This window comes from Callionymus lyra, chromosome 3 (genome assembly GCF_982586985.1).
Source record: "Callionymus lyra chromosome 3, fCalLyr1.hap1.1, whole genome shotgun sequence".
Lineage (NCBI taxonomy): Eukaryota > Metazoa > Chordata > Actinopteri > Syngnathiformes > Callionymidae > Callionymus > Callionymus lyra.
Window position 1 is genome coordinate 28,564,237 of NC_141820.1, and position 135,656 is coordinate 28,699,892.

Sequence of the window (135,656 nt, forward strand, 5' to 3'; positions counted from 1 at the left end):
ATGTAGATGGATGAATGGAAAATGTACGTGGTTATGATGAAAAATGAAATAAGGATGAGAAGTTCTGCTACAAATACTATCAGTTTTGGAGGAATATTTATTTTATTTTTAAAACATCTTTCACTGGTGTTGCGGATCAATTATTTGAGAACAGAGCTTCATAGAAAATCACTATCCTGATATTTTTCATGGTTTATAATCTGTTCTTGAAGATAAAAAAAATAATAAAAAAGACAAATTAAGGGGAACGTTTGAAACAGTAAAGTACCCTAATGTGATCAGTTAACTGAAGGCCGGATGAATAGATGGACAGATGAATCGAATGATGGATTGAAATGAATATGGATGGATGGATTGATGGATGGACTAACGGATGGATGCATGGATGGATGGATTGATCAATGGGCAGAAAGGCAAACTAACAAACGGATAGATAGACAGAGACAGAAGGATGATCTAAAAGATATTCGATTGATGAAAATGTAGATAGACCTGATGAATATACAGACGGATTGACTGAAGGATGAACTGAGACACAGGTTGATAGAAAGACCAATGGTTGGAAAGATAGATGGACAGATGATGGATGGATAGAGACGGTGGATAAAAGGATGGATAGACAAACAGGTGGATGCGTGGTAAGACACTGGAAGGATGAACCGAAGGTTGGTCAGATGCATGGATGGATGGAGACGGTGGATAAAAGGATGGATAGACAAACAGATGGATGCGTGGTAAGACACTACCATCCTGATGGAAGGATGAACCGAAGGTTGGTCAGATGCATGGATGGACGGCCAGAAAGATAGATGGATGTTCGGAATGATGGATGTCATAAAATGAGAGCCAGATGGACTAATAGGTATAGAAATTAAATTAAGGATAGAGGAGTGGTTGCATGTGCGAGCCAACAGTCCAGAGTGAAGGAATTAATCAAATCTAAGCGTTGATAAATTAAAACAAAGACAATTAAATGATGCTTAATGAATCTTTTCATTCATGAAACTTTGGGGCCTATTTGGATCCATTACTGCGGAATTAACTGATGTATCCGCTGGTGTAACAACTGGTGAGCGCTTCAGCTACGAAGACTAGCAGTGATAAATTCCAAGAGGTCCTGCTGATTTACTGCAGGATTTCACAGCCTCATTAGCTCGTCAACCCCTTCGGTCAGGATCACAGCGAGCAAATACATGTTAAACACACTTCACTTATCCCTCATACGTCATGTGACTCGCTGTGAGGTTGCATTTATCCCCCCCCAGCCGTTCCGGATAATGTGATCGCAGGTCGGACAGTGTTCGACTTCAAACTGCTGCTGGAGAACAGAGCCATCCCGCAGCACAAACTGCCCAATTTGAGATTATATCGGAGAAAGCATTGAATAAATTTCGTACCCTTTCCTTTAAATTTTTCTGTAGAAACACCGCTTGCATTCCGATTTCTGCCACCATGTACAAACGGCTATTGAAAAAACTAAAGCCCACCCCTTAAAACTTAAAGCACATTAACCAAAAGCAAAATCCAAATTAGAATAAATTCAACCTGCCAAAAGTCTTCATGTAATCCATCCAGTCAACAACAATTTCCGTAGGTACAGCATGGTAAACACACGCCCAATTTCCTGTTTAAAGTGATGTTATTTTTATTCCCTTTTTTAATTTTTTTTATATAGCTTTAGTTTCAGTCACGTGCGGTGAGGTTCATGGTTGGTGAGGCACTGACTCCTTTAGTGTCAGTTTTAAGTATATAAACCCAAAAGGGAAACTTATTCAATTGGCTACTTGTTATTTCATATCTCAACAGCCTTCTTCACACACACATGCACACACACACACAATTAATGCTCTTAATTTGAAAACCAACGTTTATTTCCTCCTACTGAGGGGAAGTTACTGTTACTGTATTTTCGTTCTTGTCTTTTTTCCATTTTAAAGGTGTATTATTTAATTATATTTATATGATTGAATCATCACATGCATTCCCAAAATATACTATTTTATTTTTATTGATTTATTCTCCCTCATGTTTATCAATTTCTATTCAAAAATATTCCTTTAAATATGTAATACAGTATATGAGAATAATTATTTTGAAAAAATTGGGTACCATTGACTACAATTACTTTCATTCTATGATACACTGACTGTTCTGCAGTGGCTATTCTTGCACTATTTTTGCACCTTAACATATTTTTTTTATTATTGTTTGGAATATTATTTCTTTATTTATTGTCAACGTTATCTTCTTTTTGCAAAAACACTTAAATTCCCTATGAATAACCATCAGATAAAGAAACATTTGGCGTATATTCTGAATAAATAATTGGCAAATAAAGCTTTTTATGATTGTAATGTACAGATAATAACTTTAAACCAAATTTGATTTTTCCTTCTGGTTATTCTGGTTCCTTTACATCAGGGGTCTCCAAATGTTTCAGACCGGTTCAACTTTAGCAGCATACTCTCGGAACCACCTTCAGATAAAAAGGACGACTTGCAAAAAAAATAAAATAATAAACCTCAAATGGATGAAAAATACATCTCACCGCCTCACTGTTTCACTAATTTTCACTAGTTTAAAGGTAACATGTGACTATGTCAGTCAAGAATCATATGCTAATAGTATTTCAGAAAGAACCACCTTTTAGCGATCAATAGTCATTCAAAAATCATTCATTGTCAACCTCTTCATCCCTTACCGGGGTCGCCGGGAGACTGTGAGACCCATCCCAGTATCATAGGGCGAGAGGCAGGGGACACCTTGGACAGGACACACAAAGACAGACAACCATTCACACACACACTCATCCCTATGGACATTTTTTCCCAAAGTTCTCAATCAACCTCTGTATGTTTTTGGACTGTGGGAGGAAACCGGAGTGCCCGGAGTAAACCCACACAACACGGGGAGATACATACCAACTCCATACAACAGAAATTATATATCAATTGGGGATCTCTGCTCTAAAATTACATTAAGATTAAAATAAAATCCAACTGATTTTGACTATTTTTGTCCCTGGTAGCTGCGGTGACCCCGCGGCCACTTTTTGCAGGGAGCCTCTCTCGCTCCAGACTCCGGTCCAGGCTGATCCAGTCCTTCTTACCCCAGACTCCTTCTGCGAGCGCGGGGCTGTGATTGGTCGCTGGCTGCTCGGCAGGAAGAAAGAGCTGCTGTGTTGAGGCCGAAACTCAGACATAACCGGAACGTGGACGTCAGTGGAATCTGGTCCTGCTCGGGATTACGGTTCTGCTCCGGACTCTTCCGACGGGCGCGTTCGCGGCACCAGAAGCGGGAACCCCCCCCCCCCTCCTCGGAGTCCCGGTTTTGTGGAGGCCGCCTCGGGTTCCGTCCGTCCCCCCGCGGATCGTGCGTCGCTGCTGGACTCACTAATCCTCCCCCGAAATAAACGCACCTTCCGCGGGTAACACTCCTCGTGTTGCGCCGCAAATCTTCCCCCAAGATCCAAGTCCGCGGCTGGGATCCGTTCCGGACCCGCAGACGTCACTGAGCAGCCGCTGTTGCTGTTGACAGCTCGGATCGAATTTCCAACAAAACTCTTCCTCTACTCTTTCCTTTTCCAGAGAAACTGCCATGACTGACCCTTAAAAACACCTCCTTTTTTTCTTCTTCTTCCTCCTCCGACCATCTGATGGATTAACTTGATCCTCGTGTTTCCTCCCGCATCAGGTGAGTTCCATCCGCAGTTCCATCCTCGGTGACCTTACCTCACCAGCGGTATTTTTGGCTCCACTTATCTGCTTTTTTCACTTGTTATTCCGACCACACGCCGAGTCATTGCAGTGGGGTTTTTGAAGCAGAACCCCCCTTTCGTTCGCGTCCAAAACTTGCCCCACGAGATCTGTCAATCTAAGTCGAACGAAGACCCTCTTAAACCCCCTGAAAAAAAAGAACCTAAGACTAAAATAAAGCAGGGAAGAGGATTAAAATCAGTCCCTGAGCACCAGCTGTCACACTAGGATTCTAGAAGAACAAGACTATTCTGGAAAAGTTCATATCTGGTCCTTAAAATACCGTTACTTCAGTCTACAGAGGCAAGATGTAAAGCAACAGTTGATAAACATCAGAAACATCATGTACCATTGAACTGTCGTGATGTTTTTTTCCATTTGTCATGCCCCAATATATGCTTATGAGTTTTTATTTAAAGATGGAACAATTACTTAAGGTAGGCATATTTAAACTAAAAACATCAATTAAACAACTGTTTACAAATGATCTAGAGTAACATGACTACCCTGATACGTTTAATTTCTGATAAAAAGTATTCAGTTAAACAACAAGAAAACAAATGTTTGGTTATAATAAATCTTCTTTATCAATGACCCCAAGTCATAAGTACAGGTCTGATAAATATTTGACAACGTATCGGAAAAACTATGTAGATCCATTGAATTGTCATGGTTTCTTTTGCGGTGGATTCTGTAGAAACTGTAAATATAAATGTAAGATCATAGTAGCCAGTATTTGACGAATCACGTCGATGACCGGAGACTATTCATAGTTCATTGTTTGAGTCGATCGAAAACTTTTTATCAATGCAGGAAAATAGACAGACTTACGAAAGTAAACCCTGTATATGGTTAATAAAGCAAATGATGTAGATGAATGTAACATATCATCCTGGGGAAGTTTTTATACTAAAACAATAAAAATTGATAACCATTATGTGGTACTGGTTAACAGGTGTCATTACCATAGGGAAGATACATAGCGGCAGATATTGACATTGATACTTAACTTATATTTAAATTTTTTACTTTAATTAATTTGCCATTTAAACCACAAAAAACACGGTATTACAACAAATACCCTTTAAACAAAATAACCCTTAAATAAACCTAAGCAGGTCAAAATAATATATATACATTTTTTTTGAATGCACACAATATAGTTTATTATTTGATTCGATAAAAGGCTTGTTTTGAAGCAAGAAAACAGTCTGAAAGAGTTGCAAAAGTAAACCCTTAATATAATGAATAGTGTAATTATAACTTGACTAATGATACTAAAAATCATTGCCAAGCATTTCCAAGTGGCAAGAAACTGTTATCATCAGATAAGATAGAAATCATATTCCTCAATTGTATCCGGAAAATCTTGGCTAAGTCCTAAGCTATGTGTAAGAAAACTTGTTAATATCATATGATACAGAGTTATAATCTTTATGTGTTGTTCTGCTCCATATGTAGCTCCTTCCAAAGACAGTTCTTTAAAATTGGCATTTAAACCTAGTTGTGACTCATAAGTTACTTAATGCTCTGAGAATTGTAAGAACTTGAATACGGAAATACAAACTTGTTGGCTGCTTATGACAAAGTTTGGAAGAAAACGGCACAATCTTGAATTTAAATACAATTTTTCAAGCTCCAAATACCATTTTAATTAATATATTATTGATGTAACTGGTCATCCAAAACGACATTGAGGAAACTAGTACAGGACTTCAGTATAATACCATAATATAAGATGTTTTACTTTCACTGTCTAATAGATTTGAATTTAATCGTTCACAAAAATGAAAAAGTTAAAACCCTAAATGAATCTATGCAAGTCAAATAAAGACATAACTGTGGCATTATCATGATAATATTTCAACTTAAATTATTCTTTTTTTCTTGGAAAGTACTTTGCAAAAAAGTACTCTTACGATGACCATGGGTTGCAATATTCTTGCTTAAAGTATCATTTGTAGCTAAATGAAGGAAAGAAACAGTTTTCTCTTCATTTTGTATGCAGTGCAGTACATATGTATGTATGCTTACTGTAGCCCTCTGTGTATTTTCAATAACTGCATTCATCATTTTTGCCTGATTTGAAAACGACCGCATCCTACAACAGCCTGCAGTCCATCCAAATGACATTTTAACAGTAAATCAGTATTGTGTTAAATTACATAAATATCAATACTAGATAAGAGACGCTCAATAGCTTACAGTCTAGTAATCTTTCCCAGCTTGGAAGTAATATCACATATTGATATTAAGCAAATGAGAACACACGGGTCTAATGTGTATGGATATCTGAACCAGTTCATTAATTTTGTATGGATTTTTCATTTAAAGGTTGACCTAAACCATCAATGTCTTCAGTTGCATGTGGATGATGTTTTTTGAATGTCTCACTGCAACATGAAACGTCTCAAGTTGTTTTTCTTTGAGAAAAATGCAGAGAAAAGGTTCAGCATTTCTAAAATAGAAAACGTTAGCGGCAGACTTGTATACCGAAATAAAAAAGTGTGGATAAAAGGCTGGAGAGCCATTTGTTTGTCCTGTATAGCTGCTGAAATTGAAGTGGCATTCATATTGCATGGTCATCAGTTTCTGTTGTTGGGAAACTTTCCAAGTTGGATGGAAGCGACTGCGTGCTTGGCATTAAAATGTAAGTGCGCAGGTAAATGGATGCGAGTGAAATAAGTCTCCGTATGAATCAATAACAATTGAACCCGTTTAATGTGTTGATGTTGGGAAATGCTTGATCAAAATGACATGTTTTTGTACACGATACAACACATTAGACTCGCGTGTCATTCATATTTCAACTCTAGTGTGAATGCATCGTCTTTATTATGACACTTTATTGATTCCATGGTCGGAGATGCTGCATATGGAAACCAAAACCAAGCCTGTTGACACCTTTCGGGGTCAATCCCCCTTAAGATAATGACGTCTCCCCTCATCCGTCCTGGTGGGTGGACGCTCTGTGGAGCCGGCTCCGGTCAGCATTATGTCTGTTCGTCTTCATTAATGAGCGGGCATGCCTGCTCTCAGGGGGATGTATGGAGGAACAGCAAACAAGCCTGTCCTGTCGGCTGCTTCATTGATTTTTTTTTTCTCGTTGGAGCCCGGCAGCATTTAAAATCGCCTCATTTCAGGTGTTGCACTCATCACCGTGTAATCACTGTGGATATCCAAGAGTGTTGATGCGTCGCCCGCCGGAGACCGACCCTGAATCTGCTGCCTTTAGACCTCACCTAAGACTCACCTAGACTCGGCCCCACCTAAAATGTACAAACTTGTTTTTTCTAACAGACAAGAAGTCAGAAAAGGGGATCAACAAAACATTAATAAAAATACTCGCCTATATGTAATGCATTGATTTTCACTGTATATTTTAGCACTTTGTTCTCAACTGCAAGGTGCGAGCACTGGGACTTGTTCACATAACACACCACATACAGTACCTTCTACCTCAACAGGAAGTAACTGATCCTTTAAAATATTCATGGATCCCGATGGTGAAAGGGAAACCCATCAATTGTAGAGATGCACCGATCCAATAGTGGTATCGGTCTGATCCTGGCTTCCAAAGTTGGATCGGGTATACGTGGGGAAAAAAAAGGTTTTATCTGCGGATCCGATCTAGGTAATGAAGATCTATGTTTGCACTGACCTGTCAAGCAGCGGCTGCTAACAGTAGCCACTAACAGAAGAGGCTCTGAGGTGTGAATAGAGGTAGAGAAGTCATGCCACACCATTCAACACCACTAGCTTAATTAAAGAGCGACTAATGTGAAAAACCAGCTTTCCTGACTCACTTACATGACTTAAAATGTTGAAGTCTTCGTCTCCAAGATGCAGTTAGTCGCTGTTTTGACGTTATTACTTTATAAAGTTACCCTAGTTCAATAAATTTGTAACTGACTGCATGAAAAAGTGAACAATAACACAAAAAGTGCTGTGTATATAAAAATATTTGTTCAATAAAGGTGAATATTTATTCAACAAAAGTGTATGTATTTGTGTTTTATTTTGTTCTGGCATATTTGTGTTCACTTAAAGAGTGAACTCTTTTTCACTTTGTATTTATAGTATATCATGTAAATATGGTTTACAATTTAACTTTCAATTTTACAATTGACTTAATTTATGTAATCGATAGGCTGGTAAACATGAAAACTTTATTTGAATAAAAGCCACCATATTTAGTCATGTAAGCTCACAGTAGGGCAAGAAAGTTCATATTTTACCACTGGTGCTGGATCTATATCGGTACCTAAATCCTAGGTATCCGTGTCGAAAACGTAAAAGTCATCGGTGCAAATTAAATGGTTGCTCTTTGTACCACAATCAAAATCTCCTGCTTTTTGAGTGACTCATCCATTCCCATTTTCTTTGTGACATTTGCCAATTTATTTATTTTGGCCACAACAACATTGTATAACGTACAATATATTGGTGCTGTAACCAAGTGAAAGTGTTGAACATGTGAAAATATGTTGTTGTGTAGAGAAAATTATCTCACAGGTAAATAAGATGAATGAATAAAGAAGGGATAGAGGTACTAAAAGGTAAAGAAGACAAGAATAGATAATCATTTATAGTGAGGAAAGTGTTTGTGGTTGTCACTTGTGAGTGTCACTTGTGAAATATCTGGTCTCTTGACTCTGCTAGTGCTGTGTTTACCATGAAGGGCACATCTTTGGAAGCGTCAGCCGGCTCTGATCTAGAGATCGCACAAGCCAAACCAGAGTTAATCGTTTCTTCCTGTCACGAGTCTCCCCTGGGGTTCACTCCCGACCGAGAAAAGCTTGAGGGAACCGACGAAAGCGTGTATTCCAGGGGGCACTTTCAACCGGCTCTTTTTTTACTCTAAGAAGTTTACTTCTGTCAACTCCAGACTCTGAGTAAGCAAACTAAAACATTAGCAAGTTGACCATGTGTTAATCCGTTGTGTATTTATTCAAACTTAATTAGAACTCTCACTTCCTGTTGCGGTTGAGGAGTCCGAAACCGAAGCCCCCCCCCCAAGGCTGTGAGCGGCCGAGTGGTTCTTTCAACATCCAATTCATGAAAAATGTGTTCGGAATTCTTCTTTTGTTCTTCAAATTTCTCCTTCTTCTAGAAAAGTTTGCTCAGCCCAACTTACTTAGGGGCGCGTTGATGACATTTGAGGGTGCTCTGAATAATGTGACCTTTTTTTGTCCCTGATCTTTGGAATAACATGCTGTGAAAAATGCAAGGACCTAATCAGTAATACTCCTCCTAGTCTGCGGCTGTTGCCCTTCATCTTGGATGCATGTCCACTGCTCAATGGAGATCAAGATGATAAACAAGTCATTTACCAGAGTTAATTGGAACTGTTTGATAGCGTGTCCCTCGCTGGATTTATGGCTGCTACCAGATTCCTATCATGGCACAGCAGAATTTAATTTAAACATGCGGGTCCAGCCGGGAGGCACGCGAAAATAAATAAGAGGCATATCATCTTTAACGTCGGCGCGCTTTTGATCATGGAGCCATTTTTCTATTCACACATCATCGACTTGTTGTTCTTCTACATAAATACACTATTTATTAACACATTTGCTCGGCAGATATCTCTTTTGTTTGCACTCGTGGAGCAGACGTGCACTAGGATTAGATACCATATCTTGTTAGCCCCCCCCTGGAACCTGTGATATACTTAAAGGTGTCTGCCATATGGCTCCATTTACATTCCGCTTCATCTCCTTTAGTGTTACGGAGGGGTTTGCTGTTGGTTTAAACAAGAGCTATTATGTCATTAATGCTCTTGTTCCAGGATTTTCTGCTCTCGGTGGACAATTGGCGTCCAACTGAGATCCAGAATGACCGTGGATCAGTGCCGCTTAAGCTGGACGTGGTTTTCTGTTTAAGTTAATACTAGATCTTGACATTTATTCAACATGCTGCATGTAAGCTTGTGGTTCAAAGCGGTCCTGTGTTGTAAATGAGGAAACGGAAGGGAATAAACCAACCAAGAAATGTTTTCACATTTTATTTATATTTGTACACATTTCAAGTGTCATGTCATAACAAATGTATTTAAAGTTTAAATTTAACAATAGGACATGGATCATTTTATTTTGTTATAATGCCCAGCATTGGTACAGAAAGGCATACATCGAGATTGATCACTTTAACTAATGTGTTTTTTACTCAAATTGAGATAATCCTGCTGTTGGTAGACAAGTGGTGATCCATCTGGAAGTTATGAAGACATGGAATCAACTTTGAATTTTTTGTTGTCATTTTCCTGATATTAATTTCTTGGGAGATTTCCATCGGGAATTTAGGGTTTTGGGTTTTCTTGATAATAATATTCTATTTCAAAGCACCTTTGGAAGCTCTCGTGGTCACTTAACAACACCAAAAAAAACATGTTAATTCGGGATATTTACAATACAAAGGTTGCATGAGCATCTTTTTCTTCTAACAGTTCACTTTTGATATAAACAATTGGCTGAATCTTGCTAATGAAAAACTTATAATACAAATGATCATAGGTAGAGTTGTTTCTACGTATCATTGCAATAAACCATAAAAATTCTTAAATGCTGTTTCTTTTTTCTTTTTTTACCCATATCTTTTCTAATTATATTAAAAATACGTAATTTGTGAAATGCTAAACAATTCCAATCTGTCTTTTTCGCTTGACTTACTGCTCTATTGCATAAATAATTCAACTAATTTCATGGGAATTTATGAACGCTGGACCAAGAGTGACCTTATTAACTTTTAGGGCATACTTGGACATTCTAATTAATTGCCCAAGTAATATTGCACACTCTTTTTTTTTTTCCCCACAAAAGTAAAAACAAACTGCTGGCCCTTCTGGTGATTGATACGGTTACAGATATTACTGCATAATAAATATATTGCGCCCTAAAGGCTTATTTCTCCTTTTTATTTGTGATTTATTATGACTTGGTGCAATTACTAATTCACCAGCGCTTGGTGATGCATTTATGCAAAACATTTTAACAATTGGGATACCAGAATGGTGCTAATATTTGGATTATATTGCAACACGTTTTATAGTTCCTTGAAAAATTCATGCATTTTAAACATGGCAATATTAACATATAGCTCAACACCGGTTACAAATATGTGCTTTATGTATAGGCCGTATGGAGGTTATCGTAGATGCATACATTCGTAATGTCACTGGGGGCGTCGTAGCTTCTGCAAAATGGTGATTGAGAGAGACACTCTTATTGCTTTCACACTCTCACGCCACAGTGTACAGAGAGAGTGTGTGTGTGCGGAGGAAACATACGTGTCGAGAAGATTGGTTTACATTAACCATTTTATCTTGGCAATGCACCCAGTATGATTACGCCCAAGAACTAACCTGGTAAATAAAGGTATCTAGTAATATGTGAGCCCACTTTCACGCAATCTTTGCACCCGCTGATGTATCTGTACGCACCTCTGCTCTCTTTTCCGTGGACCCATTTCCTCGGATCACACTCTACCCAGCTGGGGTCAGCATGAACAGAATTGTTGTTTGTGATTATTTCTTTACTAAAAAACAAGTACGATGGTGTCCACAACAGCATCTTGACGAAAATAAGAATTTTTCCCAACAGCTGTTGGTTTAAAGAGGGACAAATTTAACAAGAAGATGGGAGAGATTGTGTGTTTGTGTTTTTTTTCTTTTAATACCCAAGATTGGAAGCCGAAAAACGAACAGTATTCAAAGCTAATTGTATCAGACAAATCAAAGTTTCAACATGAAATATGCACATCAAAACCTCATCATTACAGTTGTCAACAGTGTTTTCTTTCTTTGAAAACATGGATACCTTATTTCCACACTGATCATTTAGTCTACTGGTTATGTACTGTAATTTCCTGCATCTTGCACCATGTGACTATTGGGAAAATTTCCCACTACTGCTGAAATTTTTGTCAGAATTTACATCTCGCACAAAGAAATCGTTTTTTCCCCCCTCATTTTTGTGTCGCTTTATGTATTAATTTTCTTTAATGTTTGTTCAATTCTGGGTTTGAGTACGACAGCATTTAAGGCAGCAGAGGATGTTGACAAATATGTTGAAAGAAAATTTGTATAAAAATATCCACATACGAATAGGGCTTGGTATTGAACTTAGGTTCTTTTATGGCAACGACCGAAAGTTTCATTACCCGGGCGTGATGAAAACTTTATAATGTGTGAATATTTAAGTCACTATGTTAAACTCAAGAATTGTTAAACTTGAAATGTAATAAACTTGAATTGGTCTTAAAATAAATTGGTTTTAAAAAAAGTATCATTCAGGAACCTGTATCGGTGTCGGTAGCAGAATCGTCTAAGGTTCAATCTATACGTTTCCAACATTAGACCCAAGACATGGTAAGTCTACATTTTAACTGCGACATATGAGCTCAATTGGCTGTATTTTCTTATGGCTTCTTAAAGTCGACTGTATTTAAAATTTGCTGAAGAAGCTGTCGTTCCCGGCTGACCACGATATGTCCGTCTCACTAAGCTTTATTAGTCGCTGTGATGAGCTAGCAAGCCATCCTGTTCATCCTGATTTGCTTGTCGCCGTGAGAGTGGACAGTTCCCGCTCAACTTGTAAGTAGCCTGCATCATAACTGCCCTCTGACATTATCGCTTCATGAACATTGTTGTATAACAAATGTTTATATGCTCTGATCTTCCTACTGTTTGATGCTTGATGACTTTATCAATAGAAGCGTTGTGAACCAAATTAAAAAGTAAAAAAAAGATGAATGAAAAAGTAAGAATGAAAAATTTAAATGGTAGATTTCTGTTGTACTACCTGCACAAAATACAAGAATAACCAGGGGGAATACTGTATCAAGTATAAATATATATTTTTTTGAATTGGAAATGGTTGTATGAAAAGCTGGTTTAGTTGCATAAGATGCACACAAGCCCAAGTAGAAGTATCTCAATGCTTCAATGAGTGAACCTCTGAATATATTTAATGTAAATGAGGGCCTTGTGTAAAACCAACAACACCATCATTGCAGCCTCAAATGACCATTAGCATAAATTTCCACATCTAAACTTGTGTGCGTGTGTTCTTAAATCAAGGATTCACGACAGGAGTTTTGTGCTGCGGATGCTGCCGTGTTTGCCGAAGGGGTTGTGGACATTCCCACCTACTGTCATTTGATTCTGTTTTGTTTTTTTCAACCAGAATATTAAATTCCAAGCAAACTACTATCAGTCAATCTAATTGTGTTTAGCTGTGGAATGGGACATGGAATTGTTTAAGAGTAAAAAAAAAAAAAAGGGCACTATTTCAAAACATCACCTTTTTTTTCGAATGCGTCATTGATTCATTCATTATCCGCTGCTTATAAGGGATGCGCGGGGGCTGGATAAATTGAATTGTAATTGTATTGTTCAAATTGTAATTGAAAGAGTAAAGGTTAGATTTTCAATTGCATGGTCCTTGAATCCTAAATCATGCGTTCAAACACCTCCCGCCAGCCTTGACTTGAGGCGTTCCTAAAATGACGTTGTTAGCCTTGGTAGTTGGAGCAGAAGAGGCCACGGAAAAGATAACACTTGCTTGTATATCATTAAGTTTTGCATTTCTTGTTGAGCTTAATAAAAAAGGGAACGCGAATGATGTTGGCGACACACCCTCCTTCTCACCTAACAACAGATGGGGTCGAGTCCCTGAGATGCTAATAAGGATAGACAATGTACTTTAAGAAGGTCTGGTATTTAACTATTTGAAATGCAATATCACAACAGTTTAAAGTACTAAAATATGAACTTTCGGTGAATCTAATGTCTTCTTTCTTCCCATCTCTACCAGCACTACTGACTCATGAAAGTCTAGCAAAACTGCAGCTGAACTCTTGAACCACAGAGACTCTGAATCAAACAATAGAGTTCTGGAAAATCCCCAGTCGGTAGTTGATTAGAAATTTAGATTAATTAGTCTTTGGAAGCTAACACTTTTAGGCATTTTTAGAGGAGGAAAAGTACAAGAGTAAACTTTGTCTTTAACAGTAGCCCCATTACATGAATTGTCCTAGTTTTCCATGTCAGTGAGTGAGCAGGCACATTACCATAGCTTTGTGGTCGGCTCCTCGGGATTGAATGCAGCCATCAATGATGTTATTAATTTCTCACTGCTTATCCTGCTGTGACGCAAAATCGTGCCGGCCATGAGAAAAGAAGACCGTAAATGGTCACTTAATCATGCCATGGAGGGCTCTTGCTCATTTATTTGCAGGAAGCCAAAGAGTACACCTGGGGCATCAGGATACTTCTGCCTTTTCAATGGTCATTTTAAGATCTTAGCTCATCTCTGATAGCCACGAAAGAGAAGTCATGCTATGTATAAAAAGTGTAGATACAATTTCATCTCTTAAATAAAAGTTCACATTTTAGCCAAGTTGAAAGTAAACTACGACTTCTGCAACTACAGTACAGTGGATTTCAAAGTTAAAGTAATAAAACCTTAATTTTCTCCCTGAAATATTGAGTAGTATTATATATTATATAGAAAGTTTTCGGATATTGTGATGTATCCTAAGGTTCTGACCAATATTCTGTATATCTAATACAGTAAACCAGCCAGAAAAACAAGGGGCCAACATTGTAGACACAGTGTGAGTCACAGGCTGACAGATTGTGTATTTATGATTGTTCTATAACTAACAGCAAGTCAAATCAGAGTGTTAAGTCCAAGTGTCATATAAGATTTACACATACACTAAGTGAGTGTATCTATTTTAAGAGTCCCCGTTGCTCAAATGGCTAGTTTGTATGCCAGTGTTTTAGCATGAACCGTACAGAGTCAGCCACCATTAGAGGGAAGCCAGCGGGATGTAATCGTGGGAGGTTTTTCGTTTTTTTTTGTTGCAGCATTTGTGAGTTGCAGGGAGGCAGCTGGGTGACTGCACGCTGCCCTGACAGGAGGCGAAAAATAACCTCTGACATTCAGACTCAATGGAAGGGCTACTCTCTATCCATTCTTCTCCTGCAGGAGGCGGACATGTGGGAGTAATTCAGCAACTGGTTTCTAGCTGTATTACATGACTGGTTACCACCAACACTCCCCTGTCTCGTGTTCTCATTGTCACGGAGAAGAGGTTGGAGGAGATGCTATCCACGCCAGGAAATATATATATATATATATATATCTATATATATATATATAGATATATATACTGTATATATCTATATATATATACATACATTCTCAGTGGCATAAATAGGACTGTCATTTGTAATAATGCATTTGTATTGCTAAATGAAACTGTAATTACACTTATAATAAGTATTATTAATTAATTATTAAGGCCAGCTTGATAATTGCTGGCCTTAATAAATACATTTTACAAATAAAATTATGGTAAAGTTTGGTCTCTCATGCTAAAAAATAACTATGTTGTATGTCCCATATATATTTATGAATTTTGTTTCTTGATGGAAAACGTCAAAATATCAAATTCATTATAATTACCTAGCATTGGTATGCTTGGCGTCATGCTCAGTGAGTTGTTTTTAAATGGCTAATGATATAATACATTTGTCACTTAAAGACAAAATGTAAATGTCTGTAGCATCAGTGAATCGTTTGTGACTCTAACATGGTAAAAATCTGTTCAGAATAACGTTGCTGTCTCCAGCCCGGTCAGAACATGAGCAAGAATAGAAATCGACTCTGTTAGCAGTGGTTTTTTTTGTTCATATTCACAGTCTGAAATATCATTGTGCTATTAGGCTCCATTGCACATCAAACACAGTAATGAGCTGTGCTGTTGCACAGTGCGACACACTCCTTTATCATGGGCAATTTTTTTTTTCTTTGTTCTGATTAGAAAGAGACCCTCCAGTCTGATTCAGACAATACTATCAAATGAATGTTTAAAAGTGAAGGATTAATTATCAAAGTAGTGGGAATGTTTTAGATCCTTGCTAAGTGTTATGTGCCCAAAAAAGCCAGTAGTCAAAGTACTGTTTATTTAGATTTCACTACTGAAATTAATACAAAAATAGATGTCAATAAAGTTCAGTGTCCCCTAAAATTTTCTGAAACTGATGCAAATGTATCGGAAATGTTGTTTCAAACTTGTTTTATGAGTTGATTATATCATATCTAAACATATGATGTATGATTTGTGTTTCGCTATAGCCTTAATCCACAATGTTTTATTTGTGGTGGATATGCTTTTCAACTATTTAATAACCAAGACAACAACTTTTTGCAACCTGCTCCAGGAGTAGTGAAGAACTTTGTCAACACTGGTTTTGTGTCTGGACAACAAAACCTTAAAAGTTTTAACCGTTATATTTGCCTTTTCTCTGTAGACTTTTAACTTAAAAGTCATCAATTCACAACAATAGCGGACTACAAAGTTGTGCTCATTCTTCAACAGGTGATCAACATATTGGATTTTTGAAGACAACCCTTCATTATAATGAGCAGCAAACGACCATTAAACCAAACTTATCTTCATGCTCTTGAAGGTAATAAAAAGAAAATAGTTGAGAATCTCAACAGAGAATCACAATTACAAGTTTAATATTTCCTCAAATCAAAGAAGTATGATATTTAGATTCTACTGAATACTACTAATGTGTAACTTGCCAGCATCGATGAGGTCTGCAGCAGGACTTAGCAAGGCAAGCATTGTGGTCCGTGGCCACTTTCTAATGTCTTCGGCCACTAATCTGCCAAGTGTGATGTAATGACAGCTGAACAAGGTCTTGACGTCTTTAAGGCATTGAGTAAGCTCTTTTTATAAACCATTGCTATGTCATCATCGCTACAGGAAAGAATGGAATGTGTATTTACGTGGATAAGATCCAGATCTCTGTCTGCTATAGCTGTGCATTACAGGCAAGAGAATGTCGATGGAAAATAAGTTTAAGAAATAAGATGTGACAGTTAAGGTAACTTGAGTATGTGGTGGCCTCAATGCAGGAAGGAAGAGATGGAAAGTGTGCATGTATTACACTCTGGTGATTGAACTTGAGATTGAGATACAAAATGAGCAAAGCAATGAAAAAATAACTATTGTTGTCCGTGTGATCAATAAACCGAAATTGTCCTTATACAACAATTGCAATTAAAAATATATTTTCAGAAGCTCAAACTTTAGTATTTGAAAGATGTTCTTCAAATGGATCATCCTTCAATGAATACAATTTTGTCCTAGTTTATTTTGAAACACAAAACAAGAAACAAAAAAACAAGCTTGATAATAATGTTTTTTACTAACCTTATCCAACCTATAATTTATTATTTGCTCTCTCAATAAAATTCCTTAAAGAAGACGGTTTTTAATTATTTTGATAAATAAATGTTTTCATCCCAAATCCCTTGAAATCAAATTGTATCATCCCATGAGTTTGGCCTCACAATGGTAGAACCGTGGTTATGAGAGTAGTTTTCTAAATAGCAGTGGCAATTATATCAACAGATTAGTGTCTCACGTCTGATCTTTGGACTTTCCAGTCCGGTTCAATAACAATATAGTTTTTGCTTGAATGATCCGTTAGCTTCAATTTGTTTTTCTGCAGTAAAAGGCCACTGACCCAACATGTTGACTCGGTTCAGAGCCATAAATAAAATCTTGTTAAATGAAGGTATTTAATGCTCAAAGAAACAGAAAGAAGCTGAAGGGCACACATCCTCTCTTTTTTCTCTCTCTCTGTCAGGATCGGGTGCAGCGTCCATGGACTCTAAATGATTGAAAACACATTGACAAATTGAGATGAGTCACAGATGGGATCAAGGAAGCAAGGCCTGTTATCTACCTTAGTGGAGCTGACAAGAGAAAATGCTGTGATGTTTCTTTAACTTCCAAAATAACTCGCTGAAAACTACCTTCAGGTTGAAGTTTGAGTTTAATACCATTTCTTGAGATTCAAGATACTTCCAGGAAAACTCGGTACTACATCATGATGTAATTCGTAAAATAATATACATTATACCAATTTCCCAGAGGAGATCTCCAGAGGGATTAATAAAGTGTATCTATCTATATATATGCACTTTTGAACTCTTTCTATGATCACTGCCTTGTTGGTAAAAGTTAACTGATGCTGAAACAACCTTTCTTTGGCTCTCATTTGGATACTACCCACTGATCCTCCACAATAGTAAGTAAGTAAGTAAGTCATATTTATTTATATAGCGCTTTTCGAGACCAGGGTCACAAAGCGCTTAAACAATCAAAACAATACTCAAAAAAGTACATACTTTAAAGATCAAGATAATACTGAGAACAACACAGGAGTTCGAGAAATTCAAGGAAAAGCCTGAACAAATAGAAACGTCTTAAGATGTTTCTTAAAGGAGTCAGTAGACTCCATCAAGCGCAAAGAGAGAGGAAGATCGTTCCAAAGTTTAGGAGCAACAGCCTGAAAAGATTTCTCTCCTCTGGTCCTGAGCCGTGTGCGTGGAACCATGAGTAGATTCTGATCCACAGACCTCAGAGCCCGAGCTGGGGTGTAAGGCTGGATCAGATCAGTGATGTAAGGAGGAGCCTGACCATGAATAGCTCTGAAAGTAAGAACCAGAATTTTAAAGTTGATCCTGAAAGAAACTGGAAGCCAGTGAAGAGTTTACTCTTACCAATACAATTTACAATAGCCAGGATAACACTTCCTCCTCTGTCTGCAACTTGTTAAATAAACAGTTATTTGTAAAATGAAAAACGCTATTTTTATTTGGCTATTCATTAGTTCACACTGAATAGCGCGGATTCTGTTTTAAAACTGTTTTTTCGGTTTGCATACAACGATGATGTAGTTTGTACATTAGTATGCTTGAGAAAGCTTTTTTATTTTCTATTTTTCCATTTGTCAGTTGTTGATATGATTTATTCACTGGCAAACTATCACCCAATGTGAGTTTTATCACTCACTATTATTTGATAAAAATGGTTGAGAGTGTAATAGAAGATCCATGACGCTCAGGTGACATTCCGCTGTCGGCGTCAGCATTTTGTGTCGCTCTGTGATTCTCCGGCATGCTAATCCTGCTGGTGTTTGACGTGCCATTAGAAGAAGTATGAGATTAGAGAGTAGAACATCTGTCAAGTTTCTGCTAAAATGTGTTGTGTAACTTCCTGCTGTAAACCTAAAAGCTTTCTAACCTTTGGTGCTGTCGATTTATGTTCAACGCACCTGCCTGTCCTTTGAAGATTCTGTTGTACATTTGATTTAGGAACTCATTGAAACGGGCCAATGCTAAGGTCCTCAATCCACATGACTTTGTGATGGCAGAGAAAAAAAAGTTTATTTTGGTGATGTTAGCTATCCAGCATCCCAGAATAGAAAGTAGTGCTGGCCTGGGTATCTATTGAAAAATGTATGATACCGATATCTTTGCACATGACATAGTTTTAAAGACATTACAGTGAACCACCGTCATCATTATTACATTTTAAGCATGTGATAACCACAACTTGGCCCCAAGACAAAGCATGTTTTGATACACATTATTACCAAAGAATTTGGGTCTGTGCCTCTAAAGAACCAAAGTTCGGTACACAGCTCTAGTAAAAAGCCATACAAGTAAATGATGACACTTTTAATATTTTCCTGGATCAGGGGGAAAAACGGAACACCACCATAAACTTGGATTTTTTAAAAAATCTTTTCCAAAAATACAATCTAACTCAGCTGCAAATATTACTTCTGCCTCTATAAGGAGTTATAAGTAAGGCTTACCAATGTAATAATAACAAGAAATTTAAGCTAGAATACAAAGAAATGTAGCGGTATTCTACTTTGGTGACATAGTCAATGATCACGATGGACCTGGGGACATATTGCACAAAGTCAGGATAGCATCGCCAGGATTTGTCTCAATCTCTACCGATTTTCTGATTTGGCAGGAAACCCAACTGATCTGTCCTTTGCCCTATCTCTTGGGCCACAAAATCCCTTGGCAGATCGCCACAGTCACAAGAATCCAGCCTTGAATAAAATGCTTTAATCAGTGTTTGAACCCGTCTAGAATACAGCAAGACACCGGTGAACTGAGAAGCTGTCCTAAAACTCAACTCTTTTTCTAATCACTCGTTTCAAAGGGGAGAATATTTGAGTTGTGAAGACGTGAAGAGCCAGTTTTGAGCTACTCTTACTCTACAGACTCGTCACTCAAGCAGAATAATAAAAATAAGAGTGTTAAGAATAAGTGTTCCACGCGTTTAAAAGTGAACTAATTACAGTAGTTTACAATCAAATTAATCATGATAAAGAATATGAGAATGTCAGGAAAAAAACTAGAAGGAAATAAAACGTCATTAAAAAAGATATTAATCGGTCATATAAACACCAAAATTAGCGAAATGCACAATTGAGTAGCGCTGTGATCTGAAAACGTCTCGTTATTCAGATGTGGATTTTGTTAAGTCGTTCCTCTCTGAAACAGCAATTAGACAACTAATTTCCTCAAAGCTCTTTGTTTCCGACCGTTGCATCATTTCTTGGGGCAATTTCCCTCTGGAAAAAAAGCCTCACCCCTGCTGCGCATCTGTCGTAAAAGTCTTGCACAAAGCGCTCCTCTGAAAACTCCCTTTAAAGGTCCAATTCAATGCTGTACACATCCTTCGAGTTTTGAGCAAAATGGGCTCTGACCCGAGCCTTAATCCTTAGTGTGAGACCCCCCATTGGTGATGTCCAGTCCAATACCTGCATTTTCTCTAGATCCCGGAAACTTGTTCACCCTTAAATTGGTAACAACTTCAAGTTCACCGCATTGAAGGAGTAAAAAAAGAGGCTCTTACAAATTGTTGAAAAAAAAAATCTTGTTGATTCATTGTCATGTTGTGCAGTTGAAAGAAATGGTTGAGATGTAAACACTGATGAAGTCTGACCTGTACGAGTGCAACAAAAAAAGATCGGCAGGATGTGTTTTATTTTTCAACAATCGCAACAGACTTATTTTCAAGAAGAAATCAAGATAAAAGAAAATCAGGCTCTCTCTCACCCAACTCTGAATACAACAAAGTATTTTAGCACTTGATACATACCACGGAAATCATGTACGAGAGCCACCATCTTTAGTTTTAAATCCAAACACAGGCTCTGATGTTTAATAGAGTCACGCACTAATAAATTCAGTTCCATTTAAGGCCCCTTGCTGAGGCTCACCAAAGAGCATCATTTCAAGGCAAGAAATATTTTTGTTCTGATTGATAACATTTTGCACCAAAAAATGCATTTTTGTGGTTTTCTGATTTTTTTTTTTCGAGGAAATCTCAAGCGGAATGAAATAGAAGAAGATCAAGTATTCATAAAGCTCTTCTATTACATCTCTTTGTAGCGTACTAAATTCTCATCAATGTCACACTGCGCCAGCGTGTAGGCATATTTATATCATTTTAACCATCGTGCCGGGGAATTGGAGGCTGTCCATGTTTTTATTTTTGAACCAAAACACGAGTGTGCGGCGCATCTCCAGAGACGGCTGAGAGTGATGCTATAGATTTGTCTTGATAAAACGGTACACAGAGGAAAAGCTCATCTGTGTTTGCGGGAAGCTCTGTACTGCCATGTTGTTATCCTTCGAGATCAAAATGTTTTTTGTTTGATTAAAGAATCATTTCCCTGGAAAGGATTTAAGTGTGATATTAGTCAAAGGAATATAAGTGTTAAAATAAAATTAGAAGATGCCAACAATCGCCTCCACATCAATCGTACTAACAAAGTGTTCCCATCAATTTATTATTTAGTTTCCTCCAAGATAATCAGGAATCTTTTCACCATAAACTGATTGGTTTGATGAACTCCATATCGCTTAGGTGCCCCCCTTGTAAAGTTGTTTTTCTCTTGGTGGAAACCCCCCCCCAAAAAGGAAGGAAAAGGAATGCTCAAACACTGTAATGCTTGTGATGTCTAAGAAGCCTTGATGTATCTCCTAAACTCTCAGAGGTCATTCTTCATTGTTTGTTTATCGTGAAAAGTGACCGTGAAAGAGATTAAACCTGTTAAAGGTCTGCAATTCTGCTTCACTTTATGAACAAAGAAAGGACTTTTCTTCTGCCCTCAACAAGAAAGAAAGCACAGAACATGTTCCTCGGGTTTCTTGTTCATTTTTCTGAATTATGAATAAATGAGTCACGACAGCACGAAGGGGAAAACAAGGACATGTTCTGAGCTGAAGTGAATTCAAAGGAGGGAAGTATGGTTTACCTGTGCCTGACAATAATTTGGATGGAAGCAAAAGAGTGAAGCCAATAGAATCAGGTCATCTCTGCATCACTGTGTGTCCTATGGTTGAAACGGTAAAAGGCAAATGTCAACCCTTGTTTTCAGAGATTGGACCTTTCCAAACATGTGTTCATTTATCCATGTCAACAAATGTTTGATATGATGGAGCATTTTACATGTCTTTGCTTTTACATCTGTCATTGCTTCTCGTTCTCAAAGATGGCAACTAGGTCTGCACGATATATCAGAAAAATATCGATATCGCGATATTGGCACGTGTGATATGCATATCCAAAACATGTGTGATAATTTAAAATTATTATTATTATGTTTTTTTTTTAAATATTTCATTGATCAATCAATCAGTCAAATCAAGCATTTCTTAAATCTGCACTATGACCAATCATTGTCACGGTCTGTAAAGTTGTCAATTTGTACTTCTATGTCTGGTTGTTGTTTATGTCTCCGTCTGTCTGTGAGCTGTGCAGTGCATCCTGCTAGGTTAGGTTTCCACGGCGACGCATCTTGATGGCGGGCTGACTTGGCGCGGCTCAGTATATACTCGGAAGTAAGACCAACTTATGAGCTACTTAAACACGAGTGATCCAGCCACTCATCTCTTCTAACCCCCTTTGCTAAAGCAACATATTATAAATACTTTTCATCTCGTCTCAGTTTTTTTCTTATAAGATCGCAAACAAGTGTAAACTTGTCCGTCTTTGCCGTATCCTAATGAGCTAAGTCTTTAGCGTCAGGTCATTTATAAACTGTTATGTTTGTGTGTATAAGGAGATGGGATTTATTATTGATTTGGTGTTATCGAAACGCGCCGGCGGCTCCTCTCTGATGTCGCCCATTTTCGCATGTAAAACCAATGAAAGTCTGGGGAAACAGAGCGTTACAAGTGATATTTTTCTCCGACTGTTGGCAACGAAGCGCGGAAATAAACAAAAGGGAAATCGCATAATTGTGCTTATCTAAACCCCCGGATCTCCCCTACAGCAGTGTTTTTCAACCACTGTGCCTTGGCACACTAGTGTGCCTTAAAGGATCGTCAGGTGTGCCGTCGTAAAATATAAAATTTGACCTAATTAGTCAAAAAACTATATATATTTGCAAAAAAAAGAGATGAGGTTGGCTGCTCTGTATGTCAATCAAATAGTTATTGGACTGATTGGTTGATGTGCAGTCGTAAAAAACATATAAATATGACCATTTTTTAACATTTTAGGTGGTGGTGCGCCTCATGATTTTTTTTTCAATGGAAAAAGTGTACCTTGGCTTGAAAAAGGTTTAAAAACACTGCCCTACAGTACTCCTAAATTTTTATCTGAAGGAAAAAATATCGCAATTCAAGACACCAATATCAAATATCGCACATATTTCCAATATCGTGCAGCCCTAAAGGCAACTCTAACTTCAAGACATAAGAAAGAAAGTAACAATCTAAGAGCATTTATCTAGCCAGTAAGGGATTCAGTTTGCTGCAGATGTTTGTGCGAAATCCCCAAGATGCGTGAGGAAGAGTGTTCAAGTTTTCATGCTGCATCGCCTACAGGCTGCCCTGAGGATTGAGGCCAAGTGCTGGTTTGGTATCTTCAGTCCCTCAGGATGTGGTTGAGATTCTCCACCCCCAACATTTGATAGTAATATGTCTTTTGGAATTCTAGTCGTTGTCTGTGATCGCATGTTTGCATCCAGAGGTGTTGCAATAACCAGTGTGGATGAAATGTATATTTTATATTCTCCTATAGGCGCTCGTCATGGGCATTAAGAAGAACCAAATTCTTAATACAGTAGTGGAAAAAAGCAAAGCCGCCTTTATGATTTAGTTTTTTCACACTTGGAGATGAATTAAATAATACGTAAGTGAACACAATTTTTATTTTAAAACATCTAGTAAAACAAACAGTGGTTCAATTTCCCCAGCCACACCCAGACCATATTACTGCCCTTCATGATATCATTTAAATAGGACCTGCCTGAGAACGTTAAATAGATTTCCAAATGCTAGACATCACGCTGAGATCTAAAGAATTTCAGGACTAAATGAAGCTTTTGAAAGCTATTAGTCTGAGACATTTCTAAAGCTTTGGGCTCCAGTGAACCTCTTTAAGAGCCATTATCCACAATTGGACAAACCATGGAAAAGTGGTGAACCTTCTCCAGAGTGACAAGCCAACCAAAATGACCCCAGGGCGAAGTGAAGACTCATCCAAGAGGTCACAAAAAACCCCAAAACAACATCCAACCTCACCTGCCTCAGTGAGTCCACAACACTAAAAACCACTGCTGATAAGGGAAATAATAAGGGTGTGTTTTGCATTACATCTGCATAAAATTATTTTGGAAAAAGAGGAAAATTCAAACTGTTAAATATAGTGGTTTTTGTTTGATAGTCTGGGATGTTTTGCTGATGCAGGACGTGGGAGACTCGCTGTGATAAATGGAACCGTCTACCAAAAAAAGTCCTGAAGGACAAGGTCTCTGCCAGTGTGCGAGACCTCAAGCTGAAGCCAACTTGGGTTCTGCAGCAGGGACATGATCCGAAAAAAACACCAGCAAGTTCACTTCTGAACTGCTGAAGAACTAAATGAACGACCTTGTCAAAGTCCTGAATTCAAACTCTTTTAAGGTGATGTATTATAACCTTATTAAGGCAGTTTGAAAACCCTATAATGGGACTGAATTGCAATGATTCGGCAAATATTAGTGGGATAAAATTCCTCCACAGTAACTGTAATAAACTCTTGGCAATTTAGGATGCATTTAAAAGCTGCATTTTGGGTTCACATGGTGTGTGTATATACAGTATTGATATACAATTGTTATTGAACGTTTCAAAGCTGCTTTTGTAACGTGTGTGTAACCATGAAAGATTTTTTGTTAAAGACAATTACTGTAAAAAAATCTGTAGTGGTTCTTGTCTGTTTAAAATTATATTTTTCTCTGTTTTTAAGACAATGTTTCAATTACTGATCTTCTGTCGCTGTTATACAAGCAGTGCATGCTGTAGAGCAGGGGTCCCAAACTCTTTTTGTAGTGCGGACCCCGTAAAATGTGAAGATTCTATTCACAGACCAAGGTTCCGATAGAAAAAAAGTAAAAATAAAATGGCATGACCTGCAAAAAAAAATACAATTAAGTGCAAGAAAAAAAATCTTGCCACAAAGCTGAATCAGGGACAGCTCAGTTTGTGTATTTGCATCTATGTATATTTGATTGTATGCCGACGATGATGTTCTGTATGTGTGTGTCTTAAACGTCTAGATTTTAGAGACTTTGTGCCAGTGTGTGAGCATGATTGTGTTCAAGCATTATTTATATGGAATAATGACCCTGAAACAGAAGTTGTGTTTCTAAATAGAGTTTGTTTTACTCATTTTGAAAATCAAACACCTTTCAGACAGTAACACGTTCCTCTAGGACCGGTACCGGTTCCCTTGACTGGGGGTTGGGTACCACTTGGATTGACCAATAGCAAAGAATTCTCATAAACTGGACACACTGTCATTGGTTGAAATATACTTGGACAGAATGTTTCAATATTAAAAAAATAATGATTTAAAAGTAAGGTAGCACAAACACCCCGGATTCCGACAAAGTTGCTCTTGATGAGGAACTTTATAAATACGTTTTATTTTATTGTCTCTAAACCGAACAGTAGAGACACTCTTACTATATCTTTGCCGGTGTACAGTCCACTGGAACAGAATTATATGCTGTCTTATGTTCTTAGTCGTGTCCTCAGACTGACCTTCGTTGTCTTCCTTCAGACTGTCGTGAAACCTTTTAATAGTGCAGTATATATTAAATGCTAAGCTGTCCGTGATCCTTTTGACTGAGTGTACTATCTGACAGATTGTCCTTTATAAAGTTTGCCGGAATGTCCTTTAGAGTATAATGTTGTTTATTAGTCACATCGGCTGCTGGGTGCTTAATAGAGTTCTTTATTTGAGACACTAACTTGCAGAATGTGTTGTTCGGGTGTCTGGCTTGAAGTTTTTATGACTGCAAATCAACCTTCTATCACCTTGCTTTCCTTTTTTGTTTGGATTACGGTAGCAGTAGGAGTTGACAAGCCTGCATTGGCTGTAAATTGAGCCGATCGTGGATGGATTGTGTCGTATTAGTGGTTCATTTACGATCAATCTTGCCTCTGCTGAATGTGTGGAAAAGCGTTGAAATACCGGTGCTTGCAAGCAATCATTTAAATGGCCCTTTTTTTTTTTTTTTCAAATGTCCGGCATAGTGCTGTGACATATAAAACAGAGCTTTTTCTTCTGCTCTAGTTCTCCCACATCGCAGACTGTCTGTGTCAGAAACGGTTCAAACATTGTTTGGTTTAGGAAGCGTGGACAATTTCCTAGCACCTCTTCACAGAGAGTAAAATGGAGCACAAGACACGAGAACAGATGGTGCCCTCGGTGTGTGTCTTATACATATTTAATGCAAGTTGCTCTTCTGTTGCAACCAAGGCGTTGAAGCACTGCCTGGTGTGAAATAAAGTCATGCGATGGTGGTTTAGGAATGAACGATGGAGTTGAGCTTTTGATAATTGAAATGAAGACACTAGTGAGAAGCAGAGATTACTATTATAAAAAAGTATTTTGGAAATTGTTGCTGAAAAATGCAACGGATAAAGTGGAACCTGCGCATCAATTGTTACAACCAACATTATTACCAATGTTACCAACATTTCAGTAGTCCACACCAATACAAAACATTTTGATGCTTTGATAGCTTTCGGTATCATGCTTTAAAAAATGGCCTTTATTTAAGTACACAACTTTATTTATTAACAAAAATAACAATCAATCATTTTACAGTCGAAGAGTGGTGATGAGTCTTTTTATTTATAAATGTGAAACTGAACCATCTGTCTTAAAAATGTACAAATAAACAACAAAACCAGCTTATATTGTTACATTACAAAGCTCTTGCATTACATTAAGTTAAACTTAAATATATATTGTAATGTTCTCGACCGAGCAGGTATTGTAAACATACACAGAAAGTGTGTTTGTGTGTTAGTGCTACTTCAGTTTTCAAAACTCCAGAGACACGGTTTGCAGGTCGGTTTATGAGGGTCAAAAGTATTTCCAAATGTGACTTTAACTGGCAGGTTTAACTGTAAGACGAGTTATTTTTTGCCTCGAAATGGCAAAGGCTGTTGTTTTGACCATCTTCAAGAGGTTCTTCTTTGGCGCACACAGCATTTACACGAATATATACTTCCCCCGTTGGCCAAGAACTTGTGTATTCTGTAATAACAGCACCAAAACAAGCTGGTATTGTTGTATGCATGCTCAACCACTCTACTTTGATAAAGTTCATGCCTCATCTCTGATTGAACAATAGAGAATTATGAATAATTTTATTTTAGTTCCACTTTAAATTAACAAAACACAACTCACGGCAGAAAATAAATATAGAAACAAACTATTATGTCTCTTGTCGTAATGTCCGAATCAGAAACAGAAACTTTATTGCCAGTGTTGTACGCACAACGTTGATCTTAGACAATTAAATAAGAAAATAACACACTGCACATAAGCCATAGAAAGACGGAACCAAGCACCAAGGCAACCATTCTGCGGAGCCTAAAGTATCACTACTGACTATTACCATCTCTACTTTGTGTGTGCTCTTCTGTGGTTGAGTAGATTTAGTCCATCTTGCAACTGAAATCTGAGGGAAAGTGGAAGCTCGAATTTCACTTCCAGGAATTTCTATCTCATTAGCCGCTCTTTCTTGCTCTTATTTGGTAGAAAATCCTGAGAATGTGTTCTTGCTTCTGTGTTTTTTACTGTGAAATTTTGATGTTTCTTTCAAGCTGCCCGAATAACTCTTCCCTTTAATATATTTTTTACTACATATTCATTCATCTGAATACTATGTCCCTTTGTCACCCATCTTGTCTTTGAATATGTTTTCGATAGACTGATATTTTCGTATCTCATTTCTTCTCATACAAAATGCATCAATATGTTCTTTGCATCTTTTCTTATCCGTCTTTTGTATCAACCAATGGGACATCAATTGCTCGTGTGTGTGTTCTTCACAAGCGGATGTTCTCTTAAAGATCCACTTACCGAATATCGTTTCTATTTAAAGACTTAACCCATAGCCCCATATTTTAATTCATGAATAAACCTACAGAGATTGTGATGCTCTGATATAAGATGTTTGTCACAGCCGTTAAAGCATGTAGAATTTAATTGCAATATACTTCTCAGCTTTAAGACACATAAATTGTTGCTCATAATCTGCAGACCTTTTCTTTGTGTAGCCAACTGCCCTAGAAACTCAGTACTTTAATGCACATACTGACTTGTCAATCTTAAATGCAGCAGGAAGTTTTTACGGAAGAATCTGCAGCAGAAGTTCTATAGTCCTGACAACAACAAAGAACCTGCGAGCAAAGAACGACGTGTGGGGAGGAAAAAAAAAACCTCAAGATGGATGTTATACTTGTATGTGTTTCCCCTTCTGCATAGCTCCCAGCTCCACAGAGACTGTGATTAATTGCTTCATCTGAGACACTAAGGTCTGTGTCCTTCCCAACTACACACACACACACATCTTGAAGCTTTTTGTGTGAATGTATTCCAGCATGTGTGTAGCACAAGTATGATGGGGAAAGTATTTTCTTCTGCAGGAAGATGTTGAATACCAAATGTATCTATTTCTATGAATTTATTTGAACTGGTATCTATTTTACAAGGTTGTGTGGTATATTAAAACATACATGACTACTGCTCTTGAGAATATGTATAACAGTTCTGTTTATCTATCAGGGTGGTAGATGCAACTTTCTTTTTTAATATTGATTAATCAGGAAACTCGGTCACGCATAGTAAATGTTGAGAAAATCCATGCTGAACCACATTTCTATTCACTGAATGGTCTGTAACTGGATGTATAACTGTTAGACAAGAAGTCTAGATGGGAAATAATATAATTAGATCTCAATTTAATAAAATAATGTTATATGTATAATAAAAAAAAAGGCCTGGAAACAAGAGACATTCTTTTTGATTTGCTTTCTCAGTTACAATTAAAAAAAATGTTTTTAAAGCTCCTAGATTATTGCAATATCTAGGCTCGCTAGACGAAGAAGATATCTACCGTTTGCTGCAGTTTTAACTTTTTTTAATGGATTTAACCTTTATAATTTGTATATATCTTGAAAGGATTTGTTTGGCAATTTCTTCAATTTGTGTGCTGTATCCCGATCAGTAGTTTCGACCAAATTCTACGATGTTGGAAGGTTTTTCAACAATGGGAATTTATTTCACCAGAACATTCAATTTAATCATTTGTAAAATACTTGAACGAAAAACGAAATAACATACTATATTAGAAACCTTGACGGGATGTTCAAATCCCATGTCTTTGAGAATGGAGTTAACGTCGGACACAGGTATTAGTTACTTATCTGCTTAATTCTCCCCTATACATAATTTCATTGTCTGAACCTATTGAAAGGAAATCTTTGCTCTTACTGTGGTAAAAATTGGTTCGGTCAGTGAGTAGACAGGAGCGAATAGCAAGGCTTGCACTGAAGACACAGATTAAAATACGGAGCAGCCCTGTAAGTCTCTTATACTGTACATAAACCTGTACTAGTGTGTCAGCCGACATGTTGCCAAAGCAGACCATCTGGGAGTACACAGTTCACAGTTGTGTGGATGTGGACTACAGTTTATGGAGCGTAAGGAAGCATGAAATAGTTTAGCATATGTAGTGTTTCAACTGTGACAAGTGTATGTAAAAGATCCCCATAGTTCAGTACTGGAAGAAATATTGCAGCAACAAGTCTTTCCCTTTCATGAAAAGAAAAACAAGATATTTCTGAATTGGAAACCTAACTTGAGTTGTAGCTTTTTGAAAAAAGATTCAATATGAGGCCTTAAAAAAAAGCGAACTTGGATTAAGATGCCCATGTTTTCTTAAATAATTGAAAGGTTCAATAACTGAGCCATCAAGTGTAACAATAGGGGGCAGAGTTGTGCACCATAATTTAACCATCGGACAGGCGGCAAATGAGATTTACATACTTTCGGAATTGTTAAATTAAAAATTAAACAAGCCAAATTTAAGTACAATAGAATGACTGTAATGCATTATAAATATTTATCAGGTTGTAGCTTAATTATGTGATCACTCCATATCGGTTGCATTAACAATTAATTTAACACATTTCTTTGTAAGGCATCTGCATGTCTACTTAATAGAATTTTAACAGATTTCTATTCCACAGACATTACCATTGGTGGAGATTGACAGTTAAACACTCTTCGCTTTAAACCGCGAGTTCACTGCAGGAGGTAGAATCACAATGCAATACGTTTCTTTTAACTCTCTGAAGCTGTTTGAGTTTAAAAAATCCCAACGGGGTTGCCCTCTACTAACAGACGAACCTCAGCGCAATTAGATGTTTTTGTTCTTAGTGATTGCTGACAGGACGCTTTGCTGACACCTTCAAATGTCTTGTGTGTTTAATAGCTGCTCGTCCCAGATGCTGGTGGGCGTTTTTTGTTCTTCATGTATCTCTGTTTGTTGGTCTACTTGCCCACACATCCGCTTTTGTTGCTAATGGTGCTCATGGAAGGACGGTACGGATACATGATGGATTGATTGATTGTAAAATGAAAGGTAAATTCCCTTTGAAATTGTTAAGCACTGAATTTAGGGATCTAGTCTGTGATCGTCCCCATGATTTTTGTAGTAAGATGTGACTTTACATTTGAAATTATTACTATACTTGTAAAGAGGTCTGTAGGGGACCAAATACTTGCTTAATGATCTAATATTATTTTTCGCTCTCTTTTGTTGCCACTGTTTAAGTGCAGCATTCTGATGTACACACATGGGTACTTGATTTCTCCACCACAGCAGCTTAGTAATGTCCAGTTCTTACAATCACAGTGTTTCTTTTTTATTACAAACTTGTGCACAATACTACTGTAAATCAGCATGTATTTTATACATCACCATGACTATCAAATAGAAGAAGAGGAAAATGTATATCCCTGGAAAGATGTGATAATCCCACAAAATCATTTTGCTTTCGTCATACTTCCAACATTCGAATTCGACCTCACTAATCCGGTATCCAGAAGCTTTTTACCCGCTCCTACCAGGTTGACCTACTTTTTTAGATGCTTCTTGAGACCATGTACCTCGTGATGTTGCATAAATCATGTGTGGTGTGTGCCTCCAGTATATTTTGTTAGCAAATCAATTTCTTTTCTCCAATTATAGCCTTGATTGACTTTTCCTTGGTGTTCCTCGCCTGCCCTGTTGATGGAACCATAGCCAAGATGTTCACATCTCTCACAGGTTGATGACTACGGAGGCGTTCCGGTCATCGTTTGGCTCAGCTCAGCATCAATCTGACACTCGCAATCACAACACATAATTAAGTCGATAGATTAGTCGCAGCGCTTCAGGCAACATGATACTCTTAATCAATCTCCATCTCAATTGGCTCTTAAGCAACAATTAAGATGGGGCGATAAAGGCGGTAAATTCCGCTCACTTCAGGTTGACACCTCGGGAGTTTTCTGGAAAAAGTGCCGAGATTTCTCCCTCGTGAGAACATTTTTATTAATGAAACCACTAATCATCGTGACTCAAGGTGTCTTTATCTGTTGGCTTTTCGGGTGACGTGGAATCTAATTACTGCATCGGGAAAGCTCCGGGATCGTCCTCCTTCGCCGCCCTAATCTGATTTGCATGGAGAGCGGATCGTCTGCACCTTGCTGCGGAAGATTTGTGTGAATTTTCACCTCCAAATGCCTTTTATGTGCCTCTAAGCTGCACTGGCATGCGTACTGTAGAGAGTTGCCCGTGCACGAGAGAGCGCACGTCCGTGGCGGCGCTGACGGAATACTAATGGCTGCACAGCGGCTCAGGTAACTTAATGAAATGAGGACAACTCGCCCCGCATAATCAATATATTTCTCCTCCTTTGTCAGTGTGGCAGCGGCCATTTAGTCCGCGGAACGCTCTGTACTCCTGTCAGGAGAGTGCGGAATTGTTCTGACCTCGTGGCCTCCGTTGATTATCATGTTGAGAGAGACACTCTCCTCTCGACTGGACTGAGCAGAACAGAGGCTGCTCTTCATCTTCGTCGGCCCGCCTGCCAGTCTGCATGGCGCTTCTAGAATATCCTCCCATGCCTTCCTGCTCGGTAGGACCATGAGAGATGATGGGGGCCGTCCACCCCATGCATCACGGCGCTTGTTGTTTTGAACCCCCCCTGTTCATTTGTATTAGTCAATAATGATTCTTCTAATAAATTTAATTATGTCTCGTGGCATGAGTGATGAGGTTTAATATCCAAAGTGCAGATGTATAGTTGACTTACAATAATGGATGTAAATTACCGTCAAAAGTTCGTAATCTTTCAAGAAATGTGTTAAAATAAAACCATTTTTGTCTTCATTTTCTTTTCAGAAAAGTGACATTTATCAGGCTTGATATATTTTACATTAGCAGTGAATAAATAGTTAGGTTGTAGAGCTAAATCATGGTTAAAAACAACAATGTATATTTTTAATATATTTTGAACATAAAATGAAAAGATAAGATAAGATTTAATAATAAAACTTTTACGATGTTGAGCTTCATTTTGGGTCGCCTTGTGTCTATATCTGTGAGGGTCACTACAGGGCTCCTCGTGGGCTCAAAATGACAGCATTAAACTGCTCTCTGTCTGGATTAAGCCTGATCTTTCGTTTTTTAGATTATTTGTCCGCAGAGACCAAATAAAACCCAAAACGGACATGCGCTAATTACTTATTTTTAGTGCTACGATAGCATGAATAGGATGATTTTCTTGGTCTTATTCCGAGGAAACTAAATAAGAAACGAAATTGGCTCAAATATTAAGCAAGTTACAGCATTTTATAAGTAGCAAGTCCTCTTGGTCTGGAAAAGCGCTCTACCAATATAAATTACTTACTTACTTAGTAGCCCTTATAAGCGTACGCATCATTTTACCGAAAGTAAAAAAAAGACGCAAGTACTTTTTTAAGTCCATACAAGCATGTTAAAGGGACAATATATTATTTTTAACTTAATGACATGCTCTTTCAATTTTTGTTCTTATTATTTATCTTATTATCTTATTAAAATGCCTGGGCAATGTGGCTAGTTGTTGAACATAAGGCGGGGTAGTAAAATGAAAAAAAATCTTTTTAGGTCTGATAGTTTGATTTTCTTTTTTCTGGCCCTGATTCAAGTGCATGATAAATGTCACTTTTATCTTACAAAAAACAAACATATTGACATTGTAATATGCCTCGAAATGTCTCTCCTACTTTCACTATCATCTAATGGCTCATTCAAAAGTTGTCGGTTTGAGTCCCACAACACCTGCTTGTGGTGCACGTTTGACACGTCTTCTTCTCCGCCTGACAATCCTGTCACATCCGTTAGTCTCTGCCGGTATATTGACTGCAGGACTCCACAGAAAAAAAGGATTCAATCAGAGCCTGTCAAAAGGCCTCCCTGTGGCTTTATTTCCCACCAATAAACCACTGCTTCCATAATCATTCCTCATCACTTTTTGTGTCAACACACAACAGTTTGCTATTGAGCTGTGGGTAAAAGACCCCGTCTTGTATTAACTCAGCGTTGAGCCATGGGAGAAGGATGGCCACCGACATGCTGAGCAAGGACTATAAATGAGCATGGCTATCACATCACTCTTGGTACAAGGCAAGAATTGAAAGACGGAATGAGATTCATCTCTCTTTTGTGTGAGCTTGAGGAGCTTTTAAGGCGAGAGAGGAATGTGACCTGCTCGGGGAGTGAATGAGCTTTTTGTGGATTCTTTGTTCAAGTCTTTTTCTTCTGAATACCAATTTCTTGACAGACTTTTTGCAGTACAGTACAAAGTATTTTTACTTTTAAGTTAGTTCTTATTAGAGATAGACCGATGTGTTTTTTCAAGGCCAATACCGATAACGATTATTAAAAGTCAAGGAGGCCGATAATCGATACTTGGAGCCGATATTCATCAATTCATACAAACGCCAACATCATTGTCTTATCTTAAGTATGTTAGTTTAACTTAGCTTTGTCCACGGCCACGCCACGACACAGTTGATGCCTGTTTTTCAACAGTTGATGCCTGTTGTTCAACTGTTGTTTTAACAGATGCAGAAATGCAACTTTGTGAAGCATTGGGCTTAAGTAGATGGATTTCAAAATGCTGTTCATTGTCTTGGTAACCCCAACAACCTAACTAACCCTAACACAAACCACAATGGTTTGAAAATGATGTATTTTAAAACTGAAAGTTCTCAACAAACAATAACGGACATAAAATAAGTTGGACAAATATGCTGTAAGTGTCAAAGTGGAGTCAGGATATTAACGTAGAATAGCCAACTATATCTCCCGATATCCCCGCTCATCCTACATGTAAACTGAAGCGGTCCCAATGTTACTTTTGCACCAACCAATCACAAACCTCCTTCGCTGTTGATTGACAGCTGAAGTCGGTCAATGGAAAACACGGAGAGGATCGGGCGCGAGAGAGACAAACTTGCACGAAAATCAAAGCCTAACCGAATGATCGTGGAGGATACAGCCTTCGTCTTCCACCGATTTAGAGGCAAAGATGGATAATATGGAGATATGTTTCAGTTTTGAGGAACCAGAGCAAAGGGTTTTGAAGGCTGTGGTGTCCATTCACTACACACAGTGTATTTATATGAGCGAGAGGACACCAAGTTCTCAGTCATTCCAGGTGAATCCCAAGAAAAGTTAAAAGAGTAAAAAGTGAAGTTGTTATTTCAAAAGCATTCAAATATTTCCCTGTTTCTCTTCCCACTAGTTATAGTGTTATATACAATCTTTTAATAGAAAATCTGACTAAAACTATTGATGCCAACTTCATTTCATTGTAAGATTCTGTTGTTTATTACTGACAGTGACTTATAATAAATAAATCAGGACTTTCTACATCCTCATGTCAAATAAGTTTTATTTTTCACCAAAGTCATATCGTATTGTACCATATCAATATCAAGATATCTTGTAGAAATATTGAGATGTTATTTTTTGTCCATATCCTTCAGCCCTAGTCTCGCCTGCGTTGATGTCAAACATGTCACCATGTTTGTGTTGCTGTCCTGGATTTATGTTCTTTTGACAAATGCAACTCAATTAAACAACAAATTATTAACTCATAAAAGCCTTGCATGTGTATTAAAATGTTTCAGTGATGCTTTTGTCCAAATGAAAAGGCAAAACATATTTGTTTGTTTATTAATTCAGTATGGCTCTTTTAAAGTGTTTTGGTCTTTTCATTTATATGCTGTTTTTCTTCAGATCCAATCATGTATAATTTTTTTCCCCCTTTCATCTGACATATGACTTTAGAACGATCAGATTTTGGCACATAATTCAGGAGCAGCTTTGTGACGTGCCAGCGTTATTTGTGGTTGTGTTTGTTGGTGCAAAACAAAGTTGTCTTCACTGCGTGAGACTGAAGGTACCAGAGGTTCCAAAGCAAGGCACTTAATTTCAATTTTTAATACCTACTTGGAAGCAGATGCTTGTTGTACTAGTCGTGGTGCAGACTGTATATTCTGCTTCTCAGCCACTAGCTCCTCCATTTCCCTGTTAGGGAACTAAGTGAAAGAAAATAAAGTAGATTTACTTTGTAAAATGTATTTGATGATTGTTGTTGCCGTTGTTATTTGCTAACAGTGATCTATTATTAGACACCTCATCAGACACTGATATAAAAGGATAAAGATTTGTTCTTCCTCTGCTGTGAATTGTATTGAAAATATATTATTTTTCTTTTTTAATCGATGCTTCTATCTTTGATTTTGATCAATCCAGCCTCTGTGTGAGTTTCACAGTCGTATGTTAATCTCGTCCAGGGCGTAGCATTTGCATTGTAAATCACTGGCTCCAGCGGCGAGCTAATATCACAGAGAGGTCAAAGGCTAAAGAGCGAGTGACACTGTTCACAGTCGGACTATCAAAGCAAGCCTTGTCGTAATTGAGAGACGTGTTTAATCTCCTCCGGCTTCTTTTAACCTCCGCTCACTTCCTGCTCTTTCATTGTCGTCGGTCAAAAGTAGAAACTGGAATTGGGATTCGGTGTGTGCCAGGCACTGACTTTTTTCTTTTTTTTTTCCTTTCAAAAAATCCCCCGTTCCACTAAGCAGCGGTTGACACTATGATAACTGGCATGCCGGCTTGTGCTTTTGCCAGCTCGCGCGGTGCCAGGCAGAGGTATTATGCCTCATCCCTCGACTGACTCTGGATTGGAGATTAAAAATTGAGTGAGGTCACTCGGGTAATTGGACAAAAGTGTTTGCGGCAGAAAGCGGATTTCAACTAATATCATTTAATGAGACTTCTGTACTTAACTTGCCATCGACTGGGTGGAACTAGGGTTTGGTCTTCAACGTCACTTGCTGCTCTCACAGGTTTTGAACTGTAGCGCAGTCCATGGTTTCTCATTTCATCATGTCTATTTCATAATTTCAACAATCAGACTGACATCATTCGCAAGTGCCTCAATTCACCTTTATGGAAGGTGTCAAAGATTTTAGTGACTCTCACGGGTCCTAAATGTTAAACCAGTTCTGCGGCCCAACAAAATATCTATTAAAGGGCACCTAATGTGCCGATTTTAGTGTCTCTTAAATAGTTCTAGGACCTCTATTATACTCAGTTTGTTTCTTTTGGCACAAAACTCTCATTTAATAAAGATATTTACATTAGAAAATACGCTTAAGCCCCGCCCACTTAAAATGTTTTGGCTGAGAAGAAGTCTTATCCAAGCAACCACGCCCACTCTGCTCTGATTGGTCACAAAATACGAGTTGCTTTCAGTGACTCTCGTAAATTTCAGACTCGCCCCTAAAATCCCCGTTTTGTACATTAAAAACGAATAATAAAAATAAGGTTTGCTGCTTAATGTACACATTACAAAAACACCTAAAGGCAGAAGTAACTCACCATGTTTACATAAATATTTATTTTGTTTCATGACGTGTAGGTAATAAAATGATTTAGGGCTTCATCAGAGTAATGTTGAATTTAAACCGTAGTCTCATTTGGCGAGATTTCAGACGGGAGATAACTTTATTAAGAAATAATTTCAAAACGGAGCAACGTCATGATGAATGATGACCTAATGCATTTTAAAGAGGACGACTTCAACATTTACAACATGTGAATAAGTCAGGAGAGTTGGGTTTTCACATTAGGTGCCCTTTAAATGTATTGTAGTCTATAACAGAAAGTCTAAACAGGATATAATATTAGCTTGTCTTTAAGTCCTTCAATGCTAATTTTAGCATTAAGCATGTGCGTGGTCGGTGTCACAATAAATAAACTGTCCTCCTCAAATGCTGTCTCCACAGAAACAGCCTCTGGAACGGCAGAGCTCCAACACTGTAGTCTCTGTGAGTCACGATATCAACATCGACAGGGCTTTGCTGCTGACAAATGGATGAAAAAAAAAAGGTCAAATCTAATAAGGAAGATTAGTTTGATCATAATTTGAAATGTTCAATTATTGAAAATCCAACAGGCATCTTGCGAGTCTTTATTGCTGTCACACAAGATTAGTTGAGACTCTCGGTCATCTATTCCACATTTAAAAAATAAAACATGAATGTAGAGCATTAAGTATAAAGTTAAACAATTAATACTTTAAATGTGCCATTTAAGTCAGACTGGCCTCGTTCCAACAGCTTTCTAGAGCATGACGGGTGGAAGCAGATCTGAGCGATGATAAGCGGTCTTTAATGATACCGTTTGCACTGCTTATGTATCGAGATCAAATGATGAACCGCAGTCCTCTCGCAGGCTTGAGGACCCTCGTTAATGTACATGTATTTGTGAATGAATAACATACTTGTATTAAAGAACCATTCTTTTTTGGTAACGGTTGATTTAATTTTGAACAGTCATTTAAGCCGTTTCAACTCTAGTTATGGAGTGCTTTACACAAAAGCAAACAACTTCAGTTAAAAATGACACACGGCATTAAAACAGCACTGTAATAAAAAAGGATAAAACAACACACGGAAAATAGTTTTAAATAAAATGATAAAACACTTCAAGTAAGGAGAGTTAAAGCCCATTGATGAATCCAGTTAAGGGTTTTAAAAGTGTTTTTAAAAGAGATGAGTGTTTTCATATTAAGTACTGAGAGACATTTTCAAGTTACCAGGGAGATAAAAGGACACAACAAGTGCCTTTATCTTGTTTTGTTAACAATTTGACATGTGGTATGTGGCAACAGAGGTTCCAAGACAAGTGCAGTAAAACTGTTGATTTGATATATTTTTTTCACAATACTATATTGGTGCCTTTTATTTTTATCGTAGTATTTGTATTATATTACACAACTACAAAAAATAATCCAACTAAAATGCACATATTTACAGCGTTAAACTATTAAATGTTAGATGTGAGCAGACATTTCTTTATCTTTCAGTGCTGTTAATTCAACCAAAATCACAAGTTTTAACTCAAATCCCATTTCCCCTAAAATTGTTCAGAAAACTATGCAAGTATTTTGAAATATATCGTATGGAATCCTATCTGGATCTTAATATATGGTATTGATTATTATCGTGGGAGTAGTGTGTCGCTATATGCAATCTTAGTTGAAGCTGTTGGTTGATAAAGTAAGTAAGTAATATTTATTTGTATAAAGCAGCACTTTAGAAGACTGAACATACTCGTGTCCGGCTCCCTTCACTCGTAACTGTTGTAAAAAAAGAAACATTAATTATCCTGCTACACTGAGCATGTGCACAAAGTAAAAGAACGTTATTGGGTCTGTTTCCTCTTGGACGCATCAATAAGTACTCATAAGTAATTCATGATGGAAATGAATGAAACTGCCATCTGTAGCTAACTGCGGTAAAGCAATTTTGACGTAAAGCTGTGTACTTAAGAGCACCATTAAAAGAAAAAAACAATTATGTGAATATGTACTGTGATCATGCTCTTCATACTTGAAAGATAAGTGTTTTCCCCAGTAGCAACATCAAGCTTTTAGCATTTTTGATGTTATTATAATCGAATATTGGTGATATATGTTGCCACTTTAGAATAGGGTACATATTCAAAATCACAAATATTTATTTTCGGTTCATTAGGATGCTATTAATACTTTAACACTTGTGCTTTTTTTTCCACTTTACAATAGATCTTGATCTTTAAAGTATATATTTTATCGAGTATTATTTCGATTGCTTAAGCGCTTTGTGACCCTGGTCTGGAAAAGCTCTATATAAATACAAATGACTTACTTACTTACTCACTTTTTTAAGTATTATTAAAAAAGTGAATTAGTTATCACCAATGCTAATCTCTAATGACGTCTTTATTTCCATTTGATAATCGGTAATTGAGTGAACTCTTAATGATCATGCTATTAACGGTAGAATATAGTAAAAATAAACAAGATGTTAGTTAGTCGTTTATTTTCTGGTAATACACATATAAATAAAAAGCTTATAATTCGTAGTTAATGTGTGTTCCTCATTCTAAAGTGTTACCAACAAATCAAAAATATCAAATTACACTTATTTTAGTCACTCGTTGGTGTTTTCGTCGACTTGTAAAATTAAATTTCCAATAGTTATTTCCGAACAGCGAGACAAGCGTGTCACAGACCATAATTACCTCATTAGGACTGAAGCACGTCAGCAAGTGCCATTATGAAATGTCTTCTTGTAAACATGTCAAAAAGTACTCTCTGCCGGAAAATACGTGAAGCTTGCAGTGTAGGGAGAAGGCGAGGGGTGATTTCTGTTGTGAAATAAACGTTAAAGCAGGGTGTGTGTGTGTGTGTGTGTGTGTGTGTGTGTGTGTGTGTGTGAGCTTTCAGGGGCTGTGAAGGTGAAGAGAGGTTGTAGACGGCGCACTGAATATGTACTGCAGTCAGTAAGGTGGATCTAAACTGCTGTCGGGCTGTGAAAAGGGAGCTGCCGGCGGATCTAACGGACTCAGGATGTTGATGCAGACTTCATGAATATGTTGACATTCGCACAAATATGGATGGGTCAATAAAACATTTTATCGGTTATCTGGAAGAAAAGCAAATCTGAATTTTATTCTTTTGTTTCTTTAATAATCAAAACAATACAGATGAAAAAATCCTTTGTGCTCATATTTAGCTTTGTCTATTAATAATAATCTTTAATTAACAGTCAAGATAGAATCTTTTCTCACTGTAAATACTAATTTATCTCAAAGCAAGTCGTTCTTGTTGCTCTTTAAAAAAATTGAATTAACTTAAATGCAATGTCACCATCTGTTTTCTCATTTAAGAGAGTTGTAAAAAACCTGCTTTAGATTTTATTTCTCACCTCCCCGGTGCCACAGCAGAATGTCAGCCGTGATTGTATCTGCTTGTGAAATGTCTAACCTACTTTTGTCCCCTCTCTGTCAGTGCCATGAATCAGCCCGGACAACAGCTGCTACCCACATAGAGGTTACCTTACCTCTGTTTCCCCCGTTTGCTTCGGTCCAGAGGATGCTGGGAATGTGTCGCGGGCGCAGGAAGTTCTTGGCGGCCACGCTCGCCTTACTCTTCATCCCGGCACTGACCTGGCTGTACCTGTTTGTCGGCAGCTTTCAAGGTAACACTCAAAAACCAACAAGCAAATAGCATTTAATAAAGCAAAATGGCCCCTCAATAAAAACAACAGAAGTTAGAACTCTACTATAGTTAGACTGTATTTATTTTACTATTACTTTCACCCGTGGCCCTCATGTCGTAGTACTGCCTAAACACAGAGCAGAATCACCTGCACACAGTCCAATGTTTTTGCAGGTTTCTCCGTACAATAAGTCTTTGTAATGAAGCGTGAGTAAATCCCTGCACAGATTTTGGGTGTTTTGGGTGAATTGGAGTTTGAAAAATATGTTTTTCGCTTTGGTTAAATATGGAGTTTTGACAGTTGTTACATAACATATCAAACTATGAATATATAGACGATCATATCAGACGAACCACTGTTGCTAAAGAGGACTCAGGAGGTTTGACTGGCCGTGATCGCTTCAAGCATGTAGTGGAATAAGACTTTATCTGGTCCTGGAGTGAATATTCAATATCAAACTTCACCACGGTCCAACAATCTTTCTTCTGTGGAACATACAAAATACCTAATTTGAGGAAATCTCTCTTTATTTATTATTTTATTTTTCAAATAACTAATATTTTTCTTTATTTGAAAGGGGAAGGTGCAAATTCATAAAACACATGATTACACATTGTTAAAAAAGCCAGAATTAGCCAAAAGCCTAGTTTTCATCTGTAGTCCCCCGGCCATGATGTAAAAAGGCAATAAATTACATTGAAAGTACACAATACAAATACAATACAATACAAAATCCATACACAAACCACTTACTATACAATTAAGAAAGAAAATAAAGAATAAGATTTCATCACAACATCAGGCTTATCTTCTAGTGTTGGCAGTTGCATTGTAACCTATTATGAGCCTACTTTTTTATAATACATTCTAATTTTTTCTAAACATAATTTAGAAAGAATGTGTGATCTATTTAGTTAAGTAGATTAATCACATCTATGAACATAATCTATATTTTCAACCAGCTAATTAACAACTAATTAAACTAAATGTTTTATTTTTCTTGTTCAAATCATGTTTTTCAAACTCATCTGAATATTGTTCACATAACAAAGGGAAACATTAAATAAAATGTTCATTTCTACATGCTTAAGAGCAAGTGTAGATTTTCTATCTCCGGAAAAAGTATTTTTTATTTATTTATTTATCATTTTATGAGCAGCAAATTCGATTTCCAATGCATGAGAGGGGGTGAGATGTCGAGAAAGTTGGAAAGAAAAGTGACTGCTCCAATTGTAGGGTGTGAGAGTTAATAAATGATTAATTTTATTTTAGCTACAAGAGTTTGGGTCTCACTGAAAAACCATGCACGAAGGAATAATAATACAATTAAATAATTGAAGTGAACTGTCCTACCACGCCAGCTAAAAATAACTTTGAAACAGATTAAGTGAATAATTCAAATGAAAGTTTGGTATTGAAAGTATTTAAATCGAAAATTAAACGGTTATTACAGAGTCAAAAACCACACGTGTCAATTTTGCTGCAATATGGCAACAACAAAAAAATCGAAACAAACAACATTATTATAACCGTAAAAGTTAAAAATAAAGGTCATCCATTGATTATCGGTGCGTAACACACCTCACTGTCAAACTTTTCCAATTTCTACTCCCCGTTAACACTCTGTTCCACATGAAATAACAAATGTAGCAGAAAAAGGCAATGCTTTGACCTTTCCAACGTCTGTCTTTCCCTCACCGAGCCTCTAACGAGTCATCTCTGTTTTAATGGAACATCAGTCTATTGTTATTGTGGTAATGCATGGAGCTGTCCTTACTCTCCGCCACCACATGCTGATCCGGCCGATGGGACGGACGTAAGTAATGTTGAACCGTTGTGGTAATTGTTTGACCTTTAAGTGTGTGGAAGTTTTCTCCACTTCCCGTGTTTAATGACGGTCGTTGTTCACAAAAAGAGTGTTTATTATTGTTATTTTTTTCAATCTTAAGCCCACCGAGGTTCTATTTACACCCATGGAAATGCGCATTTTTATTTCCTCTGATGGAGTCAAAGTAACCATTATAAAATAACTCGTCTGTATATTTCACAGGATAATGACTTACTAAACATCAGGAGCTATAAATGTGAAGATGCTTATAGAGTTTAAAACATTACTGATGCTTAATGATGCACTTTTAACATACCATTTTCTTTCTTTCAATCTTTCTGTCTGTCTTCTGACCTTATTATACAAGTACTTAATTTAAGCTGCAGTGAAATTAAATCTCCAGGGTGGAGGATTAATGGAGTTTATCTGGATCTTATCTGGAAATTAGATTTTCACATTAAATTCCCTAAATTGGTTCTATATCTGGTGCTGCATGTTTTCGTAGCTTAACAATCATATAGTTGAAGGGTTAGCAGTGTGTTCTTTGGACTTTTAAAAATAAAAGTTTTGGACTTAAAAGTTGCACTAAAAGGGTAACACAGATAAAAAATATTTAGCAGTCAAGGTCGCAGGCCGAACAAAGTGTTTGTTCTTGAACAGAAAGTGAGTATGATTGTGATATTGTTCTTTCTATTCTTGAGGCCTGATCTATATTTGCCTCTGGAATTGTGTCGAAAAAAACAAAATCCTGTCTTGTTCTTAAAATTATTGGCAATAAAGCATGTTTGTGATTCTGATTAACTCCATGTTTGGACAAAGACCGCCATCAAATTCTTTGATTCTAAAATCATTGTTTCTCATATTAGAAGTCTTGTATAATAGTTGAGGTTTATACTATCTTTATATTATCCTATATTGAACACTGGTATCTTTATAGGTCACCATATAAACTATTTTACTTGTGGACCACAAACAATAACTTGGCTCTAACGTTTTACTCTTTTAACAGGATTTAATATGTATATTTTTATAATCCTTTATTCAAAATATATCAACAATTAAGGTCCAACCTTTTGTTATCCGTCTTGAAAGTCTTCGAAGTGAGTTTCCCGGGACAAAGTCACCCATTCCTCTCTCCACTTTTCTTGTTGAGGTGGCGTATTAATGAATTACTGAGGCCTGTCCAAAGTTGATTACTTCCTCCAGACAATGCAGTCCAGGAGTTCTCCGGGCCATTTAAATGACTTTGACTCACATGATTGAAATAGTGCAGAGCCAGTGCCATTATTAATTATGATTAAATTGACAATTTTAACTTCAGGTCACAGTCACTGGAGACCATGTGTGTGAATACGTGGCGGTAATGCAATTGTCGTCGAGCTCTGCAAAGTAATTATTCGATTTGGCAGGAAGTTCCTGTGCTGGTGGTGCTGGTGGTGGTCGTGTGGGGGGGTGATAAGTTTTGAAAGGACCTGGCTGCAGGGAGTGTCGGTTCTAGGTGAAGCCTGAATATGTGAGACGGCAACAATGTGCTTCCTCTGGCATGTACCCACCTCTTGATACTCACCTCCCTCCGTATCTCTCCCTCTCTTCTATCTTCCGCTCGCTTTCTGTCGACTCTGTTTATCTGTCTGAGTTTGCCAGATAGCGGGTCCCGGGGGTGCCGAGCACTCTGTCTAGATGGAGTGTCACATACAACATGTCTGATAAGCAGATGCTGCTAAAAGCTACAATTGTCTCCCTCCATAGACTCTGGAGCTCATCACGCTCCCCTTGGAATATCTGTACATTCGCAGATAGGCTGTAATATTACGACCCCCTGCTAGTTTTCATACACCATTTTGCTTCCAACGCTGATGCACCTTTTTGTCTTCCATGTCTTCACATCTCGATTAATTTGAAATAGATCGGTTTTCACGAGGCGGGTGATCCTACTTCATGCCACCTCAATTCTGAGACGTTTTTTGGGGGAAAGATTGATTCTTAATGTTGAAGTAGCATGAATTGTAGGGTGTTTATTGGGTTTTTTGGAACTGTTTGAAGTCCTACCACAGTTATTTAAAGTCCAGGAGTGAGAAGTTTTTATTGTCAATATGTCGAATTTTTGTTATATATTTTATATACTTTTTAAAAGCAAACACACAGAAATTGTGTTGGCAATTATTGCTGTAATGAAAAAAGGTAATGCATTGTAAAAGGGTTATTGATTGGTTATTGATGATGTTATGGTTTGATTCACCTGATCAATTCCAGCTGATGGTGTGGAAGTATTTTCCAGTAGCCACTATCAATAGTATTAACAAAACGTTGTCTTTTCCCTTTAGTTATTATAATAATATAGTAATAATAGATTTTATTTATAAGGTGCCTTTCGGAGAACTCAAGGACAGTGTAAAGACAACAATGAAAAATACTAAAGTAAGAGAATAATTTAAAAAGGTAAGGGAGGTAAAAAAAAAGGAAAAAGAAAAAGTTAATTTAAGGGAAAAAAAACTAGTTGACCCTTATGCTTACGTTCTACTATCCTTTTTATGTACTCATTCACCAACGCCTTGAACATCAGTGCTCGTCTTCCTCCTCTTTTTATTAAGAGGTGGTTCCCCATTTCTAGGATTTTTACCTCGTCAACTTTTTGTATAAAATGTCTTCACTTACACTTACACTCAGGGCTGAAGGATTAATTACATTTGCAATTGAATCACGATTTTTTTTTTTTTTAAAGTGAGATTCAATACGACTTTCAACCTGTTGTGTAATGGCGTTGTGCTCCCCAGAAGCTGACGCTGCTGGAGGTTTAGTGCTAAAGAGGAGCAATAAGACGGTCGTGCAGAATTACTCTATTGTTGTAATCTGCACTAATGTTTGTGTGTTTTACTCCTGACCTATAAATACGTTTACACCACACTTTTTAGCGCGCTTTCGCAGTACAAATGAGTTTGCAGTAAAAAGGCTTGAAGTAACTAAAAATGTTATCGTATGCTTAATAAAAACATGTTTAATAATAAATTGTATCGTAACATAAATGATTTCGTGTCTTAGAGAAGAAATGCAATAACTGCACATTGTCCTTCTAAAATAAACTGAACTAAACTGAACTAAAAGATTACATTGAATTCATTCACAATCATTCAGCCCTACTTGAGCTTCTTCTTTTCTTTGTGTCGGAACTTCTATCTCTGAACCATACGACTGTACAGGTCCCACTATTGTTCTATAAAACTTCCTTTTTTACTCTTGCTGATACTCTGAATAATTGATCATTAATACCTAATTGGTTATTCAACTCATATACATATATGTATTCGGTCTTACTACTGACCTCCTCTTGTGTCCAGCCCATATCTCCTCCTCTCCAGCTTCTCCAACCCACTACTCTTAACTCCCCTTATAATGTTTTTTGACTTTAAATGAAGTAATTTGAAGTGGAATACTTGTTCACAAGATTCAATCCTCTCATTATTCAGCATAAAAAGGCTTTATACACAATCATCTTTATACACTCAAACCCCAAAACACCCAACATCGTCTACTTGTTCACTTGAGTTCCACCAGCCCTTCTAGGCGATCTGACGTCTCCGCCTAATGTGTCATGTGTTAAGCATTAGCTCAGGCCAGAGAGGATGTTAAAATCACACCGCAGTGAATAACAAATATCCAAAGAGGTGAGACAAACAACTTAAGTATGTGAACCACCGTCTGAAAATTCATTGTTGATGTTCCTCGGGGTCTGCTCGTGGAATTAGAGATGAGTCAGCGAGGGCTGAGGCAGAGGAATGGTGCCGTCACGTTCATAGATCTTGTTGAATATATGAGGATGTATGAATATTTATTCTTGGAAAAGACAATAATCCGTTGATGTCTGGAATATTCAGCAGAAATGCTCAGGGTAATCTAATAGCAGGCCACAAACAAATGTGCACGGGGAGATAAAATGAACTTGACAAACGGTTGTGCCGCTAAAACCTTAAAACCGCCGCTCCCCGGTGATAAATTAAAGCCTGGTGTAACTGAAATTATAATTGAATCATTGGAATATGCCAAATGTGCAAAAACAAATCAGTCAGACTATATTTGTCCTGCCAGCTGAACGTGTGAGGCTTTAACACTAATGCTAACAGCTAAATCTGATCGTGAGGATGAAGCTGGATCTCGCGTATGAAATTGGATTTGGAGATAATATCTGACAGAAATGCTTCTGGCGGCCCAAATGCTCTTTCAAAAAAAGGTATGTGTCGACTTGGAGAGGTTGAGAAGTGTAAACAAACTCAACCGTCTTGTCTTAAGTACTGGGAGAATTATTTAAAAGAGAAAAAATGGGTAAAACTCATTGAACTTGACTTCAAATCATGACACAATCATTAAAAAATAGATGAATTATGATTTATTTTTGGATAGTTTTATTTTATTCTGTGCTTTTATTTCCATTGAGAATATGTCAAATTATTAATGCATTCATTATGTAATTCATCTGAGATATATGTACCATTTTTTCCCAGGTATAATTTAAAAAAAGTTCCTTCAATCTGAATAAAACTCATTACGGTTTTATATGTTAAGGCTGCCGGGGACTTTGCAGCAGGTGATAAATGAGTGGTTTGTCCTGACAAGACAGAATCATGTCAAACATTATTTAAAACTCCTCCATTACTTTCAGGTCATGTACTTTTCCACAGAACACATCAAAATGCAATTTATTCAGTTTTGATCTGATCAAGTTTCCTCAAATCCAGTTGTGTTGAGCTTATTCTGCAGTCTATTTGATGCTCCAATCAGACGGATCTGCTTGAATCCACAGAAGTTTGTTTTTAATGTCAAGCTCACAGCGCAATGGAAACCAAATTAATTCAGCCGTGGGGTTGGAATCAAAGAGATGCTAAAACGTCTTTCTTAGGTTTGAGAAGGTGTTTGAAACTAAGAAGTACATTTATTTTCTTGTTTCCTGTTTACTTTGGTGGTCATTGTTCTTGTTGTTTTTTGTAATCAGGATTGAAAGTTGTATTCTGTGTCCTGGTTACTATCATTAGCCCTAAAGTTAAAGTAATAATTCACCAAAAATAAAATAAAAAATCACTCACTTTCTACTCACCCACATCGTGGATTAAGGGTTTGGATTATTTCCAGAATAATTTGTTTCTTTTTAAAGTTATAAGCAAAAATGTACGTTTTTTTTAATTTAGCGACTAAACAAAGATGAAGACAACTGAACACAAAAACATTCTTGACAATAAAGTCTGTATTTTAAGATTGTTTTTAGCGGACGCTGCTAGGCCTACTTCCTACACAGACGGGAAGTACTCCGGGTAGGTATGGCAAGTACGTCAGTAGACTAAAGGATCTCTGTGTGTGGATGTTTTTAAGTGTGTTATTTTGTACGAAGATGAAGATGAAAACAACTGAGCTGCAGTCGCTACAACAAAATGAACATTCATTTTTGTCTATAACTAAGAAAAGATTACAATAAATAATCCTAAACCTTGGTCGACATGAAGGTGAGTAGAAAATGAGTGAAGTTTAAATTTTGCGTGAACTATCACTTTAAGGTTATCATAAAGAGAAGCTTAAAGGTAACTACCCTGGATGTGTTCTTAAAAAGTTAATTTCCTAAAAATTCCGACAAGAAAGTAATGTCAAGTTTGTTCATAACACCCATAATCCCTTCATCTGCTTCAGAGTTCTGTTCAAAGAAAGCAGATTTTCTGGATCTCGTTCAGTTCCAAGTGAACTTGATGTGCTATTATTAAGCCCACTTCTTCGCAGATATTTAGAGAAAAAGACTTTGTAGTTTTTTGTGAACTATAACGGGCAATTAAAACCCAATCCCTCCTACACGTAATGAGAAAAAACAAGTATGAGTACTACTCTCGTGTGAGGATCCAAAAAATCAGATTAGCAACTCGGCAGCAAAAGATGAACTGGCAATAAAATAATTTCATTTTAAAATTCTCCTTTAAAAACAGCCGAGTCTCCTCTTTTCCCTGTCCCATATGCAAATGTTGTCTCTCCTCCATTAATCACAATGCTTGTTACTTCATTACTCTAACCTTCCTTGCTGAATTAATTTGCAACCAAGTTTCCCTTCAAGGCACAGTTGAACCTTGCGAGTCCGACGTTCGTTAATGGATAACAGTCTTTCATATTCATAAGGAAAGATATGTCCACTCAAGGGATCCCGTTTTAAGAGAACGTTCCCTTTGGTAGCTCAGAAGTGGAAATTAATGTTCCGTTGTCCTCGGAATGACTCGGGCCTTTGTACTCTCTGTGCTGAGCTGTCTGGACAAAGAGAAGTACATGCTGCAACAATCAAAGGCGAGGATTGTGTTTGTCTTCGTATCCCATTACTCAACCGCAGAACAGGCTTTAGACAAAAATAAACAGCAGCCCTTCAGCAGGTGAGGTCCACGCCCCGCTCAGATCTGCTAGTCTAATGTGATGTGATTTTCTCCATATTTAGCTTAACAGTGTTTGAGAGGCTTAGTGTGTGCGTGTGGATGGGTTTTTGCAAAGATTTGGTCTCCGAGGAAATATTCCAAAAAAGTTTGCTGCCGTCAAAAGAAACGGCAAAGATTTTAAGAGGCTTTTATTTGAGTATGAGAGTTGAAGCTTCTTTTGTGTTTGTGGAATAACCTCAATAAATTCAACTCAATTCTTCTTCAAGACATTGCACGTGGATGTTTCTAGTTTCTTAGTAAGTCAATGTTCTTCCACCCTTGTTCTATGTTGTGGGAATATTACCTTCCAAATGAATACAAAGCAGCTGCTTCTCTCACAGAAAATGGTTTTAAGATTTTAAGAATAGGTAAAACATGGAGCAAACACAAGTGAATTGTTAGTAATGACACACTTATTGAAATGAGTTAGTAGAGATATTTGGTCATGTACAGAAAAATGGACTGTTCACTAATGAATAATGAAAAAAAACTAAATCGAGCACAAAGTAATGGAAAAGTAGGCATATATTAAAAAAAGGAACTGTTCTTCTCTCTGCTGCTTTTTAGTCTGAAACAAAACATCCTATTAAATCTTCATGAATTAATAGATTATAGCTGGAAAAAGTATTTGATTGCAGTTTTTAATTTGATTAAAGTTAAAATGTTTATTGGTAGTCAAAGATTCTATGAATGTACGTATATAACGTATACAAAACAAAAACTATGTATGATTAGAAGTGTACAGTTGTATAAAATGTGCTGTAAACTGATGACAATTTAAAGTCTTTGTTAAAGGGTATTTCTCTATTTTGAAAACATGTTGAGTTTTCGTTGGAATTCAAAAGCAAAAAAGGTTGCAGTGTATTCTAAATGATGACAAAAATCAATTCTTGCCTTTAGATATGTTTTGAAAAGATGTGAGTTTGCAGCTTCCACCATCACACTTTTGACTATTTTAGATTTCACACAGGGAGAACGAACTAAAATGTTAATTTTTTTTATCTGCAGTAGTTTTTTGAGGAAAAACAATGAGACTACAACAATTCAATACATGTTAATATCTGCTTATTAAAGATATGTTGAAAATAGTGAAGAAAAACTAACTAATTCAATGAAGAAAACAAAAAGAAAACAGCATGCAATCAAATCAATAGAACAGCTTCCATGATTTAACAATTGTGTTGGTTCACAGTAAAAAAGAAAATAAAAGTAGAACTGCTCCTCTCTCCACAAGACCACCAGTGACATTTGCTTTGGTGTACATATAGCACACTCAAAAACAATGTTAAACAATATAATACATTTTGTTTGGAACTGCCATAAATCAGGTTAAAACTCCACCACAAAGAACCACAATAAAAAAAATGCTTTTTAAATTCTGACAGCTCTATTCAGACGATTACATTACATCCTTGGAGGTAAATATGAATATACACAAGACAACGTTAACTTGTTCTTTAGCTTTTTATATTGTATCAACTAGCTTCATTATGTCTATTACTGACTGGAAACATACTGACTTGACAGCTTTTCCATGTAGTCATTTACAAGGCACTTAAAATTGAGGACTACATAACGCATAACGTTTTTAGTTTCTATGAACCCAAACTGTATACTTCTTGGCAGATGGTCAAGGGGTAACATAGGGTGAAGCGTGTCAGATTAATGAATGAAAAGTGGAAAGCTCCATCGATCATCGACCCCATCAGGAGTCCTAATGGATTGACAAAAGTCAAAGTCTGGCTCAAGGCGAAATCCTTATACTGGAGCACATGCCTGCCGAAACCACCTCTTTTTTGAATTATGTGCGTAGTTTTGACTGATATATCTCAAAAATACTACTTGCGTTGTCTCTGGGTCAAATTGACTTCCACCACTGCATATGTATTTAAGGAAGGGAGCTCGTTCACTTTGAGGAATCCCTTTTGTTATCTCTGGGTCAAACACATTTATTTTCAGCCTTTTTCTATATGAAATATTTACTTTATATGACTTATTTGTGACGCAAAACTTGCCCAGTATCCTTGACTTTATGGATATTTGTTTGGGTCGTATTGCATCAAGAAGACTTTGTACACTTTGATGTTTTTAGTCATTACTGGTTGTTTTGGAGTGTAATAGAAACCTGTGTTGTGCTGTGTTAAAGTAATAATTCATTTTATTTGATTGCGCCTTTCAAGACACCCAAGGACACCTGCATTAGTGCAACTAATGTGTTGATTTAAGTTGATTAAAGTGTTTCTTAAATTGATCTTGGACCTCCATTGTACTCATTAGTATGTATCATCAGTGGAAAATGTGCTTAAGTCCCGCCCACTGAAATCACTTCGTTTTCTGGAGTTTTAATCTTGTTTACAATAACCAATCCGACTCTGCTGTGATTGGGGTAGATCAAGGTTTGTCACCGCACGTCATCAATCCCAGAAGTCTCCACCTCCGAGGGACTCCCAGTATAGACAAAGCTGGGTATGATTTCAGCTGACTGGAGCAGGAGTGAAGACTATTATTACATCACATTGGGCTCTGCTCTCGTAACCTCTGGTTCGCATAGATTACTAATGGGGGAGAACTTTATAAAGTAATAACTTCAAAACATCATCATGATGTCGTGAGTAAGTCAGGAAAGTTCCCTTTTAATACATATACCTTAACTTGGAAAAACATCTTTAACAATGCTTAACAGCTTTTGACATGTTTTGACATTGGCATTTAACACAAAAGTGAAATGGAAGCAACTTTTAGGTATAGAATACGAAAGTCCCATCTGAACCAAAGCAAAGATCATACTTCAGAAACATATTCCTGCTTTATTCAACAGTTGAAAACAATGATTATAGCATTCGTCTATCTACAGTGGTTAGTGCCTAAACTGATAAAGTACTCTTACGTTTAATTGTAAAGCAAACCCACAGAGTGTCCTATTAGAGCATCCATGTGCTCTATCTGTAGATGAATACATCCCCAATATTTATTTGCTTTGTTTTGCGTGGAGCTAAAAGCTTCTCTCAGGAGAGTTCCTAATTTGTGTGGTCAGTTGTGTCGAGTCTTTACATATGCAAGTTTTCCCGGGGGCCCTCTTCGGAAGTACAGTTCCCCTCTCACCTTCCATCAGGAGAGACTTGTTTTGTTTCTCCCTCTATACCACAATAAAAATAATAATGATAGCGTGGAGTGTCTAGAATTCCCTTATGTGTGTACCATCTGCCCTCCAGCTTTTGCACTTTTCTAAATGTGTTTATAATATAAACTGTGTAATAGTCTGGAGCAGAAATATATTCTTTCTCATTTAGGAAGTAGAGTGTTGGCTTTGTTTTAAATATTGCTGTTGGATTACAATCGTAAACAGTTGTTTGCTTACCAGCCTGTGTGGGAGCAGTTTTTAGAAGGTTTGCGGGGAAAAAAACATCTACTACTTGATCAGGTCAATTGACATGTTTATGTCAATGGGGCCTAAATAAGGTGGAGTACCAGCCATGTTGGATAAAGAATTCAGTTAACCAATTACAAACTTCAACCATAACATGAACATTTTAGAAAACAAAAAAGAAAAAAAAAACAACAAAGGGTTTTGCTAGCTTATTTAAGATCTGTGACCAATTCCTTGGTGCCATTTTCTATATTTTATGTATCCAAGCAGTCACAAAATGGCATCTGGTTGGCAGACGGGAGGTGTTTCCAGCCGTCTGCCAGGTGAACAATTGCCACACGATGATGGATTCGTCGCCACGGCACAGCGATTACGGTTGGTTAGCAGAGGGGAGGTTGTCTAAATGAAGGCTGATACTATTATATCTGACATACATGAAGTGAATCACACTTTTCACTGGCAAAATATTTGGTAGTAATCATGAGAAGATAAATGCTTAAAATGTGTTGAGTATATATCTATTTAACCTTTTTATTCACACATTTTACATTTTCTACCTCAATTTAAACAATATATACACGTTCAATATTCTTAAAATTCATGTTTTTAGTCATATAGGTTATGGTGTAGGTTTTCCTGTTAGCAATGTACATTAATTTGGCAAATGGAAATGTAATGGCGAAAGTAAGAGTTGATTTAATAAAGTTGATGTTCTTTGTTAACTACTCCATCATGAAGACGCTGAAAACACTGTAGGACCAATTTCGACTGGGTTGTGTGTAATGGTGTGTATCACAAAACTAATGGTGTAACGATACAATGTATTGTTATACTTTAGGAACAAAGATATGTTTAGAGTAAAGTCGAGTACTTGTGTTGCGGAATTTACTGGGCACAAAACTGGGCGCCAAGTAGCAACTGCTGTCACCTGTTTTAAAACCAAAATGTGTCCAAACATCAGCTTTAAATGTTGCTTTACTCAAATGTATCCTCTTGACCTCAGTCATCCTGTAGGATTTCTTAGTTCGTTTAGCTACAGAGGACTTGGAGACTGCTGTCATAAAGCGGGAAAGTTTATTTGAAACACAAAAACGAACAATTGCTGTGAATATTTGCTTTTAAAGAAGAAAATTAAAAAATAGTTTTTGACGTTTTCACAATGTATTCAAATAGAAACCATAAAATAACTACGATGAAAATAAAACATGCTTTGAAAGCAAAACAAATAAACAAATAATTAAATTTACAATGGTTTTCGGGGACAAAAAGGAAATTAAATCAGTGCTGTTGAATATTGATACAGTATTGTGAAAATAAATATTGTGATATATCAGTGTATCGATATTTTCTCACACCCCTGGTTGTGTTGGCGAGACCTGGATGGCTAGTTCCAGTGTATAGATTACATAAATGTAGGTCAATAATATTGGATGAAAAATCTGTTATCTCCGAGTGCTTTTCTGGTCTTGCTTTAATATCCAGCAGATATAGGCTAAATATATAGTGTTAACCCATCAGGCTGGTTTTACTGGCCAGCGTTTTAATCTAAACGCTGTGCCCAGACACTCCATGCAAATTACAGGAATTCTGCTGATGTGGCCGCGTGGACGTTTTCCAGTTAAAGCGCATCATTATTTGAATTATTAACGACACTTAAGAGGAAAATCCGAACGCTCACTACGGTGATGCGAGTCCCTGGTCTGGAGCACGACCGTGTGTCGTGCATGAAGCTGAAGTGCATCTCGTGTCACGTGTGTTACATAATGAATTTCTCTCCTCCAAATTTACACGATGCTGACATGCGGTCGCACAGACGGTCTCTCACATGTTGCACCAGAGCGAGAGCACACCAGAGGATTTTGAGTTGGATCATCATATTAGCGGCGTTGTCACAAAAGCTGCAGTGCGGGTGTTGTCAGGACTCCTGAAATAATGACATGCAGGTAACAATTCAATATGTTTTGCATACATCAGGGCAGGGGGAATTGCAAACCATCCTTTCTGTGTCAGTTATTATTGCCAGAATAAGACAATATTTATGACTTTAATAACAAGCAAATATCTCTGAAACTTTTAGCTGATGAAACTTTTTTTTTTAGATTGAAAATGAGCAGAGAAGCAAAAAGTTCCTATTATTTCTTCCCCATATCAATACTTTCTTTTTTACTTTAAGGAACTTTACACTCAAATGTATGTATTCATGTTATACTTACCTATAGTTAATATTTACTTTTTTATTATTATTTACAATATGTATATTTTACTACTCTAAAAATCTAATTAAATGTATTCAATTTATATATAGTAATCATGTTTATTGTCCATTTCCAGAATATTTAGTTGTTGCTAAGCAGATAGTTGGCATAGAAAAATGTGTTTTTTTTTTTACAGATTTTTGTAAACCTAACATATTTTAAATAGTCATTAATATTCACATTATCAACCTTCATTCCATCAATTATCTTATTATTATGTCATCTTAAAAATATTTATATATGTTAAAAGCAAGTTTATAAAGTTTACATTTAAAAAATATAAATATACAGTATATATTTAAATTGTACAAATTTGATTTATGGTATTATTATGTTTTTAATACATTATATTTTAATTTTTATTATTACAATTTTAAAGATACATTTTCATACTTTTCTTTCCTCACTTTTTGGATAGAATTTAGATTTAATAGATATATTTTCCTCCTCCTAATATAATTCTAAATCTTATTATTTAGTAATCACGTTTATAGTTATTTTCCAGAATCAGTTGTTGTTGCAGCGAGAAGGCACAGAGAAAATACCATTGTGTGCCTAAGAAACAAAGCGAGCTAAACTATACAAGTAAAAGGTTTTACCCGCTGAATTGTTTTGTAGAAAACATGGTGAAGCTTGTGGTCTGTGACGAATACAAATGATTTCCATCCTAAACTGGAGTCCAGCAATGAAAATGTGACTCGTGTGTGCCGCCCGGGTTTTAGTTTGTCTGCCAATAATGAGCAAGATGACAAATACATGGAAAAACCAAATAAATTGACTTGGCTGTAGGAGAGACCAGGTGCATCTGCTGCCCCAAAAATGCCATATGCAATCTCTTCCCTGCACAAACAAACGACCGGTTCACTGGGATTAGGCCGGCAAATCCACTCTGCAAATGAATTACAGCTCAGGTGAAATAGAGTCCAGACGCTCTTTTTGCTTCTCCAAACGAGTGCTAATCCACCGCTGGTCTGTATCCCGCCTGCTTGACAGGCTTGATACCGCAGGAAAAACTCTATAATAAACATTACACATGACTTTATTAAGCGGCTCCGCTGGTGAGCAAGTCGGAGAAGGCAAGAACATGAATATGATCACTAAATAAAAAGAATATGTGCAGCACATGAAGAATTGTATATGAAACATTTAGATCGATTTAATATTAAAATCATTGTAGACTGAGTTGTCGAACCTGTGACCTCTGGCTGTGCGGCTGCAGCACTATTGTGACTGGTGAATGTCCGACACAAGGAAGCGGTGATATTTTGTAAAGTACAAAATCTATGTTGAAATTGAACAGGCCTCTTATTGTCAGCCACTGTGGTATTAGGGATTGATCGAAGGCGTTGATGCAGAGTGCACACATATCTCTTCGTCAATATCCTCCCTGCGATTAACAGGCTGGCCCACACTGTGTGTATCTAATCCAAGTCAACAGCAATTTCCTCTCCTCTCCTCCGATGGCTTCAAACGCGAACAAGCAGCTCTGAAAAAGTGCAGCGAGACGGAGGGGAGGAATCATTTGAGAGCAGATGAAGCTCCTTCGCTCTTCAGTTTATCTTAGAGCGCTCGGCTCCCCGAGGACAGCGAGAGGCCTCGGTTGAAGATCATTAAAGATTACAATGGGTTTTTCCATTCCCGATCCCGCTGAGGAAAACCAACGGCCCCAGAGAACCGGGCGTATTGCAGAGTGGCAGAGATCCAGAAGCAGAGGAGCTTGAATTGATATTTGTTGGAAAATATGCTTTTCCAGTAAGATGCCATCTGTCACGACTTTCAGCGAGCAGATGCTTCCGAGCAACTAATGCTCTTTTCACACCAGGGGCAAGTCACATGGACCACGCTCCGGCAGCTCCATGATGATATGATTGTCCTACCAAGTTTGCAACTTTAATTGAAAGTGCCAAGAGAACGAAGATGAATAAAACAACAGGGCAATGAAAAGGAGGACGTTAAGTTCAATCAGCATGAGATGACGCAGACCTTCTCTGACCTTCCTGTCGTGTTCAGTTAAATCTGACCAGTTTACAACTTGACTATACCCCGAGGCCTCGTGATGTTCCCCGGGCTGAGCACTTTAACGTATGAAAGTGATGATCAACTCCGTGAATTTTCAGTGTTTAGTCGACCTTCTCACATCTGTGTTGCTCCACAACAGCAGCCAGAGGAAATCAATGTATTCAGATTATATTCATCCATCAGATAACTATACCTGTTAACACCGACCCCCAAGAAACATACCCTCACACCACCCCAACACATACACATGTCACCCCGACAAAGAGTTCGAAACCACCCCAACATATACTCGCCCGCCTCCACAACACAGGGTTGAAAAATAACTCAACACATACACACATGTCACCCCGATACAAAAACATACACTCCACCCCAACACAGAGTTGAAAACCCCCTCAACACACACACACGCCACCCAAACACAAAGTTGGAAACCGCATCAACACACAGACAAGCCACCCCAACCTAGAAACATTTACTGCACCTTAACACGGAAACATACACACCACCCCAACACAGAGTTGGAAACCTCCTCAACACACAAACACATGAACAACACACCAACACGAAACATACACTCTTCACAAATTCACAGAAACATACACTACACACCTTCACAGAGACATACACTTCACAACAACACAGAAACGTACACTAAATACCAACATCTGAACCTACACTTCACACCTACACAAAAACATACACTTCACACCTAGACAAAAACATACACTTCACACCAACACAGAAACGTACACTAAATACCAACATCGGAACCTACACTTCATACCAACACAGAAACATACAGTTCACACCAACACAGAAACATACACTTCACACCAACACAGAAACATACACTTTACACCAACACAGAAACATACACTTAACACCAACACAGAAACATACACTTAACACCAACACAGAAACATACACTTCACACCAACACAGAAACATATGCTTCACACCAACACAGAAACATACACTTCACACCAACACAGAAACATACACTTCACACCAACACAGAAACATACACTTCACACCGACACAGAAACATACACTTCACACCAACACAGAAACATCCACTTCACACCAACACAGAAACATACACTTCACACCAACACAAAAACATACACTTCACACCAACACAGAAACATCCACTTCACACCAACACAGAAACATACACTTCACACCAACACAAAAACATACACTTCACACCAACACAGAAACATACACTTCACACCAACACAGAAACATACACTTAACACCAACACAGAAACATACACTTCACACCAACACAGAAACATACACTTCACACCAACACAGAAACATACGCTTCACACCAACACAGAAACATACACTTCACACCAACACAGAAACATCCACTTCACACCAACACAGAAACATACACTTCACACCAACACAAAAACATACACTTCACACCAACACAGAAACATACACTTCACACCAACACAGAAACATACACTTCACACCAACACAGAAACATACGCTTCACACCAACACAGAAACATACACTTCACACCAACACAGAAACATACGCTTCACACCAACACAGAAACATACGCTTCACACCAACACAGAAACATACACTTCACACCAACACAGAAACATCCACTTCACACCAACACAGAAACATACAGTTCACACCAACACAGAAACATACACTTCACACCAACACAGAAACATACACTTCACACCAACACAGAAACATACACTTCACACCAACACAGAAACATACGCTTCACACCAACACAGAAACATACGCTTCACACCAACACAGAAACATACGCTTCACACCAACACAGAAACATACACTTCACACCAACACAGAAACATACACTTCACACCAACACAGAAACATACACTTCACACCAACACAGAAACATACAGTTCACACCAACACAGAAACATACACTTCACACCAACACAGAAACATACAGTTCACACCAACACAGAAACATACAGTTCACACCAACACAGAAACATACAGTTCACACCAACACAGAAACATACAGTTCACACCAACACAGAAACATACACTTCACACCAACACAGAAACATACACTTCACACCAACACAGAAACATACACTTCACACCAACACAGAAACATACACTTCACACCAACACAGAAACATACGCTTCACACCAACACAGAAACATACACTTCACACCAACACAGAAACATACGCTTCACACCAACACAGAAACATACGCTTCACACCAACACAGAAACATACACTTCACACCAACACAGAAACATACGCTTCACACCAACACAGAAACATACGCTTCACACCAACACAGAAACATACGCTTCACACCAACACAGAAACATACACTTCACACCAACACAGAAACATACAGTTCACACCAACACAGAAACATACAGTTCACACCAACACAGAAACATACAGTTCACACCAACACAGAAACATACACTTCACACCAACACAGAAACATACAGTTCACACCAACACAGAAACATACACTTCACACCAACACAGAAACATACACTTCACACCAACACAGAAACATACACTTCACACCAACACAGAAACATACGCTTCACACCAACACAGAAACATACACTTCACACCAACACAGAAACATACGCTTCACACCAACACAGAAACATACGCTTCACACCAACACAGAAACATACACTTCACACCAACACAGAAACATACACTTCACACCAACACAGAAACATACGCTTCACACCAACACAGAAACATACACTTCACACCAACACAGAAACATACAGTTCACACCAACACAGAAACATACAGTTCACACCAACACAGAAACATACACTTCACACCAACACAGAAACATACACTTCACACCAACACAGAAACATACAGTTCACACCAACACAGAAACATACGCTTCACACCAACACAGAAACATACACTTCACACCAACACAGAAACATACAGTTCACACCAACACAGAAACATACACTTCACACCAACACAGAAACATACACTTCACACCAACACAGAAACATACACTTCACACCAACACAGAAACATACAGTTCACACCAACACAGAAACATACACTTCACACCAACACAGAAACATACAGTTCACACCAACACAGAAACATACACTTCACACCAACACAGAAACATACACTTCACACCAACACAGAAACATACACTTCACACCAACACAGAAACATACAGTTCACACCAACACAGAAACATACACTTCACACCAACACAGAAACATACACTTCACACCAACACAGAAACATACACTTCACACCAACACAGAAACATACACTTCACACCAACACAGAAACATACACTTCACACCAACACAGAAACATACAGTTCACACCAACACAGAAACATACACTTCACACCAACACAGAAACATACACTTCACACCAACACAGAAACATACACTTCACACCAACACAGAAACATACAGTTCACACCAACACAGAAACATACACTTCACACCAACACAGAAACATACAGTTCACACCAACACAGAAACATACACTTCACACCAACACAGAAACATACACTTCACACCAACACAGAAACATACACTTCACACCAACACAGAAACATACACTTCACACCAACACAGAAACATACACTTCACACCAACACAGAAACATACACTTCACACCAACACAGAAACATACACTTCACACCAACACAGAAACATACACTTCACACCAACACAGAAACATACACTTCACACCAACACAGAAACATACACTTCACACCAACACAGAAACATACACTTCACACCAACACAGAAACATACACTTCACACCAACACAGAAACATCCACTTCACACCAACACAGAAACATACACTTCACACCAACACAGAAACATACGCTTCACACAAACACAGAAACATACACTTCACACCAACACAGAAACATACGCTTCACACCAACACAGAAACATACACTTCACACCAACACAGAAACATACACTTCACACCAACACAGAAACATACACTTCACACCAACACAGAAACATACACTTCACACCAACACAGAAACATACACTTCACACCAACACAGAAACATACAGTTCACACCAACACAGAAACATACAGTTCACACCAACACAGAAACATACAGTTCACCCCAACACAGAAACATACGCTTCACACCAACACAGAAACATACGCTTCACACCAACACAGAAACATACGCTTCACACCAACACAGAAACATACGCTTCACACCAACACAGAAACATACAGTTCACACCAACACAGAAACATACACTTCACACCAACACAGAAACATACAGTTCACCCCAACACAGAAACATACGCTTCACACCAACACAGAAACATACGCTTCACACCAACACAGAAACATACGCTTCACACCAACACAGAAACATACGCTTCACACCAACACAGAAACATACAGTTCACACCAACACAGAAACATACGCTTCACACCAACACAGAAACATACGCTTCACACCAACACAGAAACATACGCTTCACACCAACACAGAAACATACAGTTCACACCAACACAGAAACATACGCTTCACACCAACACAGAAACATACGCTTCACACCAACACAGAAACATACGCTTCACACCAACACAGAAACATACGCTTCACACCAACACAGAAACATACACTTCACACCAACACAGAAACATCCACTTCATAACAACACAGAAACATGCATACATGCCTCCCCAACACAGAAATGGAAACTACTTCAACACATATAATAGACACAGACCAGAAACAAAATCACACACACCACCTCAACACAGACACAGTATAACACAGAAATCAAACATGCATGCCACCCCAACACAAGAACAAAACAAAACAAAAAACACTGCACACCCATAGACGCATCTTGTTTTCTGGTACATGTCTTGTTTCAATTTTAATTTTGTGTCTATTTGTAATCCCACTACAGTTATTCGTGTTGGTCTCTACTCTGACACATTGTTCACAGTTACAATGTATTTTTAACAAAACTCATTTATGGTGTTTGTGTTAGTTTAAGAGCAGTTGCAGACCAGTCAGACTCCACCAGGAAGACTAAATTAGGGTAAAAGATTGAAAACAACTAGAGGGTTAAACAAAAACAAAAATTACATATGGTGTGAACTTACTTTGAAAACCTTCCACAAACAATCTTTGATCTGGTGTACACATCCGTAAGATTCCTCTAACAACATGGCTGCTTTCCAGCATACTCACTGAAGCTGTTTTCACTCAACAGAAATTTCCCCAGTGACACTTTCCCCTCGAGCAAGCATTAAGATAAACAAGTAGCAGCAGATTTTCTGGCTCCTGCAATAACGTAATTATTAGCTAAATTCTCTTCAGCTACTCAGGTGACAAATTGCCGCGAGAACCTTGTGACTATCAACCTAATTGACAAACATGTTTTAAAAAAACAAAAAACAGAGTGGTTCGTCTGTGTCAGACTGCTAAATGTGTTGAACTCCGTCCAGGTCCTCTGATAACACAAAGTCAATCATTTGGTAAATTAACTTCTTGATTGTGAAGCAGAAAATTGTCGAGAGTGGAAAGTAATCACAGATGAGTATGTCAATTACATGTGCCATCTTGGAATTCAAGCACGGTAGAGGCAGACTTATGTTTGAATTGAATTTTGGAGTGTGTCGTCCGTAGGACGGCAGCAGAGCCGCATCTGTCAAGTTGGGTTGAGAAGGTTTTAGTCGGTTTTAATGTTAGAAATGTTGTAGCTTTTTAAAAGGTATTTTCTTGTATTACTTTTGATTGATTTGATGTTAGGGTTTTCAATTAAGACTTCAAGTTACACAAGTGGTTATGGATTTGTGATTTCACTCTCAGTACAATAAGATAGCATTGTTTTAGAATTTTTAATTGTGTTGATACTTTTCTATTTTGGAACAACCAAAATCCATTAAGTCAAAATAAAAATCCAGACTAATGTTACTACACATTTTGGTCATGTTTATGTTAACATATTCACCAGGTAAATGGTTGTTATGGCAGCATTACTAATGCAAACACATGTGTAATTCCATTAAATACTATTAAAAGTGCTTTACAGTTAGATTCTATTTAATTGTTTGTGTTCTCTTGGAATCAAAAAGGTTTGTAATTTAGAATTTTAGAATTAGTTTTTGGAATTGACCCACACAGTTTTCTGCTCTCATGGTCTGTTTGAAATCAAATTAATATATACCTGTTTAATGGACAGTACTCTACGATGTTCCATGTTCTGTTTGATAAAAAAAAAAAAAAAAATCTGCATCACAACAATGTTCTGTTACCTGTTGACCAGGAGAATTTAACCTTTTTGATTTCCATACTTATATTGTATCATATATTGATAGATATTTATTAAAACTTATCGCCTATAGCAGTACCCCAGTGATGCAGCCCATGCATTTGAGGGAGGACGGATAAGTTTAGAAAAATAAAATTATAACTTGAACAAATGATACCAATTTCATTTATATTACCGTATTTTCCGGACTACAAGTCGCTCCGGAGTACAAGTCGCACCAGCCATAAAATGGGGGTGTTTAAAATGTATAATAAAGAAGGAAAAGACATATATAAGTCGCACTGGAGTATAAGTCGCATTTGTGGGGGAAATTTATTTGATAAATCCAACACCAAGAACAGATATATCATCTTGAAAGGCAATTTAAAATAAAAAATAGAATAGAGGCAACAACAGGCTGAATAAGCTGAATGAGAACGTGCCTGGTATGTTAACATAACTTATTAAGAGTTATTCAGATAACTATAGCATAAATAACATGCTAAGAAGTTTACCAAACCATCCGTGTAACTCCAAATAACTGAAATCCAATGAAATATTCATCATCGGTGTCACTTTTAAACAACTCCGCTAATTCGGGAGGTAGAAGATACGGCGCTTCCTCTTCTACGTCGAAATTATCAACACAAGCCTAGAGCGGTTTATGTGAAAATAACATGTGAAATGATATACCGGTAATAATATGTTAATAATTTCACACATAAGTCGCTCCAGAGTATAAGTCGCACCCCCGGCCAAACTATGAAAAAAAACTGCGACTTATAGTCCGGAAAATACGCTTTTTGACAATTTTTATTTAGTTTTTTTAAAATCTGAAATCAAGATCATTTATTAAAGATACAACACCATTTTTTGTCAAATATTTAGAGTTTTCATTTGGTGCGTAATGGCTCATACCACTTCAAAGATGGCCGACCCCTGGCCCAGGTCGTAACAGAAGCCTTCAACCCTGGTGTCTCCAGCTTGACAAGTAATCCTAATGTCTTTTTCTTGCCCCCGCAGTGAAGCCACTTCCTCTGTCTCCGCTGGAGACCCAGTCATCCACGCCAGGAGGTGGAGCCGGCGAGCGCCAGGCTCTGGAGCTGCGCGTGCGGGCGGTGGAGGAGGAGAACCGGGCGCTGCGCCGGGAGCTCAGCCGACCCCCCAAGAGCCCCTCGGCGCGACTCCCGAGCGGCGGTCACCGTGGCAACCAGAGCCGGACCCACTCGGAGGAGGGCACCGGCGACAACGAGGGCCAGAAAGCCGCCGCCGTCGGGAACAGCTCCGACTGCGTCCAGCAGCCGGTGGTGGACAAGTGCGAAGTAAGTTCTCAAGCCTGACCTTAAGAAGGAATCGCAGAGACATTAGCTCTTTAGGAGCCCGTGCTGGAGTCTGGCTCTGGGCTTCTATTAGTCTAATCCTCCAGCAGCGAGTGTTGTTGGGAAACGGCTCACTGTCAGGAGGTGAGACACAACCACGCTGTGATTTCCACGCTTGCAGAATCCTCTCGGCTCCGCAGCACCTTTTAGCTCAGTGGGAGTTTTGCTCGGATGACTGGAATAAAGCTTTTACTCACAGGTAGCCTCGCTCGGCGCTCCGAACATTGGCTCGGAAATTGTCAAACAGGATTATGAAATCCCACAGTGGAAAACATGGATGTTCAAAGGTCGTCTGCTTCCATTTCTCTTTGAATCACTGCTTGTTTGAATCCTAAGCAGCAGATGAAACTACCGTCTCAGGTTTAATGATGGTGTTGCATTTAAAGATGTTCAGCCACGTACTCTTTACATTCAGGTTCTCCCTGGGATCTTCAAGCAGGTGGACGTTCAGATCGGACCTCGTGCACTTTAAGATGCTTCTTTTTCTTTCTGGTCTTTTGCCCCTTGATGGACCAAAATGTTCTTCATAAAAAAAAAAAAAGCACAAATTTCTTCAATCTAGTGTTTCACGTCAAGATGTCCTTCAGTCACATCCTTACTCTATATTTAAGTCTTAAAGTTTAAGTTAGAATCAACACGAGTAAAGTTTGTCATTCCTATAAGCTCAACAATAATGTGCATCCGTTCCAGACACGGAAGATATAGAATTTCAATTTAAACATGACATATTAACCACAAACATCTTGAGTTAACTTAAGTTAAGTAGTATAGAAAGTAACAAACATGTCTCTATTTATTATGGAATGCCTACAGATCTCTATTGTGTTGGATTTTTTAAATTAAAGCCACACTGTGTTCCTTTTTTTCTGTGTTTATGCAGTTGAGTTTCACTGAACGTTGTTTTGTTTTGTGAATTTTATTTGTCCCATGCACAATAGCTGTTCCTACGCTATTGAATCCACCACACTTGACACTTTATTTAATTTATTTAGATTTATTAGGCGGCAGTTTAAAAATGCAGAGTCAATTGTTATCATCACATGACCAGCATTAATGTGGTTATAAATACGTTTTTAATCCTATATTATGTGGCGCTGTAACACCAATGCAAAGTTACGGAAAAATAGTGTTTCAATTATCAATTCTGAAGATTCTGATCAAGATTCTTAACAGATATACTTATCTGTATGTATTTTTGGAGGGAAAGTCAAATAATATTAATATTCTACTTCCATAAGCTTTCATTCACTTCCTCAGGCGGACTGATGCTCACCAGACAGTCGGGAGAAGAGCAGGAATTCTAAAATAAATGCTTCACGCAGGGCATGAACGTGACCCTTGTTCTTTCGGGGGGATTTCAGTGGGACAAGCAACTGCTTGTGGAATTTTAAGCTTCATGTCTCGTCATCAGTCGGAAGCTGAAATCGAAACACACCTTGTCTTCCTCCAAGACAACATGTTCAGTCTTTTTGACAAACCTGTTTCAAATGAACGACAGAATACTTTTAATAAGACATAAATGACATTTATACTCGCATCTCAGCTCTGGTTCAACTCAAATAAAATCGCTGACACATGGTAAAGGCAGTGAGGCTGAGATCATTTCAAGTCTAAAATATATTTGTCACGGTCAATTGTAACTGTTTGTAAATGCTCTCGGTCACATGACCCGTACTCTTCGCTGAGCCACTCACTCAGTCCTCATCTTTAACCCAGTAGCACCTTGACTCTTGTGGCCCCCACGAGCTCATATCACGCCTGGTTAGGTCAACAAAGATGTTAAGCGTTTAAATCACTCCACCTGATTAAAACCTAAGCTCCCTTCAGGACCCTCAAGCACCTCCACACTGGCGATGGTCTGCATGACTGGAGTCCTTCATAGAAGCACACATGAGGCGTGACGTGGGAATCAGCAGGAAATGTATCTTGTCACGAAGCTAGAGAACTCCATGTTGCTGCTGGGGGCCCGGATCAGGGCCACTGGTTCACGAAATTAGGTGAACTTAGTTATTTTGTATCTGAAATTAAATCAGTAAAAGAGAATCAAGAGGAAAAATGATTTTGAGGTTAATTTGTTTTACGGAGATTTCAAGGAAATTGTACAATCAAATTTGAAAGCTTATAATTGTTAAGATAATGGCGTAATATTTTTGAATATTTTTCTTAGTTATTTTTTAGATATAGAATTAAATGCTTTTTTTCCTCTTTAAAAGAATTGCTAATGGAGTTGAAAGGAATTTCTCTTATTGTGGCTCCAATACATTTCACGAGATGACAGAGTTTTATTTGAATGTTTTTTTCTGGTTTTCCCCTTGAAATAAACATTTTCTCACAAAATAAAAATCAATAAAATTAAAAATATGTTTATATTATGAATTTCTTTGTTGTTGTCATTTTCTTTCAGGGATTTTCCTGTGGAGAATATGTAAACTTTTACTGGAGAACTGTTGTAATGTTTATTACATTTGCAAATGTAACCGTGGTGTTACTAGAGTCATAATATACCAATTTCTGAGTCTCGACATGAATCCCTTTATTATTATTTATTTAAATTAAATATGTAGTGTGTGTGTGTGTGTGTATATATATATATATATATATATATATATATATATATATTGTAGTGTGCAAAGGTTTTTTGGCAGGTGTGAAAAAGTGTTAATAGTTTATTTTCATCAATTAACAAATAACATTGAATATACAGAAGAGAAAAAGACCAAATCTCCAACTCCATTTGCATTCAGCCCTAAACTTGCAAAGGAACCTCCACCATGTTTCACTGTTGCCTGTAGACACTCATTATTGAACTGCTCTCAAGCCCTTCGGCGAAAAAACTTCCTTCTGCTGCAGCAAAATATTTCAAATTTTGATTCATCAGTCCAGAGCACCTGCTGCCATTTTTCTGCACCTCAGTTCCTATGCTTTTGTGCATAGTTGAGTTGTAGGAATGGATTTTTAGCTGCAACTCTTCCATGAAGACCACTTCTGTCCAGACTTCTGCGGACAGTAGATGAGTGTACCTGGGTCCCACTGGTTTCTGCCAGTTCTGAGGTGATGGCACGAGAAGACATCATCCGATTTCGAAGGGAAATAAGCTTGATGTGTCTTTCATCTGCTGCACAAGTTTCCTCGGCCGACCACTGCGTCTACAATTCTCAACGTTGCCCGATCCTTTTTGCTTCTTCTAAAGAGCTTGAACATCTTGAAACCCAAGTCTGCTTTGAAATCTTTGTCTGGGAGAAACCTTGTTGATGCAGTAGAACTACCTTGTGTCTTGTTGCTGTGCTCAGTCTTTCCATGGTGTACGACCTTTGACATGTACTGTCTTCCACAACCTCCACTTGGGAGCAGAGTTTTGCTGTTCCTCACCCAGTTTTAAGCTCCTATACATCTGTATCTTTTTCACTTAATGACTGTGTTTGAACCTACTTATTAAATGGATTATCATCAGCACCTGTTTGATATAATTGGTTGATCATACGCATCACTAGAATCCTACAAAACCCCTGACTTTCTGAAAATGTACTTCTAAGAATTGATGCTGGTTTGAGGGCAAAGGGTAGTAACAACAAATATTGATTTGATTCAGATTTCTCTTCTGTTCCATCACTTTGCATTTTGTAAATTGATAAAAATAAACAATTTTTATTTTTATTTGTGAAAGCATTCTTAGTTTACAACATTTTTTCACAGCTGCCTAAAACCTGCTCAGTACTGTGTATATATATATATATATATATATATATATATATAGTTACCCCAAGTCAAGCGTGGGCATGGATTCTGTCTGTCTCGTGAATTGGAAAATGATTAGTTGACATTTTTGGTCCTCTTTTTATTTGTTGAGCAGTGTCTTTAATTTCCCTGAGGTAAAAATATCTATATACCATTATCTGTCTTTATTGTTTGTAGTTTTGCTTCTGGTCAGTAACGTCTGTCTGTCTTTTCCCTTCGCAGACCATACATGTCGCCATCGTGTGTGCAGGATACAACGCCAGTCGGGATGTGGTCACCCTGGTCAAATCCGTCCTTTTCCACAGGTAAACAAACACACACACACACACTCAAAGAGAAAAATACACACCTTGTTTGAGTATTTATTAATAATCTCAGAATATTCATGATTTTAAAAAAGGCAATATTTAAGTGGCCCGGGTTTAATTTGCATATTATATAACATTAACAATTCATAGTGATTAATCTCGCACAAATGCACACAGTCGGATGACAACATGTCCGACACACTGATTAACAAGTGGGATGGAAACACAGATGGTGGTTCTGCCTGTCGTACAGCGATGGTGCCATTGAGCAGGGTCATCAGCCGGTGGGCGACCTTTCGTTGCCTCACAAACAACTTTCTAATACTTCACTTTCACGTCAATACGAGACAAACGTGGACGTCCAGGGACAGGTGGCGACCCTGTAGCCATATTTTCTTTGAACCGCTTCCTGTTTACTTTTCAACTAAACTAGTCTTTTTATTGCATTTGTGGGACTATTTTAAAAGATTTTGGTGTCATTTCCATATAGACAGACGACAACTACATACAGTCTTGAGTGAAGATGTTATTTGCGACATCATCTAGGTGAGAGTGTGAAGGGAGGATCGGTGAATAATGTTTGTCTTTGAGTCATCAACAAACGCTAATGTGAGGCGGCAGCCGTGGCCTTGTCGGATGATGTTTACAAAGGCAGAAAACGGCCGGAGAAAAGAAAGTGCTGCTTACGCAACCTAATATATTTGCAACTGTAATTGGCTTGAGATGTTTGAAAAGGAAAGTCATTATAGGTGCGGCCTCGGCGGACAAAAGAAAATGTGTGTGAGCGAAACACAATGAAAGCTCGCCGCTAACAAACAGAAAGCCGTGGAATCATTTGTGCTGTGGACACGGTGCTTTTATGAAGGAAAATGATGCGCACACACAAAAGGACTATAAACAACACACCGACGTCCTGAGTAAACTTTAGATCAGCTGATAAACTGCGTCTCACATGTGAAATGACGTCTTGAGTTTTGTTATTTTCACGGTTATAAAGCCGACAAGTGATTGAATTTAATATCCAGTGGAGCAGTGTTGAGTACAATTGACTACAAATGTAGCAGCTGCTTGTCTGACAGAAGTGGTGCTCGAGATTCTAACAATTGTCTTTTAGACTCATTACGTTCTTTAATGCATCGATACTCGGCTGATTGAAGGAGAGCGGAGCAGATGTCCAATGAGACATTTTATTACTCATATTCTAGTCCAAAATGGAAATGAATCAGGGCTAATAATGCGCCTGCTGTGAGATACACTAATGCTGGGATTGAACAATGAACAGAAGTTTTCGTTTTTTTGTAACAATAATTGAGGGATTTGGGAGAAGAGGAAGTGATGATTTGATAAGGGAAATACAAAATTAAATAATTTCAATTAAACCGATTTAAAGTTTCAAATCAGACACTCTACAGTGTAAGTCACTATATAAGAGAAGAGAAGAACAGGTCATAGCCAATTACAATGAGCGTCAGTGGACAGAGAAATAAATCTTTTAACAGGCAGAAACCACAAGTGGAACCAGACTCATTTGAAAGGTGTTCTGCTGTGACCTGCTGGGAGGAAGATGAGAGACGGCGGGGATGGAGAGATGAGGGGAGTAGGAGAGACCGGTAGAGAAAAGAGAACTGTTTAAAGCAGAGAGAGACATCGAGTCATTGTTTAGTGAAACAAATATTGGATCCAGGATTATCCATAAAGAATATAGACATTACATTTTTGTCATGTTATTTAATGTTTTTTTGTTTGGTTTTGTTATAATAAGTTCAGGCAAGGATAATGGATATAGGTTTGAGTTTGATTTTTTATCTTTTTAATTCCATGAACTATTGTATATATTATCGTTATTCTTGAGGAATCTACTTTTCTCTTTCATTTAACATTATTTAAAAAACATAAATGGACAATTGAAGGACTATAATTTAAGATCACATGATAATAAAACAAGAAATATATATATATATATATACAGTATATATCACAGTGAGATTAAAAGAGACAATAAATTAAAAACTATTAAAATAAAAAACACAAATAACTTTGAACTGTAGTCGCCATATAGAAATATATATATTTTTAAGGATAATAAATAATACTTGGAGGGAAATCTTTGCAATTTTAAAATAATTGAATGTGGTTTTTCTCGTAGAATACTGAGCTAGATATTAATTTATGGGAAATCACAAAAGCTAACAGAAGAATCGAAAGCTCTTACATTATCAACTAAAAACCATTAGATTAACTAAGTTGTTGTTCATTCAACTGGTTGCTAAGCCAGGTTGCTAGGCTTTTATTAAACCACACGGATCCTGAGATATATCATCATACTTGACTTGATGGTCAGCAGCCGACGAGACATTGATCTTCCACACGGCCTGACCCTGCGGCAACGAAACCTGCACCTTTTTGTATCCAATCATTCATCCTCATGAGCTTCTTCTCAATGTTATTGATTTATGGTCAGATCCACCATAAATCCTCAGTAAAATAAGAATCTTAGGATCAGGTTTTATTGTAAGTTATGTACTGCTGTCAGGTGAATCTAACTCGGCTGGAGCCGTAAAGTCGAATAAGGTGGAGATGATGGAGAACCACAAAGCTCTCGGAGTGATGAAGTCTCACCTGAGAGATGACCATGTGAGCGGGATTCAGCCCGACAGCAGGGATTCTCATCATCTTGACGTGTCCAATATATCGCCTGCTGTGGTGCCTGAGGCTGCTTTCACATGTTTGCTTCAAATCTCCGGATCAAATGACGTCACCAGAGGATTTAGTTTGGATATGTGTTCAAGAAATGGAGATTTTTATTAAGTGTTTTGTAAACCGCTGATGATCCGAACAGCTTACGGTTTGTTTATATGGTAGTAAAACAACTATTTTCTTTTAACTGGAATTCTTCTGCCAATAACTTGATCTGATCACTGTTGTTTATTTGCTCAAAACAGAATTAGAATCATGTTAGTAACAGATTATTAAATGTAAGCCTTATTTTTAAAGACTATTCTGGATGAAGAAGTCTTCGAAGGCGTTGTCTTTTACTTGTATGGCTTCAAACTGCTGCTGCTCGTATGACTCTATTAAGAAGACGAAAAAAACCTGAAAACTTTACAACCCAGAATACAATTAAAAGCCCTAAAATAAATGAACTGTCAATCAATCAATCAGTTTTGTTGTTAGGGTCCATACAAAATTGACAGAATTGATACATTTATTTAAGTTTATTAAATATAAAACCAGATCAAATCATACATCCAACATCGACATACAAAAATAGCTAGAAGAGTTCGGACACAATCTGGAAAACAAACACATCAAATCCACAAAGACCTTATTTCCACAGTAAATGTCTAGATTTACACATAAATAAAATGGGATGCAAATAAACAAACGTCCAATTAAATTTTAAGAGCAACTACAAGAAACTGTCAAACACCATCCAAAGCATAAATAAAGGACAGAATCAAGTGGATTTGATGTAAAGTGTCTGCTTCTGCCTTCAGGAGTCGTTCGCTGAACCACAGCTGGAGTTTTGTTCTCATTCATCCACAGCACAGGGTTTTGGGGATTGAAGAGCTCAAATTTCTGCCCACAAGTAGAATAACTGTAGGGGGAAGACAGATGGAACACGAGTCATAAACGTCCAACACAGACACACAATCAGAGTTCTGGGAACAGTTACAAAGACAAACAAAGACGAAGACACTCCAGGCCAGGTCTCATCATCGCTCCATCATTCCGTCCTCATACTTGTCGACATCATCTTCAACGCTTCAATACTGAGCCCCTTGTCTTCCACCTCACCTGCCACTCACACATTCTGCCTGTAGACCCTCTTCGCTCAAATATTTAACATCTCAGGCTTTTGTGTTTTCTTGTGTGAGTGTACCTAGAATTTTGATGACCGCATTATTTCAACAGTGATGGACATATTCCAGAAAGTAAATGTATTTATATATATTTCAAACTTCAAATCAAATATTTCACTTCAGAAACCATAGCTTAAAATGTTGCTGAAGAAAACTAAAATAGCGTTTTTTTTGTTGTTGTTCCAGTGTTTCCCAAATGTGTCCCAGTAATGTGGGCTAGTTTAATGACAAGGAGGGGGCGCTAGAAGTAATGTGTACGCTAATATGGAAATAAAACATTAAAACATACGAACAAGAAAAAAATTGTCTTGCGCTAAACCACCTAACATGGTGAAAACGTTAAAATATAGAAGTCTAATCTTATTTAACGTGTAAAATGAAAATAGTTTTCCCTTCAATATGAGGTGTCTTTGAATGCAGCACGGTTGTTTACTCCTCAGTTACTTTAATTATCTTTTGCAGGAAGTAAATGTGTATTTTTTTTCTGCAGATGGCATGCATTTTTATGATTAGGCCAGGAAGCCATTTTTATGTATTAAAGAATGTTGAGGACTACTGCAGATTAATTGTAACATTGGCCATTAAATATGCATGTTTACACCTCAGTTTGGAAGAGAAATGGGGATGAAGATTCACGTGGGAAGATTAAGCATGGAAGTGAGACGTTCTGGCAGCAAGTAGCTGTCGAGCATATATATATAACTGGTAGTCGTATAAAGTTTCTGCTGGAACAAGTGAAAGAGTCAAAGGAGGGGAGGACATTTTCAATATTTATTTAGTATAAAACTGTAAACTTAAAGTGTAGTCGTAAAATAACAAGGCTCTTTAAGATGCTCCGTCTTTAAAAAAAAAAAAGGTGTCAGTGACACTAAAATTAATTTTAAAAATAGGGTTTTTTTGGTGTAGCCCAAAATATCAAGGCCAAGTTTATTTAAGTCGAACATTGGCGAGTCTGTCCAAAGTGTTCTAAAGTTTACTTTAAAAAGACCTCAACACCAGCCAATTTTCTTGACAGGTTCTGATATCTGAACCCAGTCACAGACCATGAAGCGTTTTTTTTCACAACACTATCCAGCCTTTGTTTAAAGTTTGGGGTCAACGTCTTTCTTTGCAAAGAGAGTGTATCTGAGCTGATGACGACGTCCTGCCGGCATCATCCTCGCAGGAAGCTTGAAACACTTCTCGAGATGTGCGTTTGTCCTTCAGGATGTGAGGATCTTTTCAGCGTGTACTGCTGCTGTTGCCGACAACTTGTATGAAGCCCGAGTTTCATTTCATTTCTGACAGCTCGCTGCCCTCGGTGCTTTATTGAGCAAGTGCAGCTGACACATTTATTCCCATTCTCATTCAGCAGAGGACACCTCCTGTGGTGCTCACTTCCTCGCTTCTGTGTCACCTGATTTGGACGACCTGAATACCTATTTTTGCTTCCTCCGTCGGATCTCATTCGTCTTGCGTCAGAGTTCAGGGTCGAACGTTTGCTGTGATGGATCGTCGGCTTGTGCTGCCGTGTTGGATTAAATCCTCTGAAGCATATTTTCCAAATTGACCAAACAATATCACTAATGGTTTGGTGGGGGGGGGGGTTTAAAACAATTCAATAATGGAAATATGATGGGATTGTAAAATTAATTTCCTCTGGGAACTCCAAGCACCTTCACTCTGTTTCGTCCATGTATTGACGTAAATGATGTCAAATGTTCCAAAGTCGTTTTCTCTCAGTCACTCAATGTTAATGTATTTATCTCGTCGTCAACTGCTCATCCCATTGTCTGGACCCGTCCACTGGCCTTTTCAAGCAAACGCTCACTCAGAGAGGCTTCAAAGGAATAGTCGATGAACAGGCGATATGTTAGGGCTGTATCAATACACTTATCTAATCATACAATGTTTTTTAGCTAATGATACGGTTTATTGCGATACATAATTTTCTTAACCCTGGATTTAAGTGACATCTTGTGACTGTTAAACTGTTGGATTAATAGAACTGGAAGTCTAAATTTGGCCAAAAATCATCAGCTACAAAAGCAGCTGGAGACGGCTGTATACTATCCTCTCGTCCTCAGTAAATGCAGAGATCTCGCTGGATTTCTAGTTCCTTTGGCTGAGGAGGACGTGATGACTTCTGCCCTCTAGCAGGCGGAGATTTAATTGAAATACCAAAATAAATACAAAAACCCCAACTATAAATAATACGTTTAATTGTAAATAAAAAAGGTATTTTATACACATTTAATTTAATATAAATGAACAAAAAGTATACATGATAAAAAAAAATGCATACGACTTGAAGAAAATAATAAATAAATACGATTTAAAAAGTGATACAGGGCAGTTGAATATCCTACAGTATGGTGAAACAAAAATCCATATAAAAATCAATTTTTTTCCCTCACAACCATACTTTTTAGTTTTTTAATGGATTCATTATCTTACCACCTGCTCACCTCAGATTGAAATGTACTCTTAGTTCTGGGAAACATTTTTTAAATTTTTAATTGAATCGGTCAATCTTTATACAAAAAAATATCTGTCGTTCTGGCTGTCATCTTAATGTTTTATTCACTCCAAACCGATTGATAAAATTAGCATTTGCACTACTGACTTCTCAGTGAAGGTTTAAGGGGGGAGGAAAACTCGATCAGTACAAGGGTAAGTGGGCACAAGGGAGGCAGAAGACCACTATTTCTATGCTATCCCTCTTATTTTGATACAGTGTAACCACGTGTGTTCCATACTAAAAGAGGAAGACTTTCTGAATTCAACCTTTATCCAGCAATTGTAAACAGCCTGGAGAGTCCACAAAAAAACAAGATAATCTGAAACAAACACAAACTTTAAGTCAGAAACAAGAGAAACAAGAACACAACACACAGCAGAAAAGGAACTCAAGGAAATAAAGCTGTAAATGATAAGATCGAGAAGAACGTAGCGGTCAACACATGCGTACGACAGAGGGAACAACAGGAGAATAAATAGAAAAACAGAAACCTGCTTGGGAAAGTCGAAGCACCAGGATATAAACCAGGATCAAAGAGAGAGCCGTGTTGGAGCAGAAGTGTTGATTGAGTTTGAAAATGAGTTGGTTAGTAAGTAAGTAAGTCATTTGTATTTATATAGCATTTTCCAGACCAGGGTCACAAAGCGAACAATCAAAACACTACTCAATAAAATATATACTTTAAAAGTCAAGATAATACTGAGAACTACACAGGAATTCCAGAAAATCAAGGAAAAGCCTGAACAAATAAAAATGTCTTAAGATGTTTCTTGAAGGAGTCAGAAGATCATCAAACACAGAGAGAGATCGTTCCAAAGCTTAGGAGCAACAGCCTGGAAGGATTGCTCTACTCTTGTCCTGAACCCTGCGTTTTGAAGTCTTGTATTGTCCCACATTTTAAAAACTTTTTTATAATTTCGATGACTGTGTTGAATACCGAAAAACATTCTTTATTCCTATATGATTTTCCCTATAAGAAAATAATATGTTGTGTTGTGATATTTTTGAGAGATTCTAAAGTCATAAGAGGATAGCTAAAGTTCTGCCTGTACTGCTCGTGGACTGTGTTAAACATCTAAATCGAATTTAAAGCAACAAATGTCTGTAAAGTGCATTAATCTTATCTGTGCTGCTGTGTCCACAGGCGGAACCCCCTACATTTCCATTTCATCACAGACTCCATTGCTCAGCAAATCCTCTCTTCACTTTTCCACACCTGGATGGTTCCTGCTGTTCGTGTCGACTTCTATGACGCAGACGAATTGAAGGTGAGGGAAAAAAATGTTGCTTTTCACGATGTCCAGAAGTTGATGCTAGGAAGTCAGCTCATTTGAAGTTAGAATCAAGTTGACACGTCTTGTCTTTTTCTCTGGCTGTGTGTTTCAGTCTGAGGTGTCATGGATACCCAACAAACACTACTCCGGGATCTACGGCCTCATGAAGCTTGTCCTCACCAAGACGCTTCCGTCCAACCTGCAGAGGGTCATCGTCCTCGACACTGACATCACGTTCGCCACAGACATCGCCGAACTATGGGCTGTTTTCCACAAGTTCAAAGGTACCAACGCCTAAAAATCTACACATGATACAATGAACGAAAACTATGATAAGCATCACACGAGTCAGTGTTTTCTCCAAACGTTTGAGTGAAATAATATTGTGTTGCTCTCCTGGGAGTGCAACTCTGAAGCTCAAGAGATTGTTCTCTTTGCATGATTAGGTAATATTAGCATCAATTTACTTCACTGATCACTCCTTTATTTCCCCAAGGTTAGTTTAATTTTTAATAGATCAGTTAGAGATAATCATTTTACTCAGTAATTCACAGTTTAATAAGTTTTAATGCAAATAAACACAACTGTATCTTCAATATTATAACATTGTAAGAACATAAAACTGACACAAAGTATCATATTCATTATTATAATTGTAATTATTGTAGATCTATCTATATCTGGTCCAAAGAATGCTTTAAACACCTGGGGCCTCATGTACAAAGAAGTTTGTGGATCTTCTACTAAATAGACGTAGACTCAAATCCAGAAAAAGGTGCACGTACAAAAATATCCAGATGTATGAATCTGCGCATACACACAATAAAAGCTCTTTTCCTTCGTACATCCCAATCAACGTGGAATTAATCGAAGCCTTGTTTGTCCCTTTCCACGTCCTAATCTACATATTTAAATCATATTCAATGAGTCCTTGATTTTTCTTTCCGTGATCTGAAAAAAAAAATTAATACATGAATTTAAACTGGATTTACAGTTTATATTCGTTTATTTAAACATTTCTGACATGGATCACATACTTATGTTTAAATAAGTGCAGACGAGCTCCGGTGTAAATGTTTATATTTTACATACAGGGTTGTTAACGCTAATGCTTTATTTACAGACGATCAAGGGCTTATTTGAAACATCTTAAAATGGAGTTTAACAAGAATAAAACTGAATTAGTAACTAAAAGCACTGAGTAGTGATGATGATTTGAAGATCAAGGTCTGATCGCCTGAGCTTCATATGAATTTGTGTCGCAGCTGCGCAACACACGCACAAATTCTTGTTACATTTTTTAAATAAAAGCATTTTGTTTACAAATTACAAATTAACAAATCATGTGACTTTGTATTTATGAGTGATCTTCAAGGAGATCGTTGATCACACGGCATCAGTTGCTTTCATTCTGCAGCTTCACTTTGATCAATCTAACATGATGTTGTTCAACAAGAACGTCTGTGACTCTCGTAGAGAAAGTCTTTAAGAGATCAGAGGCTGATCATTTTGTTTGTTATATTATAAAAATAAGCTTATAATTCCTTTAGATTTTTTCTGAATAGCGTGAAATAGCAGAATTAAATATTCAGTATTAAACGATCAACTAATGTAATTGTGGATGTCAAGGCTCTTTGTGTTTCTCTATGGATTTGGAAAATAAAAAATTGGAATTTGATAAGTAAGGGGGAAACAAATATGCAGCTGTAGATGAATGAAGAAGGGAAGAGTCAAGGCCACAGACAATAAGCTTTATCTCTGCGAGTGAGTGATGGAGAAGTGGTGAGTCACTTCAAAGATTTGCTGGTGCTGCTGTTGTGGTCGGGATCAATCTTAATTAACAGTTGACTTCAATGTGGCTCGACTACCACCGACTCAACCGCGTCTGTGTTCCAGCTCTCACGAAAGTCACGACACATAAACATTACTCTTGCCTTTTATCAAATGAGCTGATCCAGTCTCGCACTCCACCTCAGCCGCTCTTATTTTATCAAGCCTTTAACTTAATCCATGTGCTTGAGCGGGCGTTGGATGATAAAACTGTAATTTATCTGAAGAATCTATGCACTTTTACAAAACACAAATGGATAACTGCGCTGTAAAGTCAGTCGATATATACTGCATGTACAAGTGTGGATTCAGTTTACTGTAAGTACAACAATTAACTTTATTGATGTTGTTAATACTGAGGCGCCAAACCTACTGAAGAAGAGCACAATCCACTCTTTTAATGCCATCTTTATAAGCTCTGATGAAAATAGTATTTATCATTTACATATATATAAAAGCAAATATTGCTTCCCACATATAGTGCTGTGTGCTACATATAGTGGAACGGAATATATTTGTTTTAAACCCTCTCTTAAAGCAGCTCTAGGTATATTGGGTATCTTAATATTTTTGTACTAAAATAACTAATAATTGTGATGACACATCAACTTAAAACTAGTTGAATGACTCGTATACTGTGACTTCAGGTGTTTTGTGTGATTTTTTTTTTTTTTTCCACTGTAAAAGTTCTTGAGGATGGTGTGAACATGCTACATATCGCGTTGGTTGTGGTGTTTTGTTTTGTATTACAGTACAACAACAAAGTTAAAGTTATGTTATTATCAAAGCCGTCATAACACGTATCAGATTTCATTATCCACAATCTGATTCATTACCTCATCGTTATCCATCCTTCATTCAGACAATGGAAGTCTGGAAACAGAAATTTCATCCAACTGCTGCAAACCGGGACATGATGTTTGCGACGTTTAGCAAGTGCTCATGGGAAATGTGGTCTCCCGTCGGGCTGAACATTACCACTTTAGTCCACTGGCGTCGCTCGACTTCAAATTGCCTAGATACACTTTAAGAAGAAATTGTGGGTCAGTAAAGAAACACAATCTTAAGTTATAAAAAAAATAATACTTTTTTCAGAAATAATCAATAAAAGTAGAAACTAAGTGAAATCCCATTAGAAAGTGTATTATGCTAATAAGGACATTGATTGACTGTTGCTAGCGGGTTATGAAAAGAGTTACACCGAAATATTAAAATGTAAATCCAGAAATTACCATTTAATTTAGAGGAACTCTTCATCATCTCATTTATTACGCTCATAAAGGTCTCTATATAATTGCCCTATTCATTCCATCTATACATTTAGATCCCTGGGTTATCATTTGCAATACCATTCATGATGGTACGGAAGGAAATATCCCAGAACTCGCTTGCACAACACACAAAGAGACGAAGAAGGCATCCATCAAAAAGATTTGTGGATCCATTTGTTAATATTTTCATATTATGTCTCCTGATCACAGAAAACTCCTCCTGAGGAATAGACAGAAATAATGTAATCGACCCACCGAACACAACAATAATCGATAAGAGTTGAGTAACCATTCTCGCCAGGGTCTCATGTGGGTTTCTTTGTCTTCTAAATCAAGATCCACGACCTCGCTATCAACACACTTTGTAATCTTTGTGTCACGACTTCGTGTTGGAAATAGAAACGGCACAACTCGATTTCACACCCACTTCTCAGCAGTTAGGTAAGGTATTGACAGGCCGTGAGTCATCTTCACGAGGGGGAGTGTTTTGTTGTGCGGATTGCATATGCTGTATTTGACACTCTGAAGGACCCCGATGATGAACTGTCAACTCTCCATCACTCTCAGCTGCCCACGCAAACTCACATCTTAGCATACATATAGATTTTGACGGCTGTATGGATTTTCCTTCCTTCCTCACTCAAGCTTGTGTCGTCTGATACCAGTCAAGAGTAACTTGATGTGAAACTTCTTGGAAATGTTTAAAATGGGACAAGGAAATAATACTATGATATAATGACAAATTAATTAATGACAAAATGTGACTTTATAGTGCCTTTCCCCACTTATCCAAGGGCAGCATCTGGGGCCAAGATATTTCTCTTAAGAAACCTCTCCCAGGCCATATACATATATATCTTGGCCAATACGGAGACATGTTCTCTTGAATGCTTCCTGGTTCTTCCCATTTTCAGGGTCCGCTAGATGGCGGTCTCTGGACTATTTTACTTTGTTTTGAAGAACTGTTCTAATGAAACATCATTTTTAAACTGATGGCGCCACCTACTGACCTCTAAACAACACGACACTGCTTCATGAAGATTCTCGGCTTCATTACTAAAAAAGTATATTCAAATGCATTTAAATCATTCATCTAAAAAATAAGGCCTTAGTTGGCATTAAAATGTCTTCAATCTAATCCTAAGAGTCTTAAAAATGTGAACACATGATGAGTAAAATTGTATTTGAAAATATCTGGTGACATTTATGTATTTATTTTAAACTAAAGATTGATTCATAATCATGATCGCAAAAGAAAACAGTGACTGTGCAGGATTCAACTTTGAAAAGAGATTTTTGCCTTGTGCGATATGCGAAAGTGTAAATTTAATGAAACCAACCAACATTCATTTTTGATTCATGATTGAACGGGATATTTTTTTTTTTTTTTTTTTTCAATTTTGGTTTATTGCCTATTACCCTATGAAGACTGCTGCATCCACCCATCCCAAGCTTCATCTCTTGAACATGACCACCAATACTTAAACCCCCAACTGGGAAACCATATTTCCTTTTCAACTTTGAACGATGTTTTCAAATTTTGAGGTTGATCAAGTTTTAAAAGGTTTACAGTAGAAAGGTCGAACCATGGAGGAGAATTGTGGATTCTAAATAGAAGGTTGGAAAAAACACAACAGTTGAATAAAGAAAGAAAACTTCCTTATTATGTATGAATATTATCGGTGGCTTTTTACTGCATTTTTGAATGTTTGTTTGCTTTCTAGATTAAAATATGCTGCAACTATTTCCAATGAAGTGCAGTTGTTGGCATTATTGTTGCCAAATTTCGTCTGGACTTTTTTCAAAATATCAATTAATTGCATATATAAAGGGTCTGGTTCTGCCCAAAAGATTTTGTTGACAGACACCTTGTTTTTTATGGTGGTAGTGTTTTAAGGGGGTAAAACGTCTTGTTTGTTTTTTGCCTCCCCGTCTGCCAATCACGAGCTCCTGCCATTTCCCTCAGAGATCCAGTGACCGTTTGTATATCTATTTTGGGGGACCATGGATAATGTGGGTAATTCATGGGATTCTAATCATCAGATATTCTGGGAGTCGGGGTGGGAAGCCCGGGGGAAATTAGAGCACCATTCAAGACCTCATTTTTCATTTTAACTTCATTCCCACTTGCTTGCCCCCTCCTGGGAGAGCAATCCATGACCCGTGCCACTTTGACAAATCTGAGAGGCCGCCGAGGTTGTGTGTCGCTGCGCCGAAGGCCGGCAGGTTGAGGTCAGGCGTTGTAATGTAGAGGCATGTATGAGATGAAGGAGTGCGTTGTAATGTATTTGAACTCATTATTCTCCCTGGATCTCTGTAGCCGTGCCGGCCATTTCTCATTCACGAACCATGTTTCTATTAAATCATGCACCAGAGTATTCCACGCCGAGACTCACCTTGTCCTGCTTGCCGAATTCATCATCATGACATGTGTATTTTACCTATTCATATATGCCAGGACGTATATATGTCAACGCGCTCAGCACAGTCTCAGGTTAAGAAGCATAAATCACCAGGGTGACGACAAAATCTCACCTTTTCTTGTCTTGTGTGCCAACTTTTTTAGCTATAATCCAATGATTTCTTCACTTGCATTTCTATTCCAAACCTTCTTCGCAACCCAGCTCTTCCTCACCGGCTTCACTTTTACTGCAATTTCACGTGATTACCGGTGACTAGTCTGACCCAAAAGTGAAAGCAACTTAACTTCAACTTGAATTTACTGAGTTTACAAGGATCCTGAGCAGAAGCAGTCACGATGGAGAAAAGTAAAATGTGCAGGGAGAGTCTTGAAATAATACGATCCACAGTCACAGTCCAAGAAAAGAATATCCACTTGCCTCAATGACGTGGCGGAGATGATATTCATATATCTCACCTTTTACTTTCCTTCTTATCTACATTACTTGTCCAGTGGATCAGTGGTACTAGAAGAATGATGAAACTGAAAATGAAAGAAAGAGAAATCCCAAGGGGTCACCGAGGTGGTTAACACAACACCAGGTAGTCCACAGACAAAAAAGGAAGGAAAATGAAGCGAAATGACAACTATGAAATAAATGAAATTATCAGCAATCCAAACAACACTATATTTCTTTCGACTGAGAGTTCTACACCACACACCTTGAAGAGACTCTGTGGGGACTTCCTATACCCCAGAAGAATACGTATCAATAATTGAAAAAATCCGAGTTTGCAGCCCAGCAGCTGCTCACCTGCTCTCTAGCACAAAACCAACCAGCGGAACATAGAAGTAGACGACAAAAATAAAATTGGAGACCCATGATTTTAGGTAATAGCAAATACACAAGTAGAAATGTTATGTGTAATATTTTTTCAACACTTTCACATCGACATATTTCAGTATTTTGCTTCTCTTCTATTCAACATATAGAGTCACTTCACGTTAAAACGACATTTGAATGTTTTTATTAATCATGGTTGATTTAGTTACAATTCAATTTGTACTGAGTGTTAATTTGCCTGAGCAACAAAGACTACAAATATGGCAGGCTGTGCATGTTCGCAACAATTCCCAAAATATATTGCTTATTTTATTAAACGTGTAACTTCCTGAAACGTTTAGCTATGCTTTCAACTCGCTATTTTTAATCAAAACAAAACTATGTCATCATGTCATCTCTGAAGACGTTTGTTGCTACATTTTCTTTTTCTTGTGAACCTCCTTTCATTGAAATGCCATGATTTAAATAGTATTGTGTTTGTGTGAATATTATCTTCCTCCTGAGTAAATCTTTCTTCATTTTTGTAATGCTCTTCTGTTGCGGCAACGGTAAAATACTGCATGTACCTTTAAAGAATGAGCTCAAGGTTCATGTTGTGTTGTTGTCTCAATTTTTTTTACTTACAAGAAGTATCTCAGTACTAAAGTATCTGACCCACTGCTGTGGAGTAGTTTGGTGGTGACATGATGTGCACAGATTCTGCAGATGATGAGGTAACATGGTGAAGAACAGCACTAAAATAACAGCTAGAGAGGTCGACTGCATGAGTTAGTATAGTTCCAAATTAAATCATTTAATTATATATGAGGGGAAAAAATGAAAGTGTTGTGTATTGTTAAAGGTTTCAGATTAAAGTGTTCACTTAATAACCATCATCCATAAAACCAGATCAGTGTGTTTTCTGTACAAATGCTTGTTTTAATGATGGAATCATGAAGCATAGTGACAAGTATTGTCTCTGAGATGTATTTAAGTCTTTAAGACATCTGTCTCTTTCTTAATGAGAGGAAACACAACGGTTTCACATTGTTATCCAGAGACACGATGCGGAATAATTAGAGCGTGAAGCTCCAACATGTTTGTCTTCCATGCAGAAAAGCACAGCTTGCTTCAAATATAAAAATAAAAGTGCATGTGTCATGGTTTTCACAGCGTAGCAATTATAGCTGAGGGAATTCTGTCGGCTGCTAGCTCAGTGCGAGGCTGATTTCTAGAAGCATTAGCTGTGAACATATGCTGCTATAGCTGAGCCAAAGTTTTCCAAGGAGGTTGCCAGCGTTATTTAATATCCCAGCATGCTTCAGAATTCAAACACGGTGACCTGCCTTGTCCGTTTGCAAACACTTTCCTTTCATAAAGCTTCTTTTATTACCCGACTGATGAGCGGAGCTGCAGGTTTTCTGGCTCGTGTTCTTGACTTAACAAGTTCTCTTCCCACCTTCCCCCACACCCGAATTCACCTCATGTGTGGGCGATGGACTTTTATCAGGAGTGTGACAGAAAGATACAGTTTGTCTCAAAGTTTCTCTTTGATGTCACTGACATGAGGGTTTTAATTAGTATCGTCTTCAGTCAAGAGTTTTTACTTCTCCGTGTCCGAAGACATTTTTTGAGATATTTGAAGACAAAAAGCAAAACATGGTTTTAGTCTGGTGCTGAGGATATTACGGTGGAAGCAGAGCCGGGTGAGCTCTTGACGTCTGCATCATTCGAAGAAAACCACATGACTTTATAAGGAGACCATTTGACTTTCTCCTTGTGTGACTCAAGGTTAATACGAGAAGTGTTGCATTTATATAAATGAACCATTACATTTAGAAATGTCAGACTTTGTACTTGAACCTGTGCATGAATCTAATTGTGGATTTTCTTGTCAAGCAACATTTTGTAAAGCTTTCAAAGTATGTTCCACTCTTCTTGTACAAAAGTTGTTTGTTTTTTCTCACATCTATCTTTTCCTTGCATACACATTTTTTTTTATTATGTAAAATATATGAGACAATCATTACAGAAAACCATTGTTTGTTTGTTTATTTAATTATGTATTTATTTAAATATTTATAGCAGGCAATATTATGGTTGAAAAGCACAAAATAAGAATTCACCTTCAGAGCTATAATTTCTTTGTGCATTTGTGTAAAAGAAATATATTTTTTGATGGTCGTGGGATCGATGTATGTCTAATAACCAGTATTTCTATTGGTCCTCAAGCTGTGACGTCCTCACAGGGCTTCATCTCATCATCACATCTGCACTCGGAGTTTAACTCTTTCATATGAAGACATATTACATGTTTTAAATAATGGTTAAAATGGAGGCTTATTTTGACTATTTGGGTTGTTACTCAATAAGGATCAAGGCCATATTCTCTGTTTCTTGTTTTCGTATTGAAATTATGGTTCACCCATGGCCAGGTCAACAGACAAGGAATTTTACTATTATAAAGAAAAATCCACTTTTTGTGTGTCATGATCGTTTTTACATCATTCTTTAAGGTCATCTTATTAAAGCTGTGGTGTTCCATGCTGTATAAAAGTGTTTTTTCCCTGAAATTCTGTCATTTCTCTGTGATAAGTAACTGTCCGTGGTGCTGAAGTTTCCTGCTGGCTCATAACAGAATCGCTGCAGCAAGTAGAGATGGAGATACTTTGCTATTGATGTCATGCAGCAGCATATTCACGAATACTCATTTAAAACAAAGCAGATTTGAATGACCTCGAAGTCGAGTAGAAGCTCTGTGCTCCTCACAAAGTGATTTGTGAGAAGGTTTAGACACTACTTAAGAAGATGGTGACACTTGATGACTTAAAGCTTCCAAAACAGACGTGTTAAGAGGCTTTAATATATTGTTTAACTTACCGTCTATTCAAGGTTATAATGATGGAATATTTCCTGCTTCTACTTTATTCACCTCAATAATGAATCGATACTGTGTTGAAGGATGTTATGTAATAACCAGTGACAGTAAAGGGCTTCTGGGATATGCGACTGGAAAAGTTGGATAGATAATAAGAACAATAAGAATAACAGAGGAAAAAGGTGAGATTTTTGTATGGCATAATGTTGGCGAGACTAAAAGAATCTCATTCAGGTTGGACATGTTTAAATTTAGACGTTTAAGAGAAGTTTGTTGTGTAATGTGAAAACAGTTTTAGGCCTCTTTATCTCATTTTTATAGAAGAAGAACAAAATACAGTATATGTTGAGGTTAAGTTTGTCAAACTGGCTAATTATTTCTCTATTATTTTTTTCATTATTGTGTCTTTATACAGTTCCAACTTCTGAGCCCAAATATACAAACATCTATTATTGTTCCTGTACACCATTATTCCAGACTGATGTTTGTTGCAGGAATCAATCACATTTGTTCTTGAACGCTCCATTTTCTCTGACAGCAGAGCAACGTAAACCATATGAAGACACTGAAAATGTGAAATCGACTGCACCCACCTCAGCGCTCGGTATGTGACTAACCAGAAAAAGCGATTGTTTTACTGGATGTTCCACCTGCAATCATCTTCTAAATAGAAATGCTGTGAAATTGTTCACCACTGTTGTGGATAATTGGAAATTAAAGTCAATTTCAGCCGTGGTCGGATGTTCCATCGTGACTCCGGTGGCAGAGAGAAAAGCTCATATTGCAGGAGGACTCAACGGGGTTTGCTTTACAGATGTGCTACACTGACATTTCATTCTTCATCTCGGCGCTCATTATCTCTCGCTCATCCACGCGGTGGCAAGAAACCGCCGCAATGAGTCGAGAGGTGGAAAGACTCGAGTCCTGCGTCATTTTGATTGGCAGCTGCAGTTATTGACCATCAGCCGTAAGCTGAGGCTGAAGTTAACATTCCATAGATCGTGACCCAGCTGTGTCAGATCCAACCGAACTGAATATCTGCACGTTTTCAAAACATCGCACTGACTCGAAGGGGAAAGTAGCAACGTAGCTGCTGAATACTACCACTTGTCTTTTTATTCACGAGTTACGATTACATTTGCGACACATTTTAGGTAATCTGTGATCATGTCTCACCCTGATATTGATGAGTTATCATGAGGGTCAGATTTACCTTCTATACTCATTAACTTTGTCCTGCAGGACGGATAATTGATTCATTGCCACTAATGAGTCGACTGACAATAGCCTGTGATCATCATAGAATATAAATAAAGTATCTTTTCCTCCTAATATACATGCTAATGAGAATGTCGTTAACAGTTAATGTGTCTCTTAATCTATTGATTGTCATCTTTTTAAAGGCAATAAATGACTTACGAGTGGATTTCTAAAGAAAGCAAATGTGAACTACAAAAAATACATGTTCAAAAATGTATTTTTAAATGATTTATGTCAGGTTAGGAATTTGACCTAATGCTTTCAACTCAGATGGATAAGAAACCTCAGATTATATTTAAAGTCGCAACAATTTTACTCTTTCTCGAGCAAAATGTCCCATTTTCACAGCATTTTAACACCTGGGTGTAAGTAAATAATTATCCCAGAGACGGGAACAAATTAAAAACACAAGTAAAACAGAACAGATGGTGTTAGATAAAGCAAACCAAGATGAATTTTTCTTTATTTGATTGAACCGGTGTTGTGTATTTTTGTGACTTCCTTAGACATTCCTCAGACAGATAAAACCAAGCTTTGCTTTAAGACAAGAGCAAGGATTAACATGTAAATATCTGTGGTTCATAAAATTTGATAAAACTCAACCCACTAGTTCACTATTTTCCAGATTATTGATCACACTTGAGTTCATGAATCCAGCCAAATCCAGACCTAAATAATGCTACACGTGTTTTCAAACAATAATTACTGGAATGGAACCTGTCTGATAAAGTAAAGTAGATCGAAGGATCCTGAAAAGCTTCGAGATCTAAAGAAATGCAGGAACAAATAAGTAATAATAACTCGGCGTGTGACCAACATGCAAAAAAAAAAAAAATCTGAAAGGGTGCTAACTCTTTTTCACTCAGAGCATATTTTTCTTCTAAAATAAATGTTTTAAAGCAGTAAAATATTAATGTCTGACACAAGCAGAGTAGAAGCTAGTATCTGTTTCTGTCTGGTATGATTGACATCAGCATATAAATACACCAAAACACACATCTGGGTTTGGTCTTCATGACGGTATGCTAACAGGCTCCACGAAGCTTCTTGTCATCCTAGAAACTACTCGCGATAAGAAAACAAACAATTGGCAACAAAGGACTAGTAGTTGTTTGAATTAAGGAGTAAAAAAAAAACTGCTCCTACATAAACACAAATCCATTATTTGCTGCAGATACACAACCCAAATTTTCTCTGACACTCTAATCCTTCCGAGGATGTAGCAGAAAAGTATACATGGTGTTTGAGAATAACAGTCAATGTAAACAAGGATATCAAACTCTTTTTTATTTAAACTTCACTGACGCTTCTAATGTTAATAGTATTTGTCATTTTTGTGTTTAGAGGGAATTGAGTTTGTTGAGAAGATAGAAACGTGTAGAAAGTTCATCTTGATTGACTCCGGTTTGTCTTGTACTTTTTTGTATTTAAGTCACAGGCTTTTTTTAAATGAATTAATAAAAAACTATTTAACGTACCTCACTGCTTTTTCTACTGGCAACAAGGGTCAACCACCAACGACAGCTAATTTAATTTCAAGAATTTCATGAAGCCATGTTAGTGTTTTAACTAATTTTAACATCACCAACTATCTTCTGCTAATCTGTTAGAATAGTTAAACCAATAATCTTTAGTCAACTTATCAAATCAGCCTTTCCTTCTGTGCTGTTGTTTTATTGAGTGGTTCGTATACTGAACCCTGTAGCATCAGACTCTTCAGCCTAAGATTAGAGGAGAGAACAGACGACTCTCTTAAGGACATCATCAGTTTCAAATATAATAATTTAAGCTGCTTTTCATTTTAATGGTTGATAACAGCCAAGAGGAGAGTCGCTGCCATTTCTAGTCTTTCCGCGATGACTGAAGGCTGTTCCTCCTTGTCTTGAACATAAAGGCTTCTATGGTGGGAAGATGACGAAGTGGAGGCAGTAGAGGGATGTCAGGTCTGCTGACCTTGCCACACTTTTTTTTTTTTTAAGTTTCTGACTCGGCAGAAAAAAGAACTCCCACTGATCTCCTTGGTACCCTTTTCACAGCTAATTTAAGAACTGCTGCCTTCATGCTGCGAGTGTTGTGTGAGGGTTGGTGAGACGTTTATTACAACAACACATTTATTTATTCATGTTAGTTCAATAGTCACGGTGTCAGCCTTGACAATACAATAATGTCAATTATTTTTAACAGATTTGAATTGATTTTTATTTTTTTGGGCCGTCATAGATCTCTGACTGTGTGTGTCGTAAAGCTGCCAGAAGACTGCGCAGGCCGATGCACTCGACTTCTTCCCATTGTGAATGGTTAAATTCAGTTACTCTGTGAAGGTCAATGTGTTAATGTCATTTTAAAAAGCTGACATAGTGTTTTATTATCACATCAATCATGCTCACCCATCCATTCTGCTCGTTTTCATCACATGGGAGGGCATCGCTCGACGGAGGGAGGCTGTACTTAAATGTTTTTTAAGTCTTTTAAATGTGTGAGACAGTCGACGTTTTCCTGGAGCATTTTTGATAGGCAGCAGAAAATGTCCTTGATGCCTTTATTTTAATCAATTAATAAAGTGCTCTGAGACTCATTTTTAAAAAAGGTAGTGTGCGAATAGTGTCTCATAATTTTAATCAACCCATTGAAATGATCGTATGAGCTTCAGAGTTACAAACAAAGCTCTGGAGGCGTGGTTTGAGGGGAGAGTCTGAAAGAAGGTGGCTGGACTTTTTAAATAAAAAGGTCGCTTGCTCCAAAATATTTTTTGTCTTTCATTTAAAGACATGTTTACAAGATGTAGCAGAGTGAACTTAACTATAAGGGAAATGTGTGTGTGTGTGTGTATTAAAAAGAAACAAGTTTCAATAGTGCATACCTGTACTGTAATGCTCTTTAATTTTCTTCATGGTCCGGTCCAGAAAAATGAGTCGTGGAAAAATTACTCTTTGCATCCTCAGGCCCTCGTAACACAACTCACTGAGCTGAAGATGCTCAGATACAGCCTTTGTCCACTTCTGTTGATACCTCTTTGAGTTAATGTACATATTCCAGGCCCGTGCTCTTCTGTTGCTCCTTCTTTCACTTCTCATCACCGTCCCAGGTTTTGTAACTGGAGTGCAGGTCTGATGACGGAAACTCCTATTCCAGTGTTTTGGTTACACAATGTTTGATGTTGTCTGGCCAATATAAAGACGGTTTTGAAGTTGGATTAAGATGAAAACCTCAGAGTGGCTCTTTCTTTAATCTTTACTAAGCAGCTCCAAGTCTGTCAAAGCAAGAAGATGTCGTAAATAAGGACTATTTTAAAGGACTATTTACTGGTATTTTTGTGGGACTGAGGATTGGGGAATAAAACAAACAGTAATAAATTGGGAAAAGTTAAACAAAAATAATATCTTGGTATAAATATCATGTTCCTTAAGTATTCAAAAATGTTGTAATGGTACTCCTGTATCTTCTCTCCTGAAACTTTCTGAGTGGACCCACAGTACAAAAGCATTCAGAAGTCGATTGAGAACTCGAGGGAATTGTCCGTAGGTGTGTAAGTAAGTAAGTAAGTAATTTTTATTTGTATAGTGCTTTTCCAGACCAGGGTCACAAAGCGCTTAAACAATCAAAACAATATTCAATAGTATTAAGTATATATATATATATATAAAAATAAGTATATATTTTAAAGGGCAAGATAAAACTGATAACACAACAGGAGTTCCAGAAAATCAAGGAAAAGCCTGAACAAATAAAAATGTCTTAAGATGTTTCTTAAAGGAGTCAGTAGACTCCATCAAGCGCAAAGAGAGAGGAAGATCATTCCAAAGCTAAGGAGCAACAGCCTAGAAGGATTTCTCTCCTCTGGTCCTGAACCGTGTGTGTGGAACCATAAGTAGATTCTGATCCACAGACCTCAGAGCCCGAGCTGGGGTGTAAGGCTGGATCAGATCAGTGATGTAAGGAGGAGCCTGACCATGAATAGCTATGAAAGTAAGAACCAGAATTTTAAAGTTGATCCTGAAAGAAACTGGAAGCCAGTGAAGAGTTTTAAGGATCGGAGAAATGTGAGTTCTTCTACTAGAGCGGTTAGAATTCTCGCTGCAGAGTTCTGAATCAACTGCAGGCGAGACAGATCCTTCTTGTTAAGACATGAAAATAAACTGTTACAATAGTCCAGACGAGAAGAAACAAATGCATGGATTACAAGCTCCAGATCATGTTGTGACAACATTTTCCTAAGTTTAGAGATTTTTCTCAGTTGAAGGAAACAGTTTCTGTTCAGTTTTCTGCAGTGTTGAACAAGAGACATGTCTTTATCAAATACAACACCCAGGTTTCTCAGGCTCAGTTTGACAGACTGACCTAAGTCACCCAAGTAGCGACTCAACCCTGGAACCTTATCATCAGGAGCAATCACCAGAGTTTCAGTTTTGTCCACATTTAGCTGCAGAGTGTTTTCACTCATACAGTATATAATAAGTGTGTTATGTGTGTATGAGAATGGTTGTATGTCTCTGTCCCCTGCAACACACTTGCGTCCTGTCCAGGGTTTCCCCCGCCTCTTGCCTGAATAGCTAGAATCGGCTCCAGCCCCCCTGCAACACCCATAAGGGACTAAAATAAGAAGGAATGAATAATATGTATGCTACCACTATAGTGGATCCCTCACGTGAAGAACTAACGAACATATGGAGGCGTGACCTGGAAGCAGATGCTAAGACTATTGGATACACTTGGGAATAGCTAAAAGGAGGCAGGCAGACTTTTACGTGCAGACTTTGACCAAGGTTGGCTGTTGGAACAAAACATCAGAAATAAAAGCTCCTTCTCTTGGGTATCAGAACAGCATTTTTATAACAGCTTGTTATGAGACGACCGCTCATCGGACGTCAATCAAACCTAATTTTTAAGCGTAGAAAAACAAATTAAAAATTGTCCGCTTGAAATGAATCAATTTCTTGGATACTGCTGCTATCAACGGCCAATGCGACGTCAGGTTACACTTTCGGAAAGCGTTCCGCTCGCTAGAGCCGCATGAGAGGGATTAAATGTTGATTAAAGATATTTGTGTCTGTCTTATGCAGGTATCGGTTTATGAGCGACTTTCTTTTTAAAGTAAAGAGTGTGCGCTGTGAGCAAGCGAGCGATAAGCGTCCAGGTGAAGACAGAGGTGGTGAAAATTCTCTCGGCTTATGCCCAACGCTGTCAACTAAAGGCTTGCTTGTAATGTTTGCAGTGGGAGTACAGTGGAGTATTTAGTTTTCTCTCCTACACTTACCATTTAAATTCTTCTTTTTTTCCAATTGATTTATTATTCCAGGCTGTATCCCACTCTTCGTTCTTGCTGCAATTTCTCCTGTATAAAACAATGGGAGTCACAATTGTTCTCTGTGCAACATGACGAGAGAAAACTATTCTCTTGTGCTGATTGACTCGTTTGCTCTTCACGTGTCACTGTTCCGATCATTTGGGTCAACACTGGTGCGGACGCGGTTGATGGACTGACCTGCCGTTATGCTCTGGGAGTTCCTCAGACGGTCGCACAGGGTTGGATTTCAACTGTTTGTCTTCTTTAGAAGCCTCTCTGGAATAAACGACAGATGCTTCTATAATGCACCTCATCCTACTCATTTCATTTTGAAATGATATTGGACCCCTGGGATGTTTGTTTTAATAAAATAAGGGTATAAATTTGAATTATTTACAAGAGAATATATCTATATATAGAAAGGGGTTTGGAATATAGGCCATAGTTCATTCACTCTGGCATAACACTGTAAAACAAAATAATAATAACTCATTAAACCTGTTTAGTTATTTTTGCAATGAACCTAAATCCTGATTTCTTGTTAAATTAGTTCCAGGTGTGATCAATAATGTGACTTGGAATTGGTTTTAAAATTAAAAAGAGTATCTGATAACTGGTGATTATTAGTTATTATTCATGAAGCTTCATGAAACAATGTCATGTTGTTTAGAGGTCAGTAGGTGGCAGTTTAAAAATGATGTTTCATTTAAACAGTCGTCAAAACAAAGGAAAATAGTGCAGAGGCCGCCATCTAGTGGACTCTGAAAATAATGACACTGCTTCATGAAGCTTCATCAGATCGAAACTACTGATAACCAGGGGATAATAATCAGGAAAAATGTTTCTAACTGCTCTGGAAAAGTAGTGGATAAGTAGGGTTGTCACGACGATATCAAAATGTTCAGCTCACAATTTTCAATACCTTAAGGATTTAATGTTGGAAATGAAAAAATTATACTCAAAAAGAAACTGGAACTATAATAATAAGGGTCATGTTTCAGCATAAATTAATACATTTAATATAGAATCAGTATTGATGGCTTTTGACAACCTTACAATAAAGAAATGTCTCCTGATGACTTAGGGATTTTATTTTACTCTTATTAACACTTACCTTATCATAGGGTCAAGGTGACCCAGAGGCCTGAAAACAAAAGTGTTTGTGGTCTCTCTTGTGTTATCTCAGGGTCAAGGTGACCAGGAGGCCTGAAAACAAATGTGTTTGTGGTATCCCTTGTGTTATCTAAGGGTTAAGGTGATCAATGTCTCTGGGTCAAGGTGAACGACCTCCCTGGCTTTCATAAATGCATATGCAGTGGTGCAGGTTGTTCACTTTGAGCCAGAGACAACACAAAGGTTAAATGCTTCTTAAACAATTGATAACAAACTGAAACCCCTTTGGGTCTCGAAACTTAAAATGAATTTAAGTCTCTTAAGGATTGTTTGCTAAGGTTGCAGTGGCGAGAGAAAGTCTGGGTTTCCTTGAGAATATTACAGACTGACTTACCACGAGACCATGACCTTGAGTTCATTCCCAACTTATCATGTCTTTACCGATCTTAAGCGCAACATCTCCACGCTGTTGTCAATCTAATAAATGGCAGTGTTAGCCCCAGACACACATATTGGGCTTTATCTAGCAAAGCTAAAACATTGTGGAAAGAAAACACATGATGTCACCCTTGTCACATGAAAGTTGATTTATTTTATTAACTGATTCCATGCTGTGTTTAGTAAAGGTCTTCTTATTGTTTGCTAGTACTGTAAGAAGCACTTTAGTAACGGCCAGAGTCTTGTGCGCCACAAAACCTTATCAAGTCCAGATGAAACTGCAGCTCATCACCAAACTTTCCACTTTCCAGAAAGTTTACTTAAATAAAAAGTTTTTAAATGATCTCGCTGAGAGACAAACAGGCAGATGATAACTTTCTCAGTGGACTTAGCAAGACAGCTGGGCCAACAACAGTTCTAAAGCCAAGCGGCCCTAACTAGCCAGCCATTTGTTTGGCCATTTGGGCTGACCATGTGTATTTATCAGCAACACTCATCGGCATCGGCCTGTAATAAATTCCAATTAAAGACATTAAGCGGGGAAACAAATCAAACTAAGCACTTATGAGGTTTCTCCAATCTTTTCAAACTGCCCATGAAGCGATTCAAAGTGAGACAGAACCGTTTCATGAATTACTGCGTAATTAAAATGGCGTTAAATGTATTCGATCACAGAGTTTTATTGGTGTAATAAGAATAATTAACCTTCATGGTGGGAAATAAGTGGAATGTAAAGATGAAGGATGAGCAATGGAAAATGAAATTAAGGCAACTGGCATCTCCAAAACAAAGATGAATGACCCTGGAAGGGAAGCTCTCACTGAAGAAGCTGTGTTTTATTTGTCTAATTGTTCCCTTCAGTCGTCACCTTGATGGCAGATCTTTGTTTTGCAGTCTTTTTCCGAAAGGTTCCGCCTGCTCCAATAGTCTCTCATTAATCTTCCTTACAGCCTTCATTAAAGCTGCCACCTCCGCGCCTGCTCTCCAGGCTTCTATCTCCTCTCAAAAGCCCATCTCCTCGACCTTTAGATCTTCCCGGCTCACCGTCCATAATCTCTCGCCCTACAGCCCCGTCCATCCATCCTCACTTGCACAGTCCCTCCCTTTTATCTCCTACATCTTCCCTTTATTTCTCCCCACCTCCTTTCCTCTCTGTTCATCTTCAAAAATGTGTATGGGGGCTGAATTCAATTTACAGCCTTTGTGATGCCATTTCTGTTTAACTTCGCGCTCAGTTTGCCGTCGACTCGGACATAAAAGCCGACTTTATGACGGGATTAGGTTTCTGCGGCTGTCGCTTGAACTACTTGACCCTGAAGTGTCCGTCGCTGAGCCTTTTTTTCAACTTCTTTATCTGAGCAGACGATCCAGAGAGGAGGGAAGAAAATGACTCAATTATCTCTTTATCAACTGAGACAATATATATGTTGCACTCCTGTGTCGGCCAAACAGCTGCTGCTAAGATTTGCTTTGCAACAAAGAGGGAAACACACTGAAGCTGAACTGGAATTTAAAGGTTTTTACGCCTTTTTGCTTTCTAACTCGATGTTTGTGACTCATGCTATCAAAGAAAACCAGTTGACTCTCAGCCGTTCTCACACATAAGGTTCTGCCAAACTCTGACCACATTCACCTCTTGCTGGGATTACGAGCGATTAGTCAGAGTCTTCCATCTTCTATATGGATTTCCAAATCCAAAAAAAAGAGACCAGTGTTGAAGAAATATGATTATGGATTACAAAACATTGCTCCATTGAAGTAGAAACACTTTCATACCAGTGTTGCGCTTGATTTTGTTTCACGGCCGGACTGATCGTTTGAATTTGTCAGGTTAGAAAACTGAAACTCAAAGATCAGACACCAGATTACATCAGTCTGTGCGATTTTTCTCTAAAGTAAAATGGGATCTTGTAATTTTATTCCCCATCCCAGCTGCATAAGGGGTAAAGGAACAAAATCAGACATGAAAAACACTCAAGGCCAGGTAAACTTATTCAGTCTAGTTCCTGACCCGGATAAATCTTTACACCTCTTCCTCAACAATGCAGTGATGAAGATTATATGAATGTTAAATGTAGTGAAGTGAATTTGATAAACATACTTTAGTTGAACATTTTGTCCATCAGAATTATTCCTCACACCATTTTTGTTCCACTATACATGTGGCAAAGCATCGTCTTGTTCTGCTGTGTAAGAAATAGATTTTGACAGGGACAAAAAAAAGGATTGTCACCCCAGTAAGTAATCAATGCAAAGTGAGGAAACATCGAGTCTAATTTTAGTTCGAAGAAAACTGGAGAAAATGGATTTAGCTCAACTGAAGCTGCTCTCAGAAATCTTCAACATTCGATAGTGAAAGTCTATAATGTGCAATCTCTGGATTTATATGTAGCTTAGTTAAAATGTGTTTCTTTGGTTTGTTCATATTGCACTTGTAAGTTGACTAAATCCTTTTTGATGTGTTTTATTTTTAGGCCAACAGGTACTGGGTTTGGTGGAGAACCAGAGCGACTGGTATCTAGGGAACCTGTGGAAGAATCATCGACCCTGGCCGGCACTTAGTCGAGGCTTCAACACTGGTGAGTTTGACAGATCAGTGTCCACCACAGAACAAAATAACGATAATAGTCATGTAAGGGACCCAGAAATGTAGTTATGACAGCTTATTATTGTAAAAATTATAATGATTCACATATAGTGTGCTTATTGAAATATACATGTTGAACCGACTCCCATGACCCAAATCTCAAAGATCCTTTGTTGTATTCTTGGTTAATATTTTATCGTTTATCTTCTCAAAGCATTCTGGCTTTTCTCCTCTGCATTTCCTGACTACACATTTGCCTCTCGCTCGATGCTTGCCCTTTTTTTTTTTTCGTTCCCTGGAAAGCTTAAAGATGTGTGTCTCTTCCACACAACCCGCCAGACAGCAACATTTCACACTCTCTTGATGTTCAGTGTGAACTTTAACGGGTCCCTTTGACCAGGTGTCGTAATCCGGCGGCTCTTCATGTCACGATCATGAAAGAGAAGCTGCTGGTGAGTTCACAGCAAAAACCTCTGAAGAGACTTCAGCTCCTTAATTTACTTTGAATCCCATTGATAAATCCTAAAAGCTGTTTTTAATTATTTTATCATCCCCAAACTGCATCTTGATGAGGATTCATTTTAAATGTGCTTTAAAAGCTTCTGCTTCAAACAAAACAAACAACGTATATTTTCTACCAGCCATTAAGTAACATGTGAATTGTTAAAGATGAACCACAAAAACAGTGTTGCTCTTACACTGTCAGCTGCAAAAGTTGCCGTTTGTTGCCTGCAGTTGGATGTGTTGCATCAGTTCCCTCTGCTTCAAACATTCACAGGCCCCAACAAGAATATCAACTCGTGGGTTATTTTTTCTGCTGTTGTGCAAAACTAATTGTATCCCAAAAGGCAGGTTCTGCTTCTCTTGGCTTCTTTTATGAATATAATTACACAAAGCTTGTGAAAAAAAAAGGAAAAAAACATTCCATATTTAGTGGAAATGTTTTAGAAGGCGAGAAATTGAGGCTTTTGATTTTGGTGGAATTGGTGGTAATTGAGCCTAAAATGATGGTGTGAAATGAAAAGCCTCTTCAGTGATGTTTCAACGAGGGACCTTCGATCAGTTCGGAATGTTTTTCCATGTGGAATTTACGGGTAGGATTCCAACAATTGTTGCCAGCTGGTGTTGCATTAAAATGTTAAGTTCACCCTCTGAATATTAGAGTTTGATTGCCTTTTGCAATGAGAGAAACATTTTTTTCACCCACGAGGCTCAGCAGCCTTTTCTTTATCTGCTCAATTTGAAAACATATTTTAAATAGAATTTTCAAGTTTTGGAGGAAAGATTCTTCCCTGTAACTTTCTTTGGATTATTATACATTTCTCAACTTTACTGGTATGAGTATACATTTTGTTTTGTTGTTTTACTTTCTTTCTAGTTGTCCTAATAAAGAGAAGTTTAGCATCTGGAATTAAAAGTAGTTATTTATTCAGCTTGCAATAAATATATATGACATGGGGGAATTAGGGGTTCATGAGTGAAATGGCGGAGGGGAAGAAAATCCTGCAAGATCCCAGCTATGACTGAGGACGAGATGATACAGTCAAATCCATTCGTTTTTTATGATGTTTTGACATATTTTGTTTTAAAAACAAAAAAGGATTCATGACTTTGTCAATAGTCTTATCGTTGTTCCTACAGTATCACAGTATATCTTATAGTTTACCTTGTATCTTGATATCTATCGTATTGCCAGATTCTTACAAATACACACCTATGGCTTGTGACAGTTTCTCTGCTTTCAGATGTTATTTGTTTGTTTTTCTCAATAGCAAGTTAGGTTGTTGGGGTCTTTTTTTAGACGGCTGCATGAAAGTGTGAATCCGGTCGAGAGAATTGAAGGAGACGGACTGTGATAGCAGGTGATTGGTTGTCCAGGCACTTCCTTATCGTCGGGTAGCGTCGACCTGTGCTCTAAATTCAAAAGGCCATGTCATGGAAAAGCATAAAAGGACTCAGTCGGAGGTGTTTCAGCACCGGCTCAATGTGCCGAGAGAAACATTTTGACTGTGCTTCCACACAGCGGAAAGTAAAATTGATTTGATTCTATTACAGTTTGTAATGTTATTTCCGCACCGAAACCCAGCGAGTCTGTTCCTCCAGGAAACACAACGACTCTCCCAGTGCTAATAACCAAAACGGTAAACAAGCCTCACACCTCTGCCTCAAGATTTTCCACACAAACTCCTTCACAAGACTGTAAAAGTATTCTGTCTTGCATTACAACTTCCCGTCACCGTGATGGAGCAGCGCAAACAGAAAGGCGTCGACAACAAACAGCAATTTGACACAAAGCCTTTTCGGTTCGTCTGCGGTTGCTCGGCTCTGTGGCGCTGACCGTGGAGGCAGATGGAGCACAACGGGGCGCGAGCGATGGCTTGTTTGCTCTGATCCCGAAATACAAAATAATTCACCGTGTCTCTGCTTCTGAAAATTGGCTGCCTAATTTTATTTATGGCAGCCGGGACTGTCGGGGGAACAGAAAGGGAAGCAAGGGTTTCTTGTGTTTGAGATATTTCAGAATGAGTTGTGAGTCCAAGAGGATTTTTTTTTTTTTTTTTTTTGACACGTTTTTCTTTTCTTTTTTTTCTTGCAAGTCTGCGCTGAAGCCTGAAGTCTACTGCTTTATCTCTGTAGACAAGGCTGCAATTCAAATCCTCATGATGGAACTTTATCACCTTAACCAGGCGCCATGATACTAATCTCTGTTTCTTAAGCTACCATATCTGTCTCTCTCACTCCCAGGGGTGATTCTGCTGCTCTTGGATCGTCTGCGAAAACTCCGATGGGAGCAGATGTGGCGTCTGACTGCAGAGAGAGAATTAATGGCCATGCTCTCCACGTCTCTGGCTGACCAGGTAACAGGAAGTCTCACACTGTTAAGCCGCCCAAATTACTTTTTCGTGGGATTGCATCATAAAAACAAAATCTTCAGCGGTCAAAGGTGTTAAAGTTATTTTTAGGCTACCTTTTTTTGGGGCCAAATATATAACATCAGTTTGTTTGTCATGACTTAAAAATTTCTTTTTTTTTTAAACTCAGAAAAGGATTCCTCTCTCATTTATTTGGCATCAAACTGCTGCTGTTCATCCAGCAATGTTGGTAAACAACTAACAAAAACCAACAAGATGGTATAAAGTCAAATTATTTATTCATTGGAGTTTTGTGAACTTGGGAGTGTAACCATGAGACAACGAGCCAAAAACAAGATTATATATGGCATAAACACTTACCAGAACTTCACTACTTGACACCAGTCTGTGTAAAGCTAAACCATTTCTAAGATGCCCATGACCTCAAATAGGTAACAGACAGACTTGTCACAGATAATGTCTGTTTTACATACTGTCTATGGTTGTGATTAACACAAGACCGAGACCCTGTTTGTCTCGCTCAAGCAGAAATGTTAACGGAAACGAACATTTTTATTTCTCACTCACGTAACTAACATGTTGCACAGAGTCACTGGTTCAATGACAATTCAATGCTTCTTCTTCTGATATCAGCTGCTGGTGGTGTAGTGGTTAAGATGCTTTCAAACTCATGGGTCAAATTCCCCGGTTTGGAATCTTTAGTCCTGGAAAATGTTTTCTTGATATAATTGCATGTTATGTTTTTGTTTTTTTTTAACTCTGATCTTATTAGATTTTTCATTTTATGTTTTATTCTGACCTGATGTGGCCACTTTGACAAGGTCAGCTTTAGGGAGATTACAACAGACCAAGGTTGTCTATGGGAGTTACTGAGATCAGAAACGAGTGATCTTTGTTGCTGATAATAACTGAAAGCGACGAGATTCCACACGTTAAAGGTCAGATGTGTTTGCTAGCGTATGTCACGCTGTGCTGTGTTCGGTACCTCAAGCTTTATCACACAGACCTTGGTGAAGGATCTCTGCATTATCTTGGGCTCATCCAGACGAGGTGCGTTTATGAGCTTTTAATTAAACCTTCATTATGCAAAGTCCCGCAAGGTACGCAGTTTGGAAAATGAAGGGAGCGTTGGCAATTGTTTCTGAGTTCCATCTGGCTTCTGCAGGCACGGGACCCTCCCAAGGATTGTCAGCCGTCTTTATCGCACCATTCATTATCGGGCTGTAGAGGCTTTATGTCTCCCATTAGGACGCCGGTGTCTGTCTTCCAGATTATTGGTCCTCTGCAAAGATTTTAAACCCTGAGATGAAACAGACGCGGCTATCCGAGTGTGATTGTGCATTCATTTAAAGAAGCCTCTCACCTAGAGACAAACAAAAACAAGCCGGATCATTACTTCGCTTCCCAGATTTTAGAATAGTCGTGGCTGTCTGGTTTTTCTCCTCATTTCCTCCCTCTGAGGTTGAGATGTCGTTTACTGATGCAGCCAAAAGTTGTGCTCAAATCTTAATCCCCACACGTGTCCAATGACTCATTTATTGCGGCAACAATTTAGTGATTTCCAAGGTTTCTCCAGGGCGGCTTCGACTCCAAGGAAGTCTCTGAATAACTATCTTTAAATCCGGCAATGAACTTTTAATTGACGTTGTAGCCATGGATTTGTCATGGGAGTTTGAAATCACTCATCAAAGGATCAGTAGAGAACAAATGCTTTGGGCCAACAATACTGTCACTACGGTAGCACCTCTGCGGTAGGAAAACCCAAACTCAGAGCAGACTCACCTGCGTTTGAATGGCTCAGATGATAAGGTGCATGTGCAAAATGTTTTAGAATAAGAAAAAAAATGTAAAGAAGAATTAAACATCCACTAAATATAAACTTCTGCAGTGATGAGTTCAGTGAGAGGGAGTGAGATGAAGAGTACAGTATTTTAAAAGTTTAGAGTGATGGTTTTATTGAGTTAAAAAGTGAGTCTAAAGGTGATTTTGATTGAGTGAGAAGACTAGTTGGACAGTATTGTTTCACATCCATTCACACTTAATAAACATCATAAATAAATGATAGGTTCAGTTCAGGAACTGGTTCAAGTACTACCACAGCCTCTTATAACAAATAAAAATAAAAGTCCAGGACTGAATGTTTTTATTATTAACATATGAAATAGTTTAAATGTATCATCATTGTTTAATGATTCACTAAATTAAAGTTGTTGCGGTTGCAAAATGCATTATTTTAAGATTATAAATTCATTTTTTTGGTGCTATAAATCATGTTACTTCTTATCATTATTATATATGATCATGTAAGGTCGACACAAACAGCAAAGTTAAGTCTTGGAAAGTATCCTCCTCCTTCATCTCTAGTAGCATCACATTTATTGTATTCTTTTTTCTACTTAAATTTTTTTTTTTGTGCATCTGTGTTTGGTTGAAGGTCAGTTCAAGAGCTGCTTCATTTCCTTAATTTACTCCTCTTTTGTGATTTTTATTAAATCATTCCGAAATAATGGTAAAATCACAGAGAAATTAGTTTGATTTCAGCACCACGGACAGCTCCACCTTCATCTCCCTCCCTTCTTCTTTATATATTTCACATGTTTTATTCACAATTCACAAGTTTTAGTCAACGGGTAACGGCTCATTTGAATCTATTTTGGCTTTTTAATTATCAGAATCAGAACCCTTTAATTAGAGAATTTGGCCAGAGGTCCACAAATCACCGACACCATGATAATATAGTCGCTCTCGCTGTGTGTTTGTCACATTAAAAGCCAGAAGGTCAAACTGGTGGATGTATTGAAGGCTGCTGGGTCATGAAGCAGACGTCAAGGCATATGTCTCAGTGTGCGTTTTTTTCAGTCTTTCGTGTGTGTGTCTGCAGGATATCTTCAATGCCGTGATCAAACAAAACCCCTTCCTGGTTCACCAGCTGCCCTGCTTCTGGAACGTCCAGCTGTCTGACCACACCCGATCTGAGAAGTGCTACAAAGACGTGTCGGACCTCAAGGTGAGACCTGCTGTCTCCTCCGGTGTGCCACCACTCACTCACAACACACACACACACACACACACACACACACAAAGCTGGGCTGTATTAATCAGAGCAGAGAAATCAAACTGACAGAATTCCAAGTTCCTCTTTTTATCCACTTTTTCAACGTCTCTTTCCTTTCAGCCTCTGACCTGCTGATTCCTTTGATAGTTGACAACACATGAAACGTTCTCTGAACAAATATTACAGCAAAGAAAAAAATTAAATCCAGTAAAAGAACAAGGTTGAAGAGTCGCTGCCGTGACACGTTGGTTTCGTTTCAAGTGTTAACCATCTGGAGTGTTGAAATGAAGGTGTCTTTATAACATGTCAAGTGACATCAAACTTGGCTGACATATGTGGGGAATCAAAGCTCTAATGAACATCTGAAGAGGTTTTTAATTGACTAAAGGTTTATTTGCTTTCATCACCTAAACAAGTTTATGGAGGCAAAACAACTTCCTGATGTTTTTCAAAGTAAGTGAAAGGTGGAGAAAGCAGATCAAGAGGAAGAATAAAAAAATTTGGTGAGAGATAAATCAAGTTCATATTACAGAGACACGTCAGATGACACCCATCACCAATAAAATAATTCATAACAAAACATCCAGAATGTTTCCTTCTGAACTAAAAACTAACTGAAAGAACTAAAAGAAGTGTGTTGTTGCAACAACAGTTAAAAGTTGTTATTTTGGAAGAATAAAAATATAAAAAATGTCATCTTTGAGTCCATCAAAGTGCACATAAATGTGTCAGACATAGTTAAAAATAAATAAGAGTGATGATTTTGAACCAACCATCTGGCTGCCTGGACATGAGTTTAACAAACCCTCTAGACTTTGACGGGTTGGATTCTAACTAGAGAACCGTCTCTTTCACTTGTGGTGCACATGAATCACGCTCAGAAGATTCAAGTTTATTCACTTACGCAAATTTTATTTCTGTGTACACCTTCTTCCCACTATGTTGTAAATGCAAACTAGTTTAAAGATCACATTAACTTAGTTTCTAAAATGATTAAAAATCAATGTGACCCATAATAAAAAATTAATTGGGGAATCAACAAAGAAACTAAAATATGCTACCACATTGACTTTCCAAAAACAATATTTTGTATTTGAGTCTATCTTTAAACTCCTCCAACTTAAAGCAAGCTGTAAATCTTGATGTGTTTATTTATTCAATTGAAAGTGCATTATAGAACATAGTGTTTACAAATGACCCTCTTGCTGTCAGTGTTAAGCTGGAAGCAGCTAGTTGTTCATCTGGTATAATAAAGTATTAAAAAGATTCTGTCCCCTCCTTGCCCTCTAGTTTCTCTTCAATTCCTTCCCGTCAACTTAAAATAATGTACCTTAAAAGTGAGCTATTGCCCTTCTCCTCCTGTTGATCTTTTTCCTTCCTCTCCTGAACGCCCCTAATTCGCTGCTCGGCGTCCTCTGACACCTCCTCCTAAACTCTGTAGCGTTATTGAAACACCCACTTTGGGCTCCAGCTCATAAACTTTGACTCCAGCGAGTGAGAAGAATGACTCACTCCAGAGATGCTTTCATTATCAGCAGGAGGCTTTCGCTTCATTTTCCTCCTGTTTCGGTGATTGTTTCCAGATTTGTCGTCCCTTTTCAGCGAGTGATTTCTCATTTGCGTCTATTGAGTGTTATGTGTCGCCGAAAAAATGATTGAGACTCAAACATGTGGCCCTTTTCTCTTGATTTCTATGGCCTTTATTTCCTTATTTACCAACTTAGTTTTCCCTTTTCTTTCTTCAGTTTTCCCCCCATATTCAAATCTTAATTTCTTTGGCCTGAAATGCCTTTTAATACAGATACTATGGTAATTATTTCATCGTAAAAAATAATAGTGCTTACATCATATTTCCATAACATGACATTTTAGGAAGATCTTCCCATTTATATGTAAAATGAATTACATTGTATATGACAAAAATTAACATTTTCAACCTATTTTTTTTTTAAATCGTACTCAAAATTGACTGGTCTCCTCGTGGCTCCTCCCACCAGGTCATCCACTGGAACTCTCCCAAGAAGCTCCGCGTGAAGAACAAGCACGTGGAGTTTTTCCGGAACCTCTACCTGACCTTCCTGGAGTACGACGGCAACTTGCTGCGACGAGAGCTCTTCGGATGTCCGAGCGAAGCCGACCACAACAGCGAGAACGTAGGTGTCGCTCACTGGAGCAGAATTGTGTGTAACATGATGACCGTCTTGTGGTGGGATTGAAGGGTGAGCAGCATTTAAAGAGACATGGAACCCATGGGTCGCCTCGGGGAGCCATTCATGAATGATTCATCTATATTTAAACATATATAACATATAACATATAAACATGTCTGCCAGTGACATGGAGCTGCTGTTGACCAGTTTGAGGTCATGTGATTTAATGCGCAGATATTGATAAAGTCTCAAAACTTTATTGTCAGTGACAGCTCACACGCTTTAATGAACGATATTTTATTGAATATTATAATGATTTATTGTTATTATTATAACTAACACAGGGTTAAAAATGTTCCCTAAGTCAGAATAAATTAAATTAAATCTAGTTCAGAAGTATTCTAGTATTACTCCTTGAGGTGTATTATGGAGCCTCCAAGTAATACTTGGTGACTTGTGGAGTAATACTATGATTATTTGCCGAGTAACACTGCACTCTTGCACCAAATAAGTAAGTGACTTGCTAAATAATACAATGGGGACTTGCGGAGTAATAAAATGTTGATTTATGGAGTAATGCTACAGTGACTCGCTAAGTAATACTACGGTGATTCGCTGAGTAATACTTTGGTGACTGGTAGAGTAATACTACGGTGACTCGTGGAGTAATACTACGGTGACTCGTGGAGTAATACTACGGTGACTCGTGAAGTAATACTTCGGTCACTCGCGCAGCAATACTACGGTGACTCGCGGAGTAATACTACAGTGACTCGTGGAGTAATACTTCGGTCACTCGCAGAGCAATACTACGGTGACTCGAGGAGTAATAGTACGGTGACTCACGAAGTAATTCTACAGGGACTCGTGGTGTAATACTAAGATGACCCGCGGAGTAATACTACGGTGACTCGCGGAGTAATACTACGGTGACTCACGGAGTAATTCTACAGGGACTCGTGGTGTAATACTACGATGACCCGCGGAGTAATACTTCGGTCACTCGCGGAGTAATACTACGGTGACTCGAGGAGTAATACTACGGTGACTCGCGGAGTAATTCTACAGGGACTCGTGGTGTAATACTACGATGACCCGCGGAGTAATACTACGGTGACTCACGAAGTAATACTACTATTACTTTGTGCTCTGTGTCATACAAAATCAGTTTCAGGATTAGGAGGTGTTTGAATAGAGACAGAAGCCTCTGGTGGTTGTATAGGGCAACTGCGTGTGACCTGTTGCACGACAGTTACAATCCTCGACCTCACATGTAGAAATTGTAAAGAAAGATTTTGAAACACACCTACTCTAAACTAGTGGTAACTTTAAGTGAGGGTCTGAGAGAAGGCCCAGCCAGAGGTCCAGTTCCAGGCCCGGGTGGTGACTCCCTCTGCAGCAGCAGGAGAGAACATTCATCACTGTAAACACACTTTTGACTGTGGATGGGTTCATTTAGAACATTTTAAAGGTCAAATCTCCCGTCGGCCTGGAAGGAGCAGCGACGTATCAGAGTGGAAAACAATGTAATTTATGGGAGTACAGAGGGCTTTTGCTCTTTCCTCTCTGCTGGTCGTGTCAGCGCCGGTGTTTAATGGGGGCACGGCTGAGCTCCGGCAGACTCCAGACTCTCAACCTGCTCTCTTTGATTCAACCCAGTGTGACTTTGGCTTGTGATGAATCATTCACAGTGAAATAAATACCTTTAATTCTCAAGGTAGCTGCTCTGAGAAAGTTGTTTCAGGGTGACTGAAGAGTTTTGAAGAAGATGGCAAGTGTGGATTAAGCAGGAAAGCTGACTGAGTCCTTGACAAACCTCAACAATAGAGAAGGACTTGAACCACACATGGTCACCTGGAACACCTACTTGGGTAGCTTTTCATTTCTTTAATAATTTATATTTTTAAATAAAGGATATATACATTACTAGCACAAGAAACTGAACTTACCAGACCTATTACTTGTCACATGTTAAATGTCATGAGCACCAAAGAGCTGCTGGCAACAGTTTAAGGACCTTTACTTGTTTTTGTGGAGCAATCCAGGGAGACGAACCAACACAGCTGAAACTAGATGTGACTAAAATCAAGAAAAATCCCTTTGACTTGACCAATCGGAAAAACTGGTTACTGCCTCCGTCCAAAAATGACTTAGTCCAAGTATGGAGGAGACGAGTATTTATCTTGGTCGGGCTAACATAATGGCTGCTTAAAGTTAGCATGCAACAGTTAGCTCTTTTAGAATTGAACCAGGAGATCTGCCAGAAATCTAATAAAAATGATTCTTGAATCAGATCATTTTAATGACTTGGTTCATTGAATCTTATTTCAAGTCATTTTGTTCCTTTATTAATCCGTTGATTTAAGACAGTAGTTTAGTGTTATCTATACATATTATTATCAAAGTTTGGCATTAAATGAAGATTCTACACATAAGCCAAATTTAACATGTACTTTATACATGTACTATAAACATAGGTTCATTTTATTTATGGCATTATTGAAAGTACATTTTCAAATGTTACTTTTTTTCATTGCATTTGTTTGTAGATTAATGGTTGAAATATTTATTTATTTCAACCATTAATCTACAAACAAATGCAATTAGAAATTTGATTCGACCCACTTCTAAATTCCAGTTTTATCCATGTCCACCTGGCATTTCCGCGCAGTGTGAAAATAGCTTCACTCACATCTACAGAAAAATCATTCGTTCATCTTTTATGGTTCTTTGGGAGGAAACCAGAGTGTCACACAAGCACAGTGGTCCAGTGTACCTCCACGCTGGTGTAGCTACAGGTAGAGTAGAATCACATCAGTCGCTCCTAACAAGTGAAGAAGAATCTGCTGCTCTAGCATCACTGGATCTCTGTCAACTCATCAGCCCAAAAGAGAAAGATCAAAACTGCGTGGAATCACTGAACAGCACTTTTGTTTTGGACGACTCAAGGCCTTCAGAAGAGCCTCCAGCATCTTAACCAGCTTGTCAGGACATTCCAATTGGCCGCGTCCTCAAGCGCCGATCATTTACATAAGATGAACATTTCCAACAAAGAAACATGTCATTTTCTGTCAAAACAAGAAAGCATTTTTTTTCTTCTTCTTCTTCTTGGCTTCCCAAAAATGAGATCTATTATTATAAAGAGGTCTTGAGCCGCCACAGCTGCTGGAATGGAGCTGAGGAGGACTGAGAGTGGAGTCTGGTTGGAAGCAGTTTGGTCTGAACGCTGCTAGCTTGTTTGGATTCAAACAAATTGCTCCTTGAAGCGAGATGAACATGCTGGAGTTGCTTGGCTGCATATCCACTTCTTCCTCAAGCCAGGAGTTCTTAGATGGTAAACAACATGAACTACTTTGGGGAAAATGTGCTGCTTTTTTTCTTTACGTTTTAAAATATGTTGAGAGAACATCCGATCCCATCTGTATCTGCTGATGTATTCATGGTAATGTCTGTCTTGAAGGTGGTCACAGACGGATATTAATATGGATTTCACTACTTTTCTGAACTGCTGCTTTTGCACTCAAGTCAGATTAGATAAAGTTCTTTGAGGAGGTGCGGCTGAATTAACTTTTATCCTCTCTGATGTCTGGAACCTTGTTCATACATATTCATTCACTCGTGCAGAAGTTAAATCTTGACCGACTGAGCTGTTTGACCTTCAAGAAGTAAAACTGTGCTTTTTATCAGGTGTTTGCAAAGTACATCTGGTCTTCCAAGTCATCTCACTTCATAATTACAATCAATTGTAAGTTTGTTTGACTAAACACATGCTCACATCAATGTCATAGTCCAATAGTCTTTTGTTCTAACATTTACACCTCTAAAATGACCCAATTACTATATACTTATTAATTAATATATACTTTGACCTTGATCTTTAATCATTTTTGAATTTATTATATTTTTTATTGATGGTCTGATGAAGCTTCATGAAGTAGTGTCGTGTCGTTTAGAGGTCAGTAGGGGGCGCCATCAGTTTAAAAATGACGTGATGATTCATTAGAACAGTTGTTCAAAACAAAGGAAAATAGTGTAGAGACCGCCATCTAGTGGACTCTGAAAATAATGACACTACTTCATGAGACCATCACTAATATTTTGTATTTATTGGGGTTTTCTACTTTATTATTATTATAATATAATAATAAACATTTATAAAGTATTTTTATATATGTTTTATTAAGTTGTTTTGCCGGCTTATTTCCTTTAAAAAATTCAAAAAATATTGTAAAAAATATAAATTTGGAAGAAAATTCCTTTTTTTAATCCAAGAAGTTTGAACACCAAGTTAATTCTGAAATGTCTTCCAATCAAAACCCGCCATCTCCCAATAAACTAAAGATCTTTTATCATCTTTTTCCACCATTAAATCTTTCTATTAATGGCTGTGACCAGATTTAATTTTTACTTTTTGTAACACGTCCTCTTTGAAGCAGAAACCTTCATATATTCAGACTCCATACAGCTGTGCATGATCCAATGGGACCTTAAAAGTTGCGGTCAGCAGGGGGCGCAGTGGAGATCTGAGGGCTGTTTTTTAGAAATCATGTTGAAAGTCACCCGTCTATTGTGACCTGATCTTTGGTTCGAGATAAAGACTGTGTGAGTGTAAAGCTGCCTCCAGGCTTCCTGAGCGAGTCCGACTCAGAACACAGAGCAGTGGACGTGTGGCCGCAGAAGCAGGTGTTCTGAACCTCCTGTGGTGAGCATTGAACCAACGACCAGCTGGAAACCGGCTTCACAGCAGACGTCTCCCTGTTAGTGTTAAGAAACCAAAGTTTCAGCATTAGTTGTGTTGTTAGTTTGTGCGCGCCGCTGTGGAGAATCTTAATTCATTATGTGGCCTCGCAGTGCAAGAGTCCTGTCAGGCTTTGTTCACTTTTGGCTGAACTTGTCTGAGTTCAAAGGAGATCCAGACCACATAGGGACAGTGATTAGACTAATGAAGTCAGTGCTGGTCTTCCAGGCTCGCGAGGTCACTGAAGTCCAAACCCTGATGCCCTCAAAGGAGCATTAGTCAAATATATCCGACTGTTTTTAGGAAAATTCCGTGTTGTCTTGTAAAATACACAATGAGTGTCGACCCACACTAACACTTTGTTTGTCTGTCCGATGATAAACCCCGCACTCGTGCAATCGTCCGCACAATAACGCACATATTTTGACAAAAACATGGGCCCCCGATACTAAAATGTGTGTCGCCTCACAGTCGGGTCTTGTCGCCGTGGCAACAGTTTTGCAACTTCAAAGGCAAATGTTGATACGTCCCAGAAACGACAGAACTAATATTAGACTGGAACGATGTTTGGCTTCCATCCCAGCAGGAGATTTGTGGGCAGATGGCTTTAATATGTGTATCAGGTGATCGCTGGCAGACGAGTAAACAACACTAACTTGTCGATGGAATCAAATCCACAGAAGTTTATTTTGTGTCTTTGTTGTGTGTTCATGTTTAAATGTGAGACATTCTGGCTCTTATTGACTTTTAAAGTTATGTTAGTATTTTGTCTATATCAGTGATACTAAGTGATGCTAGCTGTTTGAACGTTAGCATGCAATCTCAATATTAGCATATTAGCATGGTATGAACAATGATGATAGCTTTTAAATTACCTCAAGATTAATAATAATTATTCTATTTTTTCCTTGATTTTCTGGAACTCCAGTGTCGTTCTCAGTGTTATCTTGACCTTTAAAGTATATACTTTATTGAATATTGTTTTGATTGTTTTAGCGCTTTGTGACCCTGGTCTGGAAAAGTGCTATACAAATACAAATTACTTACTTATATTAATACATCTTATTTTAAGAATTCCTTTTTTTTGGACACAAATGGACCCTTCACTAACAAAGGATAAAACTAAATTACATAAAATACGATTAAGAGTAATCGCTGCCATCCATTAGATATGCTAGCATGTAAGCTATCGCTTGTATATTGTAAGTAAGTAAGTCGTTTTATTTTATAAAGCGCTTTTCTAGACCAGGGTCACAAAGCGCTTAAACAATCAAAACAATACTCAATAAAGTATATACTTTAAAGGGCAAGATACAACTGATAATACAACAGGAGTATTGTGTACTTTCAGAATAAAACTTTGTTCAACATTTAGCCTTAGAAATGTTTCTGATTAACTGTCAATTTTGATAACATTTTAATATAATCCTCATCATATTATGTCTATAGTTCTGTTAACATTTATATGAAGAATATTTGTATACCTTAATGTAATGTCATATTCTGTCATCAAATGTTGCATTTAGAACTGTACAAAGTACATGTTATTCTATTATAAGTATATGTTATTTAGATAAAAAGTACATTGCCGTTACTTGGAGAAGATTTTGTAAAAATCTTCGTCTCCTTAATTTCATATTACATCTTTGTTACTTCACTACAACAGTAGTATTGATCAGAGTCTACAGTTTGTGTTTTATCACCGGCCGACACTCACTCGAGCACGCACATGCATTATAGCGATGGTGGAACAAAAGGCAGTCATAAATCCTCAGCATTATCTAAACAGTAAGATAGACACACACTTTTCATTTGCACAAGTGCACATTAGTGCATTAGCTCCGCCTGCCCTTTTGCTGCACGCTTCTATCAGTTAACCATGTTATCCACAATGGTGTCAAATATGCTTAAATGCTTGGTCTCTGTGTTGCCAGCTGCTGTAAAAGATAAGTTATGCTGCATTATTAGGTCATTGGTTGTTTTTAAAAGGCACATGCTTCATTAGCGCCGCGGCTACATTCATTCAAAGCTACATTGAAGTGAAAGCTAGATTAGTCCATCAGCTGGTTTCACAGAGACACACAACTCCTACATTAGCACATTCCTTCCATTAGCCTCGTGCAGATGAAGACGACGGGTCTCATCCACATGACTTTTTTTTTCTCAAGCTCTTACAACAACTTAGTAGCTCAAGCTCCTACAACAACATACTATAATGTTTACAATGGTCTTAAATCAAGCGTACCAAAGCACATCACTTACATTAGCGCATTATTGCATTAGCCCCCTACGACAGTGAGACGTGCACTTTAGTTATACGTTGAAAAATAGAACCAAAGATTACGAGATGTAAATAGGCCACATAAAAAAATTAAATTGAACAAGACATGCAAAAAGGATGGAAATAGAGAGGTAGATAAACTCTCTTGACTCTCTCTCATGTTTCAAATGTTGAAGTCTTCCTCTCCGAGATGTAGTAAGTCCTTTATCATGACCATGTTTTGAAGTTATAGCATAAAATGATCTTCCCCGTCAGAAGTCTCAGCGAAGGAGAGGTTACGAGAGCTGACTCCATTATGATGTAACACTGGTCTTCATGCCAGCTATAATCACGCCCACTTTGTTTATACAATGAGTCTCTTGGAGGTGGAGACTTCCTGGATTCATGATGCAAACCTTGATGTTTGACCAATCACAGCAGAGTGGGTGTGGCTATGGTTAACAAGATTTGATCTCCAGAATATCAAAGTGTTGGGCGGGGTTTAAGTACATTTTCTAATGTAAATATTTCAAGGAAAAGAGAGTTTTGTACAAACAGACAAATACTGATAATACAATAGAGGTACAAGATATATTTAAGACCCACTTGAATCATCATATTGTCCAAAAGTCAAGCAGGAAGCCATCAGCCTTGAAGTTTTAGGAAGAGAAAGCTGACCCTCTTGTCTCCCCTCAGCTCCAGAAGACTCTGTCGGAGCTGGACGAAGACGATCCGTGCTACGAGTTCCGCCGCGAGCGCTTCACCGTCCACAGAACGCACCTGTACTTCCTGCACTACGAGTACCAGCCCAGCTCGGACAACAGCGACGTGACCCTGGTGGCACAGCTCTCCATGGACAGGTGAACCACACACACTCACACACACACACACACACCCCTCGCTGTACAATAATGTTGTGTTTGGAGCTCGGTCAAGTGGAATGTGTTAGATTCTCCAGCGACGGCGTCATAATGAGGGTAATTAGAGAACTTGAGAAGCTTGAGTGGTCAAAAGATGGATTCGAACTAATGAAGGTCGAGCGAGAAACACACCAACACACACAGGCCGTTAGCGACTGGCAAGAATTCAAGAGAAGTTCAGAGGAAAAAAAATGTATTTTCAATGTTTCCTAATTGATTTTTCACAACTATTGTCTCCAAAATCTGGTGGACGTTGAAATGATCGGCTCTCTGTTTATTTGGCTGCCAACTTTCTGTCGACAGTTCTAAAGAATATGATAATGATGAATAGAAATAAATAAGAATGGAAAAATCCAGACCACACATTTAATTACAAGACAATTTGACGACGGAGGACTTTCTTGTGTTCAATAAAACTTGAAACCTCATCGTCTCCGTCTCCCTCCAGCCATGTCCACGTTGATTTGAAGAAATAATAACCACTCTTCTTAAATCCATCCATTACTGCTGTCCTACATGACAATGAAAGCACTCATTGGAAAGAGAGAATACTTTCTTCTCTCCTTCATTTTCTCCTCCACGACCGCCTTTGTTAACGTGATGACAGGAAGTGCAGCTGAATTGCAGCCACTTTGCTTTCATCTAATCATTTCCTCTACAGTGATACGTTTGTGCAGTTGGTTTGGAGGGTCATGTGTGGACCTAAAGGACGCCAATTACACAACATCAAACGATGATGAGAGCAACAAACAAGAGAAACATTCACAATAAAACACCAAAACAGTCACATGACAACCATCACAACACAAAGTTTGACACAAAACGACATCAAACGCACATCATTAATGACAGAAAAATCTGGAAAATATAGTAATCACGCTATAATGTTCAACACACAGTAGTATTAGGTACTGAAAACTCAAGTCACAGTCGACTGCTACCACAAGTGAAAAACTTTATTGGAACTGAGAAATGGATTAATGAGTAAAGCAATGATCAATTCAATATTGAGTGAGTACACACTACTGTCTGACCCAGTGTGCACTAGGGGTGTCAACGCTTACAATTTTGTCTACATATGAAGTCGAAGCTTGTTGTGTAACCGGTATCAACAGTTGCACTATATTACCACTAGTTCTTTCTCTCTTCAAACACCCTTCTAATCCCATTAAAGCAAAGCCCTTATAGTAATTATCAGAAACAAATGAGTTATTATTTTAAAACCACCTTATGAAGGTACTTAATTAAAGACAATATAAACAGATATATCGCAGAAATGTATTTTCCGGACTATAAAGCGCACTTAAAATCCTTTAATTTCTCAATAACCTACAGTATCCCTTTTTTAAGCCTTGTATTTTAATTATAGTCTCACTTACTGAGCTCAAACCGATTTTATTTAGTTAATGGCGCTCAAAAATCAGTCCAGAAATTTGGTAAACTAGGTAGCCACATCGAGAGTCACCAGAGTCTCCGTAACTTTCCGTAATATTACTCCGCAAAGCTCCATGGTATGACTTGTTCATAAAATACTACAGATATGTACAATAGGTCTACTTGTCTTGTCTTTTAACAATCATTCAGAAAAGCTTGCGAGTCATCGCTGTCAATAAAGTCTCAAAACTTAACACATCACATGACCAAAACCCACACACCTCATTGGTAAAGGGCATCACTTGAAGGCATGTTTATATTATATTAAGAGAAAAATAACCTATAAACGGTAATGATGTTGTCATCCAAGTGTAGACACCCCTATTTTGCACATATATCAAACATAGTATTGATTCTGGATTCGAATAAATACAATCCAACCTGAACCTATGAAACTAGCATGTTAGCATGAGCGCAAAACGTCGACATCTGCAGTTCAGTTGTTGCTTGGAGCGGAACAGCTTAATTCGCCGCCTTTTACACACTTGCCGTGAGCGCACAGCAGCGGGATGAAGGAATACATTGCCGGACCGCCGTCGTCATTTCACTGAACGCTTGTGATGAATGCAGGGAAGCTCGTCCATTAAATCTTCATCATGTAGTCACCGCTCAGGATCAACAGTGAGCCCCAAATATGATTACTAGCTCCTCAGCTGCGGCCCAGATCGAATTTGTATGTGTTACAGTCGCCGTCTGACATCCACGAGGGTATAACGGAACTCGTTCATCAGACTGGACCCCAAGTTACATTTAGCTGACGTCACACTTGCCTCAACGAGTATCGTACTGACTATGATTTGATCAAAATGTTGTGTTTTTGTACCTGCTCAATTCAAAATACATCCACCTCATTCTACTTTTTATTTCTTAAGTATAGCTATCTTCGAAATTAATATTTTCAACCGAAATTTAACGTTTTAATTATCGGTTATCAGCTGTATTGATTGTTAATAATTTAAAGACGTTTAAGATGGACCATGTGAGTACTCTGGGAAACACATGGTCCAGCTGTAACCCACGTGACCGCTGGGGTAGCCCCTCAAAAGGTCCCACTGTGCTCCTCAGTGTCATGATCTTGGTTGGTTCTATAAGACCTTTCTATTGTGTTTCAGTCTACAGTCCGCCTGGTCCTGCGGCGGTGTTCTTGAAGGACTTTAGTGGGACTGTCTGGGTCTGTGTTACAGTGGTTCTCGTCATACCTTTCTGGGTGCAGTTTCAGTGTACTGTTGTGTGGAGTCCCTCAAGGTTCTGTTTTGGGTCCTTTATTATTTTTGCTGTACTTGATTCCCCTGGGTAAAATCATTCAGAGGTTTCCAGATGTTTCTTTCCACATTTTTGTGCAAAACTGAAACTCTGGTGATTGCTCCTGATGATAAGGTTCCAGGGTTGAGTCAGTACTTGGGTGACTTAGGTCAGTCTGTCAAACTGAGCCTGAGAAACCTGGGTGTTGTATTTGATAAAGACATGTCTCTTGTTCAACACTGCAGAAAACTGACCAGAAATTGTTTCCTTCAACTGAGAAAAATCTCTAAACTTAGAAAAATGTTGTCACAACATGATCTGGAGCTTGTAATCCATGCGTTTGTTTCTTCTCGTCTGGACTATTGTAACAGTTTGTTTTCATGTCTTAACAAGAAGGAGCTGTCTCGCCTGCAGTCAATACAAAACTCTGCAGCGAGAATTCTGACCCGCTCAAGTAGAAGAACTCACATTTCTCCAATCCTTAAAACTCTTCACTGGCTCTCTCTGTGTTTGATGGATTCTACTGACTCCTTCAAGAAACATCTTAAGACATTCTTATTTGTGCAGGCTTTTCCCTGATTTTCTTGGACTCCTGTGTTTGTATTGTTTTTTATTGTTAAAGCGCTTTGTGACCCTGGTCTAGAAAGGAGCTTTAGAATTAACTATTACTTACTTACTATTTATACCGTCTTTTTTTTTTAAGGAATAATTGTGAATAATATTAATTATGTTCGTGTTTGGCCTATAAAGAACTATTTGAACTGTGGTGAAATTAGTGCTACGTTAATAAAAGTGATTAGGTTATCATTATAATTATAATCAATAATTGATGATTGATCAATCGCTTATTAATTATAATATATTTATTGTTCTCATTCTTTTTTAACTGCTGATAAAACCTCTTAACTCTTTATTTAGTTATTTTTATTTCATTTCGTATTTGTGGCAGATCAAAATATTTTTATCTTTTAAAAAGTATCTTTATAAAGTCATTCATTTTTTTTAGACTTGAACATGTTTACCAGATGAATCATGTTCACTTCAGGGTCAAGAAGACACACAAAAATGCAACTAATAAACTGGAACTTTAAAATGACAGCAAGGATTAAAAATGTTCACTGATTTTGGTTATAATTAATAAGTCACATAATAAGACAAACTAACCATTATTTTTATTTGTACACTGCTGAACAATATAAACAACAATACAGAGTTTTGAAGAATACATTAACAATACCTTTCATTTTTTATTTAGTTTGTTGTTGCCGTTCAAATGGATGTATTTGTATTGGAAACCGAGATCGTAAATGCTAACATTAGCATTCAAGGGTCGGCGTCTTCGGCCTCAGCAGTGATCGAGTCGAACGCCCCTGATGGACTTTATTTTTCAGAACATTTTGAAACACTTTTGCTCGGGGAACTATTTGCTCGCTGTCTCTTACAATGCCTCGTACTAATGAGGCCCATTGTGGCATTACGGATGAAAATGTTGGCATTTTCCGATCCCAAACATTGTCAGACGCCGAGAAAGTAAAACAAGAAAAGCACCAGAATACAAATGAACGGCACCGGAGGAGGAGGCGTAATTGGACGCGGACGTGATTGACAGCGAGGGCATTTGTGACGGAGTGAAGCAGCTTCAGCGGCTGAACTCTCAATATTTCAAATGTTTTGCCACTTCCACTGCAGCGGGTTCAGACTGCTCTGCAGCATCCATCATCTATTCACACAAAAACAGCATGTTTTATTTATTTTATTCTTCTTAAACAGATCCACACACTGGACTCACGAAGAGCCACTGTTAGGCTTTCATTTAACCTGAAAATAGAACCAAGAATTTTGGTTCAACTCGTCTGAATGATTCATTGTTACAATAATGAAAAATGTATTTTATTTTAGTTTTGGAGGTTCATTGTTGAGTAAATAAATGTGATACACAAAACTTTTGTGAGAATAAACATTTTAAAAAAAATTAAATATGTTAATGTTCACAGTAATAAAATGAATTCAATATTTTATTATAATTAAATACATTTGCAGTAAATACAAAAAAACAACATCATTTTGTAAAAGCAAACATATTAAAAAATTGAATTTGCATTAAAAAAAAAATTGAAATTAAAAATGAAAGGTGTGGTAGACGTTATTCAAAATGGTGTTTAGTTCACACGTTGGACAGTCTTTATTTATTTACTTAAACTAAATAAATGTTGAACTTGTATAAATAATGTGCACTATTGTTATGAATAAATACATTTGGGGTACAGTTTAAAAAAAGAATAATAATTGGAAAACTAAGATTTTAAAATAAATTGAATTTTTTAAAGTATGACAGTACGATTAAACAGTGAATCAAAACAAAGTTGTGTAGAAAAGTTTATTAATTTGCATAAATAAAACTTAAAATTAAAGTTTTTTAGTTTTTTTACAGTCCTGTACAATCCCTGCCTGACAGGAATGTATAATTTTGCCGCCATTTTTTTGCCATGAAGTTAGAAGCGACGGTTTTGAAAAAAAGTCAAAACAATTATCTTCTGTTTCCACACTGCTCATTCGAGCCAGATGAATCCATGCAACAGTTCCATCATCAGTCGTCTCCCTCTGCTGGACTCCCACAGGCTCCAGATGTTGGAGGCCATCTGCAAACACTGGGAAGGTCCCATCAGCCTGGCGCTCTACCTGTCGGACGCCGAGGCCCAGCAGTTCCTGCGCTACGCCCAGGGCTCCGAAGTGCTCATGAGCCGCGGGAACGTGGGCTACCACATCGTGTACAAGGAGGGTCAGTTCTACCCGGTCAACCTGCTGAGGAACGTGGCCATGCGGCAGGTCAACACGCCGTACATGTTCCTGTCCGACATCGACTTCCTGCCCATGTACGGCCTCTATGAGTACCTCAGGTGAGTCCAGGAGCGTCACTCTCAATCGAATCCCGCTGACTTCCTGGTTTGACGGAGCAGGAAGTCGGTGGTGCAGCTGGACATGGCCAACACTAAAAAGGCTCTGGTGGTCCCGGCCTTTGAGACGCTGCGCTACCGCCTGTCGTACCCCAAATCTAAAGCGGAGCTGCTGTCCCAGCTGGACATGGGGACGCTCTTCACCTTCAGGTGAGACCCGCATCATCATCACGCCCATCATTTGTAAAGAGCGCCAGATTAGCGAGCGCCATCGACCCGCCCGTCGGGAGGAAGTTGTGAAGATCAATACTATCGAGTCAGCAATTGTTTCATTCATCGCCCCGCGTCTTCGCTTAATCCCCCCGAGGACAGCGAACGCCTCGTTTAGGCTTTCGCTGAGTCGGCGATAAAAACACAACCGATCAAATTAAAGAAAGATGTAAACAACTTGATCAATTTTCACCCCTTTAATTGTTTCTCGGGGAGATCGACACTCTTCACGGGATCTTGGATCAACCCTGACCAAGTGAGGGGCTTTTGACTGTAAATATCATAAAGAGACTATTTTAATTTGTATTTATTTATTTTATTCTTCACTAGTCTCTAAATACGACGATAGGATTTTAGATTGTATCATCTTGTTCTTTCTCTTCATTTCTCTTTGTTCTTGTTCGTATTTTTATGAATAATTGCTGTATTGCTGTGGCTATTGGAAAAAAAACAAAGTAAAAAAAATAAATAAAGTTCTACTAACCTATATTCAAATTAAATGATTACACTTTTTTTATTACAATAATAAGAATTTTAGTTTAATTTCATTACTTGATTCTTATAGTTTTTCCCCTCCCTTCATACTTTTCCCAGCCACTGTATTAACCTGTCACGTCTTGTCACTGGAAGAAAAATGTGAGAAGATAAAATAAGGTCAAAGTCGAGGCCTCTGGTGCAAATCCAGCCTGTGAATCATGTTTGTGGCTCGTCTGACGTTCCTACAGTTGCTCTCACAACTTTTCAGGCGAGACTTAACACCAGGTTTTCCTGCAGATGCTTAAAACTTTTTAAAAATAATTAAATTAATCTAAGAATAAGGCCTTAATTGGCTGTTAAATGTTTTAATTTAAATCTTTTTAGGTCTTGACGATTCATGATTAATACGATTTCATGTCAATTTCAATTCTCAAAGTATTTGTTAACATTGATTCAGTTGTTTAAAAATAATAATTTACAGATTCCTGCTGAATCCCAACAGTGGAACTAACTTCATCAGCGACTATTAATGCAGATGCACGTCCCAGTCCTACTTCAACTTGGCTCATGTAGCAACTTCGTAAAAAGACGTTTGTATGTTTTATGTTAAAATGTTAATTATGTAAAAAATATATTAAAGGTAGTGATGAGCTGATGAAGCAGTGTCATGTTGTTTACAGGACAGTAGGTGGCGCCATCAGTTTAAAAATGATGTTTCATTAGAACAGTTGTTCAAAACAAAGTAAAATAGTGCATAGACCGCCATCTAGTGGACTCTGACAATAATGACACTGCTTCATGAAGCTTTATCTTTAAAGATTAAATGTAATTTTTAAAAAATTTACTTGAAAATTTTGATTGAACTTCATTTCAAATGGCTTAAATTTGCCGTAATCTGTTGGAACCCTGTAAAACTCACCTTGGTAGACTTCCTGCGTGACATCACTTCCTGTCTCGCGTCAGGTACCACGTGTGGACTAAAGGTCACGCGCCCACTAACTTCGCCAAATGGCGGACGGCCACCACGGCGTACAGGGTGCAGTGGGAGGCCGACTTCGAGCCGTACGTGATGGTGAGGAGGGACTGCCCCGAGTACGACCGCCGCTTCGTGGGCTTCGGCTGGAACAAGGTGGCCCACATCATGGAGCTGGACGCACAGGTACGACTCCCGCGGTTCCAGAAGAGCCCGGCGCTGACTTGACCCCGAGATATCTTGTCCGTCCGCAGGAGTACGAGTTTGTGGTTCTTCCAAACGCCTACATGATCCACATGCCTCACGCTCCCAGCTTCGACATCACAAAGTTCCGCTCCAACAAGCAGTACCGGGTCTGCCTGAAGACCCTGAAGGAGGAGTTCCAGCAGAACATGTCGCGGCGCTACGGCTTCGCCGCGCTCAAGTACATGACGGCTGAGAACAACAGCTAACCAGCCTTTCTGCTGGGACGCTTGCACCAACCCGCTGCAGGGGGAGCCACGGGGGGACGGAACTTTTGAGGACCCTGGACTCCCTTCCAGGATCCTCCCGGGGGATCCCTGGACTAGAGCACCTCGCCATAATGTTCAGAAGCAGCGGCGTGTCTTCGTGTGTTTGAGTGAATGTACCCGCGGGCGAGTGAAGCATCATGAAGTGCCACGGCTGAAACAAGAGCAGGAGACCCCGAGAACCCCCGACCATCGGAAGACCTCTACAGAAGCTCTCGGATTCTGCTGAGTCATCGTCCATCCTGGGGCGGCGGCAGAAGTGCCAGGTCACCCTCTCTCGATATTCAGGGTTTCTTCTCATCAGGATTTTTTTTTTTTTTTTCCTTTCATCCAGAGCTCGGGCAGCAGATTACTTTCAAGAAAAAAAATGACGTTTTCTCGCAGCTTTCAGTGTTTTTATTTATCAGTGTTTGCAGCCACAAGATCACGTTCACGTGGTCTCTAGTTTCACCGCAGGTCTAGGATCCTGCAGGTCCTCATGCAGCTCGAACAGATCTGCCTCATCAAGTGGTTTTTATCTTTTTTTTTATTTATAGCTTCTTCACAAGCTAGTGTTGTGTATTTCTTATCCATTAGAAATTATTTACAGTAGCTAGGCTAACTGTAGCTTCAGATCGTGTACTGCAGTGGTCATTCCTGCTGGTTTGTCCAGTTCCCGTTGAAACTTTGAAATAGTGACTTATTTTGTCACACAGGAGTGAATCCAAAAGAAGGTAGAGAGTCACTGGGATACTTCCACGCATACCTCCCCCAAGGAGCTCCATTCACATGACTTTATCAAACACAGCATTCATACAAAATATTGTGTTGACATTCAGCAGAAACTCAAACGACCGGGAATCGAACCATAGACTGCTTGGATGAGAGCTCCTCGTTGCATCTAGACCATAAAGAAGCTCTAGCAGCAATTTTAGATGAGGAGCACTGACACATTTTGTCAGCACACTAACATGCAGATGTATTTTAAGTTTTGTTATTTATTTTTACTCTAATTCTGATGGATTCCATTGTATGGACGGCAGCAGTTAGAAGCCATACAAGCGAATGAGTAATCCTTCAAAAACGTCTTGGATCCAAATGGAAGTAGAGAAGACAAGTTTCACAGATTTCTTGTTCTTTTGCAGTCAAACACTGAAAAACTTATAAATAATCTTGACTGGGTTAATAAATATACCATTTTATCCAACCTCTAACAACCTAATTTAATTTTAAATATATATTTTTTAAAGTAATCAGGTGATGTTATTGTTGGCTGCTAAGCACTTAAATGTAAGTTTACATATTTATACTTTTATTTTCCATTTGAATAGTTTTAAGTGTCAAATATAATTCATTCACGTTTATTAACATTTAAAAAAAAAAAACAATATAAACTCATTGTACGTGTTGTTCCACATCTTTTGGTTATTCTGTCATGAAACCTGCGAGTACTGCTGATCAAAAGACCAAAGAAAGATCTTTGAATTCGAATTATTAACCATTTATTAAAACTCAATTCTGTGTTTGAAACGCTGCCTTCAAGACGACGTGTGAAACTAGAGGCCACTGTCTTTCCCTCCAGTTCTTGTGTCTGCAGATTGACCCGCCCGGTGACAGATTGTACTTGTTCATGTTCATGTTCATGTGTGTGTGTGTGTGTGTGTGAGTGTGTGTGTGCTGTGGAAGGGTGTGTAAGTAGGACAGAGCTGATTGATGCTGCTACCCTGAATAAAAAGCAAAGACTTGAACGTTCTGTCTCCTTCATGGCTTCACTGGAATTTCTCTTTAACCTGTTGAACCAACAGAAGAGAAAACTCTGATTCTCTCACACACACACACACACACACACACACACACACACACACAAACACACACTTGAGAAATTAATTTAAGTCTGCCACTGGCATCAACACTTCACCTGTGTCTATTTACACGTTTCATTCCAACTCCAGTTCCTCTGAAGGCGCCGCAGGAAGCTGAGATTTGCTCCATATATTGATTCTTTGCTGCTTTCCATTTTTTTTTTTTTATTTGCTCATGACTTTATTTTGGCAGGTGTGCGCTTCAGTTGAGGTTAAGTGATGATGTTCCGTCACCATGCAGAAGACCTCAGGTGTGTGTTTCTCCTGCATCACTTTCATTGTCCTCATCTAGCTGATGCAGTAACGGATGCTCCACGAGTTCCTACTGCTGCGACTCTGGTGAAGGATAGGGCGTCGTCGTCCGTCTCTGGTCTCGTGAACAAGATGCTCGTGTGTAGAAAAGTGTCAACAAACTTATAAATGAATCACAGAAAACATGGAGGAAATAACAATTTGAAGCTTGAGGTTCATCCTCCATGAGAATTCTGGGGATTTTTCCCGAGCACAACGTTCTCTTCATTAAGTCATGATGGTTTGATGAAGCTTCATGAAGCAGTGTCATGTTGTTTAGATGTCAGGAGGTGGCGCCACCTCTGATGTTTCATTAGAACAGTTGTTTAATACAAAGAAAATAGAGCAGAGACCACCATCTAGTGGACTCTGAAAATAATGACACTGCTTCATGAAGCTTCATCAGACCAACGATCAAGTTCTAGTACCTTTCATCTGGGTTTCAGGCTATCTCATGATGCAGTGTCTTATTTTTTTAAAGGCCACTAGATGGCACCCTCCGCATTATAATATTTGTCTCGAATCTACTAACTCAATGAAAACATGGCATTGTTTTTAAACTTGGAGTGCCATCTAGTGGCCTTTCAAAAGTAAGTCACTGCATCATGATACAACATCAAACGAATGAAAATGTATCATGAGGCCTCATTAAAAAAAACACTACTAGTATAAAGTCTACTTTGAGTTTTTTTTTTATTGTTTAAGCACTTTGTGACCCTGGTCTAGAAAAGCGCTCTATAAATATAAATTACTTACTTACTCTGTAAAACTTTAAATCTTCCAACATAGTCCAGAGAAGAATCACAATAGAATTATTTTAGAACACTTCAAGTACTTAAGTAAACTAACTATGATCACACTTAAGTTGAATTCAGGTATACTACTTTACCATGGGTGATGAGACTTGTGTGTGTTTGTGTGCGTGTGTTTGTGTCACTCAGTGGTTGTGTGTTTCTGTATGTGTGTGCACGTGTGTTATTGTCTATCTGTGTGAGTGTTGGGTATCTTTGTATGTTTTTGTCGGTCTGTAAGTGTGTGTTTGTATGTTTGTGTGTTTCTGCCTGTCCGTAAGTGTGTGTGTGTGTGTGTGTGTGTGTGTGGGCAAGTGTGCGTCACAGGGTCTGTGGAGGGCTGAGGGCGGGAGGTGGACTTGACTCTTTAATGAAATGAGAGCCCAGCACCCAGTTTATCAGCTCCCTGGTGCCTGAACTGTCCCCGCCGAGCTGGAGCCGTAATTTCACTTTAATGAAGCTCCCACGACATGATTGCTCTTATCACAGAGCCTATTAAAAGTTGGAGGCCGGTCGCTCGTTGAGAAATTGAATGCATGAATGTGTGCAGACGTACGTGGAGGTCCGAAGAAAAGCTCCTGTCAGGAACAAAGAAGCATCAAACAACTTTGTTTGGAAGTTTCAACGATCAATCTCTCTGCTGGCATTTACAGGAGAAATGTACTGATTGAATGAAGGGAAAACTGACATTTATTTAATACATTTAAAATCATGAATACTAACAATTATAGAAACATGTTAATGTCATAAAATGTTTAAATCTCACCAGCCCTTTGTACCAGAACTATAAATACCTATTTTTTTAACTGCGATTTTAGATTTAAAGAATTAAAAAATAATAAAAACAATAAAATCAGTTTCAAAATTAACTTTTTATTATTGAGCTTGCAAATATTTGTTCAAATGTATTGTCAGGTTTGATCATTTAATTGAATTTATTGCAACTTGATTAATGCGGACAAATAATCATAATGAAACATTTTTACCCCAGAAAAAAGTTTTTTTTGTGAAAATAAACACTCTTTATTTATGAAGACATTACACAGTGCTTAGTTCAATGACTAGTATGTGGAATGCATAGTGAGAAAAAGAGTTAACAGCATTCTAACAGTATCTAGAACACACAGAAAATTACAGTTAAGTTGAAAAGTTTTTTTTAAACCCACACTGACCCTTAGCGGCGGCTTTTGTTACTGCATTTGTTTCTTTTTACGTGTAAAGGATGCGTCTAAAAAAAAAAACTTTGCTCTGGTACTCATGTTCTGTTTTTATATTTGTAACCAGGGGCAACACAATTATTGTAATGTCTAAAATAGATATTTCAAATTAATAATAGATTTTGGGAATTTATATTTTTAAATATAGTATCTTGTAATAAACATCAGGACACGCAAGATAAGAGATGGTCTAGTGAAGCGTCATGAAGCAGTGTCATTATTTTCAGAGTCCACTAGATGGCGGTCTCTGCACTCTTTTCCTTTGTTTTTGAACAACTGTTCTAATGAAACATCATTTTTAAACTGATGGCGCCACCTACTGACGCCTAAACAACATGACACTGCTTCATGAAGCTTCATCAAACCATCACAGACCATCATAAACACTGCTAGAGTCAGATTTTCATCTAAAGGCATCAATGTTAGGAAGTGATTGTCAGTGAACAACTGTTGCTCTTGTATGCGATGCTACATCATAGACCCTTTTCTGATCCACTTCAGCTCCCAGTAGCAGCGTCTCATCAGGCTCTCCTGGCTGAGCACCTGAGAGTTTGTGATGAATCTATCTTGATGATCCACAGTGAGACTAGTTTCGTCCACCTTCGTCGCTGTCTGCTCAGCATCAGCATGATGTTTGGCTCCGCAGATGCTTTGGGAAGAAGTTGGTCCAGGTGTCCTTCACAAGGTCCCACAGAAGATCTCTGCTCACAGACAGCCAAGTCCTTGTCGTAGCTGTGAGGGCGGAGGCTGTTCTCGAACAAGATGGTGTCTTCAGGGACGCCTGCGAGACCAGAGAACCTCTGAAGGAACAAGATGTTGTTGTGGGTTAAGTAGCATAATTAGCTGCTTATTCTACAGTGGGTTGCAACTTTAGCAACAGGAGTATTAAAGGGGGAGAAATGATAAGTATTGATCTTCTCTCTGATCCCTCAGGTTTAGACGAAAGAGTTGTCGTATGTTTGATGATTGAAGGAAACATATTTTCATTTATTAGGGTGTGTGAAGCAACAAGTACACTCATTGCTCTGCTCTAAGAAGAGTGTGTTTCTTTTATTTTATTGAACAAAAAAAAGCTTTTTACAGCAGAGATGGCTAATGCATGTGCTGAACTAAATATATATATCTATATATATATCTATATATATACATATATATGCTCTGGCTTCTGTGTATTTGAACCATGATCAGATAATATACAAACATTACTTTCAATGTAGAAATTAAATGAGGAAACACTTGAGACACCGAGGTATATTTCACTGTCATTTTATATTAGATTTTAGTTTTTTAAACTGTAAAACAAAGGTGAACACCAGCAGATGGCAGTAGTTCATGCTGTATATCAAGACCAGTATGGAGACAGTTTTACCGCAAGTTTTCTGCTCTACAGTCATGTTACTAAGCATCGTGTTTCTTCAGTCTGTGGACAAAATACACAACTGTGTTGCTTGTCGGGCTTTTTGGTTGTTAGTTTGTTTGAAATAAGTCCAAAAAGAACGGTAAGAACTGATAAGACCAGGAGGTGTATCCTCTCCTGCATAACTTCATTTACCTCCTCCCTTCACAAGTACGTCACAGCAGTTCACCTCTGAACTTGCAGCAACATGCAGACGTGCTGCAGGACGTGAAGAGCTGATATCGGAGGTGGCGAGCACCACCGGGTGTCTCCGGCCGCCCGCTGAGCCGCGGGGCCTCCTCGTCGCTCAGTCTCCTCACGTAACCAGATAATGGAGATTGTCTGGAGCTGGACGATTGAAGCGATCCATCACCGGCGTCAGCAGCATCACGCACGCTCTCGCCAGTGTGAGAAGCTCCTGATTGTTCCTTAAAGAAACACTCTTTTGAAAAAAAAAAGATGTTTGACCCTGACAACTCTTTGTGACCCCTGATGTGAGGATCTTCTTCTGAGGTTTATGGCGCCACCTTCAGGCCTCTCATGTGTACTACATGCTTTTCATTGTGATGTGATAGAAACGCCCTTAGAGTCACTAGTCTCACCCTCTACAAACAAGGACAGAATGGAGCCAGATTTTGAACATCACCTTCTTGGACATCACCCCAATCGTGGGCGGCCCTCTGGACAGTCCGTCCACTACCAAGTTCAGGGTACCCTAGATATTCTGAGGTCTTAGGGAGATGGTTCGCCCAAAGACAGACGTTCCTTGCCTGAGATGTCCGACTAGGACTTTGGACTTTGGTCTTCTGAGGAGACAGGTATAAAGCAGAACAACCAGAGGACGATGACATGATTGGTATCCAAACACACAAAGCACGTTACCAGACATACACAGTCAACATCAATGTTCATTTCACTTACTTTATCATCTCCAGCACTTCATGAACTAGTTGGGTGCAAGTGCATTGGACTTTCTCCGCTGTGAGGATTGAAGATAGTAAAGCAAACCAAAAGACATGAGGGTTTACTATCGTTTATGTCAGATTCTGACATAGTTCTGAGTATTAGTGATGGTTTGATGAAGCTTCATGAGGCAGTTTCATGTTATTTAGAGGTCACTAGGTGGCGCCATCAGTTTAAAAATGATGTGATGTTTCATTAGAACAGTTGTACAGGGCTGTGTCCCAAATCGCGCACTTCTCCCAGTGCACTTACTTGTAGAGTATGCTAGTTTCGTCAGGGTAGTACTGTCTCAAATCAAACACAGTTGCTACACACTTACAGGAAATGACTCGACAGCTTCTTCTTCTACTACTTTTAAACGCTGATCGCAACCGGCTGCTGGAACACTATCGTCGAAAATTGACAGTGCCTTTCTCCAAATCAAAACAAGTTATTACATTTTGTTTTATTTTGTGATTAATGCTGTTGTGTTGTTTTGTGGTAAAATTTGTGTTTTCTCAAACATTTATCCGCTCTAAAGACGCGTCAAGTCTCATCTACGTCACTAGGATGGTCGTTTAGCGTGGAAAGTGTCCATCGATCAAGACTCAATTTTCAGGCCAATTGAGTGCACATTGTGCGATACATTTTGACACACTGCTAATTGGGACACACTTGTGCACTCAAAATAATAAGTGTAAGTGCAGAAGTGCGCGGTTCAAGACACAGCCCACGACAAAAGGATAATAGTGCAGAGACCGCCATCTAGTGGACTCTAAAAATAATGACACTGCCTCATGAAGCTTCATCAGACCATCACTAGCATGTGTTAGTACACATCCCTAGACGCGAAGGCTTCTTCTTTCATTACAGAGTTGCTGCTGTTTAATCGTCCTCCTGATGGCGTAACATACTGTCGTGCGGCTCCTCTGCTCACGACATAAGGAAGCTTTATGTGAACTCGAGCGAACAATATCACAGTCACTTGTGTGTGACTCTGTTTGACCATTAGTTGAAAGATTCACAGCAGAGGATTGAGCTTCTCGAGTGGAATCCATTTGTGAGGCAGAGATTACTTCCCTCGGATGAATAATTCATTCTATATTTCGCCTGGTAATTAGAGTCACTCCGTTACCACGGCAACCGGCCTCTGAACAACAACACACGCCCGATTCTCTTAAGACTGAAAAATGTGTAAATTCTTCTTGCAACTTCAGAATAAAGGTAAATACATATATAAATTAGAGTATTGCATAACAGTGTTCATCTTAGTAGTATTACCTGCATCTTGAAAAGTTGGACAGGAAATAGAATTTATCTGATCTGTTTTTGCTACGTGTAAGGACTAGAGGATGACGGCGTCTGAAGTGAGGGTGTTGGTTGAATAATACTTTGAAATGTCATGTTAAGAAACCGCTAGAAGTGTCAAGAATAGTGAAAATAATTCTAATATTTTGAGGATGAATCGTATTTAAAGTAAACCGGCAGACGTTGGATCTTACAGTATATATAAACAATACAGGACTTTTTACCTTTATTGAAATATTAAATTGTGTTAATTTTCATGCTCAAACAACGTCACACACAAAGGAACAGTAGATTTGTTTGTTTTTGTGTTTGTTACTTTAAGAGAAACCACGTCAAAGAAAATGTTGGTTAATGGTTCAATTCAGTAGGTAAAAAAAAGTCAGTTCATGTTTGTGCGAGTGCATGTTTGTGTACCTGCACTTGTGTGTGTCTGTGTGTGTGAAGGCAAGTTTTTTTATTTGCGAAATATCATTTGGAAACACTCAAATAACCAGACTGATGAACAGAAAGAAGGAAACTTAAAGGAAGAATGTAAGATTGTCATCAGAACTATGGACTTAATGTCAAACATTTTAAAGTTGAACTTCTGTACTTTTCTCATATTTTCACCCCAGTCACTCTTCACACCTGATGAAGGCAAAGGGAAGTTGTGTGCAGAGTGTGAAGAGATAGAGATCATACAGCAACAGAGTCGTCTCACACTGATGACAAAGAGTAAAGTAAAAAAAAATAGCCAGTTATTCAGAATCATGGTTACACTTTATTAACATTGAAGAGCGAACAAAAGTCACACTGATGACAAAGAGTAAAGTAAAAAAAAATAGTCAGTTATTCAAAATCATGGTTACACTTTATTAACATTGAAGAGCGAACAAAAGTCACACTGATGACAAAGAGTAAAGTAAAAAAAAATAGCCAGTTATTCAGAATCATGGTTACACTTTATTAACATTGAAGAGCGAACAAAAGTCACACTGATGACAAAGAGTAAAGTAAAAAAAAATAGTCAGTTATTCAAAATCATGGTTACACTTTATTAACATTGAAGAGCGAACAAAAGTCACACTGATGACAAAGAGTAAAGTAAAAAAAAATAGCCAGTTATTCAGAATCATGGTTACACTTTATTAACATTGAAGAGCGAACAAAAGTCACACTGATGACAAAGAGTAAAGTAAAAAAAAATAGTCAGTTATTCAAAATCATGGTTACACTTTATTAACATTGAAGAGCGAACAAAAGTCACACTGATGACAAAGAGTAAAGTAAAAAAAAATAGCCAGTTATTCAGAATCATGGTTACACTTTATTAACATTGAAGAGCGAACAAAAGTCACACTGATGACAAAGAGTAAAGTAAAAAAAAATAGTCAGTTATTCAAAATCATGGTTACACTTTATTAACATTGAAGAGCGAACAAAAGTCACACTGATGACAAAGAGTAAAGTAAAAAAAAATAGCCAGTTATTCAGAATCATGGTTACACTTTATTAACATTGAAGAGCGAACAAAAGTCACACTGATGACAAAGAGTAAAGTAAAAAAAAATAGTCAGTTATTCAAAATCATGGTTACACTTTATTAACATTGAAGAGCGAACAAAAGTCACACTGATGACAAAGAGTAAAGTAAAAAAAAATAGCCAGTTATTCAGAATCATGGTTACACTTTATTAACATTGAAGAGCGAACAAAAGTCACACTGATGACAAAGAGTAAAGTAAAAAAAAATAGCCAGTTATTCAGAATCATGGTTACACTTTATTAACATTGAAGAGCGAACAAAAGTCACACTGATGACAAAGAGTAAAGTAAAAAAAAATAGTCAGTTATTCAAAATCATGGTTACACTTTATTAACATTGAAGAGCGAACAAAAGTCACACTGATGACAAAGAGTAAAGTAAAAAAAAATAGCCAGTTATTCAGAATCATGGTTACACTTTATTAACATTGAAGAGCGAACAAAAGTCACACTGATGACAAAGAGTAAAGTAAAAAAAAATAGCCAGTTATTCAGAATCATGGTTACACTTTATTAACATTGAAGAGCGAACAAAAGTCACACTGATGACAAAGAGTAAAGTAAAAAAAAATAGTCAGTTATTCAAAATCATGGTTACACTTTATTAACATTGAAGAGCGAACAAAAGTCACACTGATGACAAAGAGTAAAGTAAAAAAAAATAGCCAGTTATTCAGAATCATGGTTACACTTTATTAACATTGAAGAGCGAACAAAAGTCACACTGATGACAAAGAGTAAAGTAAAAAAAAATAGTCAGTTATTCAAAATCATGGTTACACTTTATTAACATTGAAGAGCGAACAAAAGTCACACTGATGACAAAGAGTAAAGTAAAAAAAAATAGCCAGTTATTCAGAATCATGGTTACACTTTATTAACATTGAAGAGCGAACAAAAGTCACACTGATGACAAAGAGTAAAGTAAAAAAAAATAGTCAGTTATTCAAAATCATGGTTACACTTTATTAACATTGAAGAGCGAACAAAAGTCACACTGATGACAAAGAGTAAAGTAAAAAAAAATAGCCAGTTATTCAGAATCATGGTTACACTTTATTAACATTGAAGAGCGAACAAAAGTCACACTGATGACAAAGAGTAAAGTAAAAAAAAATAGTCAGTTATTCAAAATCATGGTTACACTTTATTAACATTGAAGAGCGAACAAAAGTCACACTGATGACAAAGAGTAAAGTAAAAAAAAATAGCCAGTTATTCAGAATCATGGTTACACTTTATTAACATTGAAGAGCGAACAAAAGTCACACTGATGACAAAGAGTAAAGTAAAAAAAAATAGTCAGTTATTCAAAATCATGGTTACACTTTATTAACATTGAAGAGCGAACAAAAGTCACACTGATGACAAAGAGTAAAGTAAAAAAAAATAGCCAGTTATTCAGAATCATGGTTACACTTTATTAACATTGAAGAGCGAACAAAAGTCACACTGATGACAAAGAGTAAAGTAAAAAAAAATAGCCAGTTATTCAGAATCATGGTTACACTTTATTAACATTGAAGAGCGAACAAAAGTCACACTGATGACAAAGAGTAAAGTAAAAAAAAATAGTCAGTTATTCAAAATCATGGTTACACTTTATTAACATTGAAGAGCGAACAAAAGTCACACTGATGACAAAGAGTAAAGTAAAAAAAAATAGCCAGTTATTCAGAATCATGGTTACACTTTATTAACATTGAAGAGCGAACAAAAGTCACACTGATGACAAAGAGTAAAGTAAAAAAAAATAGCCAGTTATTCAGAATCATGGTTACACTTTATTAACATTGAAGAGCGAACAAAAGTCACACTGATGACAAAGAGTAAAGTAAAAAAAAATAGTCAGTTATTCAAAATCATGGTTACACTTTATTAACATTGAAGAGCGAACAAAAGTCACACTGATGACAAAGAGTGAAGTAAAAAAAAAACTAGTCAGTTATTCAGAATCATGGTTACACTTTATTAACATTGAAGAGCGAACAAAAGTCACACTGATGACAAAGAGTGAAGTAAAAAAAAAAAAAAGGCAGTAATTCAGAATCATGGTTACACTTTATTAACATTGAAGAGCGAACAAAAGTCTCACTGATGACAAAGAGTGAAGTAAAAAAAAAAAAAAAGGCAGTAATTCAAAATCATGGTTACACTTTATTAACATTGAAGAGCGAACAAAAGTCACACTGATGACAAAGAGTAAAGTAAAAAAAAAACTAGTCAGTTATTCAAAATCATGGTTACACTTTATTAACATTGAAGAGCGAACAAAAGTCACACTGATGACAAAGAGTGAAGTAAAAAAAAAACTAGTCAGTTATTCAAAATCATGGTTACACTTTATTAACATTGAAGAGCGAACAAAAGTCACACTGATGACAAAGAGTAAAGTAAAAAAAAAACTAGTCAGTTATTCAGAATCATGGTTACACTTTATTAACATTGAAGAGCGAACAAAAGTCACACTGATGACAAAGAGTGAAGTAAAAAAAAAACTAGTCAGTTATTCAAAATCATGGTTACACTTTATTAACATTGAAGAGCGAACAAAAGTCACACTGATGACAAAGAGTAAAGTAAAAAAAAATAGCCAGTTATTCAGAATCATGGTTACACTTTATTAACATTGAAGAGCGAACAAAAGTCACACTGATGACAAAGAGTAAAGTAAAAAAAAAATAGTAAGTTATTCAGAATCATGGTTACACTTTATTAACATTGAAGAGCGAACAAAAGTCACACTGATGACAAAGAGTAAAGTAAAAAAAAAATAGTAAGTTATTCAAAATCATGGTTACACTTTATTAACATTGAAGAGCGAACAAAAGTCACACTGATGACAAAGAGTAAAGTAAAAAAAAAAAAGGCAGTAATTCAGAATCATGGTTACACTTTATTAACATTGAAGAGCGAACAAAAGTCACACTGATGACAAAGAGTGAAGTAAAAAAAAAACTAGTCAGTTATTCAAAATCATGGTTACACTTTATTAACATTGAAGAGCGAACAAAAGTCACACTGATGACAAAGAGTAAAGTAAAAAAAAAAGGCAGTAATTCAGAATCATGGTTACACTTTATTAACATTGAAGAGCGAACAAAAGTCACACTGATGACAAAGAGTAAAGTAAAAAAAAAATAGTAAGTTATTCAGAATCATGGTTACACTTTATTAACATTGAAGAGCGAACAAAAGTCACACTGATGACAAAGAGTAAAGTAAAAAAAAAATAGTAAGTTATTCAAAATCATGGTTACACTTTATTAACATTGAAGAGCGAACAAAAGTCACACTGATGACAAAGAGTAAAGTAAAAAAAAAATAGTAAGTTATTCAGAATCATGGTTACACTTTATTAACATTGAAGAGCGAACAAAAGTCACACTGATGACAAAGAGTGAAGTAAAAAAAATAAAAATAGTAAGTTATTCAGAATCATGGTTACACTTTATTAACATTGAAGAGCGAACAAAAGTCTCACTGATGACAAAGAGTAAAGTAAAAAAAAAACTAGTCAGTTATTCAGAATCATGGTTACACTTTATTAACATTGAAGAGCGAACAAAAGTCTCACTGATGACAAAGAGTGAAGTAAAAAAAAAAAAAAGGAAGTAATTCAGAATCATGGTTACACTTTATTAACATTGAAGAGCGAACAAAAGTCTCACTGATGACAAAGAGTGAAGTAAAAAAAAAACTAGTCAGTTATTCAAAATCATGGTTACACTTTATTAACATTGAAGAGCGAACAAAAGTCACACTGATGACAAAGAGTAAAGTAAAAAAAAAACTAGTCAGTTATTCAAAATCATGGTTACACTTTATTAACATTGAAGAGCGAACAAAAGTCACACTGATGACAAAGAGTAAAGTAAAAAAAAAAAAAGGCAGTAATTCAGAATCATGGTTACACTTTATTAACATTGAAGAGCGAACAAAAGTCTCACTGACGACAAAGAGTGAAGTAAAAAAAAAAAAAAGGCAGTAATTCAGAATCATGGTTACACTTTATTAACATTGAAGAGCGAACAAAAGTCACACTGATGACAAAGAGTGAAGTAAAAAAAAAAAAAAGGCAGTAATTCAGAATCATGGTTACACTTTATTAACATTGAAGAGCGAACAAAAGTCTCACTGATGACAAAGAGTGAAGTAAAAAAAAAAAAAAAGGCAGTAATTCAGAATCATGGTTACACTTTATTAACATTGAAGAGCGAACAAAAGTCACACTGATGACAAAGAGTGAAGTAAAAAAAAACTAGTCAGTTATTCAAAATCATGGTTACACTTTATTAACATTGAAGAGCGAACAAAAGTCACACTGATGACAAAGAGTAAAGTAAAAAAAAAACTAGTCAGTTATTCAGAATCATGGTTACACTTTATTAACATTGAAGAGCGAACAAAAGTCTCACTGATGACAAAGAGTGAAGTAAAAAAAAAAAAAGGCAGTAATTCAGAATCATGGTTACACTTTATTAACATTGAAGAGCGAACAAAAGTCACACTGATGACAAAGAGTGAAGTAAAAAAAATAAAAAAGGCAGTAATTCAGAATCATGGTTACACTTTATTAACAATGAAGAGCGAACAAAAGTCACACTGATGACAAAGAGTGAAGTAAAAATAAAAAAAGGCAGTAATTCAGAATCATGGTTATACTTTATTAACATTGAAGAGCGAACAAAAGTCACACTGATGACAAAGAGTGAAGTAAAAAAAAAACTAGTCAGTTATTCAAAATCATGGTTACACTTTATTAACATTGAAGAGCGAACAAAAGTCACACTGATGACAAAGAGTAAAGTAAAAAAAAATAGCCAGTTATTCAGAATCATGGTTACACTTTATTAACATTGAAGAGCGAACAAAAGTCACACTGATGACAAAGAGTAAAGTAAAAAAAATAAAAATAGTAAGTTATTCAGAATCATCGTTACACTTTATTAACATTGAAGAGCGAACAAAAGTCACACTGATGACAAAGAGTGAAGTAAAAAAAAAAAAAAGGCAGTAATTCAGAATCATGGTTATACTTTATTAACATTGAAGAGCGAACAAAAGTCACACTGATGACAAAGAGTGAAGTAAAAAAAAAACTAGTCAGTTATTCAAAATCATGGTTACACTTTATTAACATTGAAGAGCGAACAAAAGACACACTGATAACAAAGAGTGAAGTAAAAAAAAAAAACAGATTCATCTACATCTACGTGGATCAATGTTCGCGGCTGAAACCCTCACAGAGTCTCTGACTGCACGGGGGTCATCTCCACTTCCTCCACAGGTACTGGGAGCAGCTCTCTACTTCCTCCACAGCAGAACGACAACAGCAACACACATCGTTGCCACGGCAACACTGAGCAGCACAGTCCTCACTAGATGGTGATCCACCTGTGGCTCTCTGAACATTACAAGGGTCTTGGACGTGAACACACAACCACTGTCCTTCAGGTGAACGCACCGGAACTCTCCGGTGTCCTGCGGGGACATGTTGGTGATCTCCAGGCTCCCGCCGGAGAGATGCATCCTGTCATTATAGTGTCCAATGATGGATACTCTTCCTTCGCTTCCCCTTGTCCTCATGATCCAGTAGTAAAGGCCGTCGGTTTGTCTCCCGTCGCCACATTTGAGGGTCACGGTTTCCCCTCCGGCGATGGACGCGAGGGCAGGCGGGTCGGACTCGGAACACACCAACAGGTAGTGATAGTCACTGTAACCATTGGGGCGTTGACAGAGGTATCGACCGGTGTGGTTCAAGGTCAGTGACGGAAACATCAGCGTGTCGTTTAGAATGGTTTCATCCTTAATCAGAGAACTACTGATCCTCCAGGTGTGTGTGTTATTATGGCCGACGTCGGAACAGTTCAGCTCCAGACTCTCTCCCACAGAATGAACAGAATAAAAGGGATTAAAGTCATGTCGTACATCGATGCTGAATTTTGTCACGGTGTCACACCTCCCATCCTTTATGTCCAGACAGAAATAGTAGTAAGAGTAAGAAGGATATGTACTAGTACTTGTTTTAAAAACCTGTTTTGGAAGTATAATTAAAGACAATTCCCTATTTCCTGTTTTTCCGTCCCTACCTTCTGAAGCGACCCATAAATGCGGCTCACAATTTGAAATCACTTTCTCTCCGACATCGACGTGCAAAGCCTTATATTTGATATTTTGTGTGCCACAAACAGTAAGAGTAAAGTTCCTCTCGCACGTCACGCTGTTCTGGGTCCAGCAGAGTACTTGGTACCGGCCTGAGTCGGAAACATCCAGCCTGGGTATTTCAAAAGAAGCTTCTCTCGGATGCTGTGAAGAGTTCCACAGAAGTTTCTGCTCCTGACCGCTCCATCTTGAGACCACGCAGGAGTCAGCACTTTTGTCCAGGATTAACCGATAAGTCTTTCCGGACAGCACTACTTGAGCGCGGATGCCGCTGGAGAAGAGCGCCACCAGCAGTAGGATCTCAGCCGCCATGTCGTCCTCGTCTGTGAGTGTGAGTCGACTCTGTCGCTGTATGATCTCAATCTCTTTATCAGGAGCACGCTCTGCACACAACTTCCTGTTGCCTTTATCAGGTGTGAAGAGTGACAGGGAAGGGGTGAAAAGATGAGAAAAGTACACAAGTTCAACTTTTAAAATGTTTGACATTAAGTCCATAGTTCTCAGTTTTACCAGGTAATACCCTGCGTACCCTCGTACATGTATGTCCATGCCATCAGAACATTTCATTAGTGATGTAGGGAGAAATGTACTACTTGTGTCTTGGTCTTTTAAAGTATATAATTTAACTGTGTATTGTTTA

At 37.9% G+C, this 135,656-nt stretch overlaps 1 protein-coding gene across 1 annotated transcript; it reads left to right on the forward strand.

The window, feature by feature from the left end:
* The first annotated feature begins 3,176 nt into the window (after positions 1–3,176).
* large1 (LARGE xylosyl- and glucuronyltransferase 1) lies at positions 3,177–121,268 on the forward strand. Its single transcript, XM_087787418.1, has 15 exons — positions 3,177–3,693; positions 40,397–40,586; positions 63,826–64,124; positions 68,139–68,221; positions 75,732–75,855; positions 75,974–76,145; positions 95,634–95,738; positions 98,492–98,604; positions 101,501–101,626; positions 103,672–103,827; positions 111,519–111,682; positions 117,037–117,315; positions 117,376–117,522; positions 119,023–119,218; positions 119,287–121,268. The coding sequence occupies exons 2-15, from the start codon at positions 40,481–40,483 to the stop codon at positions 119,482–119,484; spliced, it is 2,268 nt and encodes a 755-aa protein (XP_087643544.1). The 5' UTR covers positions 3,177–3,693; positions 40,397–40,480; the 3' UTR covers positions 119,485–121,268.
* Positions 121,269–135,656: the final 14,388 nt, after the last annotated feature.

Excerpts from the sequence above, each read along its gene's own strand:
- large1 (XM_087787418.1), top strand. The coding sequence starts at position 40,481 with ATGCTGGGAATGTGTCGCGGGCGCAGGAAGTTCTTGGCGGCCACGCTC. Across the intron at positions 40,587-63,825 it reads GTTTGTCGGCAGCTTTCAAG|TGAAGCCACTTCCTCTGTCT; the intron begins GTAACACTCAAA and ends TTGCCCCCGCAG. Across the intron at positions 76,146-95,633 it reads TGTTTTCCACAAGTTCAAAG|GCCAACAGGTACTGGGTTTG; the intron begins GTACCAACGCCT and ends TTTTATTTTTAG.